Here is a 144,179-nt window from a genome sequence, read left to right as displayed (position 1 = left end):
TGGAATGTTGGGTTGGTTTCCATTTTTGTGTTTTTTCTCTTTTTTACTTCTGCCTGTGCTGTCTGATCTCCATAAATGGAGACCGATGAGCAGCATTTAAATAAATTCCAGAACTCCTGACTCTCTTGAAATGTAATATTTTCCATGTTACATAACTGTTTGGTTTGATTTAGCTCAAAAGTCTTGAAAAGCAAATAACTGAGCACAAAGTTCTCTGATTTCTCCTCCCGAATTTCATACATAAAGGCTGAAGGAGGAAATGTTTGGATATCCAGTATAAAATTAAAGTTTCTTTTCCGTGACTGTAGCCAGTAAGATCTTGTGATCAACATATTAGTGATACCAGGAACGATGTGTGACACCACACACAGTATTAGGGTGGAAGATAGTGGGTGGAAGACAGTTATGTTATCTGTTATTTACATCTATATTAGTAGATGTGAAAACTGAGATTTGTGCCAACTTGCATGTGAAGAGAGGAGGGGCATGGCAGAAAGACTAGAAGTGGTCTTTTAAGTTGGTGTCCAGAATGTAAGAAAATTTTTTCTTGAGTATCTCAAAGGTTGGTGTCAGAGTCTGAGTGACTGTGATGCAGAGTCAGTGATGAAAACTTCTTGGTGCTATCGCAGAAAGGTGAGTGCTTCTGTCCCAAAAACAGAGGCAGGAGTGGGGGTCACTCGTGTTCAAGGACAGGAATGATGGGTGACAGAGGTATCATCGGGAAGGGAGGAGGGTGGGGAGCTGCTGGATACACCTTTCACTGCTGCAGGAAAAGGGAGACGGATGGGCAACTCCTTTCAGACAGTCCCAGTGGAGAGCCTCTGGCCTGCTGCTTGGCATCACCAGCATTAGCCAACTCTAACCTGGCTTTCCTGAACTCTGCTACAGGCAAACTATGATCCACATGTTTGGGCTTCCTCAGTTCTCCTTCCCAAAACAAATGTAGTATACCTTTTGTTCTTATGCCGAGTGCCAGCTCTGCAGTGTAACATCTGGTGGAAACTGAGATAAAACTCAGTGTAAACGGGGGCTAAGAATGTAAGTCTGGGTAAACATGGCTCTCAGTAGGGAAATTATATGAAAATAAACTCAGGATTAGTTGAGTTTTGGAATTTCATAGATCAGGTAAGAAATTTTCTTAGAGATCTGCCATTACAAAATCTATCCAATTGTTTTGTTTTGCCCTTTCTACATGGTCTTTTGCAATACTAAATATCAGGCGTGTTTGGAATCACTATCTAAAATGAAATCACCTAAATAACAAGGAAAATTTGCAGTCCAACTTAGGACAGGCCAATACAAACGATGTCATCATCAAAGTTTGAAAACTGCAGCCATAGGAACATCCATTATTTCATACATAAATAAGTTCAGAGGGAAGGGGCCCTGCAGTGGAGGAAGCATGCAAGCAATTATTTCTGGAACACGCTAATTACAAAAAGTGTTTCTGCTTTACTGAAGTCCACCCCTCACAGCAACCTTCTGGACAAACTGTCAACATCTGAGTTGAACAGGTTCATGCTATGCTGAGTGATGAACTGTCTGAATAGTAGAACTCACAGAGTTGACAGGGCTACATCTGACTGGCAGGTGGTCACTAAAGGTGTTCCTCAGGGCTCAGTTCTGGTGTCAGTCCTGTGTAGCATTTTTATCTACTATTTGGAATACATCCTTAGCAGGTTTATTGACGACACTAAAATGAGAAGTATAGCTGACTCTTTGGAGGGACAAGAGGCCTTGTGGAGGCACCTAGGTACGTTGGAGCACTGGAGAATCAACAACAGCAATGGTAAATGCCAGATTATACACCTGTAATGTAATATCAAAGCACAGGTACAGACTGGGAGTTCAGTGGCTGGAAAGCAGTAGCCTTACAGAAAGAGATCTTAAAGATGCCACTGATAGCAGGCTCAACGTGAGCCAGCAGCTTGCCATGGCAGCCAAGAGGGTGAACAACACTTTGGGGTGTATTAAACACAGCACAACCAGCTGGTCAACTGAGGTGATTCTGTATTTCCTGCTGATATGGCTTCCTTTGCTACACAATACAAAGAGGACATTAAGGTCCTTGAAAGTACCCAGAAGGCAACAAAGCTGACAAACAGGCTGGAAGGTGTGTCCTGTGAGGATAAGCTGAAGACACTTACATTATCTAGTTTGGAGGAAAGAAGGCTAAGAGACAACCTCATTGCTCTCTATAACATCCTGAGGAAGGAAAATGGAGAGACATGTCTGTGTCTCTTTTCCTTGGTAAGCAATGACAGGATGCAGAGGAATAGCGCAAAGCTGCAGTAAAGGAGGTTCAAGCTGGACATGAGGAAAAAATTATTCCTTGTGAAGGTGGTCAAACAGGGGAACAGGCTTCCTAATAATGTGACTGGTGCTCCATGCTTGCAGATGTTCAAAAGGCATTTGGATAATGGACTTAATAATATGCTTTAACTTTTGGTTAGTCCTGAGATGGCCAAGCAGTTGGATGCGATGATTGTTGTAGGTCCCTTCCAACTGAACTTCCAAATTCATCCTTGCAGTCCAATTTTTCATTAATCATCCTACAATGAAATGAAAATCCTGAATACAAGCAGTGTTTTGTATCAACGTCCAGTCGAAGACATGTTAAATTTAAGAGAGGGAAATATAATTCTTTAGCATGATGAGATCAAATAGGAGAAGTAAATGAACAGTGAGCTAGTAACTATTATCTAAACTCAAATTTCTAACTTAATTAGGGAAAACAACATCTATCTTTGGAGCTCATAAAGCTGGATGAGCTTGATTCTGAGCAAGCAAAGATTAGAACTACTGAATGAACCCATGATGTTCTCCTCTCTTCCATAGTAGGTAACATCTCCCAAACCTGGGCAAATTCTCAGGTACAACTGTGGAGTGGAGATGCATGTGGAATGGAGATCCATGCACTGCAAAGGGGGTGCACAGAGGGACTTAAGAGTTTAGTTGCCTTGTACCATGAACCAGAACTATAGAAGCAGACACAGTACAGTTGGTTTTTAAAGGATGTAGACACTTCAGATCCAGTTGGGCTTTGACCCCTCTAATTTTCTCCCTGCAGAGCCTCACAGCCTCTTCATATCCCCCTTGAATGGCCCGTCCCTTCTTGCAAAGATCGTGAACACTTTTTCTTCCTGAGCTCTAGCCGAAGCTCTCAGATCAGGCTGATCTTCCCTTTCACCACGTGAGGGCAGCTTGCTCCTGAGCTTTTAAGCTTTCCTTCTAGAGCAACATCCAGCCTTCCTGAAACCCTGTGCCTCTCAGGACTGACTCCTAAGGAACTTTGGCAACCAGTCTCCTAAACAGTCTGCCCTCTGGAATTCCAAAGTGGCAATTCTGCTAACCTCCTTTCTTACTTTTCCAAAGATCAAAACCCATAAATTCATGACTGCTATGTCTAGGACAGCTTCCAGCCACCTTGTCTGTGACCATTCCTTCTTTGTTTGTGAACAGCAGATCCATCAGGGAGCTTCCCCTGGTAGGCTCACATACCAGCTGTCTTGGAAAGTTATCTTCCACACTCTAGGAACTTCCTAGGCTGCTTCCTCTCAGCTGTATCAGTATTTCCAGCAGACACCAGGTATGTTGAAGTCCCCCACCAGGGGACTTCACCAGGGTCCCCCACCAGGGGACCATCAGTAACCAGGGCTACTGATCTCGTGACTTCCAGCAGATGCCTATAGAATGCTTCTCCCATCTCTTCATCCTGATTGGGTGGTTTAAAATTGATTCCCAACAGGATATTATCCTCTTTGATCTTCCCCTGATCCTCAGCTAAAACGACTCAACATCATCATTCCTGGTACTGAGCTCTACAGAGTTGAAACACCTCGTAACATAGAGAGCCACCCCACCACCTCTCCTCCCTTGCCTTCACCTCCTGAAGTCTTATAACCCTCCATTGCAGCACTCTAGCCATAAGAATGATCCCACCATGTTTCAGTGATGGCAACTAACTCATAGTTCTCCTGTTGCACCATGGCTTCAAGATCCTGTTCATTGCCCATGCCACATGCATTAGTGCACTTCAGCTAGGCTACTGGTCTCACCTATGACCCTGAATTGCTGCTCGTAAGTTCATCTCTAGCAAGCCTGGTTTTATCCTCTTTTATGTTCAAACTTAGTTTGAAGCCCTTTCTTTGAGCTCTGACAACTCCTAGGCCAGAATTCTTTCCCCCCATTGACCAAGGTGGACCCCATCTGTTGCATGCAGGCTGGTGCCAGATAAACCACCCCAATAAAAAATAAAATAAATTTTTCCTGTGGCAGCAGCCTCTTAGCCACGTGTTGATCAGATGGGTCTTTCTTCTCCTCTCAGTATCTTTCCCTGCTACTGAAGAGATCAAGGAAAACACTATCTGAGTGCTTTCCACAAACTCACCACCCCAATGCCCTGAAGTCCTTCTTGAAAGCCATCATGCTTCTCCCCACAACCTCATCACTGCCTACCTGAACTACCAGAAAGGGGTAATAATTAGAGGATCTTACCAGAACATATGAACACAAGGTAGAGGAAATTGCAGAATTAGTGAGCAAATTAGTGAATTGCAAAATTAGTAAGTTGAAAAAGACCTCTAAGATCATCCTGTCCAATTGTCCACCTACCACCAATATTGCTCTCCCTCCTTAAACACCTCCAGGGACTGTGACTCCACCACCTCCCTGGGCAACCTGTTCCAATGCATAATCACTCATTCTGAAAACAAATTCTTCCTGATACCCAATATGAATATCCCTGGGAGCAGCTTGAGGTCATTCCCTCTAGTCCTATCACCAGTTACATGGGAGAAGAGGCCAACCCCCACCTTGCCACAACCTCCTTTCAGGTACTTGCAGAGAGCAGTAAGGTCTCCCCTGAACCTCCTTTTCTCCAATCTAAGTGATCCCAGCTCCCTCAGTTGTTCCTCCTAAGACCTGCCCTGCAGACCCTCTTCACTGGCTTTTTTGCCCTTCTCTGGACATGCTCCAGGGTCTCAGTGTCTTCCTTGTAGCAAGGGCCCCAAAACTAAGACTATAGAACATAGTACTAAAGGTGTGTCCTCATTACAGCTGAGTAAAGGGAAACAACCACCACCTTGGTCCAGCTGGCTGTACTATTTCTGATACAAGCCAGGATGCCATTGGCCTTCCTGGTCACCTGGGCACACTGCTGGCTCACGTTCAGCAAAGCATTAACCAACACTCCCGGGTCTATTTTCTCCATGCAGCTTTCTAGACACTGCCCCAAGCTTGTAGCATCTCATGTGGTTGCTGAGACCAAAGGACCTGACGCTTGGTCTTGTTGAACTTATCCCATTGGCATCAGCCAATTGATCCAACCTGTCCAAGTCCCTCTGTAGGGCCTTCCTCCCAGGCAGATCAACGCTTCTCCCCCAGCTTGGTGTCATCTGCAAATTTACTGAGAGTGCTGTCAATCCCCTCATCCAAGTCATCAATAAAGATACTAAACAGGATGAGTCCCAGTATCAACCCCTGAGGAGCACCACTTGTGACTGGTTGCCAGCTGGATTTAATTCCATTCACCACCACTCTCTGGGCCTCATCTGTCATGTGTCTCTTCATCCTGGTTCGGTGGTCTATTACAGACTCCCACCGGGATCTCTGCCTTGTTGGCCTTTCCCCTGATCGTTACCCAAAGGGATTCGATCTTGTCATTCCCAGCACTGAGCTCTACAACGTCAATGCTCTCTCTGACACAGAGAACCACGCCACCACCCCTCCTTCCTTGCCTGTCCCTTCTGAAGAGTTTACAGCCATCCATTGCAGCACTCCAGCTGTGGGAGCGATCCCACCATGTTTCAGTAATGGCAACTAAATCACAGTCTGCCTGCTGCGCAATGGCTTCCAGCTTCTCCTGCTTGTTGCCATGTTGCACATAATTGTGTAGGTGCATGTCAGCTGAGCCATTGCCCTTAACCACAACCCTGGCTTTTTTATCCCAGGCTCATCTCTCTCTTCTCCTTTGATATCTAGTTACAAGCTCTCTCCGTGAGCTCTGACAGCTCCTGAGCTAGTATCCGTGTCCCCCTTGAAACACAAGAGATGTGTGTGCATCCATCTCTGGATGACAGTGAGGTGCTCCTTAAACCACCCCGTGGTAAAAAAAAAAAAAAAAAAAAAAAAAAAATTCCCGCACTGGCACCAGCCTATCAGCCATGTATTTATCAGATGTATTTTCCTGATCTGCTCAGTATCCTTCCCTGCCACTGAAGGATAGACAAAAGCACAACCCGTACTTCTGCTCTGTCCATCAGCACGCTGCAGTCCCTTTTGATAGCCCTAAAGCAGGCTTGTCCACCTCGCAGCCTGCAGGTCACACGCAGCCCAGCATGGCTTGCAATGCAGCCTGCCCCCTGCCCAGGCTGTAAAGGTGGAAGCTCTTCACCAAGTTCAGGCATGCAGGCATCACTTAGCAACAACCAACCATCGGTGTGCTCTTAACACAGTGCCAGCTGAAACGAGGGCACCAGGAGGGCGGTGCTGCGCAGTGCCGACTCAAGTGGTGGCAAATAATTGTTTGCATTTTGATACATTGGCTAAACACAGTGCTTTGAACAGCAAAGAACACGCAGCCACCCCCGCCATTTTGATAAAGGTGTTTGAGAACAGGTTTCAAGATTTTTAAAAAACCAATTTATGGTTCTGACGTAATTTTCAGTTGATGTAAATACATTAGCTTCAAATTTTCAAATGGCATAGAATGCACGGAGTTGCAGTCACATGTTCAACTAAAAATCTGATCATATCTCTTAACCAGAATTTCATGAGACTTCTCTCACAAGAGAAAAATGCATTTTGCTTCACAGCCATGCCTTACTCATTTAATTGCTGCTTGGCAGTACGTGCATTTGTGAACAGGTACAGGAAGAATAAAATTTTGTCAAAAATCTCAGGTGGACACCTTGAGACTCTAAGACTTGCAACCACTGCCACTGAACAAAACGATTGCATCAGTTTCACAAAAACAAGGTCAAATATCCCACTAGTTTCATGCTTTTATTCCTTTCTTCTTTAATATTTTAAGAAAAATATTAAAAAAATACAATGTTTTGTTACAATATTAATGATAGTGTGTATTTCATGAGGGCTGCTCCAGAAGTAATGCCTCCTATTTTATTATGTTGGCCCACAACACAAAAGGTGTATGTTGGTGTTGTGGCAGAAGAGGTTGAACCTTCCCACCAGTATTCCACTATGTTCTATTGCTGTGTGACAGATGGCAGAAGCAGGGTATTCTGACAAAATGGTGCTTCAGCAAAAGTATGTCACAGAATTCCTCAATGAGGAAAAAATGAAACCCACTGACATTCATTTATGCTTGTTTGCTGAATGTCTATGGAGACCAAACAGTAAACGTCAACACAGTGATGTGGTGAGTGGTGCATTTCAGATTTTTATAAGCACAGCATGCAGCCTCTTGTTCCATCACTACTGAAAATGATGGTGGCTATGTTGAAAAATAGTGTTTTGTAGCTAAGAATTTCCTCTATCAAATAATATTACTGTGCTCTTTGTACTGACTGTGTTTTTCATGGAAATACATAGGAGGCATTGCTTTCAGAGCAATTTATCTGTGTGTAGCCCAAGAATTCCTCTTTAATGTGGCCCAGTCAAGACAAAAGGTTGGGCACTGAGGACTCTGGGCTTCTCTCAGTGGCTTTATTGCCAACCTGAATTACCAGTGAAGGATAATAATCAGAGGAGTGAACCAGGCCAGGAAGCTTTCCAGTAATACTCCTGATCTGGGCACCAGGGAGGCACCAGACTCCCCATGGGTAGGCTCAGGCTGATACATACAGCCCTGCATTCTCCTCAGAAAGGAGTCGCCTACAATGATTACGCTTCTTTCCTTCTTGGTAGAGGCAATCTTGAGGTGTGGAGTTGACTGCCTTTCCCTAGACAACCTCCTCTTTGCACCCTCCCTCACTTCCTCACTTATGCATTCCTCAAGATCCAAATCATCAAATCTATCACACAGGGGCACCGGGGAAGGTGAAGTAAATAGGGAAGGGACTTGCCTGTGATACTGAGCAGGGTCCTGGTTCCATTCCTCTCCATCTCTCAGGTCCCCTCCCTAAGAGGGCTGCTGCTCCACCTCTCTATCTCCTGCCCACATTCCCTGATAGTCCTTAATCTTTCCACACCATCCTCGAGCCCTGCCACCATGCTGATCGTCCCACTGCTCACACTTCCGCCACCCTCCAATGTCAGCAAGAGGCTCAGGTACTCCCTGCAGCCGGAGATCTGAATGTCTACATTTTCAGCCTAGATTGCAGCAATATTTTGGCAAGAGCTTTCTGCGTAGCTGAGACCATGGCCAGATTTGTAGTGTGGGAAGTAGCCGATAAGTGAGACCATCTCCTAAAGTGGGGAGCAATATTCTGTCCTCTCTCCTTGCCCTGCCTGCACAAACAGCTGCACAAACTGCCACACCATGCCCTTCTGACACAGCACACCCTGTTTGCCCTGCTCTCTGGTAACGCTCTTTGTATGCATGGGGCTCTGGCCATCATCCCTCCCAGCTCCATCCACAGTGTCAGAACTGCCTCCCTGAAGAAGAGATGGCTCGTGCTTGAGGGGGGCCTGGGGCTCCCTCTCACTCCTTGTGCTTCTGGTCAGGGCTTGTGCTGCTCTACTGCCTCTCCTGTTGCAAGCCTCTGCTGCGAGGCTGATCCCACAAGGCCTTCCTATAGAAAAATCTTGTAGAAAAGGGGGCCCAGTTCATTCAGCCTGAATACCAGCTTCTGAGTAGCAAATGCTCAGCAGACTACTCAAAGCAAGTGAGGAGAAATCCATGAAATATAGCCCTGCTTCATCTGTGACCAGTAGATGTTTGAGATGAACCCCGCTCCTACAAAGAGAAAGTGCTTGCAGCTGCATGTTCTCAAGGCCATAAGAGTCTGGAATGTGCTCCCTTGGTTCAAAATGGACTGAGTTTTATGTACTTCCAGGCATGTAAAATCTTTGATGAGATGGAGTGGGAGCAGTGGACATTTGGAGAAAATAAGCTTTTCTGGGATGTTTTTCTTATGCCAGCTGCTCTGAGGGAAGCTCTTACATGTATGTAGTTGCTGAAGGCTTCTGACTGGCAAATTACTTTGCCTATAGGATAATTCAGAACAAATGTCAAGGCACAAAGAGGCTTGGTACAGATCTTTTTTCAGTGTCAAGATGAAGAAATGAATCCACTTCGGAACATAAGAAAAAGAAAGAAAGGGGAAGGAAGGGGGAGGGAAGGAGGTGGAGAGATGCACACCAAAGAGAGAAATGATTACACATTTAAAGACATAGGACATACATATTAATAACATGCCAAGAAAACAGGCCGAAATTTTGAGAAATAATTAATAATTGTTGTCCCACCCTCCTGAAAATATGTGGTGGGGATCTCTGGTTGTCGTGGGATGAAGGCTAGCAATCACTCTCACAGTGAATCTCCACCTCATAAGGGGGGCTGCCCTAACCAGTTCCCACTGTTACGTTGAGCTGAGACATCTGTTTTGCCATCTTACCTTCAATAACTGGATATTTATTCCACTTTATCTTCATTTGACAACAAATTTCTTGTCCTCCACATTTCATTCTTGAGCTTACATTTATGCAGGCCTTCTGTTCTTCAGCTCAAGCTATGCGAAAGGCTGCTCTCTCAACATAGAAAATCTGTTCTCATGATTCAGGTTATGGCTTTATTCTGTTGGGGTGCACGTCAGGTGGAAGGATCCCTTGTGCATCCAATAAAGAATGCCTGCTTCTTAATATCACACTGGTGTTAAGAGTTTTGTTTGGGCTGAAGTTCATTTGGCAGCGGTTTTGGCAATACATATGGAGCACTGCTTCTGAACCTCAGTGGATTCTGGGATTGCAGGACTTGTAGCCGGCACCAAAGGGAGAACTTCCAGTCCTCAGACCAAAGTGCCTGAGGTAAGGCCCCTGGGAATGTAAAGGCATTCTTCATCATTACATAGCTTGGGTTGTGGGTTTAAGTCCCGTGGAACTGTCTGCTTGTAAAACACAGGCAAAAGCCATGCAGGGTTGGTCCATAAATGTACCTTAGGGGTTCAAGTCCCCACTGGAAAAGTTATTTCAGGCAAAAGCCTGGATAGCACCAAGGTTTGGTATATAGGTTCAAGTCCCTCAACGACTTGATAAAAGGGTTCAACTTAAATAAGGCTTTGCGTCCCACCAAAGACTGTGGCTTTAAGTCCCACCACGGCGGCCATTTGGTGCTAAGGTTGTAGGAATATTGCAATATGAGCAGAGGACAGACCTCTGCAGACAGTGAAGGTGGCACAGAGGTTTGAGTCCCCCACATCTTATTCTGGTGTTGTCAGTATTCTTATTGCTGTTTTCTGTTATGGTTTGGAGTGGGTTAAAGTCCCATGGCTTGGAATGTTCAAAGACTTGCCCTTGGGACTCCTGGACCCTGGAGGGAAGAAAGAGTCTGGGAAATGGAGAGGTTCCCCCTATTTGAGGAGGGCTGGTCCAGGAGCACCTGGAGCACTGTGTCCAGTTCTGGGCTCCCCGGTACAAAAAAAGGCAGGGATCTCCTGGAAAGAGTCCAGTGGAGGGCCACAAAGGGCTTGGAGCACCTCTCTTATGAGGGAAGGTTGAGTAACCTGAGTCTGTTCAGCCTTGAGAAAAGAAGACTCAGGGATCTGGTGTCTTAATACCTAAGGTGCGGGAGGCAAAGGGACGAGGCCAAACTCCTTTCAGCAGTGTGTGTTGATGGGACAAGGGGAAAGGGCCAAAGACTGAAGCAGAGGAAGTTCTGCACAAACGTGCATGAGAATTTCTACACAGTAATGGTGACAGAGCCCTGGAACAGGCTGCCCGAGGGGTGGTGGATTCTCCTCTGGAGATGTTCAAGACACACCTGGATGCCTACCTTGCAACTTGGCCTAGGGAGCCTGTTTTGGCAGATGATCTCTAGAGGTCGCTTCCCGCCCCTGCAATTCTATGTTATACAAAGCCCTGAAGGGAGGATGTAAAGAAGACAGACCCAGGCTCTTTTCAGTGGTGCCCAGAGATGAGACAAGAGGCAATGGGCACAGAACTGAAACACGAGAGATTCCCTATGACCACTGGAAAGCACTTCTTCATTGCGTGGATGATGGAGCACTTTAAGAAGTTGCCCAGAGAGGTGATGGAGCCTCCCTCTTAGGCTATCTTCAAAAGCTGCATGTACATGGCCCTGCGTAACCTGTTCTAGGCAACCCTGCTCAAGCAACAGGGTTGGACAAGGTGACCTCCAGAGGTCCCTTCCAAAACCTTAACCATTCTGTGATTCCATGACTGTGAAAATAGATGACTTTCTAATTCTCTAATATTTTATAAACACTGTCATCTGAAGGATGTCCTGAAATTTAAACAGAACAACAAAACTCAGAACCATATCCTTAGGAAGAACTAAAACATACAAGGGCAATATGCGTTAGCATAAAAAGTGAAAACAACAAGTCAGCTGCAGAACTCTTGTAATACATCAGAATTAAGGGACAAGCTTCCAGGAAGCACACTTGGCCTTATAAGCAAAAAGAGGCATAGAAGTGGCTTTGATAAAAATCTTTCAGTACGGAGAAGGGCTTTTCTCACTAAAAAGAATGAAAAAAAAAATAAAATCAATCTCAGCAAAAAGGAAAACATCAGCAAAAAGAATACATGCATCTACAAGAAGAGGGGAATCTCTGGAAAAGTTTCTGACAGGGAATCTAAGAAGCTTGTGATGCAGCTTTCCACAGTAACAGAGCACAGAAGGATAGCAGCTTTGTTCCTATCCCTCAATGCCTATATCACCAGGGCATAAACTAAGAATAGATGGTCTTTTTGCAGATCATAAAACAATATATGGGAAACCTATTGTGTCTCTTCTTCAGATACTCAGAGTATGCAACAACACAGTATTTTAGAACTATCAATAACTTCTCTTGGCAAGACTGCTCTTAGATTTCTTTTCATAGCTGCATGACATGAGAATTGTGTTTCTGCAGTAGAAACTTCCAATACCAAGGTACAGACCCTTACCAAACTTACACCTTTCTTACAAAATAGCTATGTAGGTTAAAATGCCTGCCTTGGTTGTTTTTCACAAGAAGAATGCTGAGCAGCAGAACAGAATGGAGGCTAGGATGCCCCAAACAGGGTAGTAAATCCAAAGGGTTTGAGCAACACCCACAGTGATCAAACACGAACAATACCAACTTTCACAAAAGAATGTTTAAGTTCATTGAAAAGGAAAAGGCTGCTAAATAAATGTAAATAAATAATCTGTGCTTCCTAGAACACCATAAAAGGTATCATAAATCAGGAATTGGGGCTAGTTAACCTTTAGATACTACCTGATATGGGTTTCTTCTTTCTTAAACGTGGCTTTTGTAAGTAGCGAAGGATAAGGCAAAAAATAGAGCAGAGTAAGGAAAGCCTGGCATGCAATGAAACAGGCATGACAGCTTCAAGAAACATCACCCTCCTGCACCCATAGAAAAGTACAAAGTGATCTTAAAAACAATAGCTTGGTGATAGACCTTACATGGAAAAATTGATAAGAAACACTTTGCATATATTGTGAGCCTGGAGTACCGAGCCAACAGGAGAACAGGAGAGTCGTAATGCGACGCAAGAAAAGGCTGCACGATGGCGTTCCACTCATTCAGTGCGTTTTCACCGCTGCCACATGGGGGCGCGCAGCCGCTACTGTAATACAGAATGATAAAATCCTGCTTCACTGATATCTTTGCCTGATGGAAAATTATGGATTCCAAGCATTTCCAACAATGCCAAATTGGAATTATTTACCCACTCAAGAACAACAATTCTATAATTGCTCCAGAAAGCTTCAGTTCTGGATTACTTATCTGTCCACTTCCTACTGGCCTTGCACTTTAACCGAAACACAGCGTGAACAACAGAAGCGTAACTCAGCAGTTCATCTCAAATACAGACATCAGGATAACCAGGAGGTGCAACTTGTCTTGAAAGTTTTCTGCTTTCAGGATCTCCTGCCATTAGAGTCAGAAACTTAATCAAAGTGCTTCTCAGCTATTTAATTAAAAAAACAACAAACATGCTTAACAGCTGCCTGTGCTCAGTGAACACGTGCAGTGAACACCGTAACACCCAGAACTGTCTTCTTTTCTGAAAGAGTAAAAACGTTCAATTTGAATATCCACAGGCTGAATGTCCCACATATTCCAAAAAAATATTCCTAACAAAGAAACAACCACCCTACCTTGTCCTTTCTGGAAGCAGACAAGCAGCACCATTAAGAAGAATGAGATTTCTACAGATCCAGTGACTCAACAAGCACAGGTGTCAACTGCTTCAAAAGAACAGCATAAAGCATTTGTTTGTCTCAATTGCTGGATTACATCTTACATTTTATTAAAAGAAGACTAGCGACCCCTTTCCTCCCACCCACCCTTATCTCACAGAAAATCACAAATGTATTTATAAACCAGGCAACACCAAGGTAAGTTGCTACCCCACTTTGTGGGAAAGGCCTCAGTTGGAAAATGGCTACGATTCCAAAACGTTCAGACAAGCGCTGGAATAAAATACTGAAGTGAAACATCTTCATGGAGCAAGATAAAGTGGACAATTCTTTTACTCACGATATCTGTTAAAGAGAAAAAAACACAAATCCAGTTGGAAGCATGGCAAATACTTTTGAGAATGCCACCATAAGAATACAACATCACTTCTGATACAGGATGTCATTTTAAAGCATACTTTGAAGTAAAGAGAATGATCAGACATACAACCCTGAAATATTAAAGTACTTGAGGGCCTATTAAGGATTACTGAAGCCTATGAATGCTGATACCAAAATGAAAATACGTAAAGCACAAGCATATAATGCTACACCCATAACTTCATCTATAAGAGCATCTATGCACTTATATCTTACAAAGTCAGAAGTCCAGGAGGAAAGCACGCAGAGTAATCAAAATGTCATATAAACCCCTGTACAACTTCTGTTTCAGGGGAACACACCTTCTCAATGTTTAGAAACACCTGCTGTGTAAAAAGCATTTCGGTATCAGAATCAATTTGGTTCTGGACGTAAAAAAGCACAGGAGAGGAAACAGTCAGTAAATCTATTTCTCTAGCATAAACCACAGCTTTCCAGAAACAATTCGGCTCTGAAATAAATCAGTTTAACTTCAAAACAAAGGCAATTCAAAAAAACAATACCAATTATGTTTAGTCAGTCTGGTATTAACCTGCAATGCCTATGACAAAAAAAGTTAATTATTTTTGAGGGGAAAAATGACAAACTTTTCCACTCATCTAGGTTTAAAAGCATTTGTAAGTAAAGATGTTAGGGCAACAGAGATGGTGAAGGATCTAGATAGCAAGACACATGAGGAACAGCTGAGGGTACTTGCTTTGTTCAAGAGGTAGTGAGAGGAGGCCTCATGGCAACCTACAGCTCCCTCATGATCCCTTTGTTGTCAGCAATAGGACCCAGGGGAACAGCATGGAGCAGCATCATAGGAGGGTCAGGTTGGGTCAGGAAAAGGTTCTTTGCAGGTGGTCGAGCACAAGTAATGGCTCCTCAGGGTAGTGGTCATGGCACCAAGCCTGCTGTAATTCAAGAAGTGTTCCGACAACACTCTCAGACGTAGAGTTTAATTTTTTAAGTAGTTTTATGTGGAGCCAGGTGTAGATTATTCTAGTGGGTTCCTTTCAACTCTGGATACCCCATGTTTCTATTATTCAGTCTGAGTACTGATACTTTTAAAAGGTCCTGGCTAAGTGCTTTTAGCATTATTTCTTTCTTCCCCAGAAACATTAAAAGTTCTCAGGTGCAGTAAAAACAGCGAAGTTTCAAGGTGACAAAGCAGAAGATTCATTATTCACCTAAGACTACAAGCACAGCAAACATCCCTTCCTTAAACAGAGCTTGTAAACAGGGCAGTTCAACTTACTGCACAAGGCTTTTGTGGGATTGACCTGCTGTCCTACAAGCAGCTGCTGCAACTTCTTGATGTCTATGCGTGCTTCAGCCATGCTCTGCAGATCTCTGCCTTGAGCAGAGCTTTGACATCCATCCTCTGATACTGAAAGAACACAACACTCATTAAAAAAGCCAGAAGAGATTTCAAAACTTAGAAAGACGCGCCTGATAATTACAGAGCAGTTGATATTCAAAGGGGCTGCTTATCAGCAACAGCACTGCAAGAAAGTGGAAGCCCACTATTCCAGCAAGTTGTCAAAATTACTGGAAGAGATTTGCCCTGCAAATATGAGAACTGGACTCTTTCTTTTTAAGGTTTCATTTGAAGACTTGAAAGGATTTGATGGTATTTTCTAAGTACTAACAGAAGGCGGGTACTATTGACAGTACTTCAGTAATGAGATCAGACACAAGAGGGAAGAAACAGGAAAACTTACCCCAGGGAGGATTTCCCAAATCTTTAAAATGCGTTGTTACAGATACTACATCAGTTTCTATTTTTAAGTTCATTTCTCCACTCAAATTTGCTTCAATCACCTGCAATACAATCAATTTTAAGCAAGTCACTTTTGCACTGCAGAACTACGTGATGTTCTATTCAAGCTTCCAGAAGTGCTTCAGTGCCCTCACAGCTCAATTGTACATTTTCAATTTGGTTCAGACATTTGAATGCTACAGAATACATTTCTTATCATTGCTACGTGAACAATCCTAGACCAACTTCCCTCAAACTATGAAGAGAATCATTTAATTACTCGCCATTACTTGTAGAGTAAGTATTGGCTTTGGAAAGTCCACATGCTAAGATAAAGTCCTTTGAAACAACAGACTGAAGTTGGAGAAGTGCAACACTTGCTGCATTATCTTCTAGCTTTTCAACAAACAGAAAGACACATACACACTTGATGCAACACATACAGAAAATTGGATGCACTAGGAGCTAATCTGCAATTGCTTTCCAAGTCTTAAAAACAAGCATTAGTTGAACCAGAGCAGTAACTCCAAGCAGGACTTGGGAAAGCGAGGAACCCTGGAAACATGCTGAAAGTCTTCAAATTCCATCCTGAAAATGGTATCTTACCAAAAGAAGGCCATATATTATCCTACACAAATCAAAGGACTACTAATGCACATCCACACACATGATTTCTGTGACCAGAAGAATTCTCAGTACTTCTACAGAGGCTCACCGACAACCAAAAATTCCTACAGAATGGGAGCTGCACACAGAATGACCAACCACTGTTTGAAAGACCTTCTGAAAGCAGTTTTTGCAGCGCTCATCTTGACCAAATTTACTACCAAGGCGCATCTCACATAAATAATTGTGACACTTCATATTTTTATTTGTTAATGACAGAAAAGCATGTACAAGGTGAGAGTACTCTGCCTCTTCCCTTACAGCTATCAAAAGCATTTCCCAAAGTTTTACTTAGTTTTGACTATAAATGTACTTTGGAGAAGGAGGTTAGGAACTCAGGAAGGAAGTTATGAGCTGTGTTGATATACTACCTCTTCTGAGTGTTGCTGCACACCAAAGATCAGTCCCATCATACAGCTATCCTGTGTGATAAGAGATTATCAACTCTGGAAACAAAGCAGTTACACAATGTGCTTTTGTAGCATGTAAGCACTTTCATAGAGGACACTGGGAAAGAAAGTTATATAGAGAGGAAAAATAAAATTCCAGAAGGCTTACTACAAAGGAGAAGATTTTGAAGTATGTCATACAAATAGATGAGTGACAACTGCCATTCTCAAAATTGACAGAAAGCCAGCATTTACCTCTCAACCCTTTCAACTCCTGTAAGACAGAACTACCCAATTTCAGGACTCCACATTTACAAAAAAAAAAAATCCCATTTATCAAAATTGTCATGTACAGTTCCAAAACCTTTTCCAAAGATCTGTAGCTGCTTACTCACTTCAATGCTAGTAAATTTTAGTGATTTACAGTTTTGGAGAAACTAAATAAACAAACAAAAAATAAATCAATCAATTTTTAGACCTCCTGCACAAAGCTTCCTCCAATGAAAGGCTTACCAGCCCCCAGAAACTCACCATGTCAGAGTCTAAAGCACGGGCTGACATCCATGAGCCATTAAAAAGATTTCCTCCAAATCATACCTCAAGTTCACCAAAAGGTCATTTATAAGAAAAAAAAGACTCACTTAATAGGGCATTCTTTTTAATGTAATCACTATAAAGTGTCCAGCACACTTCATGAAAGACTGCAATTTCTTTCTATCTGTAAAGAGTGACTTGTATGCATTATGCAGCAACATAATATCATGTTCTTTCTGGAACTCACTGCAAAAAAGAGGATGTTCTATGAGGTCCTGGACAAGTTTTAAGACTGCCAGTCCTAAAACAAATTCCATCATTCCCTTCATCACTTCTCTTCAGCCCCTACACAATCTTCAGGTACCTTTAATTCAAAATCCATCCCATACAAAAGACAAAATATAACAGAGGCATCAGATCAGGCAACAGGGAAAACAACAAGTGTTACAACCAAGAGGTCTGTAGGACACAGACTTAAGTGCCTTAACTTACAATACAATTGCTGATATTCTTCATTCTCTCCACAATATTCTTCATTGTTTTCAGTGCTGGTAGGTAAATACTGACCTAGAAAGACAAAAAAGAAAAAAAAAAAAAGACCACCATAGTCATGACAGTATTTCATCTGTAATGTTCAAGTTTCCCCTTCAAGTACATCCTTATTTTGGACACCTCAGCTACACAATGAGTGGAAGGAACACAATACTTAACTAAATTCAGCAAACAATCCAAGAACAAAAGAACTCTTTCCCATTCCAGTAACAGGCCATCCCTCTAGCAATTGCTTCAGACACACTATCCCAAAGCCATGTTGAAAATAGAGGGCAAATAAGATTCTCATGTGAACCTACACCTGTGTAACTGAATAGTCAAAGTTACTACAGCTGATCACCTTTGAAACCACATCAGTGTAAATCTGAAATAACAGAATGCATCAAGTTTCTACTGTGTCTTACATCTTCTGATTTGAAATAATCTTAGCTATGGAGGTAACAGAGTATCCTCAAGCAGGAACACAATTTGCACAAGGACCTTTTGTTGCAGTTCTGCTGAAAGTTAAAAAGGATATTTAAAAAAGAAACAGGAGGAAAAATATACAAGTAACTCAGCCAGGTAGGCTAAAAATTCCAGACAGCAGGTTATTGGGGCTACTTGGTACCTAAGCAGTTAAATCATATGAAGCAATCACAAACCTTAGTGTTTTGGAGACACTCCTGTACAAAGCTATGCAAGTCCTTTGCTTCTCCACTGTCCCATCCCAAATAATGCAGCAGCAAATTGCAACTATCTGCTCCATTTTTACTTATTTGGGGCTCTTGTCAAGATGCAACATCCCCAAACCTCCAGCTTTCCCTTTTCTGCCCCTTCTCTCCAAAACCCACTGCCAGCATACCCCATAGCAGTATAAACCTTCTCACTCCATAGGAAATACAAAACAGAGGCTTACATCAAAGTCTGGCACACTGGGCTCTCTGAAGTCATTCCATAGTCTTCTGGGAATAACCTTCACAGGAATGTCATGTGTCACAATCCTACTGCTGCTTGATAAGGACGGCTTGAGAGAGACAGAGCATATCTTTTAAGTAAGAAACAGGTTCAATTCTGAATCCAAATTTTTCACACCCAGTCGGGGAAAAACTAGATCCAACTACCCCAGACATCCAGTTCCATTTCTCTATTTTTCCACAGGTTCTCTATTAAGCTGATTGTGAGTTCAGAAGAGTTTAAGAGTCATTAGTACCTATGAGCTAACCTTAAACTGCCTTCAATAAGGAGGCAACAGACCACAGAAAATGTAGAGAATGAAGAAATGGAGAAAGGTAGCAGGTGGCAAAGATATTGGACGGAGATGTTTCAGCCACATGGCTTTCATTCCTCCCCTACTCCCTTCTTATCTTTTGGAAAATATAATTCTGGGATTATCTGTTACCAACCTTGATGGTGGGAAAGGCCAGTAAGGGCAAAAATGCCAAGATTTTTCTTTATTTCATTTTCTAGAATTACACCAAAGACTACCAGAGCTACAATTCAACCTACAGAAAAACACTTAATTTTGAACAATTTTAACATAATAAAAGCATTATGGCACTTACTAGCTCCACAGCAACTCTGAGACAGGGAGAATGTTTGTTAGTCAACTTGATCTTCACCGCCTTTGCACTCTGGGCAGTTTTTAATGCTCTTGACAGGTTCTCAGGCATGAGCTCTAAATATATTTCATTGTGATCTACAGCTACTCCCTCCATCTGATATTCATCAAAGAAATTCCCCTGCAAGGTTTGAAATTTGAGAAAACAAAGCAAATTAAAAAAAAAAAGGAGGGTGAAGTTGGACTCCACAGCCCTTAGTCGGTTACAGCAGGTATCCTGCGCCCAACACCACCTGCAGGAACCAATGCACGAAGACGGAGACGCACTGCTTCAGAGGTGAAGCTATTAGCTTCAGATCGTCCCCCAGCACCTCAAAATACACGGCAGAAGGGCGAGTTACGCTTTACTGCTTCCAGCTCTGGGCAGGCCAGCACACATGGAATCCTTAATTAGAACGGACGACCGAGGAAAAGCGGCGTTAGCCACAAACCCCAGCCCTGCACTGCGAGAAGGCATCGGTGCAAAACAGGCTGCCTTGAGCGGCACGAGAGCTCCGAGACACCTCTGGAAAGGGCCGTATTTATAAGGAACGCCTCGTGAAAGACACCTGGCCGCGGGCACTACTTATCACTGCCTGAGCACCGAACCTCCCCGGCTCACCTGGCACAGCTCGCCCCACATGCTGACTCCTCCATTAGCAACTCTGTCGGACAGGATGAAGTACAGCTTGCTCTCCGTCAGACGCAGGGTGCAGCTCTTGGCTAATTTCGCGATCGTGTTAATTACACCTGGCGGGGCGGAGGGAAGAGCAGAGCCGCTCCGTGCTGTGCACCGCGGCGGCAGGGCAGAACCTCTGCAGCCCAAACCGCCACAGAAACGCCGCGCCCCCGCACGGCAAAGCGCGCAGCTTCACGCCGCCCCGCCCGCGGCACGGCGACCGGACACCGCCGGCAAGCGCAGCCCTTCCTCTTCTGCGCCCTCGGGAAAGGCAGCCCGAGCCGCTCAGCCGCGGCGCGGCCACCCCGTGCCCTCGGCACGGCAATACTCACGGCTGAAGTGGTTGAGACAGGCGAGATCCACGATCTTAGCCCTAAAGCGCATAGCGACCAACGGCAACCGCGGCAACGCCGCGCCGCTCCAACTGCGCGGCTGCGGGCGGGGACTGGGCCTTGCGCCGGCGGGAAGCGAGGATCGGACGGAAAGCCCGGAGCGGAGCGGGCGGGACCGGAGCAGAGCGTTCCGGCACGGCACAGCCTGGGAAAGAGCGGCTTCTGGCCCGAGCCCTACGCGAGAAGCAACGATTTCAGCCACAGTGCGCAGTGCAGAAGCGACACCTGGCAACCGATTGATATCTTCGGCATATAATTGATGCAGCAAACCGACCTTCTATGCGGGGAGGGCTGTTTTCCTAGATAAGCAGGACATGTCAGTTCTGAAAGCAGAGTTCCACAAGCCGTGAGGAGGTGTGATAATACAGGCACCGCAGCAAGGCCGATGTGACCACTAGAAGCTTGGCCAGAAGCCGATTTTTTAATAAATAATTTATTGATCAAATATGGGATCTGACCTACTTAGCACATTTGGCTAGACAGCAACTCCCAGTGGAACTCCATGACCACCTAAGATCCCCTGCAAGAACCATGTATTACCATAGTGCAGGTAATATTAGATTTTATTAGATACAGTGCGCCATATTAGATTTTAATATGCATAGCAATTCTAGGCACTTCATGGAAATTGCATGAATATTCACAAGTTGAGTGTATACAATCTGCCATCCCCCACGCACCCAGTGCTGCAATGCAGTACTGTCAGCATTAGGGTTAGTGAGTTTAATTGCCAGATTTCTGTGACAGAAACCATTGCAAATTCTGCCTGTGTAGAATCACACGGAAGTGGAGCCTTCTCAGTTGCTATTCTGAACAGTGACATTAACCCAAAGTGAAAGTCAAAGAGCTTGCCTCAGAGCAGAATTTCCTCTCCTGCACTAAAGACTCCGCATCTGGATGCAGTGCTCCAGGGGAGGCCTCACCAGGGCAGAGTAGAGGGACACACAAGTAGAGGCACACTTCCAAGTAAGTATGGCCAAAGATCAAGCCCAGAGTGGAGCATGGGGAAGGGCAGGAGTTCATTGCAATGTTAAGACTTACGGCCTGGCACAAAACGATGAAGGGTGCAGATTGTAATTGTTAAGCTTTTGCATTTCTGTAACCCATTATTTAAGTTGCCTGTTACAGAAACATTATAACTGGAACTCCTTGTTGCTAGCCAGGCCAGAGACAAGGTGAGGAGTTCATTACAATGTTAATTACTGTAGACTAGTCCAAAGCCAACAGGGAAGAGATTATGATGCTGATACCTATAAACTGTTGTAACCTGTGACCTGAGTCACACGATATAGAAAGTCCTATAGCAGGTACCATGCAAACCAGCAGAAAAATAAATGCCATTAGAAGCAGTGCAAATACAGATGTGCCCTGACCTAGTCATAGCTTCCATGGAAATAAGTAAGAAGCATTACTTTTGGAGCAACCTTTGTGTATGCAGCCCCAGGCAAGCCCCAAGTTCAGACGCTCATGATGGTATAGAAACATTCAACTTTGTTTTTACTCCTGCTGCCAATGCTGCCACCATCATCACCCTCAGTGAAAGCTGGAGTTGATAAGTGCTGTGATTTTTACAGCTCTTTGGAGCCTGACTTCACCAATGCAGTCTTCCAAATCATTTGAAAGATTCTTTACTCTGAAGTGAAACTATGCAGAAATACACTTTTTTTTCCCCTCTTTTTTGCTAAGACCACAGCATTGTTTTGAGGGGAATGTGCCTCTTATTGTGCTGTTGAATTCCTATTGGAAAACCTCCAACGTCTGCTCTTTCTTTTTTTCTCCCATATTAAAGAATGTATATTACACGTCAGTCATCCCAAATAGAGATTATTTTGGCAAACACACACTATTATATTAAAGTGTAGTCAGACTAAGAACTTGCTTCTACAGATAGATAAGCAAGAATGTAGAGCAATCTCTTTAGAAACAAAGTACTCATACATTTTGTATAAAATGTATATTGACACAAACTATACAACTTAGTATTTGTATTTTACAAAACACAATTTTTGAGCTATTAATACCAGCTATTCCAATCCATGATTTTACATTTCCAATGAATATTCACACACATTAGTGAATTGGTGTTACTTCTTTAGTCTTTATCAAGAAGTCTAGCATAAGAAGCATAACATTCAAGGGAGGTTCTTATTAAATTGCATTCATCCCAGAAACAGTAGGTTTAGACAATCTGAAGTAGATGCAAACACAAACTGGAAAGGCAGAATAAGCTACAGCTGGTGTCTAACCTTAATGTATGATGCATCAGCCATTGGTACTACAGGCAATACCAAAAACAGCGTGCATACTCTGTTGAAGACAGCAGCATCTAAGTGAAGCAGAACATCAAGAAGGTGGGAATTCCTCTTTCTTTAAAGAGCTGTCTGCTAAGGCAGAACATGCAGGAAAAAGGATGGGACCGTGTTGGCTCATGAAGCGACTGGGAAACCGTTTATAGGACCAGTAAACAGAACCTGATCCTCAGGTGCCAGAAAGACTTAAGAGATCCAGAAGAAATTGAAATGCTGCAACTGAAGGATACTGAACTGACTGCAGACAATCCCAGTGAAAACTCTTCCCCTCAAATCAGTACTTACTTAAACTAGAAACAACAGTTCATTCCCAGTGTGTTATTTGAAAAGACCAACAAGAACATAACAGTGTTTGCTTCTTTTATTATGGAAGATATAAAAATGCAGAGTGTAGTGAAGCTATCATTAGAAGTTTAAACTTCTTCTGAACCAACTTTCTATTTACATTCACAAAATTCCCCAAGTGGAACAATATCAAATGTAAAAAACACATTATCGGGATATACCATATATACAAGTTCAGAGATTTCATACCTCTGTTACTCTATAAGTGACTGTAACACAAGTTCTACCTCCTTTACACAAGTATTTAATATTAAGTTGATGAAATTACTCAAGGAACACAAAGCAGAATCTGGGCAAAATTCTGCTATCTGAACAGCTACTTTACAAATATAATACAAAAGAATAGAGCCAAGTTTCAGCCAAGCTCAGTCTTCTGCTGTAGCGAAATGCCCATGCTCCAAATTGAACTACTGATTATTATTGACATTAAGCCAGAAATGTCTTGGAAATCAAAACCATACTGGTTTTCAAGATCACTGATGAGTTACTTGGAAATGCAAGCCTTTTTACTTCTTTTAAAACTCCGCCCTCAAGCAGAAAAGCCAAATAAAACAGTTAAGCTTGCTTTGTATGATCAGACATTCTTTTAAGAAGAAGACACCACTCTGTATTGCTCTTATCTGGAACCAATTTCTGCTTAGTAAAGTAAGGCACTTCTTCAGACAGGACCATTTAACTATGCTTTAGGGTAGGTCCATTTACACAAAGAACTGACTTCAGCTAGGCCTCTTGTGACCGCGAAAGGGATGCTGTTAAGAACTGTAGCTCTCCAAGCATGGATGGCCCCAACAATACCAGATGGATTGCTTGAACCCAAGTCGCACAGTGAATATATGGCCGCCAGCTGCACACCCCATGGAACATCTGCAAAAAGTTAACACAAATTAGCTCCTATCAACTTGAATATGCAGCAATTCTGGGGGAAACTGTTTGTTCAAAAACAGGAATAAAAACATCAACAGGTGAGATATCTACAGCCTGAAAGTAGCAAGAAGACAATCTGCACAAAAATTCCTTAACATCTCATTTTATACTTGCACTTCCCAGTTCTCGAATTCAGCAGGGTTTTAGTATTCAATGGACACAAAGGATTTGAGCATCCAGTAATTGTACTCTACTGCAGGGTGATTAAACTATGAAAACAAATAGATTTACACAGAGACAGAAAAATACGATTACAGATGTGTCCATCCACTTACTTGGAAAAGCCTGAGACTCAAGAGAGAGAAGCTGTAGGTCAAATAATTCTCTCACAGCAGTGAACGTGCCACTGCAAAGTAAACTTAGTATCCAGAATAAGTACTGCGTATCTCTGCTGCTCTTCCTGTCTTGCTTTGTCTCAGTCAAGAATTTAGAACAGTATGAGCTGCTCAGGTACCAAACTAACAATTCTTGCTTGCGTCAAAATGTACTGAGGCAGCTGGTACATTAGGTGAAACAGAATAATTTCAAGTTGTCTGAGAATACCTCCAAGAAGCTCCCTGACTGAGAAAAATATTAATAGCCAGGCTTCATTATCTTTGGAAGAGCCAGGGACTCAAACTGAAACCTGTCTGTTCTGTTCCTTACTAACATAAAATTGCACAAGCAGGCTGTTCTGGCACAAATGTCCTAATTTGTACTCATTCTGTTTATTGCAGATTTTATATTAAAGTTCTTCTGAACAGACATTACCTTCCTCTTTTGCATGCTGTACAAACAGTCCAATTACAGAACTAATATTCTTCACAGCAGAAAGATATCCTTCCTTCAAACCTATTTGTCCCAATCGACCTGAAAAAACAAAAGAAACCCCAACAAAATAAAAACCCGAAATCCTCCCTCTTGTTACTGCATCTGTCTTGGGAACAACAGCAGTCCTATTCCTCTTCTGACCACAGATCCCAAGGTATTGTTCACACAGTTTGAAAGAATAAACTCTTGAAGAATGCAACTTCTGTTAAACATTACGTAACTAAAAACATCTAGTGGAATCCAGAGTTCATCGATTTATGCTGAATGCCACCTAGAGAGCAAATTAAGGATTTCAACTTCACAAGTGGCAAAGCCTTATTTTATATACTTTGGTATAAAAACAAGCAGCTACCAAGGATATGTCTTCATTTCAAATACATAAAATATATTGATATTTACTATCATTAAATCATAGTAACATCTCTCAGAATCTAAGTACATGCTTTTCACAGGATGGCAAACAGAAAATACTCGCACGAGATTGTAACAGTTTGTCTTTCAAGGTGAAAAATCTTTTGAGGAAATAAAAAAAAAAAAAAGAAAGAAGCAAAAATACTTCAAATTACTTTCCACACTGGACTGACCTTTTTCAAGGACATCCATTAAGCAGAAGTTCAGAGAAAAATTTAGATTACTTACCAATTAGCCTGAGTGTCAATGCTATAATACCGTCAGGAACAGACTGTGCAGTTTCACGGTCTTTTCTCTTCTTTATCCATTTATCCATAGAAGGCCAAAGCACTTTGCTGTGAAAGATGAATTAATTTGAAAATTTGATACTGCATGAGGGGGTGGTGTTTATAGAATAACAAATGTTTCTTTTGCTTATCATGGATTTCCCCAGTTCCATTTATATCTTTAATTCATAGAATCCCTCCAAGCACTGGAAGGCCACCATGAGGTCTCCCACAGCCTTCTCTTCTCCAAGCTCAACAGGCCCAGTTCCCTCAGCCTTTCCTCACACAGAGCTGCTCCAGCCCTCTGCTCATCTCAGTGCCTCCTCTGGCCCCGCTCCCAGAGCTCCACGTCCTTCCTGTGCTGGGGCCCCAGGCCTGGACGCAGCGCTGCAGATGGGGCCTCACAAGAGCCGAGCAGAGGGGGACCATTTCTTTGCAACATTCTGCATCTCTACATGAAGTCTTGAGGGTACTCCACTGACTTTTTACATCTGTATTTGGATATGACTTGCACACCTTTGAAATGTCAAGATATTATACAAGTTTCTTCTATCACTGAAAATTAAAAGTTTTTATGTTACAAATAGGATCCGATGCTTTTTTTAGAAAAAAGAAAAAAAAAAGATTAACAACACAACCAACAAACAAAAACAAAAAATCATCAACCAAACAGCAACAAAAAAGCAGGTAAAATGTCTGAACAAACTGCTTGCCACAATACCTTATAACATTGTCATGTGTCCAATCCCATTTAAGGTGAGAGCAAAGTAGATCAATAGCAAATATGTACTGCCAAGCATCGTCACTCAGATCTTCTCCATACTGCTCATTCAGCTGAAATTCTACCTTTGGACATGACTGCATTTCTAAAAGCAGGTTTGAGACCATAATACCAGCATCTGAAGATGAACCCTGGAAATGCAGAAGTTGATGACCTTAATGAATGAAAAGTTACAACCTAGAAACATACTCTTTACAAATAATAGATTCTGACTATGTACAGCAACCATTGGAGATCATCTTACACCACAAATTCAACTTTTGAGCTTGACTTAACACAAACAAAACACAGTGAACCAATACCTTCTAGTTCTCAATATTCTTCTTGATGGTTTAAATAAGAGTAGTTTGAGTAAACAAACATGACCACAAACCATACTCTTCCTTTTGCTTCCACAATTTGGAGATTTTTATTTCTCTTGGCAACACTTTAAGGTTAGAAGAGGCCTTATCCAATGTAAGATTACACCAGTAATACTCGCTTTGAGATATTTATTTTTTTTTAATTTTATGATGCTAAAATTTGTTATTGATTATCACTCATTAGGGTTTAATTTCAAAGCAAGTACTTTCAATATCTGAAGTAATAATGACTGAAAAAATGTCACATAACATTGTTCTGCTAATTAAAAAGCTAGAGTAAGCAAGGAAATTTAAAGACAAACATCCTTTGAAAACCTTACAAAATAAGACAAAACATTTAGGCACATAACACAAACATAGTGGCTGCTTAATTTCTTGGTACTTAAGACCATACAAATAGGATATTCTGCAATTTCACTAAAATTGGTATTCTTCAGCTGAGAACAAAATCTCCATGCTACACAAGCTTTTCTGTCACACGTAGGGTCATCTTAATACTGAGATCATAGAATTACAGAATATTAATGTGGAAAAGACCTCTAAAATCATCAGGTCCAATCATCAAACCAACACCACCATGCCCATTACACCATATCTTTAAGTGCCATATCTACATTTTCCTTGAACACTTCCAGGGACAGTGACTCCAGCACTTCCATGGGCAGCCTCTTCCAATGCTTGACCACTATTTCAGAGAAATTTGAATTAATTTCCAACTTGAATCTCACCAGCACAACTTGATGCCATTACCTCTCACCCTCATTTCACTACAGCTTCCCTTCAGGTACCAACTGAAGGTACTTCAAGCCCAAAGCTAAACACAGTACTCAAGGTGAAGCCTCACCAGTACTGAGTATAGGGGGACTATCACTTCCCTAGTCTCGCTATTTCTGATACTAGCCAGAATGCCACTGGTCTTCTTGGACATCTGGGCACACTGCTGGCTCATGTTAAGATGGCTGTCAGCCAACACCCTCAGATCCTCCTCCACTGTACAGCTTTCCAACCACTTTCACCCAAGCCTGTAGAAACTGCACAGGATTGTTATGAGCAAAGTGCAGGACCTAGCACTTGGCCTTGTGGAATCTCATAAAATTAGCCTCAGCCCATTGATTCAGCCCACCCAGATTTCTTTGTAGAGGCTTCCTACCCTCAAGCAGACAAACACCTCCACTCAACCTGGTGTCATCTGCAAACTTATTGAGGACGCACTGAATCCCCCTGTCCAGATCATCAATAGAGATATGAAAAAGAACTGGCCTCAGTACTGATCGTTGAGGAATACCAATTGTGGCTGTTTGCCAGATGGATTTCACTCCATTTGCCACCACTTTCTGGGCCCAGCCATTCAGTCAGTTTTTAACCCTATGAAGCATACATTCATCTAAGTCAAGGGCTATCAGCTTTTCCAGGAAAATCACACACAGAATCACACAGAATCGTAGGGGTTGGAAGGGACCTCCAGAGATCATTGAGTCCAACCCCCAAACCTAACCCTAACCCTAACCCTAACCCTAACCCTAAATGCTGTAGAAGATACAGCATCAAAGGCTTTACTAAAGTCTATGCAGACTACATCCACAAGAAGGTCATCCAGTCCTAGGAGAAAATCAGATTGGTCAAGCAGGACCTGTCTTTCATGAACGTGTGCCTGGTTAGGCCTGATCCCCTGGTTGTCTTGTACATGCCACGTGATGCCATGTGATGATTTGCTCCATAACCTTCCTCAATATCAAGGTCAGGCTGATTGGCCTGTAGTTCCCTAGACTATCCCTCCAACCCTTCTTGGAGGTGAGTGTCACATTGGGAATCTCCAGTCATCTGGGACTGGTTCACCAGTCTTTTAGCAAGCACTCAAACTTGTTACACAAACTTTTTATCCAGAAGCAAAGTATCTCCAGCTTCTCATCTGCATTATGTAAATTTGCTCTTACAGATGTCAAGGATGATCCAGTTTTCCCACTTTGCAACATTCCTTTTAGGATAGCAATATGTGCCTGCTTAAAACTGACAGAAATTAAATGACTTGTCCAGGATCACACATGAAGTCCCGGGCTCATACTTGAACTTGATTGTAACTACTTGTGAAATCAGACTTGTCAACATTTTTGAGGGCAATAAGTGGTTACTTACAGTGTACCTCACAGAAAGATCGCATGTAAGATGAGACATGCTTATCCTGAAAATAAGTGTGATAAATAACTTCCCATTACAATTAAAGACAGACAAGCTCAATAAAACTGAAAACAAAACAATACCCCACAAAATAAACCAAACAAGAAATGACCTAAAGGAACATGAAAAAAAAAAAAAAGAAAAAAGAAAATCACAGTTCCACAGAGGCATATAATTCCCTGGTTCAAGAATGCTTAAATAGAGAAAGTTAAAATATAAAATCGATGTTTACCTTAAACGTTTAATAGAGGGATTAGTAATAATATGGAAAAGAACCAAAACAATGTTGTGTTTTGATAGGACTTAGATAACCACAGAAAGAAAGACTTAAGTAGCATTAGTTGTGCAACTTTACAAACTCCATAAGACATTCACTGAGCATCTTTACATCCTTCACCAGAAGCTTCTTGGTTTTATACAGCCTGCAAGGGGAACAAAGCAGATGAAAGCTGACACTGTTAGTGAAAGGAGAAGTTACCTGCTCCCAGCTGAGACAGGCATTCAAACAAGCCAGGACACTGTCATTTGCATTCTGCCTGATAATTAATTGCATAGCTTTGTTGATTGCACCTTGGAAGAAAAATATGTCAGGCCATATATTTGTGATGAATATAATCAATTTCACTGAGTCTGGAAAGTCTAAGAAGAAAAAAAAAGAGAACGTAAGTTTTCAACATTTATTAAAAGCAAGTTAAAAGTATACTCAGACATTAAAAGCTAGTACATTCCACAACAAGACAACAAGGAGAAAAGGCAGAAATCACTTAACAACTGCAGACCAGTGAAAGGGAGTCATACTGTCACACCTCAGTCCTTTCCTTAAATTGATGTGAAAGGGGAGGAATCAAACAAAAAAGCCACCTCTCCCACTGTAATAGACTTTTTTTATTTTTTCTTTCCAAAAAGAGAGTGTTTTAGTCAGTAGGCCAGTTATGGCATCGCCAGACTTGGCTGAATAACAATAGTGACCACAGTTCTTTTGTCTTTTGTCTCCTTTTATTCTTCTTACTGCTATTTAGTTTACTGAGTGGTCTTGGAGCACAGAAACTGGATTCTTTTATGATGACATTAAATTGGAACATGCACTCCAGAATCCTACCTAGTGCACTCCAGTCACAAATGGATACTCAGATCACTGCATCAAGCCAAAGGTAGTCATGAAGGAAAAAAAAAAAAAAAAAAGAAGAAAAAAAAAGGAAGAAAATGACAAGAACAGCAGAGGTGAGTCTTTAATGCAGAATACCTGAAAGGAGAATGTAACAAAAATAGACGGACAGGAAGTCAAGAGAACAAATGATGCAAGTCTAAAGAGGCAGTACGGACTACTTACAGACAATCTAGCAGATGTGTAGAAGAAACATAGTTCACTCTTATTGCCAAGTTTTTGACAAGAATTAATATGTGAAACTATATTGATGATAAAATCTCAAAATAAATGCATTGGTAATCAAATAAAAATAAATTCTGGATGCCATCTACAGCATGGAAGAAAAGATTATCAGGAGTAGTCAACATGGGTTCACCAAGGCGAAATCACGATCATGATAGCCTTTCATGATCCGCTGGGCAGATGAGTGCAGAGAAGCACGTGTTGTCCACCTTGACTTCAGTAAGACTTTTGACACTGTCTCCTCTAACATCCTCATAGGTAAGTGCAGGAACCGTGAGGACAGATGACTGGACACTGAAGTAGACTGAGAGCTGGCTGACTGGCATAGTTCAAAAGGTTGTGATCAGCAGCACAGTCTGGTTGGAACCAGGTAGCTACTGGTGTTCCTCAAGCAGTCAGTATTGGTCCAGTCTTGTCTAACACCATCATCAGTGGCCTGGCTGAAGGGACAGTTTATCCCCAGAAAGTCTGCTAATGATACAAAGTTGGGAGGAGCAGCTGACATGAGAATGCTATGCTGGCATTCAGTGAGACCTGGACAGGCTGGAGACCTGGGTGGAAAGGAACCTGATGAGGTTCAAAAAACAAAATCCTGCACCTGGTGAGGAATAACTGTAAGCATCAGTATAGTTCAGAGATTGATCTGCTGGAAAGGAGTTCTGCAGGATCAGGTGTTCTGGTGGGTAACAGCTTGACCAAAACCCAGCAGTGCACTCTTGTAACCAAGAAGGACAATGATGTCCTGGGATGCCTTAAAAAGAGCTTGGCCAGCAAGTCAAGGGAGGTTCTCCTCCCCCTCTACTCTGCCCTGGTGAGACCACACGTGGAGTATACAGTTCAGGGCTCCCCAGAATTCTCCCATGAGCTTCTGGAACAGGAGAAAAGGGAAGGGGAGACAAGAGAGTGTCCAGTAGAGGGCTGAGAAGATGACTAGGGGCCTGGAGCATCTGCCTCATGAGGAAAAGCTGAGAGACCTGTGACCGTTTAGCCTGAAGAAGACTGAGAGGGGATCTTTATGAATGCTTATAAATGTCCAATGGATGAGCAAGGCCAGGCTGTTTTCAGTAGTTCCTTGTGATAGGACAAGAGGCAATGGGCACAAACTGGAAAACATGAAGTTCTGTTCAAACATGAGGACTAAACTTCAAACTTTAGTCTGAAGGTGAACAGCAGAAAGCTGCCCAGAGAAGTTGTGGAGTCTCCTTCTCTGGACATCGTCAAAACCCACCTGGACATTTTCATGTGCAACCTACTCTAAGGAGCCTGTTTTAGCAGGAGGGTTGATGATCTCAGGAGGTCCTTTCCAATCCCTATGATTATGTGAAATGAATGAAAAAACTCCTCAAGATATGTTTATAACTTTTCACATTCAAAATTAATAATAAAAACACAGAACATACACAACAGGAATTCATGTAATTCTAAGTAAGAACAGAAAATCATTCAACATAGTTTGCACTTAGCTACTGGTGTTTAGATCTTACTTCCTCCCCCTGAAAAAAAGTGAACTTTTAGAAATTTGTAAGGGCCTACAAAAAGGTAAAGTACCAAGATACTGCAAAATAAAAGGCTTAATTGCTAGACTAAGAAAAAGTAGACACAGTAGAGTAATAAGATTAATAAGATGAAAAAATAGAATGATGATGATTGACATTGATAGAAAGAAAGGCAGGTAAGAAAACAAGAGTTACAAAAAAGAAAAAGAGAGGAAAAATACTTAAGAACAGAATAAAATCATAATCTTTATTTTAAAACAAAAGAAATACCTTAAGCTTCAATAGTTGTGCAATTTAGCCCTGCAGTGCACCCCAGCTGCTATTTTTTTAATCTGAATTTGGCATGCAGATACCAGTATACTGCTTTTGATCTCCAGATGGTCACAGATTTTGAAGTTAAGTGAAGCCCTTCCAGAACTACTACAGAGTTCTCAGCTACTAGTCATACCATTTATGTTTAATTACCTTTGTTACTTTATCACTCAAGATAAAGGAAACAAATGGAGGAAAACAAAAAACACCAATCAAAACCTCTCAACCAAGCAAGGCTTTGGACAATAGACGATGGCAAAACATTAAGGAGGACATGTTACATAAATGCACTGGTTTTGATCCTGGTGTTGTTGTCCAACTCCTGACATTGTTTTAAGCCAAAAACTAAAAAAAAAGTTTCAGATATCAGTCTTTATTTGGTAAAAACAATAACAAGCAAAAAGTACAAAATTCCCTGGCGTCATAGTATCATTTTGGAGATGACAGGGCAAAAATAAAAGCACAGAGTATTTATTTGAAAAACGAGTTGACCAGTAAGAGCACCAAGCTGAGATACAGAGATACAGAGGTAGAGGAACCAAACAAATTTCTTCTAGAATGGTCTGTATCTCTGTACTGCAGATGAAAGGTCTAAGGAAAGCGTCCCTTTCACAGAAGGATTTTTTTTTTAGCATTTGCTTTCAGAGGCAATCATTCTGTAACACTATAGCACAGACACATCACATTGTTAAAAGCACAAGGCCACCAAGACACACTGTACCTTCTTTCAGCAAGCTATAGCAGAAGAGGCGGGCTCTTTCCAAATCTCCCAGCTGTCGACAAACTCCTGCATAAACTCGACAAAGAGCCTGATTGAAACTGTAAGTCGAGGCCATTTTCTGAGCCTTGAGTTTATTGAGAATAACATGCAGCAATGACTCCGCTAAATGCTATAAGGCATAAAAAATAGTTATTAGACTGTACTATATTTGAGAACATTTAATAGCATTGTAACAGTATGACAAGAGAACTACCTGTAAGAGCATAGATTGCAGGTATATATACAAAAGAATGCACATAATTAAATCAGAGGAACCAGCAAAAGAAAGAAGAAAAGTGAGTAGAAACTTCTCTGAACACACATGCCTTTAAAGAGAGACAGAACAGGACTACTCTTCTTTAGAAATGAATTGTGTAGTTACATGACTAAAACCTATCTACCATAAACAAAAAGTGAGACAGCAATAAAGGACCCCAATAACTTAATGAGTGCAAATGGAGCATCTTAACTTGGCTGCTCCCAGAGCTGTCACAGGAAGACAAGCAGCCCATTGTCCAGGTGCAAGTTTTACCAGATTATTCAACAGCAGAGGTTCTCCACAGATCATCTGATGTTCCCTTGAGAAGGTAAGGAGGGGGGTCTAACTGTCTACAGGGATATGAAATACAAAATGAGCAGGATAGAAGAAAATTTGGATTGCGCAAGACTTACTAAAAGATGTTTAGAGGGCTGAAAGCATGAAACAATTGAGAAGCTTAGGAGCGAGTGCTCTGGAGGGGCCTTGAGTTTAGGCTGGTAACCTGCAGACATCAAAAGCCTGAATGGTGACTTCTGGAGAAACCAAAAGTCCAAGTATGTGTCACCCTGAGGGTTCTGGTAATGTCAAAAGTCTGTTCTAGCTATTGCAGCAATATGCATTTGTTTGTGCCATTCTGTAAGTCAACATGCACAAGACCATGCGTTTAAGGATGCCTGAGACAAGAGGGGAGAAATATGAGCCACCTACCGGACAGACTAAATGTCTACTAGGAGTAAATACTCAACATCGCTACTTGCTGGACCTGGAAGGAATGTTGTCACAGTCTTCCTTCTTTAAAGTTAGCAAATACAGCAATTCCTAACAAAGATGACCCAAGAACTCTGTATACACCTTCTGAGGATAACTGAGAGATCAGTATTCTGATCTAATTTCATTTTATGAACTGGAACAAGGCAAAATGCTGTCACAAATCAACTGTTTAATTGCCCTGCTGCAGACTATAAACCATCTACGAGAATGACATCAAATAAAGTGAATTTTTTCAACTCTGAAACCAAGTAAGTTCTGAGACACCAAATAATGAAAAATTTTTCCAATAAAATTAACTTGAGCAACTTGGTACAGAATTAAGATAAACACAGAATAAAAGCCTAAACCACTATCATATATAGCACTGTTTATCTTGTTTCATTGAAGGAAAAAAAAAGCTAAAAACAATAATCAAGCCTCACCTTTAAAGGAAGGAAACTTCTCTTACATTACCCACTACAAATAATGCAGTATAAATAAAATACTGCTTTTCTTATGTGTGCATAAAGCATCTACACATAGTTTTAAATCTTGGACACCACTGAACAGTAACTTCTGTTTGTTGATTCACAGAACAACTTGGGCTGGAAGGGACCTCAAAAATACTTATTTCTAACCCCCCTGCTCAAGGCAGGGCTGCAAAGTACTAGGATCAAACACTACAACAGCTGCCTACAAGCCCATCTAGACTGGCTCTGAAAACCCCAGGGAGGGAGCATCCCTGCTCTCTGGGCAACCTGTCCCATCACCTTACCACACTCTCAATTAAAAACTTACAAAAGTTCACACGTATGATTATCTTTCAACACTACACTGTCACTACAGATTGCCTGAACAATTGAGAATTCAACTACTACATGCTCACTACTTCATTTGCACAGGAGACACTATTAAAATACAAAACTCAAAATGATGCTACTTACCCTGTTTTTTATACCAAATTCATTGACAACTTCTTTCTCTTCATCTCTCATTATTGGAATCTTTGAGATATTGCCCAAATGACTTTGAATTACTGGTAACAAGTCAAAGCAGGATTCAGCAATTTTCTTCAATGCCAAATCAACTTTCTGGCAGTCAGGATCAACGATTTGCTTTACTGGGAAAGATGTTTCTAAACTGGAACCGTGTGCTGAATCACTGATTTCACAGCTCTTGTCATCGGAATTCTCCTCTATTTCAGAGTCCATATTTTGATCGTTTCCGATAACAGCAGTACCAGTGGGCTCCAGCTTTGGTGGTTCACTGTCTAACCTCAGCCTCTTTGCACTTCTAGGCATAGGTACTGGCAATAACGTCCTTTTTTCAAGACGACTCGATGAGCTTGAAATCAATTGCTGATTTTTCACATTTGTGCCCTGATCTTTGCTACCGTCAGACTTCAAATTGCTCCCAGTTTTAACAAAAGCAGTTGATGTAGATGCTATTGTTTTGAAACTGCCTATTTGAGCCACAGGTCCAGGGGAACTCTGGCTATCTGAAAGAGCACACAGGTTAAGCTGAATATTGCCCTTTAGAATGTTTAATGTCCTTGCCCTTGCAGATAGCTCTGGATACATAGTGTCCAATATTTTCACAGAGTTCTCCTGAGGAGCACCAGCAGCAGCACCATCCGTTGCGCACAGAGGAAGTCTTCCTGGGACAGGAAGCGCGTGCTTTGGAATAGAAGTACAAAATTGCAAAGGTGAGGAGAGAATCCTTTTACCTACTGCCATTTCTGAAGGTGATGGAGAGGAAAACAGAAGGGCAGATTTGACTGTTGGAGTATCTGTCAGGGGAGACATCAGAGGAGGAACAGGGGATTCATGTAGAGGCGATATCAGTTCATCAAGAGGGGAGAGCAAAGAGGATCGATCAGCAGAAGACATCACTGGGCCCATAGAACACGTAGTGGCTCTTGGAGGAGTAGCGATCAAAGGCAGCAGCAGGGGCGGCAGAGGAGGGCCCATCTCTTGCCTGATTTTGTTTATAGTCTCAGATAAACTTTTTGATGGCATAGAAGTGTCAGCATTTGCAAGAACTGGCTCAGTTACTTTAACTTCAAGAGCATTTGTTTTGCTTTTACCTTGAAACAGTTTTTTTGATAGCCTGCCATGCACTACTTGGACAGCTGCCTTGGTTGAAACACTCAAGACTTCTGACTGTTCTTGCCCTTTGCACTTCAATGTATTAGTCTTTTTAAGAGCAACATCCACACAAGACTCTGACTCCAGCATACATGAGTCCTCAAATGCCGCCTTTCGTGTCTTAGGAGCCTGATTAACCATTTGAGAATTACAGTCTACGTCAGATAGGGCTGGATTTGCAAAATACTTAACAATGAAGTTTTTTCTTCCATTATCCAGAAAGCCTTTCCACGTTGTACCACTAAAACAACAAGAAGGCTGTAACCCATCTAACATTAAATTAGCATTATGTTCTCCTGAGTTGCAAGCAGAGCAATTCTGATTATATTCTTCAAAAATTGAAATGTCCATATCAACACTGTGTGGTAATTTTTGTTGCACATTTGACTCAAACTTCTCAGAATAATTTTCTTCTATGACATTGCCAAGTGCTAACATTTTTGTATTTAATTTACTGTGTTTTACAGCTATTTTGTAAGCTTCTGAGAATGTGGTTAACATCTGGCATAGTGGTAATCTATTTTTTGAAGCACTCAGCATCACAGGGCTTCCTTTGGATGTCCCAGTTTCTAACAGATCTTCCTTACTGTCATTCATCCATCCAGTTGTGCTATTATCTATCCTGAATTCACTAGCACCATCAGTATTTTCAGAGGCTAATAATGTACATCTTCTTTTCAAAGTAGAATAGTCTTTAGGATAATCCTCCTCAACCTCACCTGACTTCTCACTTGCCGCATTTGGAGAAGAGCCTATTTCACAATGTATATCCATATCCATTCCTGCATCTGGTTTTAGATGACTACCTGTCGCTGTATTTCCTGATCGCGTTGTTGAATGAAGTTCACACAGTTGGTCACCAGCATCAACAATTGCACCAGTTTCCAGAGCATCCACTACAATTCTTGTTGATGCTCTCAGTTCCTTTCTGAGCTTGGCAACACATTCAGAACATTTCACACATTGGACTTTTTGTAGAGGACAGTCCTTCTCCTTAGATTCATTATTCTGCTCTGCAACATCAAAGGCATTTTCAGACCTTTCAACGCTATTTTCCTCAGGTGCCTCAAGCCTATTCAACCCTTTGCTTTCCTCCCCAGCTGTTATTGAACAAGTTCTAGAAGAATCTGTTCTAGTTTCCCAAGTAGAAGTCTTGCATTCTGATTCTTGACAAATAATGTTTTGTAAAGTTAAAGTACTCTTTTTATGAGAGTCTGCATGCAGGATTTGTAATGCAACAGATGTCTCGGGTACTTTATCTATTGGCAACTCCTTCTCACCTGGAACTCCCCCTTCATTTTTGTGTACGTACTTCTCAGAGCAGGGGTCCAGTTCTTTGCACATGTTATCTTTTTCAGTAGACATGACCTCAGCACCTTTCTTAAAGCCTTCTAAAGAACAATTAAATGCACTACTCACAATGCAATTTTTGTCTCCTTTTTTTTTCCATGTAGGGGAAAAATCAGAATTTTTTGTGAAATCAGTTTCAACAACTCTCACAACTTTCTGAAGACTGAAATTTAGACCACCAGGCACTGTAGATTCCAAACCATTTCTCACTTGAATAGGGGAACCTGTTTCTTTAGAATTCATACAGTCTGTCTTCAAGTCCATTTGAGAACACAGAGCAAAGCCACTATTAAAATCCATTTCTGAAGAAGGCTCTTGTATGATCTCTGAAACATTATTTTTTTTCACAACATTCTTTTCCTCCTTAAATAAACTGGGACAGGCTTCAATCAATTCCTTGCTTTGCTTGTGTAATTCTGCTTTTGTTTCATCACATTTAGCATCTGTAGTCATCAAGAACTGATTCTGAGGTTCTGCAAATTGTGTTTGAGAAGTAAGATTACTTTCTACTAAGACAGATTGGATGGTATCCACTTTTTCTAACAGTTTACTACTATCCCCTATAAAATCTTCTTGATTAACTTTGAATTCAGACTCTTGAGATTCAATCACTCCAAAGTTCTGAGTTTTGGGCAACTCACATTCTGTGGTACTACACAGATTTTCAGGTTGATTTATTTCACCATTTCTTTCTGTAGAATCCAGCACAAATGATTCGCACTTAGCTACGCTGCTTTCTGCATCAGTAACGCATGCCATCTTTGGCACTGCAGGTATACTTTCCAAATCTGACTTCTCTTGGAAAAAATGACTGAAACTTTCTTCCTGATGATTTTTACCTTCCAAACCTTCCCTTTCCTTTTCATACAGTAATTTTCCATTTTCTGCACTAGGGAGTAGCTCTGATGATTCAGCTATTTCAAGGACACTTTCTTTGTTCAATTTCACAGTTTGTTCAACAGATTTGGGTCTGATTATATTTTTATCTTGAATTTTGAACTGTCCATCATCTTCTGGAAAGGCCAATGAAGCACTTTCCATCACACATGCTTTTTTGTCTGTATCATCCATATACAGTGAATGTTCAACTCCTTCAACAGCAGACACAGGTGAGTAACACTGAGAGACCTCAGGTGTCTCCAGCTCACATTTTCTGACTATTTCACACTTTAGTGTATGTTTGCATTGTTTCTCCAGTATCTTTTCACTGTCATGTCTTATTTCAGAGCACTGAGAGTGAACAGTAGATTCAGTGCATACATCAGTCTCCATAACTATTCCCTCACCATCATGCTGTATTATTAGGTCTTCAGGACACTTGGCTTCACAGGAAGATTTAGAGCTACTGAAATTGTACAATACATTTTCAAAGAGCTCTCTCCCATTGTTAGGCTCTGCACAGAGCCCCTGCGTCTGTATTGTAGCTGTTGCTTCCTCCCCACTTACCACTTGTTTGATATTTTCCTCAACATTAATTACTGTATTGGTCATCTTTATTGCATCCTTGCATTCATTTTCAACCACTTCACTCTCTATCAACATACCAGATTTCTCCACAGAATCTTTTCTTTGAAGTACAACATGGTATTGTTCAGGAGGCAAATTAGTAACATTTTGGGGAATGGTTACTGCCTTGGGAATTTCTCTTTCATGCTCCGCTTTCATTAACTCTCCATACTTTTCATGTGCACTGTTGCAACCACCAGCTCTGACTAAGATTGCATTCTCCTCTGCTTGCTCAACCTCACCACTTCTTTCTATTTGATTCTGAAGGTTGAAACTGTGTAGCACAGAATGAATTGAAGAGGCCTTTTCTTCCTCGTGCATCTCCTTGATATCTCCTTTCTGTTCTTCTTCGGCTTCCAATTCACATGCTGTTGCTTCCATTAGATCTCTCTTCACAGCTTCCATATTCTCAGAATTCTCCAAACAATCTCTATTAGATTCTATATTTGTAACTGAAGTAGCAACTTCACATTGCTTTGTATTTCTCTCCTCTTTGATCAACGTCGCAGGGCTGATATGAACAATCTTTTCTGTTCTACTCAAGTTATATGAAATTTCTGTATCAACACTATGCTCACGTGGTTTGTTCCATCTGTTACATTCCTCATTCTGTTTGAATACATTACAACAATTTTGAGACTGAACTTGGTCTTCTTGTAAGATACACTCCTCTGCAGAAGCAATGCAATCCATTTCTTCATCGCTAGAACCTGTGAGCTCTCCGAACAATGTATCCTTTAATGAAAAATACAAAATTAGTTTTCATTTTTAAGAGCTCTATTTTTCTAAGCAAATACACCAACGGCCCTAGCAAGCAGTGGTTTTGAGAGATTGGGCTGACCAGCAGAATTACGTCTTTCTACATCATTACTCTTCACAGTTAACAGAAAGCATCTTCGTGAAAACTTGTACTTCTTTGCTTACCTAATTCTATCCTAAGATTACTGAAAAATAACATTTGAGTAAGACATGGCCAACTTCACTTAAATATACTTCAGAAAATTGCCTTTTGCAGCCTTCCACAAGCAGTATGCTAGAATGAAAAAAATATATTTACAAATCTAAACACTCAGACATCTTTTTAGCGTATGAGTAAACAACCCCAAAAGCCCAAGAATACCAATTTGTTATTTCTGTTGTAATTATACGATCAAGTCAACGCCGAGTTGTCAGACATACCCTCAAACTTACCTGTGTAGCTACTGGTGACAGCCGTACTGGAGAAAGTAGAGCAGGGAGAGGCCTGACCCAGTTCAATATATCCATCACATTTCCACCTTGGCCCTTTTGCTCCTGATCAGATAAGGCTGAACTACTGTGCGTTCCATCTCTCTGCACTATCACATCTCTAGTTTTATCCTCACAATCTTGCAGATAATTAATAGTCCTGTTCTCAAGACAGTCACTTCCAAGAGGCTCAGTATCCACTTGTTGCAGAGCTGTTACAGAATTTTGCTTTCCAGCACTTTCTATTGAAGAATGCCAAGGCAGTGTTTTACCACCATGCTTCCCGTTCTTTTGGTGGGTCTGTACAGTTTCTAAGAGACAAAAACATTGTTAAGAAATTATGACTTTTTTCCTCCCCATTTTTCTTTATACAGTTCATACAATAAGACTGAATTATCATCTTTTCAAGTGATATTCCCACAGACGATAAAAATAAATACTTAACATGACTTCCAGAAATATTTTCCATGTGCTGTTGTTCTCACGTTTCCAGGAGATCACATCTTATTGTTCACAAATGGCCTTTTCTCATGAATAGGCTATATGGATGTATAAAAAAGTCCCATTCAAACAAATACTTTCTGACTTCGATGATTAAGACTATTTTGTCCAGGTTTTCCTACCAGAAATGGCTATACCTGGGTTGCACTGAAGGGCCATACAGTCCAGCAATTTACTTCATTTTTAGCCTTATAACTGATGTTCCAGAAAAGCAAGATAAGCACGCAGTAACAATTCCCATTCAAGCACTAACTTTCTGCTTAAAGCAATTTCTACCTTTGAGCCAGAAGCTGCACTTCCATGTTTAAAGAATAATGTGTAAGTCAACTATATACTGCTACAAACAGAGTTCTTTCCATACATCTAGCTTTATGATGTAATATGCATGTTTTAAAGCATTCATTCTTTAAATTTCAGTCTTCAGTCCACTTGTATAAGATTCTGTCTATAACGGTGTGACTTAGTTTAAGCTGAACCCTTAAAGAAAACCTTCCTAGAAGTGAGGTGGTTAGTTTTGTTTTGTTTTTGTTTGTGTTTTAAATATACCTATGCAAAAAGGAGTTTGTAACACCAAAAAAGACACTGAGAGAGTAAGAACTCTTCCAAGATTAAAGACAATTACACCAGTTTATAAAGTTATTCTAGCAGCAAGAATGCATAAATGCTCTCTGTGGTTCCCTTGATTATGTTTTTGTTTTGTTCCTTTTCAAACCACATGCGTTATTATTACAAAGTAACCCATTTTTTACGTATGCAGATAAAAGATATTGCCCTAGGAAAGCCTAAACAATAATGACAAAGAACTCAAATATTAATTATAATTGCACTAAATAGTTTTAACAATGGAAAGATGGCCTGGCTTTATCCGATTTAAATTCTATGATTCCACAAAGAGAAACACTGATCTCCAATAAAACCATAAGAACCAACAATCTCAAAAACCCAGTGCTCCCCATGAAACCAGAACCTAATCTGTGGTATTTTCCACATTTAGCCCAGTTGGCTGTCCAAATCAAAATTTGCAATGACTTTCAAATATCCTAATCACACGTGTACTTGATCAAGCAGTCTCAAAGTAAAGTATTTACGTCCATCCAAAAACAGTTACACAAATAGTACCCAATCTGATGATGTTCCAGTATGGTTAAAATCAACACACTTGCATATTAATATATTCACATTTACTAGAACCTACCTTTTGTAACAGACAGCCTTCTTTTCCCAGGCCATGCCTTGTCCTGAGCAGAAACTGAATAAAAAAGTACAAATATGTGTTTTTTTAATGAAAAAAAAGAGACAGCTTCAAGAGAATTTCAAGACTTCATATGTCATCTCACCCAAGATGGGATCATTTTCCTGCTTCTCTCCTTTCTCTTTTGCACTGTCAATGCACATCCAGAGTTCTTCCAACAAGAATTTTATTTTTTCTGTTAAAGGAAATATTTTTGTGAAGTAATGAAAATTAGCTTGGAGAACCAAGAACTTGTTTCTCTGTTCTTACACAAAACAGACATACCTAGAACAACATATACAAAAAGATTAAGAAAAATGAGCACTTTACCTTAAAGAAAGAGAAAACTGAATTAAAAATTAAATGATGAGATTGGATACTAAGTTAGTTCAATCCAAGAGGCAACAAAAACCTACCAATACCCATTAGCATTAACAATGTCTTTTTCACAATAGTTTAATTTTGCCAACAAATTTCATATACAAGTATTGCAAAGCAGGAAATAGAAAATAGAATTTCTTCTTTTGCCTGAAAATTGCCTTCAAAATATTCTAGACAGTAAAAAAAAAAATTAAAAAAATCAAAGCTAGGATTTTTAGAAGTGAAAAAAATATAGCAGCTTCAAGTTAAGCCTCTTCTCAGTTCTTTAGAGGAAGTTTTCAATGCGTTAGCTTCATTTTGAAGTTATGATTGGATAATTTGTAGGAAATATTTTAGATTATTAGGAAAAAAAACCACAAAACATGAAATACATCAGTTGGATACGACAACTGTTTGTTGTGGATTTCTGCTTTAATTAAGCAGAAAGCCTCACATGGTTACAGACCGCACTCCTATCTTGTCTCTTTTGCTATGCATACTTCCTTCACAATCCGTTTGATTTTCAAAAATAACAGAAGTGTTTCTATTTTTCTTATTGCTTGCTTTGTTTCATAATTGCAAATCAATCTGCCACACTCTGCAAGAGTAGAGGTAGTCATTTTAACAAATATCTTCCTTATTGCAAAACTGAAGACAGTTGTCATCTATTACATTATTCCCACATCAATATAACATATTTCTATCAGTCAACAACATCTGCTCTTAGAATAATTCTGTTGCTCTCTTGCCAATGTGCCATCTCAAGCTCTCCAAATGCTCTCACAAAAAAAAAAAAAAGAAAAGTAAATTCAGGAAGGAAAATAATCAAATGCCTGTAAGACATAATATTCATAATGGTTTGGTCTGCACAGAGAAAGATCTTGAAAAAAATCTTACCTTTATCTATATCTGCTGCAAGAACTTCATTTGTACTCTGGGTCTCTGCATGTTTAACTGCTGAAAAGCAGGGAAAAAAGGAAGCGTTCAAATGAAACATTACCACACAAATCTGAAGGTCACAAAAGCTGAGTACATACCCTTCCTGCACTTCTCTTTAGGTACACCATCAAGTTTTCCCTGTAAAAATTAAATATTAATTATTCATGCAATACACTGTCTGCAGAGAATCCGCTCTAAATTAGACTGAAATCTAAATCTACACTTCAAACATCATACTTCAGTTTGAAAATTTACAATCTCTTAAAACTGCTATGTTTCTCCACTGACTATCCCCAAATGTCATTACACTATTTCAATACCTGTATTACAAATACTTTCCTTATTTTTTTTCCCAGAAAACTCAGCCTAGTTTACCAAACAGGAAAGTTTTACCTGTGCCTTCTTTAACTCTTTCTCAAGTTTTTTCTTCTCAATTTTCAGTTGTTTGAAGTCTTGTGTATGTTTTGTGGCAGCCTCTTCAAAAAACAAAATCAAAATTCAAGTTAGAAATAAAAAGAGAAGAGGTAACTAATTTAATTTATACAAGTTAGCAATTTGCAAATCACATTATGAGAAAAAGTAGATAGTGTAGATCTACTACTAGTAGTAGAAATAAAAATCTACCCAAGTTATATTTTAGCACATTAATACTTCAAATTTAATGTACTGTTCATGCACGTGAGTATGCTTTGTCTGCACATCTAATATTGAAGGGAAAAAAAATAAGAATGAGGTGCAGTGCCCTTTGTGTGCTTCATTCTGTAATTTAGAACTGAGGTTCTAGCTTAAGGGTAAAAACACTATAGCCAACTGCATTAGAAAAATGTAGATAAGCGTTACCACAGACAGCGCAGATAGATGTAGATAAGAATGCTGTAACTCTCAGAGTCCAGCATAAACCTTGAGAGAATGCAGAAGAGAAGAAATAAACAGTTGCATGGCAGGTAAATGGGGACTGAATTTGAGGTTCCTGGGGAAATGCACAAGGAAGAGAAATGCTTGAAAGCTTGGTGAAATACCAGCTTAATGATTTATATACAGAGAGCAGAGACAGATGGAACTTGTCTTCTGATCAGATGAGGTCACAGAACACAGCAGATCAAAAGCAAGCACACTGAAAGGCAGCTCAGATGGCAGTCCAACAAAAGTGATAAGAAGGAAAGAAAGAAAACTGGATTGACAAAAGATACCAACCTAAAGGATGGAGAGTGGGACATGTAACAAATACAAAAAGAACAAATCAAACTGGAAAAAATACAAACTTCCTCACAGTATTTTGTTCTAGCTCAGCCAGAATTTGTGTTTGGGGTTGAAGGATTTAAAAAACATCCTGCCATTCTAGAAGAACTCTAAAACATTAATCAAAATGAACATAATGTAACTATATTTTACATCAGGATTTGGAGGGTTTCTAAAATTAAGATACAAGTCATTCAGTTTGTAGTGGCTAGCTAACAAAACTTAATGTTTTAACATATATGGAAATTCAAACTGTACCCATGTATGCCACACAGGAAAATGTTTGCCCTGCAAACTGACAGTTCATCAATGCTTTAAGCATATCCACTCTCCACTAGCAAAAAGAATAATGAAGGGAGAATATGGGGAAGGGAAAGACTGCCATGAGGTAAGTGCTTTTAAAAAAATACAACAAAAAGCATCAATCAAATTGCCAGAACATTTTAAATTAAAAAAAAAGTGCCAGGGCCACTATACATTGAAATGTGAATATAAACATGACTAGATGAATCCTGTCAACATTACTGGCGTGCTGGAGCACAAGCCCTGTCATCTCCAGGAACTTCAAGGAACTTGACTTAGTTAGCTTGACTAGAAAAAGTTCTGAAGGGAGTTAAGAGCAGCTTTTCTATACCTACACCATATCAAGACAATGGAACCAGTCTGTTAAGTGGAAGGAAATAAGAGGTTCTAACTGAATACAAGAAAAAGATTCTTAATGACAAGAGTGGTCAGGTAGTGGATCAGATTGCCTGGACAGGCTGGTCAGCCTCTATTCTTCACGGTTTTCAAGTTCCCTTATAACTTAGTTTAGGTCATGAGCCTACAATAACCTACTGAAAACGTTCTGCAGAATGGCAGATGTGATTCAGAGGCTGAGCATCACACTCGCCTTGCTCTCTGGGACTTCAGAATGACAGAGTTTTTCTTTAACTTTTCCAATTACCTCTCTGGGTACCAAAAGAATTAAAAGATGGAAGAGGACAACAGCACTGGTAACACAGTGTAAACAGTTACCTTCAAGTTTTTTCACTTTTGCTTCCAGTTTCTTTCTCCTGTTAAAAAGAAAGCATTAATATATAATTTCTGTATACAATTACATTGCGTGAAAAATTACCAGAAAATAAATCCAGGCATTTCAGAGAAATGACTTCACAGACTTCAGGCCTGTGTCCCTGAATTTGAAAGCTTAAATCAGTGACATGCTGCTGACATTCCCAGATCGACAGATTTATCTGTTACAGCAACAGTTTACTTAAGAGAGCCAGTCCATTAATCTATGCATATAAATACACATTCAGCTAAAGCTTTCAGCAAAAAAAAAGCATTCTAAGAAAACTGGTTTCTGTTTTCTGCACTTCTGTGCACACAGTGCTGTATGGGGTCTTGGCTGTTAAGGTTTTGGAAGCAAGGTGGGGAAGCCTCCTTGAGAAAAGAGTAGTTCTAACCAGCTCCAAAACAGATCCATCACAGACCAGAGGTGAGTTTATCAGTGACACTGATATCATCTCTATTGTAACACACTTAAAAAAAGAATAAATCAATAAATAAATAGAAGTTCTCTTCAGTGCATCCCAGGAGTCTTCTGGATTGCTTACAGCCGACTGTGTTGCTTTCCCAGCTAACATCTAGATGGTTGAAGTTGAAATGCCCCATCAGGATGAGAACCTGCAAATGCAATGCAGCTGAAACAAGAAGTCCTAGTCAACAGACTCTCCTTCATCAGGCAGCCTGTAGAAGACTCTGCCTACCAGCCATCTTCTGTTGATCCATTCCTTAATTTTCACCCACAAGCTCCTAACTTCTCTGTTGCTGTTGCTCAGAAGCAAGACTTTGCAATCCATCCGTTTCTTAATATAGGGAGCAACACTGCCCCTCCTGCCCTGCTATCTCATCTAAAAAGCTTGTAGTCCTCAACTGCAGTGTTTCACTTCTGCCATTTATCCCACTATGTTTCCATTATAGCATTAAGATCATAATTTTGTAACTGCACCATGATACCCAACTCCTCCAACTTGTCTCCCAGTCTGCATGCACTGCTGTAAGGGCATTTCAGCTGGGCTATCAGCTGCAAGACTTTCTCAGAGTAGCCTTCCCACATTTCACTTGGAACAATTCTGAGAATTTTCCCTGCTGCTTCCTAGAGTGATAGTGTCCCCTGGCTCTTCTCTGTCACTCAAAAAATACAAACCCTTCCCTTCATAATTTAGTTCAAAGCTCTGCTAATAAGTCCAACCAGCTTGCTGCCCAGAATACTCTCACCACACCTGGTCACTTGCATTTCATCTGACATAAACAGACTGGTCTCTCAAAGGTGCATTCAGCGTCACAGAACCCAAAACTCTGAGCATGACACCATCCATGCAGACAATCATTCACCCAATCCATCTGTCTCCGTCCTGGGTCCCACTCTCCAATTTGGAGGAGACAGAACACTACCTGCGCTCCCAATCCCTTTAATATCTCTTCAAAATTTATTTTGTGTTCTCCTTGTTCCCCTTGGTGAAATCCATGGTGACTAATCCCAATGATTTTCTCATCCTTCACATGCCTGGAAATGATTTCCAGGAGTAGTAGGTTCACTATCTTTCTAGCAATTGATGTGAGAAGCCTGTATTTCCCTGGGTCCTCCTTCTTGCCCTTCCTGAAGATAGGAGTGACAAACAGGGGACAGGACATAAAAGTGTATTTATGCCAGCATATTAATGACTTTTCTCCTGAGGCATTGCAGCAGTGGTGTTGCTACTCCCTGCTGCTTGGATAGGAGGCTACACATTCCTTCCATCTTACAGGACAAAGAACTTATACGCAAAAGAAGAGCAGTCTGGCAGAAGTGAAAACAGCAAGTGACCACATTGTCAGTCTGCTACGGCACACTGTTGTGCTTGTGATTATCCATGTGTTTTTCAAGGCACACAAAGGTACAAGGGTATTTCATAGGAGAAAAACTGCCAGTCCCTTAATTACCTCTATGGATATTCACTGGAACTCTTTCCAGCATGCTCATGTCTGTATTGTACTGGGGAGCACAGAACAAACTGCTCCAAGTATGGCCTGCTTCAGTAGTGCTATAAAATAAGCATAAAAAATAAAGAAAAAGGAAAAAAAAGTAAGGAGGGAGAATGTCTTCCCTAAATTTTTTATTAACACCAGTTTACAAAAAAGGGAATAGCCAGTAAAGTCCCACTGGTATGTGTGCTGTATATATCAGAAATAAAAGCTGGCAAGAAAAAAAAAGCAAAACAGTTTTTTATAATTAGACAACAAGCATTAGTGTTGATAAATGCAAAGTGATGCACATGGAAGAAAATTACAATAACAAACTCACAACATCTAGCTGTACACAAGGTGATTCCTTTTTGAGATCATCAGAAGCTTTCCACACAACACTGACAAATCACTGTTCCCAGCCACAACTGATTTAATGCTAGGAGCATAAGAGTTAAAAAGCAAAAGACAAATTCTTCACAAAGATGATAAACGCAAAAGCTTTAGCTGAGGAAGCCTCTGAGTGACTGGTCACTTTAAGAACAAATGATGGGAATTACCAAGGCAGTGTTTCACAGTGTCGTGCACTACGTGAGCAAAAGCGGCTTCTCTGTTTTCTGGGGCCATATCCTTTTTGTTCATTTCCAACCATGACAGTCAGGTCAGCATCTGCTCAATTGCTTTCTTAAAAGTCAACATTACAATAACTGTTTATAAAAGCAAATTACACTGATAATATCATTTATGCATTGGGCCCAGATACTCATCAACACAAGGAAACTGGAAGGCAACGAGAAAAACAAAACAAAACAAGAAGAACCACTTAAAGCAGAGAAATTAGACTTTCTTCTCCAACTTCACCTTGCTCTTAAAATCCTTCACTAACAACCACCAGAAGCCACTTCAAAACAGAATACTAAGTAATCTAACACTACTTTTTAGAGAGTTTGCTACACAGTTTAAGACAACTCTCCCATTGACTCCCTGTTCTATGAAACCACAAGCTAACTACATGTCAGCAAAATGAAAAGCGTAAGTAGGTAAGGTACAAGATCAAGTTCTGGAAGAATGAGCAGAAAAGAAAAAAGGTGGAAAAAAAAAAAAGCAGAAATATCACTCACACAGCATCACTTCTGACTATTTCTTCTTTAAGTCTAACACATTCCAGTTGGCTCTCCTGATAAATCTTGAGAGAACTCTGTGGGAAAAAAAAAACATAATTAAAACATGTCCTTCCTGGGTGTGGGGAGGGTGGGGATGTGAGGAAAAAAGTAAAAACATTTTAGCTATTCTAGTGAGAACTGTTGCATAGACAAAAAAGTACATTCAATAAGAAGCACATTGAAAGGTCTCTCTTGCACTTAAAAAGCAAAAGTTATAACAAAAAAGAATCTATCTTCTGAGCATACATTTCCAAGGTCTGAAAATCTGAATAGGAACTCAAAGCTGCAGTTGAGAGCAAAGCTAATATACAGCATGCATACAACCTGGCACGCACTCAGGAAAAGCAATCAGGATATCAGTTACAGAGCACAGGCACTTGAGCACAGGGAACGAGTCAGAGGAGATGCAGATACGTGTGTGCCCACAGGGTACGATGTCTTTAGCATCACTGAGATGTAGTGAAATGACTCTTACAACAGGAAAGTAGGAATAGATAGGTATAAACTCTTTAGGAAAGACAGGCAGGGGAGAAGAGGAGAGGGTGATGTCCTCTACATCAGTGACCACCTGGAGTCCATGCAGCTCCACCCAGGGATGTATGAGGAGCTGACAGAGAGCTTATAGGTTCCGGTTAAAGGGGAGGCAGGGGAAGGAGACATCATAGTGGGGGTCTGCTACAGAGTGCCTGATCAGGAAGACCAAGTGGATAAAGGCCTCTATAAACAGATAAGAGAGCTTCACATTCACAAAACATGGTCCTCAGAGGGAACTTCAACCACCCTGATGTCTGTTGGAGGAATAACATAACAGGGCATCAGAAATCATAGAGGTTCCTGGAATGCATCAGTGGTAACTTCCTCTTCCTAGTGGTACAGGAATCCACAAGAAAAGGTGCTATGCTGGACCTCATCTTCACCAACAAGGAGAGGCTGGTGAGTAACGCAAAGCACAAGGGCAGGCACCACAACCTGATGGAGTTCAAAATTCTTAGGGTGTCAAAGAAGATGTACAGCAACCTTACTACTCTGGACTTCAGGAAAACAGACTTTGAACTCTTGAGGGAACTGCATGACAGGGTGACATGGGAGAAAGCCCTGGAAGGAAGAGGGGCCCAAGAAAGTCGGTCAGTATTTAAGGACCATGTCCTTCAAGCCCAGAAGAAGTACATCCTGAGAAAAAAGGAAGGCAGGAAAAAATACCAGGAAGCCTCTGTGGATCAACAAGGAACTTCTGGACTTTATTAAGCTCAAAAAGAAAGTCCACGGGGAGTGGAAGCAGGAACGGATTAAATGGGAGGATTACAAAGAAGTTGTCCTAGCAGTCAGGATCAGGTTAGGAAAGCTAAAATCCAGACAGAATTAGACCAAGCCAAGGAAATAAAGGAGAACAAGAAGAAATTCTACAGGTATATCAGTGGTAAAAAGAAGGTCAGAAAGGTTGTGGACCCTCTCTGGAAGGGAACTGGAGACCTGGTCATGAGGTATATAGAGAAAGCTGAGGTGCTCAGTAACTTCTTTGCTTCAGTCTTCACTGGCAAGGGCTTTATCCACACAGTCCAAGTTGCAGAAAACAAAGGTAAGAACTTGAAGAAGGAAGACCTGTCTGCTCTACCATTCTATGATTCTATTAAGGCTTGTTGAGAGAAGACAAATCAAAGATTAAATGCAGATCTAACACGGAAGAAAAACTATATACAGTGACACAAAAAATGTTACTTCCCTACCTTATACAGGCAAAACAAACAAACAAGCCCCAGAGCTCTGAGGTGGGTTGTTTTTTTTTTTGGCAGAAGTAATAGTTAATAGATTGAGGTGCTGGAGCAGGTCCAAAGAAGGGAAACAAGGCTTGTGAAGGGCTTGGAGAATATGCTCTATGAGGAGAGACTGAAGGAACTGTTTAGTCTGGGGAAGAGGAGGCTGAGGTGAGACCTTATTGCTGAAAGGTGACGGCAGCGAGAGCAGGGTTGGGCTCTTCACTGATGACGGGTGACAGGATGAGGGGAAATGGCTTTTAGCTGTGCCAGGGTAAGTTTAGGTTGGATATCAGGAAACAGTTATTTACAGAAAGGGTTGTTAAGCACTGCAATAGGCTCCCCAGGGAGGTGGTTGAGTCACCATCCCTGGATGTGTTTAAAAACCATTTGGATGTGGTGCTCAGAGACATGATTTAGTGGTGGGTTGATGGAGTTAGGGTGGTATGGTTAGGTTGTGCTTGGACTCGGTGATCTTTAAGGTCTCCTCCAACCTGAGCGATTCTATGATTCTTTAGTAAATAAGTGTACTTTGAGGATTTGAACAGTCAACTTTTCTTCTGCAGAAGAATTAGGTAAGAGGCAGGAGAGAAATTAGGAATAAACCCTAATAGCTAATAATGTAGAAGCATACATTCAAAACTGCAAAAGAAACAAAATACTAGTTAGTTCAGACAGACTCTCTTTGCACCTTTTTAATAGTACAGGTTATGAAGAATTCAGTAATCTGGTTAGATTAGTAATCTAGAACAGAAAAGCAAAGGAATTAGAATATAACTCCTCCTTTCCTAAATAATAATAACCAAATAATATGATAAAAAAACAATCATAGAGCAAAAGTTCAGGTAGTTCCTATCTGAAACTTGCTGTCATTTATTTGATTTCACGTAGAACCAGTGCTGCTTGTCCCAACAATCTGGCAATAATTGGGCTCCTTGTAACTCAAGTCACTAAGATAAGTATTAAATGTTTGCTTCTTTCAACAGACTAAGTGCAAGTTATTTAAACCTAAAAGCACACCTTTTTCTCTTCCAACTCTGCTTTTAAGGAACCCAACTCTTTCTGATCCTTTTCCAAAGGCAGGATTTTCTGTAGCATCTGTTCCACTTGACAACGTAGAGCAGAGATCTCCCTGCAACAGGAAATGTAATTTAAATTATAAAAGATTTCAAAAACACACAGGTACTTTTAAAACTAGTCGATCAGATCAAGCTTACCTTTCAGCAAATTGAAGCTGTAATCTCTCGTTAAGGTAGACATTTAAGATAACTTATTCTACTTCCTGAAGTATATTTCAGTCCAATCACCACTTGCAGAAAAAATCTAATGACTTCCAACCAACAAGCAAACACTTCATTTTGCAAGTTTAACTGAGACATTTCAATGTGTTTGAAGTGAATAAGCAGAGCTTTTCTTTGACAAAAAAATTCTCAGCAATGCAGATTTGAAGTAGTTCCTGTTAAAGTGTATATTAGACACACAGATGTTTAGTTTTGAAGCCCTGTTTATTTTTAAGTCCAACCAGTCTGTTCTTTACTACAGAACGGCACGCTCCCTTAACTTAAGCCTTAAATAAAAAGCCTCAGGCCCTCATGAGGAATGCTGATGTACCACTTCTGTGAGAGCACTAATAGAAACACAAAGGATATCAGTGCATTTCTGTTGATACTCCGTCAGCAAACGGCTGCAAGAGAAAGATAAAAATATTACTCACAAAAGCCAATTACACTACTCATTTTCTAAACAGATTTTAACCAATACATCCTAAGATGCTTTTCCTTTTGCTTTACAGGTAAATGCAGAAAATAGGTGATTAGTTCCCATTTTCTGATAGAAGTCAATACTTCTCTTTTGTTTCATTAAGCCATTCAAATCTCAAACCAGACTTCCACAGAATGAAAAGAAAATACAACTAAACTAATAGCTACAGGAACTTACTTATAACTATTTGCTGCTTTTGTAAAAAAATAGAAAACATAGCATTTGGGTAAGCAGTATGTGTGTATCTATGAGTTTATTGCAAAGTTAAGCCCTAGTTTCCAAACTTAATATCTTCCAAGGAAAGAAAACACAAATGGAAGAAAAATAGTCCAAACGACTCTATGGCCTTAATCTTTATATTATTATCCTAGAAACCTTAAGCATGTAAAGGCTCCTCTGACCAGTGAGCCAAGGGACGGCATCAACAAGAGCTATTTCCTCCTTTCTTCAAATTTAAGTCTTATGAATGGAGAGAAGAAAGGGCAAAAGTGAGAAGTTCAGTGGTAGATACTCCAAAAAGGCCTCCATTACTTTCTCCTGCAGCAGGTAAAGACTCGTCAAGTCAGACAAAAAATAAAGGGCTGAATTGCAAGTAGATAGAGCAGAGGTAATTCACAGAGGAAATGAGTGCACAGGTCAGAGGAAGGAGGACACAAAGTCTGGACATAGGAAAAGTGCTCTATGGAAGCACAGAGAGTAAAGGACTTTAGTAGAAGAGGGTCTCAAAGTAAAGCAGCAGGGCTCTCCTAAATTCTTCTGGAAACTAGATTAGCTAAAGGCTTATTGACACGTATCTGGAGGACAGTACATAAGAAACAAACCACTGTAATTAGGAGATGTAGCAAGTGTATCTGGCCATGGTATGGAGCATCACAAAACATACCACAATACTTTCTTTCATAGAATTTTATGCAGATGGTTGTTGAAAAGTGGTAGAAACGGCCCCAAAAGAGAAAGCAAACTATAAGAAGCATTTTGGAATGTTAGTGCCTAACCATTTTACAGCATCACAGCATATTCTGGTATTTAACTCCAGCAGCATTTCACATCTTAATGCTGGGATGAAGTTTTCCAGGAAAGGTTTTAATACATCTGTGCTCAGCTTTCTGTTCAAACACACGGTTAGCAATCTATAAAAAGAAGTAAATCAGTAAATCTCTTCAAAGAGCTGCTTCTGCTAGCTACCTATTCAGAATAATAAAACTACACAAAACATCCCTGTTTTTATTTTCACACAAAGACATTTTAAGTTACAATGAAGCCTTTAAATCTAGATTTAAGATTTGTCACTGAAGAAGTTTCTTCTACTTTGAGAGTTTACTTTTGTGCATTAAATGAACATCTACATCCCACAGCTCATATCCAGTCTATTAATTAGTTAAGAATAGCAAATATACACAGAATGCACACTCGTGCAATTGTACTTACTCGCCATGAATCATTTTTTGCTTCAGTGCAACTAACGCAGCTACATATTCATTTATATTCTGTAAGGAAGAGTATCAAGGTGGTCAACATGTTTCACCCAAAATGGTACCAAGCACTGTAAATGGCTCCTAATCTGACTAGGAATGTTTTACATTGTAAAATAATCTGCCTTTTTAAATTCTATCTTATAAAACAGCCTGTTTATTTACTGAATAAATATTTGTGTTAAGGTATGCATACAAATATGTGTTAAGAACACAGATTCCACAGGACAACGTGTACGCTCAGGAGACGAAAAAAGTTCTCTCAGCTTTGGCAGTACAGGAGAATACGTACAAAATTCATCATAATTGCTCTCTCAAAATCAAATTAGACTTAGGAAAGATGTTTTGAATAAACACTGCCCAGCTCTTTTCAGGCTACAGGTAGCCCATGTATATATAATTCACGTATGTTCTGGGCGCTCCTGATGATCTTTCCCACTCTACCAGCTCTCGTTTAGAGGGCAAACAAAGCTTGTTCCAAGCGTTATACCGCGTAACGTTCTCGCAAAGGCAAGCACCTTTCTTCCACTGCATCGAAGCAACCTCAAAGGGATACTACAAACTCATCGGTCTCTAGCCAAACCGCGGTTTCATTGCACCGACGGGAGACACTTTTCTACCAAACGCCGCATTTCGCGCACATAAGGCTCGGCTCTGCTGCTACCCGCCCAGACCCCGCACGCCACATTCACCGCCCGAGCTCAGGTCGCACCGGGAGGAGGGACGCGGAACCCAGCCTTCCTCACCCCACAACGGCCCGGCCCGCTCAAACCGCTCAAAAACCCCGCCCGGGCACTCCGGCACGACGCGGCCACCGCTACCTGCTGGAGAACGGCGCAGTTCTTGCAGGGCACGGCGGCAGCGGTCCCCGCGGGCGGCGGCTGCGTCTCCCCAGGCATCATAGTCCCCGCCGCGCCCCGCGCACGCCTCCTGCGCGCAGCTCCGCCGGCGACGCGGGCACGGCGTCACACAGCGCGCCGCCGGCACAGACAGGACCCGAGCGTGGCTGCGCCGCTGCCTGACTGCTGGCGGCGGAAAGACCCAGCGCGCCGTGCTGCGAACGGGGCGCGCGGCTCGGCGCCGACTGAGGAACGGTGCTGTTTTGCTTTGTCGATACGCCCGTTCCTGCGCGGCGCCGCCGCCGTTCGGGCGCGAGTGCAGGCGCCGCTGTGGGGAGGCTGTTTGGGCTCGAAGGAGGAGCTGAATGGCTGGGGGTGTCGTGCGTTGTAGGCTTGCGTGGAAGCTGCGCCCCGCTTACGGACCCCGGTGTAGTGGGAAAGTGGAAAGAATGATTCAAACGCTTAAAACGCTGCTGAGCAAAATATATGTAATATATGTCTATGCACTGGACTCGGGCTTTTCCTTTTGTCTTGTTGAGATCTGGAGTCTAGCCTCGAGGCGGGCAGCACGTCAGTCCATATGAATTGATGTACAGGCAGCCACATCAGACTACTGGATCACCAGTGTTGGAAATATCCAATAATTTATCAGGACGGTATCTCTGATAAAGCAGATTTTATTCACAATTGCAATGTTGGGCCTCCTGCAAGCAGGAGAGCACACAGAAAACAGCGTTCCATCTTTTATGCCCTATTGCTTAATGCTTATCTCTTTCTCCTCTGGTTCCTTGTTGGCTGAGTACTTCAGGATCACAATCTTCCTGACGCTCAAGTAAACATACAGATGCTGGATAAACATAAATTGTTGCTAGCTAAGCATATATGGCTAATTAGTTAAGTTCTCACATCTGCTCATTCAACACTTGGTCGTTGTTTCTGGACATCTGCTTGTCTTGCATAGAGAAGGAGGACAGGGGGAGTATCTTGATGCCTGCCTGTTGCATCCCAGCCTACCCACAGAGCAAGGCAAGCCTCGTGTAGAGGCCCTGGCTTCTTTGATGTTTGTTAAGTCTTTTTTTCTGTTGCTGAGGGTCTCTTATCCAAACAGAACAGCCCTACAGTATGCTTTCTAGTCCATAATACTATACGTATACTATTTGGAACATGTAAAAGATATTGCAGTTTTGCAAGCAAGAATAATCACACAATTCAGCAACTATATAGAGAAGAGAGAGAGAGAGAGAAAAAATAGGTTTCACCACAACTTGGATCCAGCGTTGTCTTGAATTGAGGAGCTTTACTGGGTGGCGGATCATGAAATGTAAATGTGTGCTCACTTGTATATAGTTCAGTTTGACCAGGAACATCCTTGGGATGGAAACTCCCTTGTGTGTGTGCAGTTAGCTGATTCCAGAAGATTCAGTGATCCCTCCTCAGTGAGCTGCTCAAACCAATAGCTTTCAACCAGTAGAATTACTCAAACTGATGTTTTTACTCAGCTGATGTTTTTAGTCATAAGAGGAAACAGATGCTGTCCATGACAGAAAGTAGATGCTGTCAGCAAGAGGAAGCAGAGAAAAGCTGGTTGCTGCTCTGCGTCTGCAGGTCTCCATCCATCCTTATCCTGACTCTCCTTTTTCAGACCTTTCTGCTCATGTTGTTTGAATCAGCACAGGCCAAGTTCCTCATTAGTCTCAGACACCACCTTCTGGTTCAAACAACAAATAGCAGACATAAGGGTCTAAAGTTCATCTTCAAGAGTAGTGATATGTACATAACAGAAGAAATAAAGATAGAAGAGACAGAAGAAAGAAGCAAAGTGATCATATATCTAAAAATAGTTATGCTAATCATCAAAAATACAAATCCAATTTACAAGGTTAGTCCATTTTGTGCCAGCCGTTTTCCATACCTGATAAGTCCCAAGGACTGTAAAAAGGTGGTAAACCAGCATCTAGGTTAGAGTCCCTTGAACCAGTCTTTTGGTTAGAGTGACTGGGACAGTTCAGAAGTCTGACAATTTTTTTCATCTTAGCACGAGCTTCTTCTACGGAGGTGGTGGCATTATGAACAGTAATACAACATTACTCCTGGGTTAAGTTTAACACACTGCATACTCATTTTCCATTCTGCACCTGTGTCCAGCATTACTCCATTCCAGATGCAGCACACAGCACTCTCCTTCTTCTTCTGAAAAAGTTCTTCTTCTGAAGAACTTTTCTGTGTGTCCATGCTTAGATCTTCCTAGTCCAGGTATTAGATGGACCAACCCATGGTGCAGCCTTGCTCGACCTGGTGCTCGCTAATGCAGAGGAGAGCATTAGGGATGTTAAGACTGGAGGCAGCCTGGGCTGTAGTGACCATGCCTTGGTGGAGTTTGTGATCTTGAAGAACTCTGGCAAAAAGCGGAGTTAGGACCCTGTGCATCAGGAAAGCAAACTTTTGGCTTCTCAAGGAATTGCTGGATGGGATCACCTGGGAAACTGGCATTAAGGACACAGGTACAGAGCTGACAGCTCTTTAAGGACACCCTTCTGAGAGCGCAACAGCTCTCTATCCCCCAGCAGAAGAAGTCGAGCAGGGGAGGCAGCGATCAGCATGGCTGTGCAAGGATCTGCAGCTTAAACTGAGGGAAAAGAGGGAAATGTACAGGAAATGGAAGCAGGGTTGTGTATCCTGGGAGGAATACAGGACTGCTGTCCGCAGGATCAGGAAAGCCAAAGCACAGATGGAGCTGAACTTGGGAAGGGATGTGAAAGATAACAAGAAAGGGGTTCTACAGGTACATAGGCACGAAGAGACTGGCCAAGAGGAGTGTTCCCCTCTCATAAAAGGTAATGGAGAGCTGGCTTCCTCAGAACAGAAAAGGCTGAGGTACTCAATGAGTGCTTTGCCTCAGTCTTCACGGGTGGTCAGGCTTCCTGAGTCTGCCAGGACCTGAACCTCTAGGTGAGGGTGCAGGGAGCAGATTCCATCGCACTGTAACAGTGGAACATGTCTGAAACCTCCTCACACAATTGAATGTATTTAAGCCCATGGGGCCAGATGATATCCATTCTAGGGTTCTGAGAGAGATGGCTGATGTGATTGCTGAGCCACTCTCCATCATATTTGAAAAATTGTATCTGTCAGGTGACTGGAAAATAGGAAATATTACTCCCATTTTTAAGAAAGGGAGAAAGGAAGACCTGGGGAACGACAGGCCAGTGAGCCTCACCTCTGTATCTGGGAAGATCTTGGAGCAGATCCTCCTAGAAGCTACATTAAGGCACATACAAAACAAGGAGGTGGTCTGAGACAGCCAGCATCACTTCACCAGGGGCAGATCTTGCCTGACCAATCTGGTGGCCTTCTGTGATGGAGTGATGGCATCGGTGGACAAGGGAAGGGTGATGGATGTATCTTCCTGGACTTCTGCAAAGCCTTTGACATGATCCCACCACATCCATATCTCTTGACTGGAGAGGTGTGGATTGAAGGATGGACAGTTGGATGGATTAGGAACTGGCTGGCTGGATGCAGCCAAAGGGCTGTGATCAATGGTTCTGTGTCAGGGTGGAGGCCGGTCACCAGCGGTGTCCCTCTGGGGTCGGTCTTGGGACCGGTGCTCTTCAACATCTTCATCAGTGACAGACGATGGCATCGAGTGCAGCCTCAGCAAGTCTGCAGATGGCACCAAGCTGAGCGGTGCAGTCGATGCATTGGAGGGAAGGGAAGCATCCAGAGGGACCTGGGCAGGATGGAGAAGTGGGCCCACGAAATCCTAATGAGGTTCAACAGGGCCAAGTGCAAGGTGCTGCACTTGTGCTGGGGCAACCCCAGGTATTGAGGGCAGATCTCCTTGAGAGCAGCCCTGCGCAGAAGGACTTGGGGTCCTGGTGGGCGAGAAGCTGGCCATGAGGCAGCAGTGTGCGCCTGCAGCCCGGAAGGCCAGCTGTGCTCTGGGCTGCATGAAAAAGGGGCGGCCAGCAGGGAGAGGGAGGTGATCGTCCCCCTCTGCTCGGCTCTTGTGAGGCCCCATCTGCAGCGCTGCGTCCAGGCCTGGGGCCCCAGCACAGGAAGGACGTGGAGCTCTGGGAGCGGGGCCAGAGAAGGCACTGAGATGAGCAGAGGGCTGGAGCAGCTCTGTGTGAGGAAAGGCTGAGGGAACTGGGGAACGGCTGTTTGTGAGGGTGGACAGTGATAGGACAAGGGGAATGGTTTTAAACTGAGACAGGGGAGGTTTAGGTTGGATATTAGGAGGAAGTTTTTCCCCCAGAGGTGGTGAGGCACTGGCACAGGTTGCCCAAGGAGGCTGTGGATGCCCCATCCCTGCAGGCATTCAAGACCAGGCTGGATGTGGCTCTGGGCAGCCTGGGCTGCTGGCTGGCGACCTGCACACAGCAGGGGTTGCAACTGCGTAAGCATGGAGCTCCTTTGCAACCCAGGCCGTTCTATGATTCTATGATCTTCCGAAGATGAATAGTGATTCTATTATTAATATCATGTGATATTAGCATACTAATGTAACACTCCACCAGTATACTTCCATTCAGTTTCTTATTTGTTTGAATCACCAAGGCCCTCATATTTGTTCAGACCAAGTGCAGTACAAACTTGACATTTTACTTTATCCAGTCCTGCCTAGACAACTATACTGCAAACAATCCTTTATTTGACATCAACTGTCAGAAGATGATAGGCTCAGTCCTTAGTTTTTTTCCTCCCTTTGTGCTGCTCTACAAGTTACAGGTCTCTGTTACATCCTCACTTACATACACTTTCTTTTTCAGAAGACTTGTTTATGTAAGTCATTTGCTGTACAGAAGCCATTGCATTCTTTTAATTCTCTTTTTCTTGCCCTTCCTTGAATATTTCTCCATTTTTCTTTTGAGATGTGGGGTGAAACCGCGTTTGTGCACTATTTATCAATTTATAGACTGTCTTGATGTTTTCTCTGTTTCATCTTTTGCTCCTTTCTTACAAGTGCTTTCTTTCATACTACAGAGATGATATTTTTTCACAGAGAAAGAAGATATATTTCACAAAGAAGATATTTGCATGCAACTATCTGTAATAACTGTTGCAGTAACTGAGGGCTGTTCTATTTTAAATGTGAAGCTAGGACTGTTTCTTCCCATGTGCACTCCTTTACATTTAGCTTTCCTGGATTCTATCTTCCATTTTTTGCCCAAGACTTTTCTGATTGTAGTTCTCCTCAGCCTGCCTACACCTCTCTAAAAAGCATCATACAACGAACATACTTTGACACTGCTTCCAGATCCTTGATAAATGTGTTGCACAATTAGGTTCCAGAATTATCCATATGAGTCTTTACTCTTGAATCCCTTTTATCATGAAAATGGACTATGGACTCCTACTTTCTTATTTCCTGCCTTTTAACCAGTTATTTACCTCTGCAGTTACTTGTTCCCTGGCAGTGTAATTTTTAAGAGCTTTTAATTAATGACCTTTTGAAATACCTTCTGAAAATCCATGTTCAATTTTCTCTCTCTTGGCTACGAACTTATTGACTCCTACGAATTTCAGTAGAATTGTAAGGCAATTCTTCCTTTAAGAAAAGCCATTTTGACTCATCCCCATTATGCATATGCTTGCTAATTCTAATCTATCATACAGTTTTTGTTAAATTCCCTGCCATAGACATCGGACCTGTAGTTTTCCAGATTTTCTTATGGCATCCGTTTAAAAAATTGACATTACAGTTAGCACATCCATTCTCCTGCTACCAAAGCAGTTTTCTAGTAATTGCTGTACATGAAAGTTTGTAGTTTGGCCCGGAATCATTTTAGAATTTTTCAGTGTACAAAATCTGGTCCCTATTACTTGCTACTATTCATTTTGCTTATATGTTCAGTAACCTCTCTTACTGACCCTTCCAAGGCAGAACCCCTGGTGAGTCTCACCATAAATAAGGGTCTGTCTTTGGAATTTCATCTAGGCTCTGCTGTAGTGAAAACAGATGTAAGTAATTCCTTTAGATTTCACATTACTTTTCTCAGTATGCTCCTTTAAATTTCTTTCAATTTTCCTGGTGGTACAGACTATCTGGTAAGCTTCCAGAGCCTTAAGTGTTCTAAAAGGGATTTATTATTTGACTGCAGGCCTTATGCAATTGTTCCTCAAACCCTTGTGGCCTGTCTCATGGCGTGGTTTACATTTCATCTGTCAGAAGTTAGGATTCTATTTTCAATTTTAGACCCAAATTTATCTTTTGGAGGAACGCTTCTGAAAAGAAGTCCCTAGCAACAGTCTCCCTTGTCTCTGCTGCTTAACCACCGCAGGTTCCTTTTCCCCTGATAAACATTTGCTCACTCTCCAAAATGGTATCCTTATAGTCTCCCTGTAGACCTCAAACACAGTTACTTTAGCTGCCCCTCTATTTTTAAGCAATTTCTTCATTTTTAGGTTGTTTTTTTGTTATTGTTGTTTTTTTATTTTTAATGAACACACGTATTGGTGGACTTTTTTTGGCTGTCTGTAAGGGTCTTATGTAATGAATGAAAAGTCAATAGAAACAGAACATCTCTGTGCTGCAGCTGACTGTGTGCACAGCACCTTAGAACTCTTCATTTGCCTTCTGGAAGGATACATGTTACTGAATCATACTATTGCTTCTTGCCCATGGAGATTATAACCTCAAAAGCATTTGGAAACACCTGAGAAGAGCTTCTTTAAAGTGTAGGGACTCCAGTAAATCCTTTGCACAAGAGGATATTGGATTTATGCAGGAGACTCATACTGCAGCTGAGTGGCTAGACCCTATTTCATCTTCCTCACCAAAATCTCTGCTTCTTGGTAATCTTGTTCTAATCATGTCAAGGGATTCCCTTCCTTCTTCTTCCTCATCTCTACATCATTTCCCCCTCACCCCCTGATGGAAATGATATTCACCAGCACCCCTGAAGCATATAGATCTGTGGCTGTTGGGGTCTCTAGGGCATCTTGTATTCCCTTACCATCCTGGAGGTTTGTCTTTATGGGTTCAACACTAACTTATATATCAACTGTTAGACTCCTCAAAGGGTGACTTTCCCTCCTCTCCTGAGCTGCTTTAAAATTCATGCTCTCCCCTTTTGTATTTGTGGGTTACCTACGTTACAGGTATGCTTGTGCCTAAATTGTCTGATCTTCACCATCTGGCTTGATTTCTGGTTTGAGCTGCCCTCTTGCTACAGGTTTGCTGGAAATATGGATTGTTGCCTGAACTATAATTGAATATGAGCTGTTATTGAAATTATTCTGCTCTTCTTGCTTCTGTATTGTGGAATTTGCTGACTTCTCAGCTCTCAGCTCCACAATCACAGAATGGGTTGGAAGGAACCTTAAAGATCATCTAGTCCAACCCCACTGCCATGAGCAGGATTGGCACCCACCAGGTCCAAATGCCTGTATGTTACATATGGAGCAATGTGTCCCTGCTGCTTCCTGACAGTCGTACAGGTCAGATGGCCAAAAGCAGCTGCTGGGAGAAGATACGAGTAATAAATGGCACAGGGAAGGAGAGAGAAATATTAAAGGAGGATGAAGTAGAAGAACACATATATATGTTTCAACCAATCAAGTAAGTTTTGATGGGAAGATCCTTGCTCCTATCCTTGCGTCAAAAGTGAGAAAAGATTAGGAAAAGATAAAAAGACGATTGTGGCCAAGAACGAAAAGAATTAAATCTCATGCCTGTACAGAAATGCTGGACAATTATGTCAGGCTTTCATGAGTGAATGGAATTTGCCCAGTGCAAAATTAAGGAAAACAATAACACAGAACTCTTTAGACAAAAAGGTGTAACCAAGGAAAATATGTGTTGACCTAGAAACTGACATTTTTGCAGCAGCACACATAGATGCAAATTATTATAGTGCTATCCATACCCCAACTGTGCTTTTTGATGGTAGCAAAGAGTGTGAATAGTGAAGTGGTAGTGCTGTAGTACGCATGTAAAGTGGTATTAAAAAAAAAAAATAGTAGTTCTGTGAATGTTATGGGCATGTCTCTATAGCAGTGAGAGAGAAGAACATGAGTCAGAGGTCTACCTCAAGTTTCTAGTCAGCAGTAGGAAAACCATGTATCACCTCTGAAAGGATGCATTAACTCTGCTGCTGCCACATGCTCTTCTTTGCCAGCTTAGATGAGAAAAATACTTACATAAAGCAAAACACTTCATATTGTATTCATAACCCAAGCATCTTCATAAGGCTGTTGCTGTAGTGGCTTGTGTGCTTCCTTTGTAGCAGTGGCAGGAATCTGGGCTGCATACCAGTGACTAGAATTTCTGCAAAACAAGCCTACACTTTCTTTAAGAGCTTTGGAGCCATGAACTTTGATGACTAGGATGGGGAGAACTATTCTGCAAATGGAACTTTGATCAGAGAATTTCGTGATAAGGGTGCAGAGAATGGAATGCAGACTGTGCCAGTAGTGTTCCTCAGAAGCGCCATTTTTCTGAGCTGCAGTTGCTATGGTACTCTGAAGTTACTCGCTATCTGGAAAGATCGGCAGCTCTGTAAGGACTCTGTAGCTAGCTCCATTGCAGTGGGAGAAGTATAGAACTGCTCTGCAGACATACTGTAACCATGACACTGTAAACCTCTGCAGGGAGGTGTGAATCACACTACGGTTCTGTTCACATTGAACGCTGCAGTATGACAAAGCATGTAGTTCTACGGAGCAATTGTAGCTGGAGCATCACCAGGTTTGTCTGCAGCACAGACTGTATTATGGAAATCCACGTGTGGGCTTTCCAACAGAAGCTGAAGTTCCAGTACTCATTCAGGACCAGAAGCACACGTCACTACCACCTCCCTGCAGTAGTCAGGCAGGATGCAATAGACAGCCAGCAGCTACATTCCTGCTTTACACTCTCCAGAAAAAAACACCTCTTTTGCGCACCGAGCCTAAAGCACAGGACCATTCTGTTCTTTCCCTTCTGCTTGACCAATAGGCTCTGAAATGCGGCCGGTACAGAGAGGAGACACAGCTGTGAAGCACATTGCTGAGCAAGCAGCAGACTAACTGCTAGCGCTAGCATTGCTTTGTCGCTGTTACGGTTTCTTTCTTGCTCCCTGTCAGTCTCAAAACTCCCGACTTTCCGTTCATCACGGTGCCGGCAGACACGGCCCACTTCGCCCTGCGGACTCCGGCGAGCGGCCGGCCCCGCCCTCGAACTCTCTCCCCGGCCCGCCCTTACCCCTCGCACCGCCCCTCGTGCCCGCCTGTTCAGTGCGGCTGCGCGCTCAGCTCCGCTCAGCCGAGGGGGAGTTGGCGGTGCCGGGGCGCGTGCGCGGCCGCCAGGAAGCTGGACCTTGGGGGGGGGGGCGGGAGCGGGAGGAAAGCGTTGGCATGGCGGAGGCGCGGCCCAATACAGGTGAGTGTGATTATTGCGTTCGGGAGGGGGGGGTCGGGGAACGGGCCGGCGGGCCGAGCGGGGCGCGGGGAGGAGGAGCACGCGTCGCTCCGCGGCAGCGTTGGCGGGCGGAGGGCAGAGCTGCGGGCTTGGCAGCCGAACGCCGGCTGTCGGGTTGTCCGGGCGGAGCAGCACCTGTTGTTACGCGCCGCCCGCACCGCACCGCACCGCAGCCTTGCGCAGCCTGCCGTACTGAAGGTGGCTGCGCTGTGCGTGTTCCGCAGGATGCTCTGGGAAAACTTTGGCCGGGAGCAACCGTGCGAGTTTCAAGTATGTGACGAGTAAGCAGGACGCCAAAAAAGAAAAGAAAAAAGCCGTTTGATTTCTGGAAAACTTACTGCTTCTCAGGCCGCCATTATCCCCCCGTTGCTCCCCGTGCTTGCCGTGCTCTGCAGAGGGCGGTGCTACTGACCTGCTCCTGTTGCACGGCCATTCGTAGCACTGTGGTGTGCAGGGTGCTTCCGTGTGTAGTCTTGCACGGAATTCAAGAGATGTCTGAGGTGCTACTGGTGAGTATTCCTGTCCCCTCCAGCGCCCTGCGGGTGACAAAGCAGAGCGAGTGCCACGTGAAGAGGGGTTAAGGAACCCAACCTGGGATGGAATTGAATGCCACAAGAAGAAGAAATTGTTTTTTCATTTGTTTGTGTCCAGTGCCGGTTTTTAAGGTGCAGGATTAGATTAACTTTTTGTTTTTACTGGACGTGGTTGCTGTGGAGGAGGAGCCACCTTCAAGATGCCTATTCCAGCCTAGCATTTAATGACCTGTGGTGTCTTATGGGCGCTTAGTAGAAGAATTCTTATGAAATTGTGTCTTGGGTATGTAAATAGAAATAATGCATGCATGGAGACGTTCATGCTACTTACTGCTTTCATCACATCTTCTGTTTCTCTTGTGATTTGGATAGACTTTTTGGTTAATCAGCATCGCTTTGGGCTCACCCGATGAGCTGCCTACCTCCTCTCAGCGTTAATGAGGTTGTTAAGTTTCTGTCAGGTGCTGAGTGCTGGACTCGAATGGCTGGGGATGAAGAAGAAAATACAAGTCTCTGCTTTTGCAGCACTCTGAAGTTAATTCAGATTAAGCATATCATTAGTTTATATTTCAGATACTATCTTCAGTCTTTTCTGTTCTTAGCACCCGGGCTGTGAAGAGGGAAAGGTAATCTGTGTTCATTTTTGATGTTTTGAAGATGGGCCTTCATGAGGGAAGTGGGATAGTCCATGATTTGGAGTGTAGAGCCGATAGATTCAGGAAAGGGAAGGTAGTGCAGGCAGCTGTTTGCTTGGCTGTTCATCTTCCATGCTACCAGACTGACGCAGCTCTCACTGTCAAATCCTTTATGCAGTGCTGCTTATGCATTTGGAATAAAGAGCCCTTAATAGGTGCATGAAGCTAAATAGCATTGCTTTTTAAAAAAGTTAAATTAATTTGGGCAATACAGTGTTTATGCTTTAAAATATGTAAGCTGACACGGGTATTGTCAGATGGCATTAAGTTCTGGAGTTTTTTCCATTTTAGAGTAATACCGTGTTATCAAGCCCGACTCTTTAGGTATTTTTGGTTGTGCTTATGTGGATTAGCATGCAAACTAGCTTTTGCCCTGGATTGAGTGTATGATTTTAAGACCTGAAATGTGAAAAATATTTTCAGTTACAAATTATATCACGGAAGCAGTTGAGGTCAAAGAACAACTGTTTGGGGCCTGCTTAGATGTGTAACCTGTATAAGACATTTTGCTAATAGTAAATGGTTATTGAGACCCAGAGGATAAGAAGAGTGTAAGAAGCAAAGCAGTTGTGTGGTGATTATTTACATTTATACACCTTTCCTTTGGGGGGTTGGACTCGACAATCTCTGGAGGTCCCTTCCAGCCCCTACAATTCTGTGATTCTGATTCTAGTTTCAAGCCTTATGCACCTAGAAGGCATATTCCAAATGAGAGGTTATATTATTTAATAGTCATTACAGATTTCTTCTCCATGAGTAGTTGTAGTTGCTTTTGGTTGTAGCTTAGTGCTTTTGCTTTCACAATGACAGCTAGTTTTGTTTTCTCATACAGCATGGTATTAAAATGAAGGTATCAGGAGGTGCTATAAAGTGCTGAGCAAACAGTAGTGGTGAACAGGAAGTGAAAGCTCATCACGCATTTCATCCTTAGGAAAAATTTATTCTGTAGTAGATACTCTTAGACTTGTGAGGTTTCATTTCTTATCCCAACTTAATATTTCTCCCATGTAGTCTTCAAATGGACTGGCCAAAACTTCACGTTTCATTTAAAATGTGGATGCACTGAATTTGGACAAATACATAAAATGACAAAAACACAGCAACATGCACAAATACACTTTGGGTACCAACTGGCTGTCAGGCAGCTCGACAGAGAGGAATCTTGGGGTCCTTGGTAGACAATAAGCTGAATATGAGCCAGAAATGAAAACGTGCTGCAAAGATGACCAACAGTAACCTAAACTGCCTTAGAAAGAATGTTGCCAGCAGGTCAGGGGAGATGATCCTTTCTCTACTCAGTGCTGATGAGGCAGTGTCTGGAATGCTGTATCCAGCTGTGGGCTCCCAGTACAAGGAAGATGGGGCTTACTGGAGACTCACATCCAGCACAGGGGCCATGGAGCTGAAGGCATACGAACACTTTCATAAGAAGACGGTCTGACAGAGCTGGGACTGTTCAGTCTGGAGGAGAGAAGGCTTGCACAGAGGGAGGAAAGAATAGGGATTCAAATTCTTCTGAGTGTTACTGAGTGAAACGGTAAGAAGTAAGAGGTACAAATTGGCATGAAATTTTGTCTGAACACAAGAACACTTTTCACTGTGTAGGTTGTCAAACCTTAGAAGAGGTTGTAGAGAGGCTGCGAAATATTTATCCTTGGAGATACTTGAATCATGATTGAACAGTTTGAAAGGAGTGTTTGGGTTGTCGATGGTCTGGAGAATTCCTTTCCAACCTCAACCATTCAGTAATTCTGTGATAATGATATTTTGTATGTTATTCTTTTTTAAATTTCTGGTAAGAATTGTGGGAAGGGAGCATATCTCTTTATTAAGTCATAGAACGGCCTGGGTTGCAAAGGAGCTCCATGCTCATCCAGTTCCAACCCCCTGCTGTGTGCAGGTCACCAGCCAGCAGCCCAGGCTGCCCAGAGCCACATCCAGCCTGGCCTTGAATGCCTGCAGGGATGGGGCATCCACAGCCTCCTTGGGCAACCTGTGCCAGTGCCTCACCACCTCTGGGGGAAAAATTTCCTCCTCATATCCAACCTAAACCTCCCCTGTCTCAGTTTAAACCATTCCCCTTGTCCTATCACCATCCACCCTCACAAACAGCCATTCCCCCTCCTGTTTCTACGCTCCCTCCAAGCACTGGAAGGCCACCATGAGGTCTCCCACAGCCTTCTCTTCTCCAAGCTAAACAAGCCCAGTTCCCTCAGCCTTTCCTCACACAGAGCTGCTCCAGCCCTCTGCTCATCTCAGTGGCCCTCCCATGGACGTTCCAAGAGCTCTGCATCTTTCTTGTGCTGGGGCCCCAGGCCTGGACGCAGCGCTGCAGATGGGGCCTCACAAGAGCCGAGCAGAGGGGGACGATCACCTCCCTGTCCCTGCTGGCCACCTATCACGATTGGAATGAACAGTGAGTTTTGGACAGGCAGATCATTTTGCATGAAAATAGATTGCACTTCTTGATTCTTCAAGCCTGAAACAATCTGAGTGCTATTAAAGAAGAAATCCAACCTTCTGTCAATTTGCACATTCTCTGTAATTATAGCATGCAGTAGGTGAATAGTGTTACATAAAACGTCCAGAGAAGACAGAAAATATTAAGGTGGTTGTTCTGGGGGCGTTAAACCTCTTCCTCACAAATTGGGAAGCCTCAGAATTTCTATAATGTGCTATTCGTGGTGGCTTTCTTTTTTGTTGTTTCTTTTCCTGCTACAGTGTAATACAGGTGCTATAAAATCTGCATGGAGTGTTTTCTTTATAGAGTGTGCATTGAATTCAGCTGATCAGACCATTTTGTATCTGGATACGTGGAGATCTGATATGAGTAAATTAATGAATGCACACTCTGTACTGTCACTGTCTCCAGAAATAATTATTCTTTCAGAATTCTAATTGTTTTGATTTCTGGACAGGTACATTCGGTTTACTGGGACTTGTGGAAGTGAGAATATAAGCAGAATTTGAGATGATTAGTGATTGCTCAGTTGTCTGCTAAATTATCTTCAAGGCTGTTTGTTTCCACTTGTAGATAGTTCTGGTACATTTGACTGCAGTTGAGGAAGATGGAGTTCAACCAATACAATAATAAGTGATTATGGAAGAAATATGTTTTGCCCGAAACCTATCCATGTGAGCTCAAAGTTAGTAAGCAGAGTGTTCTAGTTATGTGCTAACATATCTAAGTGTTGGATGGATCTTTGAGAATTTCTACTTCTATCATATTCTGTGTCTTTAGATTTAATTTGGTATTCAGTAACTACATACCAGTCAGCCTCACCTCCATCCCTAGAAAGGTGATGGAACAACTTATCCTTGGCACTGTCTCTAGGTATATCAAGGATAAGAGGGTTCCTAGGGACAGTCGGCATGGCTTCACCAAGGGGAAATCATGCTTAACTGATCTGATAACCTTTTATGAAGAAATAACCAGGTGGATAGATGGCGGTAAAGCAGTGGGTGTGGTCTATCTTGACTTTAGTAAAGCATTTGATATTGTCTCCCACAGCGCTCTCACAACTAAATTGAGGCAATGCGGTCTGGATGATTGGGTAGTGAGGTGGATTGTGAACTGGCTGAGGAAAGAAGCCAGAGAGCTGTGGTCAATGGGACGGAGTCTAGTTGGAGGCCTGTGTCGAGTGTAGTCATCCAAGGGTTGGTAGAGGGACTGGTGCAGTGCAATGTATTCATCAGCATATATTCATTGGCTGAAGGAATAGAGTGCACAGTCAGCAAGTTTGCTGGTGACACCGAACTGGGAGGAGTTGCTGACATGCCAGAAGGCTGTGCTGCCATCCAGCAAGACCTAGACAGGCTGGTGAGCTGGGCAGGGAGAAACGTTATGTTTCATTACAAGGGCAAGTGTAGAGTTTTGCATCTGGGCAAGAACAAGTCCAGGTACCAGTACAGGTTGGGGACTGACCTGCTGGATGCAGCACAGGGGAAAGGGACCTGGGGGTCCTGTGGACAGCAGGATGACCACGAGCCAGCACTGTGCCCTTGTGGCCAAGAAGGCCAACGGCACCGGGGTGTATTAGAAGGGGTGTGGTTAGTAGGTCCAGAGAGGTCCTCCTCCCCTCTCCTGTGCCCTGGTGAGAACGCATCTGGAGTATCGTGTCAGTTCAAGGACAGGGAACTGCTGGAGAGAGCCCAGCACAGAGCCACAAAGACGATTAAGGGCGTGGAGCAGCTCCCTTACGAGAGGCTGAGGGAGCTGGGTCTCTAGTTTGGAGGAGAAAGAGGGGTGTCCTCGTTAATGTTTGTAAGTATGTAAAGGTGAGTGTCAGGAGGATGGAGCCAGGCTCTGCTCAGTGACATCCAGTGATGGGACAAGGGGCAGTGGGTGCAAGCTGGGACACAGTAGGTTCCACCAAAATATGGGAAAACCTTCATGGTGAGGATAACAGAACACTGGACCAGGCTGCCCAGAGAGCTTGTGGGGTCTCCTTCTCTGGAGACATTCAAAACCTGCCTCAAGTTCTTGTGTGACCTAACCTAGGTGTTCCTGCTCTGGCAGGGATTGGACTAGATGATCTTTTGAGGTACCTTCCAATCCCTGACGTTCTGTGATTCTATGATGTTTCCTTTGCTCAGCTCAAAACTTTCAGGATCTTAATGGATGACAGTACAAACAGATGAATAGCTTCCTACTGCTAGTAATACAGCTTTACCCCAGACCCTGACGTCCTTTTTTATTTTACCTCTGACGTGTCCTTTGAGGAGCCTCTATAAGCCAAATCCACAGAGCAGTGACCTGATGGCACAGGAAGAGTCTTAAGCTCACATAGCTTATAAATTACGAGTGCTTGTTTAGTCAGAAGTCAGAAAGACTGGTACTAATCAGGGTAGTATGTTTAGTATCGATTTTGTGATTATCTGAAACTTCAGAAGGAAAATCTAGTTTTGTTGTGTTTTTTTTGTTGTTGTTTTGTTTCCTCATCCAGGAGGTACAACTGAATTCAGGAAGAGAAGTACCACCTCTGACACCTAGAAGTCTACATGGTGGACTCTTTTAGCCAGTAGATTATTTTTTTTTTGGACAGGATTTCTTTATAATTCATTCATAATCATCTACTTGATACAGCATCTGCAGGATGCATTTAAAGCACTTTGTGTAATGTTTCTTCAGTTTACTTCAGCTTGCTGAAAGTATGGAACTTTGATTATTTTGTGGAAATATAGGCTGGAATTTAGCTCTGAGTATTTCTTTTTTTTCATGGGACTTTTGTGTACGTACATATAGGTATACCAGAGGATATCTGAGTCATTGTTAGTTATTGATTATTGTACATGTGTATGTAGTCTGCTGTTTCTGGTCATGGCAGAGAGAGATCAGTTGTATTTGATTTTTATTTGAATTTACCACTTGTATGCAATTTTTTAAACAATGTAAAAGCTGGCAGTAAGAATAAGATTTCTATTCATGGGTAACATAAAATATCTTAATGAATTATTCATATTTTTGGAGGTGCGTTTAAATATCTGGTTCCTGGCTTCCCATCTGTTTCTTCAAACTTATATATTATTTGGGAGGTGCTTTTAAAAGCCCCCACACTGTAAAGGAATGTTTGCTAATGTTCAGACATAATGTCCTGTGTCTGTGCTCATTGCCTCTTGTTCTCTCTCTGAACACCGCTTAATAGACCTTATCTCTGTCCTTGTTACACCCTTGCTTCAGAGCGACACCGATGAGATCTAACCTCAGCTAAAGTGTCCCAGCTCTCTCAGCCTTGATTCAAAGGGGGGGATATTCCAGACATCAATCATCTTCATGGTCTTTGGTTAGACTCTCTGATATGATATGTCCACATCCCTTTTCTGCTAGGGAGCCCAGAACTGAAAGCAGTATTCTAGGTGTGGCCTAATCAGAGCAAAGTAAAAGGTAAGAATCACTGCTGTCCACCTGCTGGTAGAATTTACCTGCTACAGCCCAGAATACTCTTAGATTTCATAGGGGCAGATGCACATTGCTGACTCATGCCCAACTTGGCATCCATCAGGATCCCCAAGTCTCTTTCTGCAAAGCTGCTTTCCTGCTGGGTGGCACTTTGTATGACTTTGTGCCTGGGGTTGTTCCCTTCAGAGGTGCAAAATTTTTTGCTTCCCCTTGTGAAATTACATGAAGTTTCTGTTAGCCATTTCTTCAGCCTGTCGAGGTCCCTCTGGCTAACAGCATGACCCTGTGGCATATCAGCCGTTGTTCCCAGTTCTGTGTCACCTGCTCCACCATCTAGGATCTGGACTGGACCCAATCCTGACCCCTGGGGTACATTCCTAGTTAGTGGCTTCCGCTTAGACTCTGTGCCACTGACCACCACTCTGCTATTGGTGTGCTTTCCATTGCATTATAGCGTTATGACCTGTAGTTTTTTGTCCCTCTTCTTGAGGATGATAGTGATGTTTGCTTTCCCTGTAGTCTTCAGGCACTTCTCCAAATCACCACGATCAATCAAGAATTATTGAGAGTGGCTTCACAGTGACATCAGGCAGCTCATTCAGCACTTGTGTGCATTCAATCAGGGCCCATGGAAGTATATATTTTGCTTACTTAAGTATTCCCTGCCGTATTTTGCTTCCCTTGAGCATGGGTTCCTTGCTGCAGTTTTTCCTTCTTGTCTCGAGGAGCAGGGATTCCAGAAGGCAAGTCTTTGTAGTAAAGACTAGGCAAAGGCTTTCAGTACCTCAGCCTTTTTTTTGTGCTGTGTAATAGGTCTTCATCTTCCCCTGTTGGTCAGAGGTAGGTACGCATTTTCCCTAGCCTTCCTTTTATCACCTGTAGTAGTTATGGAAGCCCTTGTTGTTGTCTTCGACATTTCTGATAGGTTTGTTTGCACTTTGAGCTTTAGGTTTCCTAACTTCAACCCTGGATGTTTGGACAGTTTCTCTGTGCTCCTCCCAAGGTTTCCTGTCCTCACTTCCATCCTCCTTATATTTGAGAATCATCCATCATATTTGAGAAGTCGTGGCTGTCAGGTGAGGTCCCGGATGACTGGAGGAAGGGTCACGTCACTCCCATATACAAGAAGGGGAGCAGGGAGGACCCGGGGAACTACAGGCCGGTGAGTCTCACCTCCGTGCCTGGGAAGATCATGGAACAGATCCTCCTGGACAACATCTTGATCACATAAAGAAGGAGCATGTGATCCGAGACAGCCAGCACGGCTTCACCAAGGGAAGGTCATGCCTAACTAATCTTGTGGCTTTCTATGATGGAGTGACGGCATTGGTGGATGAAGGGAAGGCGACCGATGTCATTTACCTGGACCTGAGCAAGGCCTTTGACATGGTCCCCCACCACATCCTCATCTCCAAATTGGAGGGAAGTGGATTTGATGGGTGGACGACCCGATGGATAAGCAATTGGTTGAAAGGCCGCAGACAGAGGGTGGTGGTCAATGGCTCTGTGTCCAGGTGGAGGCCGGTAACAAGTGGTGTCCCCCAAGGGTCTGTCTTGGGACCGGTGCTCTTTAACATCTTTATTAATGACATCGATGAGGGAATTGAGTGCACCCTCAGCAAGTTTGCTGACGACACCAAGCTGAGTGGTGCGGTTGATACGGTGGAAGGAAGGGATGCCATTCAGAGGGACCTCGACAGGCTGGAAAGCTGGGCTCGGGTGAACCTAATGAGGTTCAACACGGCAAAGTGCAAGGTTTTGCATTTGGGCCGGAAGAACCCCAGGCACCCGTACAGGCTGGGAGGAGTGGGCCTTGAGAGCAGCTCGGCAGAGAAGGACCTGGGGGTCCTGATGGACGAGAGACTGAACATGAGGCAGCAGTGCGCTCTGGCAGCTCGAAAGGCAAATGGGATCCTGGGCTCCATCAGGAGAGGGGTGGTCAGCAGGGACAGGGAGGTGATTGTCCCTCTCTACTCGGCTCTTGTGAGGCCCCATCTGGAGTCCTGTGTCCAGGTGTGGAGCCCTCAGTACAAGAAAGACATTGAGATCTTGGAAAGGGTCCAGAGGAGGGCGACTGAGATGATCAGGGGGCTGGAGCACCTCCCCTATGAGGACAGGCTGAGGGAGTTGGGCTTGTTCAGCCTGGAGAAGAGAAGGCTGCGGGGTGACCTCATTACAGCCTATCAATACCTGAAGGGAACCTACAGCCAGGAGGGGAGTAAACTCTTCAGAAGGGCTGACAACAGCAGGACTAGGGGAAATGGATCCAAGTTGAAGGAGGGAAGATTTAGGTTGGATGTTAGGGGGAAGTTCTTTACAAGGAGAGTAGTTAGGCCCTGGAACGGGCTGCCCAGGGAGGTTGTGGATGCCCCGTCCTTGGACTTGTTCAAGGCCAGGTTGGACGTGGTCCTGGGCAACCTGATCTGAATGTGTACATTTGGTGGCCCTGCTAGGCAGGGGGGTTGGAACTACATGATCCTTGAGGTCCCTTCCAACCCAGGTGATTCTGTGATTCTGTGTGATTCCATCCTCCTTATGCTTCCTTTCTGTGGGCTCCTTGTACATCTATGCAATCCGCCTGACATTTCTGCCGAACATACTGCTCATTAGGATGGACCAATCCTGAACTTAGAGGACGTGATTCCTGAATGGTTTCTGAGCTTTCTTGGGCTCCTCTTCTTTTCAGGGCATTATTCCATAGGATTCTTCCAAGCAGATCCTTGAAGAAGTTGAAGTCTGCCCTCCTGAAATCCAGAGACACGGTTTTGCTTTTCACCCTCCTTCCTATCTTCACGTTCTCTGCAGTCAAAACTGCCTTTGGCCTTCCCATCGCTAAGAAGATCCTTTGAGTTGAGGATGTGGCTCACAATTGATCCTGACTAGATTTCTAAAATAGGTCTCATTGCTTGGAGCATAAAAAATGACAAAAGAAGACCTCTCTATTAGAAGAATGGTTCATTTTTTTGTGTCAGTACGTGGCTATACAATTTTTTGCTTGCCTGGGCTGCACTGAGTGTGCAGGAATTGTCTTAGCTGCATATAAAGTATGTAATATAGTTAATGTATGTGTGTCAGGGACCTAAAGGTTCCTTACTGAAGAATGATCCTGAGATGGAACTAAGTATTCTGACAGTTTTAAGGGAAGTGATATTTTCAGCTCCAGCCATTTATCTTGTTTTGTGGGGAGCTGACCTTGCTAGTTTATCCTGCTTTGCAAGAACTTGTTTGCAAGCAGGTGTTCCACTTGCGCTCTGTATCATGTGTTGGCCATGTGGGTGCAGTGTGCAAGTTGGGGAAAAAACAGACAAACAAAAAAAAACCAAAACAAAATTCTGCAGACCCTGGAGAGGATAAACCAGGAGGGGAGCTGTGGTGATCGAGTGAGGAAAAGTACGCTTTGAAGCAGGGATGCCCTGCTGAGGCTACATATTGAATCCACTGCTGACATGTTCCTTCTCCTACCTTGTGTTTTGTCTCTCTCAAGGTAAGTAATAGTGTGCTTGCTTAGGGAGCTTCTGTTTTAGCTTACTAGGGTTCATACTGCACTTGCTTAGGAGTTTCTGCTTGCCACTTCCTGGGATTATCTAAAGTGAATGCCTGTGTGTGTGTGACAAGTAAAACTTGTAACCCTCTGTGCTGCCTTGTGTGTGTGCTTGCTTGCCTCCACTCCTGAGACATCCAAGCATACCCTGGAATACATATCTAAGTATCAATTTTTTTAAATGTATTTTTATGTAAACATTACAGAATTGCAGAATCTCCAAGGTTGGAAAAGACCTAGAAGATCACCCAGTCCAACCATCCACTCATCACCAAGAGGTCTCACTAAACCATGTCCCTCAACACAACGTCCAAACGTTCCTTGAATACCTCCAGGGTCAGTGACTCCACAGCTCCCTGGGCAGCCCATTCCAGTGCCTGACCACTCTTTCAGAGAAGTAGTATTTCCTAACATCCAGCCTGAATCTCCCCTGGTGCAGCTTGAAGCCATTCCCTCCAGTCCTATCACCAGTTACACGAGAGAAGAGGCCGACCCCCAGCTCACTACAGCCTCCCTTCAGGAAGTTATAGAGAGCAATGAGGTCTCCACTGAGCCTCCTCTTCTCCAGGCTGAACATTCCCAGCTCCTTCAGCCTCTCCTCATAAGGCCTGTGCTCCAGACCCCTCACCAGCTTTGTTGCCCTCCTTTGAACACGTTCCAGGGCCTCGATGTCTTTCTTGCAGTGAGGGGCCCAAAACTGGACACAGTACTCAAGGTACTCACCAAAGCAGTGAAAACATAAAACAAGTGGAGGTTTTGACCTGTTTCTGTGAAAACAGTGCATCAGTCTGGTTCAGTGGAAGTGGCTGCAGTTCTTTAGTGAATTCTCAAACATGTTCATTATGGATTTTTGGTGACATTTTACTTGTCCTGTGCTTCATCCTTAAGAACAAATATTTTTAATACCAAAAAAGAGATGGCATGAATAAGGCACGATTGTTAAGTGAGAGCCTTTCAGTATCTAAAGGGGAGCTACAGGAAAGGAGGAGGCAGGCTCTTTAGTAAGGTCTGTAGTGATAGAACAAGGAGAGCTGGCTTCAAGCTCAGGGAGGGTAGATTTAGATTAGATACAAGCAAGAAATCTTTTACAGTGAGAGTGGTGAGGCATTGAAACAGGTGCCCCATCTCTGTAGACTTTCAAGTTGAGGCTGGATAAGGCCCTGGGCAACCTGTTCATTACAGGGGAGTTGGACTAGATATGGCCTTCACAGCTCCCTTCCAACTCTAAGGATTCTGTGATGTTTTTCTCTGTTAAGATAGGTCTTACAAAATGACCGGGTATTTCTTTCAGTTGTATGTCTGACTGGAATTCTATACATTCCATGTGAAAATTCATGGATAATGTATTTATATAATGTGAAAATACATGTAAATATATGAAGTAATGATGAAAAATATGTGAAGAAATTGATGATTTTTTTTATGGTCTTGAAACCTATTCTCAAATTCCTGTATCAAAATAAAAAGCCTAGCTGCATGTTTTTTACTGTTTGCAGGATTGTGTTTAGCCAGCACATCAAAATGCATGAAGTTATTTGTCTTAACTTTAGCCTGCCATAGTTTAAGTTTTAATTCAAATGTAGTTACGATTTGAAATGTAGCACAGGTGATTTTTACCTTGAAACACTTATTGAATAAGTAAGTGGTCAAATCTACCAAAAATGAAGAATGACTCACAGATTTAGTGTCTTTAAGTTCTGGCACAAATTTTCCATTTGATTCCGTAAGTGACTTGATTTCATTTCACAAATCACAAAATCATTTTAGCCTTTTACTTTACCTTAACTACCTTCTTTCAGAAAAGTAAATGATGTTCCCGTAATCAGCATCCATACTTCTTTAGAACTGCTGGAATTGATAATGATTTAATCCTTTGCACTTGATGAAATTCACGGATTTAATGATCATTTGTTTGACATTATCCATTTTTAAAGCATTCACGCATAAGTTTTCATGTTGTGTGACACAGTTTTATTTCATCAAATGTTAGTGACTGGTGGCAATTGCATTGTCTTCTAACTTTATAATTTCCTCCTTTTTTATCAGCCATCACAAGGGCACTGTGAGTAGCGCTTCCAGATATTTTGTGAAGGGTTAAAGAAAATTGCTCTAATGCACTTTTTTACTGCTTCGTACAGATCACCAGGTTTATTTGTGTCTTTTAATGGTACCAAAGGAACTATTTCTTAGGTGAAATATATTAATCAATAATAACTAAAAAAAAAAATGGCCGGGTGAACCGTATCCGTAGCATCAGTACTTTCATCTAGCACCAAGGCATAACATTTGAAATTAGGCAGCTTTACCCTCCAAATTTCTTTTGATAGGCTCTTCTATTTCTTCAGGCTACATGTCTGCTGAGACATGATCTTAGAAAAATCCATTGCCTTTATCAGGACGCACATATACCATACTTTCCATACATTGTTTAATAAGCTCACCATCAGTAAATAGTTTTGATTTTTCTTTTTCAGTCTGATTTACTACCCTGTAACTAACTTTGATATCAGAGTTCTTTAGAGTTCTAACTTTTTAAAGACGGTTTTGTTGAGATGACAGACTTTTTTTCAGTTCCACTATTTTGTCTTCATGAAGCATTCCTTGATATTATTGCATTTGACAGCATGTTTCTGTATGTATCTTTTAAAATAGTGATCTTTGAAAACTGACACTGTTTCCTTAGACATTAAGCACAGTGCCATATTACTTGTCTTGACAAAAGTATTCATCTGTCCATATTTTGTTGAATACTCTTCCTTCATCTTCCTTCTGCTTTTGAGATACCATTAGGCAGGTTGAAATACTAGTATTGGCCATCAGCTTTTTACTCATCAAGCAGCACAAGCACATGCCTCATTGAATGCATATGGGTTTCAGTGCAGCAGAACAAGAGAGAAGGCGCAAGAAGTGTCAGTGCTGCAGCGCACCTTCCCTGTGTTCTTGTTTCAGCCCAGAGAGTGCCAGTCACACGTTGGTGTTTGACTGTTGGTGGGTGCATGGGCAGGGCTGGGCAGGCCCACTCCTTGTGGAAGACAGACAGCCTGGATTGCACTGGGCAGGCTGCGTGCTGAGCTGTGCTACACTGTGTGCAGCCTGCGGGTTGGACATGCTTGTCATAATAGAAAAACAGAATGTCTTCTGTAATCATTGTACTGTGTAGTATGTTTGTTTACAGATGAGTATAATCGGGGTTCGTGCAAATCTATTGTTACTCTTGAGATGATGGGTTTTTATTTATATTTCAAATTCTTTGTAATATTAAAATTTGAAATTGTATGCAAAAGACTTTTTTTTCTTATGGTGTGTGCACATATGTAATCATGATAGCGGTGACTTATGCCCATGTTAAACTGACTGGGACTGTACTATATGCTTACATACTGTGCTGCTTCAGTTGTTTTTTCTATTATTTCTTTTTGTTCTTTCCTGTAAAATCATAGGATCACCAAGGTTGGAAAAGATCTCTGTGTCATCTAATCCAATCCACCACATTTCACTAATATTTCCCCACCAAACCACGTCCCTTAGCACAAAATCTATATGTTTCTAGAACTCCTCCAGGGATGGTGACTCAACTCCCTGGGCAGTCCATTCCTGACCCTGAACACTTTTGGAGAAGAAATTTTTCTTGACGCCCAACCTCAGTCTCTTCTAGCACAACTTGAGGCCATTCCCTTTAGCCCTATCCCTGGTTGCACAGGAGAAGTGACTGACCTCTACCTTGCCACAACCTCCTTTCAGGTAGTTGTAGAGAGGTATGAGTCCAGATCCCTCGGTAGGGCCTTCCTATCACTAGGCAGATCAATGCCTCCTCCCAGCATGTGTCATCTGCACGCTTACTGAGGGTGCACTGAATGCTCTCATTCAGGTCATTAATAAAGATATTGAACAGGACCAATCTGTGAAGAGCCCCACTTGTGACCAGTCACCAGCTGAATTTAACTCCGTCCACCACCATTCTCTGGTCCTGGCCATGCAGCCAGTTCTTTACACAGCAAAGAGTGTACCCGTCCAAGCCATGGGCTTCCAGCTTTGCTAGGCTTGTCTTAATTCAGATGGGGACAGCCTGCTTCTGTGTCCTTAAGACTTCCTTCTTGAGGGGTTTCCAGTCTTCCTGGATCCCTTCACCCATCAGGACTGAATCCTGTGGTTCAATATCTGCCTTCAGGAGGTCCAAGGTAGCAATTATACTGATCTCCTTCCTAACTTTACCATTAGTCAAGAACTCCACCATTTTGTAGGTCATCGCCACCTTTGTTTAAAAAAGGCAAGAGAATCTGTGTATCTCAGCTCTAGTTTCTAAAATTGATTTGTAATTTTTCTGTCTAGTATGAAATTGTTCAGTCCTTTGCCTGTATGGTAATCTTATTTTTAAAGGATGTTTATTTTTTAAATATTTTGTCTTTATTATTTGTACTTTTTAGGTGCGTTGAATCTGAATCCTGATGCTGATGATTCCATTTCAGGAGAAAGACTATCTACAGATATAAATTGGATGAAGAAAGATAGGAAAGAATGTAGTAGGAATCAAAATAGAAGAAGTTTATTATGTCCTACTCTGCCTGAAAAAGTTACAGATTATGGAAGCTCTTCCACAAAGCATTATGACGTTTATAATCCAGAAAGTCGGTATGGGAATTCTGAAGATTTTCACCAATATTTTGGTACCAGAAGTTCAAAGAATCGTAGTTTTCAAAATCAGAGGTGGCACAGATCAAGGAACGATACCGCATGTACTAAAAGTAAGGTAAGACAAAGTACTGCAGAGGCTGCTGCTTGTCCTGGAATTTCAGATGCTGCAAAGCTACCTGGAAGAAGAGCACATATTAAAGGATACAATGAATTTATCTCCTCAGAGAGTGACAGGGAAGTAGCTAATGCAGATAGCCGAGGAGCAAAGCCAAAGAAGTCACACCTGGTACATGCTCCTGGAAGAGGTTTCAGGGAGAAGGGAAAGCAAGTGCATGAGCGAGAGAAGAGAATGAGCTCTAAACAGAAAGTAGAGCTTTTTGAAAATACTCCATCTTTGGATTTGACTCAGTCGGACTCTTCAGAATCTTCTGCTGGGAAGGCATTCAGTGAGGCACCAATTGGTAGTGGGGATGAGCAGAAAGGCTACAATTATGTAAACAAAAGATATACCCGGAAGCCTATGTGGAATAAACCCCCGATGGAGAAAGACTATCAGAAGAGACATGATTCTCACCATAGCAAAAATACAAAAGCGAGTAAGAAGTCTTCTCTTGCATGTACTGCAAAAGATAAAAATGAGAGGAAGAAAGAATTCTCTGACCACAAAAATGATGAAAACGTCACCAGTGAGATCAGAAATGAATTGCTTGAGTCTACCAGATGTAGTGGAAGAAAGTTCTTGCTGAAGGGGGATCAAGCACCTTCCCTTAATTTCAGCTGGACCCAGTACTGGAAAAAACAAAGTGATATACCAAAAAACAAAGAAACTCATACAGGTAACCTTTATAAATTATCTTGTACTCAGGTATTAAAGATTCAATCTTAAGTAATTTATTCTGCCTTCAAATTTGACTAGTTGATGTTGCTTGTTATTTCATGTGAGTGTAGTATCAATTTCTTGGGGTAAAGGTGGGGCTTCTGTGTAGGCAGGTGGTTTGTAAATTTTGTAGAAAAGAAGATGTATGTTTTTAAATATTTTTCTTTTACCAGTATGCAAGTGATGCCTATCAGGTGTCATGTTTAAAAAAAAAGAAAAGTACAAGAAAGGATTCTGAACATTTTGAGTCTTGAGAGGAGCAGTCCTGAAATTCATTTTTTGCATAATAATTTGTCTTATGTTTTATGTAAGAGCAGGAGCATCTGAGGACGACTGCATTCTGTTCATAACTTCTTTTCTTGCTGTATTTATTTGGAATGGTAGTATGAAAAGCTAATTAGAAATAGAGAATGTGTCTGACTATTTTCTTGTTGTTTGAGAGCAGAATCATGTGCAGTTGATAGTGGGAAGTGCACTCTTACATTTTTGCTCCCTAATTGAATTTTGTGCCATCTCGAACGGTTAGGAACTTAAAAGATGAAGTGTAAGGTAACTCCAGTAAGAGGCTCTCATCCTTTGAGAGATGCTCAAAAATCAGAAGCTTCCTTAATCCTTTGTAACTCTGCAGGAGCCTGATGATCTACTTGAATCATAAAATTGAAGATGTCTCAGTCTTTCTCCTGGCCTTATTCTTAAATGAAAAACATGCTATGTAATAACCAGAAAAAGGCAGTGGTCTTCTACTGGAATTTTAAGGATCTTTCCACAATTGCAGCATTTCTTTGCTTGCCTGAACTGGGAGCTGTTTTGGAAAACACTATATACTGCCACTGTTTTTAGGGACAGTCTTTCTAGCTGTTTAAAGGACAGCCATCCTGTCTGTGGACAATATAGTTCTGCTCTCACAGAGGTAAGTAAGGAAGTAGGTTTTGGTAAGGATGTTTTCTTTACAGCAGCTAAAATTCATAGGGTACTGAATGTGGAAATGTCTGTTAATTCTAAATCTTGTGGTGCTTGATACAGGATGGCTAGAAGAGATGCTTGAAAGAATATATCCTATTAAGGATGGCAAACACTCCTAGTGATTGCAGGTTTCCAGAAATCCGTAGCTGTGCTATCAGTTGTGCGGTACAAAACACTTCTGAATTTCTAGTCATTTTTCTTATGTCAGTTTCATTTTTCTTCTTTGTTGTGGGTTCTAACTTCCCTCGTATTGGTACTATGTAAATAATACGTAATTGAAATTCTGCGAACATAGATTAAGCCACATTTTTCATAAGTATGTGGTAGCCTCATCTTGATAGGAGTGTTAATCTGGCAGAATTGAGTTAAGCAAATACAATAAAGTTACAACTCATCTAAGTTTCAGGCTTTCATCTTTCATTTAGAAATCTTGCTTTATTTTTAAAATGCTTTTTCATGTTCTTTCGTTTGGCTCTAAGAGCCTTATATTTTGGCCATTGTCTCCCAGCAGTTCCACCCCTAAAGTGATTTATGAAGGTTTCTGTAATGTTACTTCCAGTGTTAGTTGTGTAGTCTTCCAGAGAGGATGATAATTTAATTTTGAGACTTCTGTAGTTCATAAGCTTCAAGATTTTTGTTGTAAACTTTATATGAAATTAGACTTTCTATAGAAAGTGAGTAAAATACTTCTTGCAAGTTTAAGACTATTTTTTTTTTTTTTTTTTTGGTAAGATCACAACACAATTGTTGTGATTCATTTCATCAGCAAGAATTACTGTTACCAGTGCTGTGGGAGTCTTGTACTACCTTTCCCTGCTCTAAGCTAGAGAAATCAAGTGTATTCCAGAAGTAAGCTATTACCTTACTTATAGCCACAAAGCAAAAAGAAGTTATGTTAATATTTACATAAAGTCTTGGAATTTTATTTCTCAGATAACTGAAGGTTTGTATGCAAGTAACATATTTTATTTGCAGGGTCTTTGATTGAGCAGCTGACAACAGAGAAGTATGAATGTATGGTATGTTGTGAGGTCGTCCGAATAGTAGCACCTGTGTGGAGCTGCCAGAATTGCTACCATGTATTTCACCTGAATTGTATTAAGAAATGGGCAAGATCACCAGCTTCTCAAGCTGAAGGTAGGTGTTCTCTGTGCATGTTTTCTCTCAAATATGTATAATAGTAAAATTTGTTTTCTATATGTAAAACTGGTTCGAAATGTTTCTTGATCAAGGTTACTAGTAAGCAGAAAACAAAGCAAGTTTTAAATTAAAAATGTTTTTCAGGGTTCTTTGGATGCTTCGTATAATCCTCTTGGCGATTTTCTTTCTAGTACTCTGACTAAAACTTATTTCTAGGTTTGGATACATGAATGAATGGTACTCAATGAAATCAGTGCATCTAGATGCAAAACTGGCTGCTTTCCTACACGCAAAGAAATCCCTTTCTCTTATCCTTTCTCTTATCAGCTTATTGCTTGATCAGTGCACTGACTGTGCAAAGGAGGTTTTCCTTGTTTCTCAAGATAGTGACTTTGGGTGCTTTGAATACTGTCAGCTTTCAGTTGATCCTATTGTTTAGCCATTTGCTTTTCTTTTAAGAATTTGTGAAGTATGTATGTCACTGGATCTTGTGTGTGAGAGAACTAGAGGTAATCACAAACAGATATGGTTAAAGATATGGTGTCAGTAGAACAGATTCTATAGCTGCAGTAAGGATTGATGCTGTACTCTCAGGATTAAGAATTTTTACTTGTGTTCATGATGAAGAATTTTGCTTCAGAGTATAGTTTCTTTATAGTAGGCTACTTCAGTATAGATTCTACTTTTCAAGCTTTGTATGATGTTGATGAATTCAACAGAATTCCAGCAATAATTATTCTGTATCATAAGAAAAATAGGACAGTCATCTACCTACCTCAACAGTATGATGTTTTTTTAGAAGAAGGAAACTGGTGTTTTTGTGGTGGTGATTTATTTTAAATGTGCAGAACTAAGTAGAAATTCTAGGATGGGTCATCTAATATCAGCACCTGAACTTTGGAGCTGCTCCACTGCATGTCTGGTTTAGTGAGAATCTTTATTTCATGAAGATCAATATTGAGTGTTCTTTCCTCAGTGTTTTTGAAGCAACCAAATGTTTCAGTGAAAGTGTCCCTCCGTTTGGGGTTTTACAGCATCTGTCATTCTTGTAAAGCATAATGGGAGATTGAAAGTGCCAAGTATGTGTGCATAATTTCTCAGTTCTTTTTTTTTTTGGTGGTCATGGCATTGTAGAATATCTGAGAGAAATTCAGAGTGCTTGGACAACCATATTTGCTGGGATATCTTCTCACTTAATTCAGTCTTCCCAATCAAGAGTAATGGGTATTTCTATCTTTAAAGACTTTCTCAGATATGTTTTATTGAGGATGTCTTCCTTCAGAGACTGATTTTCTTTGCCTTTTTATGCTGTCAGGATCGCCTGAAAAATAAAACACAGTATTGCAAAGCCATGTCTGAATGTGACATCTGAATGTGTACATACAGTACATTACTGTAGACTTGGTCTATTTTCGTTAGACTTGTTGACATCCAGTGTTCAATATTATTACAGTCAGCAGTGCTCAGACCTAGGTAATAGATGTCCTTTATTTAGAGACATCCTGGTCGATAGGAGGAAAAGGAGCTTTGCTATGCAGCAGTTTGTCAATACGTGGAAAAAAAAATTCTTATAAGGAGGAGCCTAACGTTCTCCTCAGCAAGTTTTACTCCATGTTTTGAATTACCTTTAGTGGAATGTGACCCTTAGGTACTTCTCAGCTTAAGTCAGTCTGAATAGAAATATCTGTATTGCACCCTAGATGTTTTACAGCAATTTTTTCTTCATAAACATACTTAATGTTGCCCTCTTCTGCTTCTTTTGCAAACTGATTCTTTGAAGGTATATGATGTGCATCCTCATAGTGACAGAACGAGTTCAATCCACGTGCTCCCTTTGCAGATCAGATATTTACTTCTCTTGATATTTTCGATTTGTCTGGAAAGATGGGAGAGATTTGAGTTGCTAGAACTGTGTCTTTCTATTCTGCTCCCTCTGCTGCCTTCTGCTTCCAGATGAGGTTGTGGTCTGTACCAAACCAAAGATAGCTCCTAAGGTAGCTTCTGAGTTTCAGTGGATCTACTTGCCTTTTTTTTCTCGTTTTGTAAGCAGTGCTGTTCGTGAGCCAAAGCTAATCTGTGTGCATTAGGTATTACACATTTTGTTACTTTCTGCTTTTGCAACTAGGATGAAAACTTTTGATGATATCTAGCTGAGAAGTTAAGGTGAGTGTTTTCTGATACAGATTACTGTGTAATATTGACCTTTCAGAAATGGTAAAATGAAACTACCTATCTTGACTCTAGTATGTTCTACAGTTCAAGAGACTGAAATGTTCTTTTTGATGTCTCTCGACATATGTAACATTGTGTGCACATTAAAATTTCCTGCTCTATTGCTGCCTTGGGAAATACTTTTTTTTAGCATTCATTCTTTATTCCAGAAGATATTTTTTGTTCATTGCTTATGTAATCCCCTATGACTCATCTAGATAAGCATGTAAGAAAGAAAGAGTTGCATGTTTGAAACTGCACTTAAAGATCCCTGCTTTCAATACATGTATTCCTAGCTCTTCCTACTCGGGATTCTTTTGAGCCTCTTTCATCCTTTAGGATTCTGGAAAATGAGGAGGAACTTCACTGTGCTTTTACAACAACAGCCATGCAGTGGAAGTGGGCAGGATCTGGGCATACCACCACAAACAAAAATTTTGTCTGAAAATGCTATGAATAGGGCTGCTGATAATATTTACTGACATTTTTCCGTATTTTCATATTGACAAATAGAGATTTTTTTCTTATCTCAGGATGAAGGAGAGGATGACAAATAATAAAATACTTGTCTATTAAAAGGCAAAGATCTGTGTGTATTTCATGTAGACCGTTGCTTTCTTTTGCCTCCTCCTACTTTTCTTTCTTGTTTGTGAGAATGGAGCATTAGTTCTGTATGATCATCTTCATTCTTCATTTCTTTAGGAAGCAGGATTTATGAAGAGGGGTAACAGGAAAGTGGATGCTAGGAGTCATTATTCTATCCTAGTATAATTACACTGGAATCCAGTGAGAAAACCTTAACAATCTTGAGTTTTTGGAAGAAGCAACCATGTATGTTCCTTGAGGCATCTTAGAAGACTGTTTTCTTTGTTAAGGGACCTGATTTACAAGGTCGACAAATATGCTGTTAGAGAAGCAGTTACTTGTACAGCTTGCTCGTCCCCCATCCAGGAGAGATTGCTGAGAGAGGCTTTCTGTCAGCCTCCTGGAGCTTTCATAGGCTTGCCTTCACAGCTTTTGAAAGAAATAACATGAAATAACAATGAAAAATGGAAATTGTTAATGTAATAGTGTGCAGTACAAAGTAATAGTATATGGAGTCCCTTAGGGTTTAGTATGTTAGCTTATGTGGGAGCAGCCAGATAAAGTGCTCACATCTTTTAATCCACTGCTCCCAGTTTTTACCAGCAGCTTTTAACATCTCTCTGAGATGTTTCAATTTATTGTTAAATAAAAAAATCTTCATCAGGAAACAGAAGTTTGTCTACAACATGAACGTGAAAGTATGCTCATACATCATCTGAACATATTGGTGAAGAGAGACAGCGAGGTCTGATCAGCTTATATATTGAGGTACATACATAGAATCTTTGTTCAAAAGTTCTTTCGTACAAGATCACCCACAGGACATGGTTTAGTGATGGTAATGCATCAGGTTCATATCTGGGCTGGATGATCTTGGAGGTCTTTTCTAACCTAAGTGATTCTAGGAGGTCTGCTTTGAAATCAGTGCTTCCTATTTTATTATGTTGGCCTATAATATCAGAAGTGGGTGTTGGTAGGATGGCAGTAGGGTTAACCTTTGCATTTTGTTGCCATGCAGCAGATGGCAGTGAGGGGCAGTCTGACATAGAGGTGTATATGAAGCAAAGACAGGGAACTGAATTCCACCATTTAGAAAAATTACACCCTCTGACATTCGTCAATGCTTGCTGAATGAATATGGAGACTAAAGAGTGGATGTAAGCACAGTAAGGCAGTGGGTAGTGTGTTTCAGCAGTAGTGACAGTAGGTCATCTCCACTGCTGCAGCTTTATAAGTATAGCATACAGGCTCTTGTTTATCTTGTTAATCCTGGCAAAAACACATAGCTAGTGATAGTGACAGTGTTAAAAAGGTATTTTGTAGCTGATAATTCACTCTATCAAACAATGTTAGTGTGTTCTTTGTGGTAGTTTTCATGGAAATGAACAAGAGTGTAAGGATAAGTGATAGTAGTCATGGCTGTTTTAAACCAGTTTCAGATCACCCAAGAAAGTCAGAGGTCCCAGTCTGATAATAAAGAAGGAATCAGTTTCCCCTTTCTGAGGATCAGGGCTTGCTGAACACTGTAGAGGAGGTTGATCTCCAAGTAGAGCTGCTTCCCTTGGAGCTGCCAGCTCTTAAATGAGGTGAGGGAGGAGTGGAGCCAGGGTCCACCCCTTCCAGTAGCACGGATGAATTGTTTCCACCTGTGCTCCCAAGGCTGGCTGTGCCTGTCACCAGCTGCTCAGTCACAGGTTCAGGCTGCACCTAGCAGTTCCCCATATAAGAGGCATTACTTTCACAGTGACCTGCATATCTTCCTATCCAGACATTGGTACACATCTTTATGAATGTATCTTTCCTCACACTGCAGTTCATATTTTCATCAATGTTTCTTTCCTTCCGTCACCATCCTTCATTACTGCCAAAAAACAAGCTTCTGAAACACACAAGTGTGTTTAATTAAATCTAAAGAAGTATATACTATAATATACCAACTTTAAAAGTAGTGTCCTTGTTAATAGCTAGGCTTAGTGACTACTTAAATAAAGCAGATTATTGTGATTTATATCACTCTAATTTTTTCATGTGGTGAAGCAGTACTAAACTGGTCTTCTGTAAGGCATGTAAAGTCCTAATAGGAGGTGACTGTCAATATTCTGTAAAGTAGGTTTTTCTTCTTATAACAGTATATATTGATAGAAAAAATAGAATTTAAAAAATTTGTTCTTGCTTCTTTGTGAAGCAGGAATCCTTTCAGCTCAAATGAAGTACTATTGCTGTGTTTAACTTGATATCATAGATATTTTTATTAATCTGTTTTCTCAGCTCTTACTCTCAAAACCAGGTTTTTTTACCTGTTTTCTAGCTCTTATAGATTCACAAGTTAGGTCTCTTAATTACTTCATATGTTGTTTTTTTTTATCTACAGATAGTAACAGTGGTTGGAGATGTCCAGCTTGTCAGAATGCTTCTACACAAGTTCCTAAAACTTACACTTGTTTCTGTGGTGAGTTTCTTGATTGCTTTTGCAAAGAACAAGTTGTGTCCTTTTGATTCTTTGTTTTTATTTGTTATTTAAATTCTGATACTGTTGCATCTTTGCCTACATCCTTGAAATTTAACTTTGCTTTTTGCATTGCTATTGATACGGGAAGGCTGCTGCACAAAGAATCATGTCTGTATCTGTTGCTTAAAACATCCAAACTAAAGAAGGAGAGAATCATGTTTCCATATAGTTATATAAAAATGCCTGCTAGAATTGGGCTTTCAACCTGAAAGCTTTCTTTCTGTAGGTTTGAAATAACTTGTGTCTCATTTCTGTGGCACAACACACCAGAATAATACACTGTTCAAACTGATGTTACTGTAAGAATACAAATTGGCTATGTGAACATGTAATAATTACTTAGCAAGTTTGTCATTTGTGTTGATCAAAGACATGTACAGATTTAATAGAAAAGAGTACTGGGACTGTTCAGTTTTATGTAGATGCGTATTTAATTTTTTCAGTTAACGTGTCACTGATAATTTTCAACCTACTTCCTACCAAGTAGTCCTCTTTGAGGTAAGCCAGTAACTGGGAGTTAATGAACTTGCCCTTAAGAAACTAAGCCTATGCTGTGATAGGTAACAGTTTTATCTACTGTTCTCCTTATCTGAACACTTCAGTGTGCCAAATAAGAGCAGTGTAACTACAGGTAAATACTTCGAGTTATTGTATGACAGTTGTTTGAAATGTGTGAAACCTTACAAGTGTAGGTGGAATGCAAGTTTTTGGGTTTTTTTCCAAATGAAAATTATAATGTAGGCCATCCATCTGTGAAGTAAAAAGGAGATTCTACTTAAACTGTTGAATAGTTTTGGGACATCTGCAGGAGGAACCTCACATTGTCTGCATTGTCAGCATTAGCGGAACACTGTTGGAAAACAAATCTTTAATCTATGTGTAATTATATATTAAGTGGCATTTGGTTTAAGCAGTTGCTTATATAAAGTTATCTTGTATTTGTTGCAGAATGCTGCATTCATCAAAATGTCGACGTGTGGTCCTTAAGTTTGTGTAGAGTCAGATTCTCTTTAGAGAAGTGACTCGTAATTTGCATTGTCATTTCATGCTTTCCCCATTTCCTTAGTAGCTAGATCTTTCTTATTGACAGTGGTATCTTTATTTTTCTGTGCTGAGACAGCAAGGCAATTACATTCTTAAGTTCTCCTGTGTACTAACAGACTTATGAACTAAAGGAAGATTTTCATTTCTTTGCGTTTTATTTTATTAGTCTAATTTAAAGTAAAATATCTGCTAATTAAGGGTCTGCCAAGAGCATAGAAGAAAAGAAAATAATCTGAAGCTTGTTAATCCAGTGGAATTTACTTTAAATGATGTTAAGTACTCATCAGCAACAAAAGATGGAAAAAGAAAAAAAGCATAACATCTCATGTTTTTTTTTCCTCCCCGCCCCCCCCAAAAAAGCCTTTTTTTTAATCAGTATTGACAATGAAACTACTTGTTTCTGGTCTGATATTTCTCCCAGGTTCAGTGTTGCACTCAAGTCAGTGAACATGTTTTTGGCTTTGACCTTTTCTTTAGGTAAGGTACACAATCCAGAATGGAATAGAAATGAAATTCCACATAGCTGTGGGGAACTCTGTGGAAAGAAGAGGCAGTGTTTGGATTGTCCACATCTATGTAATATGTAAGTAATTGTAATGTGAACGTATTGAGAATTTATTTTGCAGAAAGTGAAGGTAAGAACTTGGAGAAGAAAGATATGCCTGCTGTGAGTGAAGGTCAGGTTTGAGACCATGTAAGGAACCTGAAGGTGCACCAATCTGTGGGACCCAAAGAGATGCATCCAAGGGTTCTAAGGGAACTGGCAGGTGAAGTTGCCAAGCCACACTACCTGTCATGTTTGAAAGGTTGTGGCAGTCTGATGAAGTTTTCTGATTGAAAAAGAGGAAAGAAGCAAAGGTTATTTGTATGCGTAAAGTGAGTTCACAGCAGAGGAGGGGCAGGAGGTCAGCTCCAATAGTTGTAACAGCATTTCCATATTACAGGAACTGAACCTACAGCTTAACTTGTTTCAAGAGCTATTGTTCTAGTCAAGAAAATAGTGAAATAAAGTAAATTAAATGTGTATCCAGTAGTCAACAGAAATTTTAGATGCTTTGTTTTCTGTGGAAACAATTGTGTATCTCGATCTGCCGGCAGTGGTTCTTGGTTTGACTGAAGGTCCATTTAATTCTGTTGTTTTTCTTTTCTTTACCTTGCAAATTATTGAGGTTAAGAAGGCATTTCATGTATTCAACTATTTGTTCAGACCGCCAGACTTCTGAAACATAATCCTTGTGGAGATCTTAATCATTATCTATATCTTGAATTAGTTTGTTTTGACACAATTCACAGAATCACCAAGGTTGAAAAAGACCTTCAAGATCATCCAGTCCAACCATCCATTTATCACCAACAATACTCACTAAACCATGTCCCTCAACACAAAATCCAAACGTGACAGTTGATATGCCATATTTCAGTGAAGAGAGGCAAGAAGAGGAGTTTGATTTTCAGTTTTGGCTGTGTTACTTGGATCTTTTTCAGTAGTACAGAGATAATATTATATCTGTAAAGTTAACTGAGTTAGGCCAGTTTTTTTTGTATGAAAGTGAATGATACATTCTGCTTTTTTGTATTCTATTTTGAGAAATTTTTAATGGTCAGAAGCAATTTTTTTCTACTTCTGGTATATAATCAAAAGCTTTTCAGTCTTTTTAACATTGAGGTCTTACAGTTTCTCCAAAGTTTTCTAAAAATCAGAACTTTAATAGAACTTTTTATTTCACATGCACTGTTATGAATAGCCATTTCAATCTTGAATGATTCAATCAATTGAATGATTGAATCATTCTATCTTGAATGAAATAATGTTTCTTTATTGTTTAATGCTTCTTTCCCCTATGGAGAATATTATAGTAGGACTCTTTTCAGACTGTTATTTCAGTGATAGTGCTGCTTTTGTAGTTCAGGATCATACTAGATGTTCTTCACTGTGGTTTGCAGGGTAGGGTTTGAAGTGCTGGTGATTGAAACACAGCTCAGTTTTCAGACTAGGCTTGATCTAGCTAATACTCTGATTCTGTGAAATACTGATTCTCTTGCAGAATCCTGATCTATCTCAGGAGAGGTGTGAGTCTGTGGAGGACCTTTATTACTGGTCTGCAAGAAGTAGATGCCTTAAGTCCTTTGAGAACATCCAGACTGCAGTTGCTGATTTTCGAACTTTCTACGGTGCTTAGAAGAAACAGATGTTGTTTTTCTCTTCTTTCCTGTTGCAGTCTGCATTAGTTGTTCAGTTTCTTATCTGGGAAGTTTTGATCAATGGCAGTAGTTTTGTGTCTCTGCAAGCTGTGTATTTGTACTCCCTGGCATTCTGATCTGTGTCAAGAGCTGTGAAGGTACCTTTTAAAGTCCTGATTTGCTCCCAGTTTCAAATGTTATCGTTCAGCTTGTTCCACATGAGTAAAGCCATGCTGAGATTATCCAGTCCCTGGAGGTATGGAAATGACCAAAGGTGCAAAGAATGTGCTTTGTTCTTTATCTCTTGCTGCAGATGTTATGTGGAATGGATGCTTTTTGTCTTTTGGGCAGCTATCTGGCTTGTGATTATAGTCTGTAGAGGAATGCACTTTTAGCTACAGTGCAATGTGTGGAACTAAACTTTACAACTCATATAAGGTTATAAAGCAGGTATGTTAATTACAGTGCTGAGAAGCACTGGGGATGTTTCTATTATCAGCACTTCAAATATTACATGATTCAGAGTCCATTATATTTCCAAAGATAGTACATATTCATCAATTACGCATGAGACAATTAACATGTACAGGCCTATGTCAGGTTGTGATTTATGAGGGCTCCTAGTCTTCTGTTCTGTGGTCTCCTCCACCATCTAGTGTCCTTTCAGCATTATGACAGTCCAACCACCAGTCTTTTACTTCATCCAAGGATCTTCCTCACTTGTACTCTAGATGAACTTTCTTCATCGACACATGCTCTGTAGGAGAATGCCTATTGTAAGTAACTTATGGGTACTGAAATCATAACAGTTGTTCACTTGGCACTTGCTCATTACTTCTGGACATCTGCTTGTCCTTGGATAGAGATAAGATTGGCAGCCTGTCTTTTGATTATGTACACTGAAGTGTAGAAGATCAGGAGGAAAGCAGAGAGTATCTTGACGTAATCCTAGAGAGAGACAATTTGGCCTTGTGTGGAGGCCCTGGCTTTCATTATTGTGTTTCAGCATCTAAAAACTCTTTCTATGAGGGTCTCTTACCAAAACAAAGTAGCCTTCCAACATATTATCTAGTCTATAATACTACATCTGTACTATTCACAACATCTAACAACAGTTTTGCAAGCAAGAATTAATCACATAGTACGACAATTTATTTCTTCTAATACTACAAAGTATTTCTAAAATAGGCTACTAAAGTGTATGGTATTTCTATGTTTTTTCAAGTCAGCTACTTCTAAAAACAAGTTACAAAATATATTGTGCTCTACTTCTTCAAATTAAGTATTTGAAACTATCATAGACTCACAGAATGGTCTGGGTTGAAAAGGACCTCAATGATCATCTAGTATCAACCCCCTGCTGTGTGCAGATCACCAACCAGCAGCCGAGGCTGCCCAGAGCCACATCCAGCCTGGCCTTGAATGCCTTCAGGGATGGGGCATCCACAGCCTGCTTGGGCAACCTGTGCCAGTGCCTCACCACCCTCTGGGGGAAAAACTTCCTCCTAATATCCAACCTAAACCACCATGAGGTCTCCCACAGCCTTTTCTTCTCCAAGCTAAACAAGCCCAGTTCCCTCAACCTTTCTTCATAGGAGAGCTGCTCCAGCCCTCAGTATATGTTGGACACTTCTTTTCATGTGGGAATTGTAGTGTGAATGAGGATGCACTCTACCACCATCTGCTTTATGAAAACACGAAGAGAAACCTGGTTCCCTCTCACTGTTTCAGAGTGATTGAGTTAGAGGTGTGAAACTTTTATCATCTAAATGGATCGTTAGTACTTCATCCGCTTGAAGACTTCAGCGGATGTAGAGGTCTAGATCATGATCTATGTCCAGACGAGTTTTTCTCAAGAGGGTTCTCAAAGGTATACTTGTCATTAGGGCCAGGAGGCAGTGTTATTGTGCTTGCATGAGTTTAGGTGCGCTCAGAAAACCGTCTAGTATTTGTTTAGATTGTGGGTTTGTTCCCACAGACTTCTGCAGGAAGTCAAGGTTTATGATGTTAGGTTTTTGGACCTTTGTACCACAAATGCCTTTCTGTTCTGAGACCTTAAATGCTTTTTTTTTTTAAAAAAAAAAAACCTGTTTTCATCTTACTGTCAAGACTTTCACCTTATATTCTAAAGTGAGGATCAGTTTGCGGGAGTAAACTATGCATGCTCTTCTCAAATTAAAAAGTGGTTGACTAACATAAACGATCTGTCCACCGTGAGTCTTTGATGTTCACAATATTGCCCCTTTTTTCCAGCATTTAATCCCATCTATTCTTTGAGTTTTTTTACAGTTAAGTGCATGGTGCTACCATTTTAAGTGTATTGCCTTCCAGTTGATCAGACCTGGGTTTTCAAAAACCGCAGGTAGTCTATCAACACTACAGTTAATTGATGAGACAATACCAGGATTTCCAGTGCAAACATCGTTCCCTTTTCTCCTCATATGTGACATCAGAGGAACATTATTGTCATAGCTTTGTAGTAGGATGCTTGTATTTCCTCCATCTGGCATATAGATGAGAGGTGCAGAGCACAGGAGGTGTTATAGTCTAGCCTTTGTAATGGTGATTTAAACTTAAGCCTCTTTGCAGCTACAGGAGGCTTTTGCAAATGCAGGCTCTCCTACTGGGGGCTTCAACCATCCTGACACCTGCTGGAAAAATAGCTGTGTGCTGCAGTCAATCCAGAAGGCTCCTGGAATGCACTGAGCTTAACTTTTTAAGTAATAGATAGCCCTGCGAGGAATCCCCTCTTGCATCCCCCTCTGCAGTACTGGACCTGTTGCTCACCAATGCAAGTAAACTGATTCGTGATGTCAGGATTGGAGGCTGCCTGGGCTGTAGTGGCCATGTGGGGATGGAGTTCACCCTCTTGATGGATAACAGACAAAATCAGAATGTTAAGTTTCAGGAAAGCCGCGTTCCAGCTCTTCAGGGACTTAGTCAACAAAACTCCCTGGAAACTATCCTCAAAGACAGGGAAGCAGAGCAGAGCTAGCAGATCTTTTTTAAGGAAGCTTTCCTTAGGGAGCAAGATGTCTCCTTCCCCAGGCGTAGGAAGTCAGGAAGGCAAGAGACTGGCATGGCTGAACCAGGACCTGCTGGTCAAACTATAGAGCAAGAAGGAAGTGCATAGGCAGTGAAAACCAGGTGCACTGGTAAGAGTATAGGGATGCTACTTAGCTGTGCAGGAATGGGTCAGGAAGGCTGGACTTGGCAAGGAGTGCAAAGAGGAAGAAAGGCTTTTACAAGTATGTAAACCAGAAAAGGAATGTTCAGGAGGGTGTAGCTCCCTAGTGAGCAGTACAGGCAAACTGATGACAACGGACAAGGAGAAGACTGAGGTACTCAGCAACTTTTTTGTCTCAATCTTCACTGGCAGTTGTTCTCCATAAACACTTCGAGTGAACAGGATGGAAGATAGCAACTGGTGGAACAAAATCAGGTTCATGATCCCTTGAAGAAACTGAACATCCATAAGTACATGGACAAGATGCATCCCAGAGTCCTGAGGAAGTTGACTGATGAAGTCACTAAGCCACTCTTGATGATATTTGAATGGTCATGGCAGTGGGGTGAAGCCCCTGGTGACTGGAAAAAAGGCAGTGTAGCAGACATTTTTAAGAATGGTAGAAAGGGCAACCCAGTTGAGACAAGAAGTGAGGTAAGTCTGATGGGCTCATCAGGGAAGATCATGGAGTGCATCCTTCTAGAAACTGTGCTAAGGCACATGGAAGGTAGGGAGGTGATAAGAGACAACCAATATGGCTTCACCAAGGGCAAGTCCTTCCTGACCAAGCTGGTGGCCTTCTATGATGGCATAATTGTGTTGATGGACAAAGAGCCACTGATGGCACCTGTCTGGACTTCAGTAAGGCTTTTGAAATAGTCTGTCACAACATCCTTCTTTCTAAATTGCGAAGATTTGGATTTGATGGATGGACATTTCAGTGGATGAGGAACTGATAGTGAGATCTAACCCAGTAAGTGATGGTGAATGTCCAGATGGTCAGTGTCCAGATTTACGTGGCTTAATGTCCAGATGGAGAACAGTAACAAGTAGAGTCCGTCAAAGGTCGATACTGGGAATGATGCTCTTTAATATCTTCATCAGTGGGATTGATTTTGCAGATGACACCAACCTGTCTGGTGAGCTTGAATGACCTAGGCAGTTGCAAGCAGTGGACCCAGGAGAACCTCACAGGTTTCAATAAATCCAAGGGCCTTGCACCTGGGTTGTGGCAGCCCCTCCACTATCAATACAAGGTGTGAAAGAATAGAACACAGCCCTGCTGAAAAGGACTTTTGAATACAGGTGAATGGCAAGCTGGACATGATAAGTTGATAGCAAGTTATTTTATGTCTTTAATATAAATGCATAAGTCTGTGTAGGACTGCCCTGTGTTCTTCCCGAATCTTGTCAAGGATAATTTTAGTTCCCAGGCTGGCAGTTTTTCCCATTAGAACCTGTACACATCTTTCATGTTTTCTTTCAGCTAGAATCGGAAGTGTTTCCTTAGCTTTTGTGACCCTGGTGGTTTTGGATTTCAAGATTTGCCATCTCTTTTATTATTGTAAGGGATGTCTGAAATTTGTGCTCTTCTTTCAAAAGTTAGGTTATAGAGAGCATTTCTTCAGTCTACTTTTGTCTACAGCCAGTTTATTCTAGTCTGTTGATCCATTTGATAATTGCTTTGTATTGAAGTGCTATTTTGAATACTAATTCATATTATGGATTTTTTTTTGGCTGCACATATGTTTGTTTGTTTTAATGGTTTACTGATTCCCAACCATGTATTTTCAATGCATGTTTGTTTTTTTTTTTTTTTTTTAAAGTGCAGTGGTGTAGGTGACATTGTTTATGTTAATCTACTTTCCATAGTGTCCTGGGCTTTTTATTTTCCTGTGCTATCACATTTGTTGAGCTTTAACTTTTGCCATGCTGTTAGCATTTCAGTATGCTACTGACAAAATTTAGTTGGATTGTTGCATAAATGTGGAGTTAAATAATCCATTTTGGTGAAAATGAGCGAGGCTAACTTACTGTGTTTTAATAATGAATCTGTGAGTAATATTTGCTTAGGTTATTGAAATAATTAGTATAAACAGCTCAGTGGGCAGGCAAGCAGCTCCTCAAAATGAGAGTAATTTGCTTGTGTCAGCTGTGGCATGCTTTAGAAAATTAGTTCTCTTCACATTTAAATATGCTGAAAACTATTTTAGATTTTTAGTTTCTTCATCAGTCTAGCATCTAGCTTAAAATGAAATAAAATGTTCCAAATAATAAACGTAATGACAAACCTCAGCTTTTTTTTAAGAGTTAATCATCTGTGTAGACTTTGAAGTTTCCCTGCCAACTGGCATTGTGCTGTGCCTTTTGAGGACACTTGAAAAAGTTCTTATAAAGGCAGTAACTGAAACTTCGTGCTCTGTTAGTTTAAACCTTACTGTCTGGTCTTTCCTGATAGGTCTTTGGTGCTGTAATCTTCACAACAGTTATGGAAAGTCCTTTGGGACTGTATTATCAAATAAAACACTTCTAAGCAGATAGATACAGGTTATTTTTTCTTACGTCTAGCTGTACCTTTACTCCCAACCCTTCTAGTAGGTTAGTTCTCTGGAGCAGCACCAGCAATCATTTGTGAAAAAATCATCCATGCTAGTGACAAATAATGAAGTTTCAATAAAAGTAAGACTCTGAATTCACTGAACAGAACATAATACTGAGGTCTCAGCATCTGTCTTTGCATTCACTTTGTAATGCTGTAACGGAAATGTTGTCATAGCCTGAAGCAGAGATTGAGCACCTGATGGGAAGGCAGGGCCAACCCAGGAGAGCTCAGATGCATGCAGTGCGCTGAGTGACCTGAAGGAGTGGAGCCAGGATCCACTCCTTCCCAGACCTCATTCAGGGGTTGGCAGTGGAGACAAGGGTATCTCTCTGGAGATGTCTGTGTGTCCGGGGAACCTTGTACAGGCTTTCTGAAGGTAAGCAGCTGCTTTCTCTCTGGACTTACTGCTGTCACGTCTGAGCGGATCTTCACTTAGCTGCAGCCTGGGATCTTGCTGCTCTGCTGTCTTATTGCATTTTCTATTGTGTTTCAAACACATTAAGTGTATTTTTTGTCTCTCTTTTAAAAACACCAAAATGTGGAGGCACTGTCTGTCTTTACTATAGCTTCTGCATAAACCAAGTCATACTGTAGTTGCTTGCTAAATAAGAAGTGTGTGAGTGCATGCATCTTCAATCCATCATTCCATGAAGAATTTTTATTTTTTAAGTTAGAAGAAACCGTAGCAGGGAAAATTTGGTGAGGGAACTTTTGCTGAGGGAAGTGAATGTGTTAATGATTTGTGTGTGTAATATTTGAGTGTTACCCCAATGGGCACAGTTGAGCTGATGCAGGCCATCTGCTGAAATGCAGGATGTGAAATACATAACAGCAACGTTATTGACTTCACAGCAACAGCAGTATGGAATATTTTGTTCAGCCTCACTGTCTGAAAACTTTTGAGACTGACGCATCTATAACCATTTCTAATATTTTTATATGATTTAAAATGATTTCTTATTCTGCAGGAGTAAACTATATACATCCAGAGTTTTGAGAATGTACTGGTTCCTAAAACTTTTCTGTATTTTTGGGGTAACTGTATTTTATTTCCCCAGGAGTGTAATAAATTTAGAGATTACTTTAAAATTTCATTTGCTTTTTTGTTTCATTTTTAAGCCTGTGTCATCCAGGACCTTGTCCTTCATGCCCAGCCTTTGTGACAAAAACATGTGAATGTGGACAAACAAGGTGAGAATATTTCTATTATGGAAACAAAAGTTTATGTAATAGTAGTGTTTCTTTTCTGAGCTATAATTAATGTTTATATAATTTTTGTTTATTCCAGTCTTGAAGGCTGTCTTTTTCTTGCGTGTCTGATGCATGTGTTGTCATTTTCAGCAGCGTGACTGTACTGCCCATACTTTGTGATCTTTCATGCTCGGTTGCTCTGAGAGGAAGTTATGACTGATTCTATGTAATAAAATATTTGCCCATGTTTCAAAAAAAAACACATATTCAGTGTTAGCATTCCTATTCCTGTATCCTATTTGCAGGTGGAGGCACTTAATCTTCAGGGGAAAATAGATAAATTGTAGATAACTGTATTTTATTTTACGTAAGATTGATTCATTGAATTGTAAGGAATAGTTAGTAAAAGAAGAGGCAATTCTAACTGTTTTTCCCAAATGCATGCAAATTGCTGTTTGCTTTTTTTTTTTTATAGTGCTGCATTTAACATTTAAAACATCATTCTAAGTAGCATTTTGTCATACGTGCTGTAATAGCATCCAAGATGCACCTCAAACTTCAAGTTATTTTCAAATTGCTATTTTGCACATCTCATAGTGGGTAAAGTCAGTTGTTGCAACTGTATAAAGACCAGGAAATTTTTGAGTTTTAGAGTCAGAATATTTTATAATAAAATGCAGTTTATGTTGGTTGTATTCACATGCATCCTAGGTAAAAGCAAACAAAAAAGCTTAAACTTGAATTCTTCTGCCTTTCCTTGATTAAGCAGCTACAATCTCTGGGAGATTTAAATTCAAGCTACACTGATGTGGGCGGGGGTGGGGGGGGAGTATTCTTAGTTGTGAAAAATGTAGGCTGCATCACTATTAATACTCATATTACTGTCTTCATTGTACCCAGTGGACTTCAGATCATTTAAAGCTGTAGGAAAGATTTGTGTAATGGTGTAATGGAAATATCTGCTCTTGGCCCAATGCGTAGCCATACTTCAAGTTTCAAAATATGTCTTTTTTCCCCCATTTTGTTGACAGAAGTCTGTTATGCTTTTAAGTAAGTTCTCTGTGGATTTAAGGTAGCTGACAGAGTGTGGTGTCATTCTTCTGCAGTCATTCAGTTCGCTGTGGCCAGTCAACAAAAATTCATTGTTCCAATGTATGTGGAAGTACTTTAAACTGTGGCAAGCACAGATGTACTCAGGTGTGCCATGCAGGAGAATGTTTACCTTGCCAGCTAAAAGTACAGCAAGGTAAGTATCAGAATGCCTTACACTTTTCCTCCATGATATATGTATACTAGGAAAACAAGAGGTGGGGAGGAAGAGGACTTTGCCATGAGGCAGGGCTTTACTTTGAGGTAAGATCTGTTGCTAGAATATTTAAAGACTGGAAAATTAGAATTGCTATATATTAAAATAGGAATATGAACATGGCTAGAAGAATTCTGCTGTGAGGTTTAGGATGCTGGAACACACATTCCGTGAAGATGGGTAGAACTAGTTACTTTAGGTTGAGAAGGCTTAGGAAGGACTGAGTCTTTCAGTAGCTTAACAGGAGATTATCAAGAAGATGGAGCCAGCCTGTGTATGTATGTTAACAGGACAAGACAACAGGCTAAACTGAACTGGTTGTAAGGAAAAACTTTTTTTGTGTACGTGGGAACTTGGAGTTTTTTAGACCCAGCTGAGTAAAACAGTGAGTAATGTGATCTGATCTCATTGCTGGCTCAGCTTTGAGGGTTTGGATTAGCTGACTGTTTCAACCTGAATTGACCTGTGATCCTACTTAAGATTACATCATTCCAAGACTTTAAACACTATGGAAAAAGAATGGAGACTGACAAATCACCTTTCAACGAAGTACTCATGAGTGCTGCTTAAAATTTTCTAAACTCAGTTGTGGAAAGGAAACTATATCATACTTGTTCCAGTATACTAAAGCAAATACAGTTTTCTAAATAAATAATTCAAAAAATATTTTCATTTTCTTGACATTTTTAGGTAGTACTTAACTCGTAACGTATACTACTTTAATATGAAAACTTTTTGTGAAGCTATAGATTCCCCTTTGGTTTTTGTCTCATCAAAACAAAAGTGGTATTTCAGAATCCATAGGATTGAGAAATCTCTGAATTAAATCTCATGTACTTAGGAAAAAAAAAAAAGGACTATTTTTTGCATCTCACAATTTTGCATTTGCTTTGTTGCTGTGTTTTGTCACTGATACTTTTATTGTTTTCTGTGTAACGTTGCTTTCTTTTAGTGTGTTACTGTGGGAAAAACTTCAAAGAAGTGTTGTGTGGGACAAAGGAAGAATTTTATGATGGATTTGGGAGTTTCTCGTGTCAGAATACGTGTGGCAAGTAAGTTCACTGTAATTTAGGTTTCTGAAAAATTAGAGGTCATTTTGTTCATACTTAGTGGTCATATCATTGTAATTCCCCTTTTTTTATTATTTTTTTCACAGAACATTAAACTGTGGGAGGCACAACTGCACACAAGTATGCCATCCTCAACCTTGCCAACTCTGTCCACGACTTCCACAAGTAGTTTATCGCTGTCCCTGTGGTCAGACTCCTCTTAGCAAGTTACTGGAACTAGGATGTATTGAACGTAAAATATGCACTGATCCTATCCCATCATGTGGAAAAACGTGTGGCAAACCTCTTTCTTGTGGTAGCTATGGTAATGAGAACTTTCTGTATCAGAGTATCAAAAAAACATCTCACGTTATTTTAAAAAAAAAACAACTTTCATGTCAAAGATATTTTTGAGGATTTGAGTATGAGTGCTACTGCAGAGCCTGTGAGATAGGCTGTATTTGTTCAAAGGAATCATCTACAATAGCTAGTTCTAAAATTTTGTTTCCATAGACTTTCATGCTGGTGGAACTGTAGGAATTTCTTGCTGTTTGTGTCTCTTAAAAGCCCGCCTAGATCTTCATTGTTGATTTGAAGACTGGTAGAGATAAATGATTTCGCTTACAACCTTTAGATGCTGTTATTAAGCACTCATTCACTGTGGCCACAAAGAGAAGTGTGGCATTAGGCCATGAAGTGAAATGTGATGTTGGGCAGTAGAAAGGAAGAAGTTATTTACAGAACTAAATAGTCTGTTCAGTGATTGCATTAATTAAATAAAACTATATTTAACTGAGACTGTATGACACTTCAATTTTATAAAACTACATAATTAATCATAATTTCTTGTACTTGAAATTCCACTGAAGTGTAATTTACTGCAGTTAACTCAGGGAGTGAAAGATGAAGGTATGCATAAGCCTTTTTCATTTAGGATGAAAAAGAAGAAAGAATTATGTACTTAAAATTTGTGAAAATTTAAAAATATATATATATAAGGTATTTGTGCATTATCAGTGTTAATTGTAGACTTAACTGTTTAGTCTACATGTTCAGGATCATAAAGTTCCAAATAATAGAAAAAAAAGCAACTGTGAAATCCTTGAACTCTTGTCTGTTTGAGCCCATATGTCAGAATGGAAACCCAGCTGCCAGTAGGCTTGGTATCTGCAAACTGTGGTGCTCCAGATAAATACCTTGTTACTGATCATGCATTTTATTTACTTTAATCTTTTTACTTTAATTTTGATAGAGTTGCTTCATACATGTGAAAGCCTGTGCCATGAAGGAGACTGTAAACCATGTTCTCAAACATCAAATATTTATTGTAGGTGTGGCTTCAAAAAAAAGGTGAGTGCTTAGAGCTTGACCAGGAAAACAGCAGGTAGTTGGTGGGTTTTGGTTTTGTTTTCTTTAAGCTGTGGAGAAAAGGAAGGTAAGAAGGTGTTGTTGCCTCTGTAGTTACAGGGGTGTCTGCTATGTTAGAACTGATAGACATCAGCTAGATATGCTGTGAAGGGCCAGTGTGGGCTAATTACCATGAATACAATTTCTGAAGGATTACTGCAGTACTTACAGAATTTTCGTTGTTTAAGCTGGCTGCAAAGCCTGTATTGTCCTGCAGTAATGATGTGGTGCAGAGAATGATAGTTTTACCAAGAGTAATGTAAACAAGAGAAAGGTAGAGGAAAAGCTAAATAATGTATAGTGATAGCCTACAGATTTGTAGTAAATTTTGGAGATGATATTGGTTTTTAGTCTTTCTTTGTACTTTCATGTAATGAAACAGCAGAACCTCACCAGTTGTCATACAGTAATTGGTGGCCTAGTTTAAAAGTATACTGTGCATAACCATAGCTTTGAAATCTTTGGTTACTATCTCAGAAACTTTTTATTTTCATGTTGAAGTGTTTTAATGTTTTATCTGAGTAAAAATTTTCAGTCATGAGATTTGACTTTTTGTTGAAAAAATGTCAGTCTTCCTTTTTTTTTTTTTTTAAAAAAAAAAAAACAAAAACAAATGTTCAAAGCACAAATTTAAACTTTATTAGTACTCTTGAGGAGGGCATAGTTTTTCTCAATGCAAGTTTCTTGTTTCCTAGGACAAATGTGTTACTTCACATTGTTATCCACTGAGTTAAGTGAGGAATCTTAAACTACAAACTCTTGCTGCTGAATTTCTAGGGAAAAAAGTCAAGTGTTAAAATGTCAAGATTAAAAAAATGTAGATTAAAACATGAACTAATGCATAAATTTGATGAGGATTTTTCCAGCTTTTTCCTTTCTTGTGTCCTAGAGTGTTATGCACCTGAAAACTTCTTGTCATATGTGACTAGGTACTTTCTAGATGAATAAGTTGCAGTTGTTGCAATATAATTGCTCCCTGTTTGTTTCCTAGGAAGTCCCGTGTGCTCTACTCAGGAATAAAGGTAGTACTGTTTTATAATTTGTTCAGTATATAATATGAAATAGTTTTGAAGTCTTAATGAGACAGCTCATTAGATTTGGTTTTGACTCAAGAAGTTGCCAAATATGCGATTCAATAGTCATCTTCAATTTCTGATGCTCATTTTGTATCTCTACTGTATGTTTCTGTCTTGGGTGGGTCTTTTTTTTTCTACTACAAAATTTCAGAGGGTGGCAGAACTTCTGAGCTCACTTAAGTTTTTCCTCATATTCTTTTGAGTTCTGGTTGTTCAGGATTTTCCTTGGCAATTTCTTCTTTATCGTAATATGTCTTTTGTTGTTTTTTGTTTTCAGTTTTTAGAGAGACTTAATGTATTTTATGTTAAATAAAGCAGATGATCTTTTTCAAGACTTAGAAGTCCTGAAAGCTGTTCCAAAAACTCTGTTCTGAAAGGCCTTCAATCAAAGCAGCAGTGAATCTTTGGATTTTGTCTGCATATCAAATTAAAGGATTTGATTATAAGATTATTTTGTCAGCATCACTTGACTAGAATTCTTCCTCAGGAGTTGTCTTGTAAGCTGGATTATGGCAACATTTCATGGAGCTGCTAAATGTAAATACATAAGGATGTCACAGTTCTACTCTATGTGGGACTGTAGTGCTGTCACCCTGTAAACACAACAATAGTCATAGAGCACCCTCTGGTATCTGCTGATGTTGTGGATGAACAAGAGAGATCACTTTAGGGAAGGGAAATGAACGAATGAATGGATGTTTCTGGCCATTCCCACCACTCCATTTATGTAAGAAAGATAGGAGACCTGAAACAGCAGTGAACTGCACCATAGTAGTAATCCACTGTAACTGGCTAAACTCCTGTTGGAGGAGCTCTCTAAGTGTAGTCTTTGCTGCCTTTGCCTGTATTTTGTGCTGGTTGTTTACCCTCTAGAAAGGTGTGGATACTTGCTTGGAGAGTTCAGATATTTACCACGTACACAAAGAATTGCTCATCCTGCTTTTTAGTGATTGATACTGGGAGCAGTTCATATGCTATTTAATTGTTAAAACTGAAGAATCTCAATCTAGAGACGTTTTAGTTGATGGATCCATGTCATACTGAGGTACTCAGTACGAGGTCAGTAATGTAGTAATCTGCATATTTCCTAAGTTGAACTTCTAGCTATGAGGATGTAAAAACATTTAAGAACTCAGAAATAGTTGTTCACATTGCTTGAGGATAGTAGTAAGTTTATTTGTGGTCTAATCAGTGTATCAGGAAGTCCTATTTTGTCTGTTCTGTTTGCAGAGTGTATGGTACAAAGAATAATGTGAAATAAACTGCTCTCCAAAAATCTTTTTGAACAAGGGCTTGTTTAAAGCAAGGCAAGTGTTTACCTGGGGAATTAATGTGGAAGTGCAACTAATTTATGTTTTTGTGCACTAACTTCCCACACTGCTCTTCTCTAGACCAGACCTTAGAACGTCCTTAGCCTAATATTGTGGCTTAAGCTTTTATTCTCAGTGTGAGCAAATAGCAAATCATGACTTATGTCACAATTATTTTTTTTAATAGCTGCTATTACCTTTATGTGCGACAAGCGATGCAACAAGAAGAGGTCGTGTGGACGACACAAGTGTAATGAAGTTTGCTGTGTGGTAAGCCCAGTGTGGTTTTATAGAAACTGCTTGTAATGAAGCATTTGTGTTTTGTTGTGAAGTTAAGACTTTTTGTTTTTATGCCCTTGCATTTTTGTGTATTTTGAATCTCTGTTTCCAATACAAGTCATGCTCCAAAAGTTTGTGTGTGCATTTATTCTGCAAAATTCATTTTATGGGCATTGTAAAAACATGCTTTAGCTTAAATACAGTTAAAGGTGATAGATAAAGGCCTCAAGTTGTGTGAGAGGAGGTTCTTGTTCAATGTTAGGAACCTTTTTTTTTCCTCTGGAAGAATGATCAAGTGATGCAACAGGCTGCCCGGGGAAGTAGTGGAGTCACCATCCCTGTAGATGTTCAAGAAACACGTAGATGTGGCAATTGAGAACATGGGCATAGTGGTGATAGATTGATGGTTGGTCTTTTCAAGCTTAATAATTCTATAATTTTTAAAATCGAAGTAAAGATACTTTTTGTTAGTTTACTGATTCCAAGGAAAAGGACAGAGGGTGTGATATTACTTAGCTCCATCATAGATTTTAGTTTTAAGTCCGCAATTGGAATCTTAACAGGATAAACTTTAAAAGTGGTGTATACCTGCTGTGATGAAAAGTTGTATGTGTCAGGCCTGAGCTGTTTTTTTCAGAATATAGTTCTGACAGTACAGAATCACAGAATGGTTGAGTTTGGAAGGGACCTCTGGAGTCTTCTGGCCTCTTCTCAGGCCGTGCCACGCAGAGCCACTTGCCCAAGATCATGTCCAGACAGCAGCTGAAAAGTTGCAGGAATGAAGACGCCAGAGCAACTGTTGGTGACTTGAGCCAGTGGTCAGTCACCTGCAGTCAATGAATATTTAGTAATGTTCATGGGGAATGTCCCATGTCTCAGTTTGTGCCCATTGCCTCTCGCCTTGGCACAGGGCACTACTAACAGCATAGCTCCATCTTTTAGGGACCTGCATAAATTGATAAGGTCCCTCCCAAGCATCCTCTTCTCTAGTCTAAGGAGTCCCAGCTTTCTTCTCCTTTATTCACAGGAGAGAGATTCTAGTTTGTTCATAATCTTCTCAATCCTTTGCTGGAATCCCTTGTGTATGCCAATGTAACTCTTAATACAGAGCCCAGAACTGGAAACAGTATTGCAGGTGCAGCCTAAACAATACTGAATAGAATGAAAAATAAACAGATTTAGCATCTTCAAGTTCCAGCACAAATTTTCCTTCTGATTCCCTAAATGTGTTCTGTATGGCAAAAGAAGGTGATGACAGTGCCTTCAAATCACATACAGGTGATAAAGAAAGAAACAGGCTTACCCCTTCCAGCGACCAGTGTTGGCTGAAGAGGAGTGTTATCTTTACCCAAAGATAGCCATTCACTCAGCTGCTAACCTTTAAATGAGAGTGAGGAGGAGTGGATCCAGGCTCCCCCCCTTCTGGTCACTCAGGTGTGTTGCTTTTACCTGAGTTCCCTGGGTAGCCACCTGGTGCTTAACCATTGGTTCAGGCTGTGACCTGGCAATTTCACTGCATTCCACCCTTTCACAGTACGAACCAATGATTGATTGATTGGCTGGGGGTAAGCTACTGCTGTTTTGGTGACCCAAAGTGCAATGCTCATTCAGTCCCTGTCATTGTATAGGATGTTAAGGCACTGCAGGCGATTGCTGACAGTCTTTTTGTTGTTCTGTTGGGCCAGTACTTGATTTCTTTGAAAAAGATACACCTCTAGAAAAACTGGTAGCCACTCAGACTTGCACTTGCTGGTTTAGGTAAATGTTGGGGAAGTTTTTTGCTTAGAGGCTGTTGAGATGCTGGAACAAGTTGCCCAGAGAGGTTGTGGATGCCCTGTCCTCAGAGGTGATCGAGGACTGGCTGGACGGGGCCATGGGACCTATTCTGGTGCTTGATCTAGCAGTTAGCAGCCCTGCCCATGGCAAGGGGTTAGGGCTAGATGATCTTTGAGGTCCCTTCCAACCTGAGCCATTCTATGACACCAGATTCAGGACCCTTGTAGGCAGGAATCCACTGTAATTAATGGGTCCTCCTTGACAGATCCTTGTCTTTGTCACCTGGAGGAGAGAGTTGACCTTTAAAATATCTTCTTATTTCTTCCTAGTGGTTTTGCAATTGCCGGGTTATGACTTCACAGAAGAAAGAAGCCTATTGATTTTATGGTTTAATTTTGCTTTTCTTTTGTGCCTTCCCGCAGGACACAGAACATAAATGTTCTTTGGTTTGTGGTCGCAAACTCAACTGTGGACTTCATAGATGTGAAGAGCCTTGTCACCGGGGCAGTTGTCAAACCTGCTGGCAAACAAGTGTGTACAATGCTTTTTTTCTTACATGTTATAGAAATGTATTCACTTTAATTGATCAGAGTTGGACATGGAATTTGATCAGAGCCTGAAGATCTGTAGTTTGCTCTCATTGTTTTGTTTTGTTTTTTTATAGTGGAAAAGAAAGTTATTCTATTTTAGATGAGTTAGTAACTTTATTAAATTTTACTTGAATTAAAGTGAAATATGTTCAGTTACATTGATCAGCAATCGCTTAAACTTTGAGGACAATCATGCAAAAGTAAAAATTTTAAAAAAAGTTTAGAATGTCAAAGTTGATGGAACTCTTCTGTTGACAAGTTAGTAAATTTTATAGATACTGGAATATATAGCAGAATCTGTTTAGGTGTTTAAAAATTAGACTTTCCCATGTTGGTGTGCGAGTGATTTTTCTCTAGACGGACTGTCTGTGGAAGTAGATGCCAGTTGTGTGTCATAGGCTTTTTGGTCATGCCCTAGATGATGGATGTACTAAAAAAATTGCTTCAAATAGATTGATAACCATGAGGTACTATTTTGTTATGAACTACTAAGCTACAGATTTGAGCTGATGCAGCAGCTTTATCTGAGTGTGTACTCTGTTAAAATCTGTGTCAGATTAAGATACTAGTTTTCCACAACTGCTTCTCTCCACTTGATGTAGGAAACCATATGACCTTTATAATAGTGAATACTAAGCTTTCTGATCTTGGCCTGAAATGGAAAGAAGAATGCTTTTGTATTTCAGAGTGCATGCTGGTAGGACCTTTCTTTAGAAAACAAATCTTACCGTGTCCAAACATTCTCTTTTAAAAAATCAACATAGTAACCTGAAAATAGGCCAGGTCGTTTCAGTAACTTCAGTCTAGCGAAGGCAGAACAAAGTTAGTCAAAAGAGACTTGGTGACCCTTGGAAAGATGTTGAATGGATCAGAAGCGCAGGTAATGTTCTCCTTTCTCCTCCCAGTTCAAGGTGGGAATTCAGGAAAGGGAAGAAAAGATAACGTGAGATCCAGTGTGTTGACATTGTGTGACATGAGAGACCAGGTGCGGCAAGAGTGTTCTGGGCAGCAGGCTGGCTGGACTTATTAGCAAGCTTTGAACTAGATTCAGGGAGGGAAGGGGATGTATTTCTGAATGATGAAGAGCCAGGGGACACTGTCACTCTAGGAAGCAGCAGGGAAAAGACCTCAGAATTATTCCAAAAGAACAACCACGTGCATCAGTACAGGTTAGGGGATGACCTGCTGGAGAGGAGTTCTGCGGAGATAGACTGGGGACCTGGTGGACAGCAGATTGGCCGTGAGCCAGCGGTGTGCCCTTGTAGCAAAGAAGGCCAGTGGTATCCTAGGGCCCATTAAAAAAAAGCGTGTGGGCAGCAGGTTGAGGGAGGTTCTCTACTTCGTCATGGTGAAGCCACATTTACACTACTGTGTCCATATCTGGGCTCCCCAGTTCAAAAAAAGACAGGGATCTCCTAGAAGGAGTCTAGTGGAGGACCACAAAGATGATTAAAGGCCTGGAGCATCTCCTGTGAGGAAAGGCTGAGTAACCTGAGTATGTTCAGCCAGAGAAAAAGAGTACTGAGAGGGGATCTGATAAATGTTTGTAAATGTCTAAAGGAAGGTGGGAGGCAAATGGATGAGGCCAGACTCTTCATGTTGTGTAGTGATGAGACATGGAATAATGACCTAGAACTTGATCATAGGAAGTTTTGTACTATCATGCAGAAGAACTCCTTTATGGTGAGGGTAACAGAGCACTGAAACAAGTTGCCCAGAGAGGTTGTGGAGTCTCCTTCTGTGAAGATAGAATTGCTTAGTTTGGAAAAGAGCTTCAAGATCATCAAGTCCAACCACAGCCTAACCATACTACCCTATCAACCCTCTCCTAAATCATGTCCCTGAGCACCACATCCGAATGGTTTTTAAACACATCCAGGGATGGTGACTCAACCACCTCCCTTGGGAGCCTATTCCAGTGCTTAACAACACTTTAGCCTAAACTAATCCTGCTGCAACTTAAAGCTGTTTCTCCTCATCCTGTTACATGTCACCAGTGAGAAGAGACCAGCCCCACTCTCGCTGTAAGCACCTTTCAGATATTGGAAGAGAGCAATTAGGTCTCCTCTCAGCCTCCTCTTCCCCAGACTGAACAGCCCCACTTCCTTCAGTCTCTCCTCACAGGCCATATTCTCCAAGCCCTTCACAGCCTTGTTGCCCTCCTTTGGACCTGCTCCAGCACCTCAGTGTCCTTCTGTACTGAGCTGCCCCAAACTGAACACAGCACTGGAGGTGAGGCCTCACCAGTGCCGAGTCCAGGGGCAGGATGACTTCCCTGGTGCTGCTCACCACAGCATTCCTGATCCAAGCCAGGATGCCATTGGCCTTCTTGGCCACCTGGGCACACTGCTGGCTCATGTTCAGCCCACTGTCCATCAGCACACCAAGGTCCCTTTGGTGTCAAGCAGCTTTCCAGCCACTCCTCCCCAGGCCTGTAGGGTTGCCTGGGGTTGTTGTGACCAAAATGCAGGACCTGACACTTGGCCCTTTTGACACTCATCCAGTTTGCCTTGGCCCATTGATCCAGTCTATCCAGGTCCCTCTGTAATGCCTCAGGCAGACCAACACTCCCTCCCAACTTGGTGTCGTCTGCAAACTTACTGAGGGTGCACTCAATCCCCTCATCAAGATCATTAATGAAGATGTTAAATAGAAGCAGCCCCATACCGAGCTCTGGGTGCATCAGTTCATAAACTGATTAAGAGGATCCATATAGCACTAAATGGCGTGACGTATACAGAAGAGATTCTACGTCAAATTCTACAGAGTGATGCTCTTTTGATAATTTGGTCTGAAATCTTCCCAGCACCATGTGCTGGTCTGGGCAAAAGGATGAAATCTGTTCATACACAAGAGAATGATAAAACAATGAAAATTCAAAATTAGAAGGAGCTGGAAAGAAATGCGGGCTAGGTTCTTCCAATTCAGGATAGAGTCAGATATGTAAAGAAGGAAAACAAGCTGTAGAAAGGATTTTGAATGAGTGAGAGGCAAAATTTGGATGCTGTGCTTTTGGAAAGGGAATTCAAGATATCTCCCTGTTTTTGAGTCAATGATAGGACAAGAACAGCTTTCTACTTCACAAGAGCATTACTTCTGCTACAGTTTAAGATGTTGTCAAAGAACCACTCTAAAAGCAAACATAGCTGTTATGAAATGGCTGTAGTCCATTTCATATCTTGTGGGAAGCACAGGAGGTGGTGATTTCACTATTGTGGTTCTTAGTATAAAAAATAAAAAAAAAGATGCCAGAATATAACATTTGCATTTTCTTTTAAAATTTCTCTTAGGGAAGTACAGATACAGAGTTACATCTCTTGTGACTTGCTTTTTCAGGTTTTGATGAGTTGACTTGTTACTGTGGGGAATCAGTGATTTACCCCCCTGTTCCTTGTGGCACTCAGCCACCAGAGTGCAAAAAAACATGCACCAGGCCACATGACTGTGATCATCCAGGTAAGTCAAGCTATTCATTTAAAAAAAAAAAAAATCAAAACATAGTACATACATGGGTCTGTTTGAAAAAAAAAAAATTTACGCTTTTGTTAGCTATTTTTGCAGTGGCTTAATATTTTCAAAAGCTTATACTTCAAAACTAACTAAAAATTTGCCATGAGTAACTGTAGTGGTACTTTTAACTTGTAAAACAACACATTATTCTTTCTGATCCAGATAGCAACATTCAGGCATCATTAATAGTCACAACACGTTAAACCATGAGTGTCCAACTTTTTGGTTTGCCTGGGCTGTGCTGAGGAATTGTCTTGTGCTGCATATCCATGAGTTTCTCCAAAAGTGGTGCCTCTTATTTATTTCCATGGAAACTACAGCTGATACAAAGAAAACAGTCACACTGTTTTCCAGCACAGTCACTGCCATTAGCTGTGTGTTTTTTACCAGCGATGAACAAGAGCCTGCACACAAGCTCATAAAAATCAGAGCGCTGGTAGCTTGGTTGTTGAGCAATGAGTTGTGCCTAGAGCCACCCGTGGTGAAGAGCTCCCACCTCTATAGCAGGCAGTGGGCTGCATGCAGCCTGCAGGCCATGTGTTGGTCATGCTTGCATTAGATGTTTCATTTAATTAGAGAGAACATGCTCTATTGAAAGAGTAGAATAATCTAGTGAACAGTAGTGAATAGTTGGTTTCTGAGTTCCTTGAAATTGCACTGAGTGAAAGCCTGTGCTGTAACAGGTTGGACAGATACGCTTTGTTATATTCTGTCTAATAGTGTAATCCTGCTCAGAAGTTACAAATGTTTTCTATTCTGTTTAGTTTTGAAAATGCAGAAGACTGTTCACCTAAAAATCTGCCATTGTAATTTTTAAAGACTATTTTAAAGAACAAATGATCCCTGCATGAAGCATCTTTCCTCCCATTAATTGTGTACTAATGACCAACTCATATGTAATAATCCATAGTGTCTCTTTTAAGGCGTTTGGCTGAAGTATGGTAATAAAACTGTTTTTTAATCTATGGCTGCAGTGTACCATTCATGTCATAGTGAGGAGAAGTGTCCACCCTGTACCTATCTCACTCAGAAATGGTGTATGGGCAAACATGAAGTAAGTCTTAGTGTTTCTGTATTCTTAATAATGTGTCGCTTGAAAATTGTTCTTGATGTTCTGGATGTACTTTTATGTTTATGTAACTTAAGGGATAACCAGGTGATGTTTCAGCTTCTAAGACTGTTGAGTTGTATTTTCACGGCTTCTTTGGAATGGAATATATTATTGGAGTTGGTATTTAATACGATTAAATAGGAAAAGTCTTATCTTTTATGCCATGTGTATTCATACTAACTGATGTTAATGGACTGTGACATAAAGAACGCTGTCTTTGTCCAAAGTACTTCAGTATTACATTTCTTGTGTGGATAATTGCCAAAGAAAGGTGTTAATAACAGAAGTGCTTTGAGATTGGCTGTTATAATTACTGATTTTCTTTTGTGTTGTCTTTCTCCCCTCTTTCAGCTGCGAAGCAATATTCCCTGTCACCTCACTGACATTTCCTGCGGACTTCGCTGCAATCAAATGTTAAAATGTGGAATGCACAAATGTAAAAGAATCTGTCATAAAGGGGAATGTCTTATAGATGAAGAATGTAAACAGCCATGTATTATTCCAAGACTGTATTGTAATCATCCCTGTATGGCTCCGTGTCATCCTTCTTCGCCCTGCCCAACAACATCCTGCTGTGCAAAGGTTAGATGCTCAGTGAAAATTAACTGCAAATTCACTGACAAGTAGTATGATTACCTACCAGCCAAAAACATTACTGACAAAAAGTTACTGTTTTTTAATACCAGAAATGTCATGCTATCTTGTAACTTAAAATATCAAGTAATGTCATAGAGCTTGTTTCTTTTACTTTTTAGAATTATTTATCATTAAAGTACAGATCACCTCTCTCACTTCCCTCCCTGAACAAAAAAAAAAAAGGAAAAAAAAAGTTTAAACCAGCTGCTGTCTTTGTGTAATGCACCAGGTTGAACTTCAGTGTGAATGTGGAAGAAGAAAGGAGAGTATGATTTGCTCAGAAGCATCCAATACATATCAGAGGTTTGTACTATGATAATTATTTTACTTCTTTTACTAGATGTTTGCAGTTTGATTGGATTTCAGTATTGGCAATATATTCCATTCATGAAGTTTTTCACACTCAACACCTACAGATTCTTTTTCTCTGTTCCTCTGAGCCTCCATATCAGCTATGCTGTTCTGTGACACATTTCTCTTTTTGCTGTCAGTCTGTAACTGTCTTGGCATGTCACAGCTTGGATTTTCCATCTATGGAATTCTAATTCAGACATCTGAACGTAGGTGACGGTATCTAACAGTCCACATGTGAGTTGATGTCAAAATTCCCATTGATGTCTGATGGAACCTGGTCAGTGCAGATGATGGAATTTAAAGAGTGATAAAGCTGAAATAGGCAGCTAAATTTAGGTAGTTGAATAACTTTTTAGATTTCATGGTCAGTAATGAGAGCTTTGGTTCTTAATGTCTAAATCTTGATTTTCAATATGCAAGCTGGGTCCTACCTAACTTTTTTTTTTTTTTTTTTTTTTTTTCCCAATAAATTGGTCTCTAAATCCTATTTCTAAACTACACTTATGTCAGAGGGCAAAGAAGGGACAAGGAAAACAAGAATCAAGTCAAACTTTGAAAGTTACGGAATAGAAATAGCAAAATAGAGACAATAAAAACTCATTTTTACTCTTTGATTGAGAAGGAATAGAAAAAATAATTTGGAGGATTGAAGTGCAACAAAAACTGTGCTCTACATACCAGTATATAGGAGAGAGTAGATGTAGATGCTTCTTGTCTTTCAAAGAAAGCTTCCTAATGATTTTTTCAGCTCTGTTATTTGAGGAACTATCCCAGCTGAGGATGCATTGCTTTTCTTACTGATCAATGCCCAGAATTAAATTCTTCAGAAGGTGGCTTAGCATCTACCTAACAGGTTCCTTAGTACTGTGAAAATGCATTAATCAGAAGCATTAAGAACCAATAGTAAGTAGACTTAAAGGAATTTTGTGCTTTTTTTTTTGTTTTCCACTACTAATATAAGCCAAAAGATTGGCTCAACATTGAATTATCATTTAGAATTGGCATGGGCTTGTCACTGATGATAAGCTGGATGGTAACTGCATTGCAAGTTTGTGTCTTTGAAGCCTGTTATATTTCCACTATTTCTGAGGCTCAGGCACTCCAAAAACACTCGTGTAGGGAAGATGGTACATGTGAAGTCAGTGAGAGTGTGTGTATAAGCCAAGCCAATGGAAGGAAACAAAGCATTCGGTTTAAAGCGTTTGTATCTCTTGGTTCACACATGTTCAATTGACTGACATTACCAACAAAATAACCGTGTGATGTTAGCAAACACAGTGTTTAATGCTTGCTCATTTTGTGTCTCTAACTGTTCAGATCGCCAAAACATTAAAAAACTCCAGTTTTATAGGAGTTAGGTTTGCATTTTTCCACCATCCTCAGTTTTGAGACTAAACAGAAAACCAAACTGCTCCCGTGGTACTGCTGTGGAGAGTTCACCAAGCTAATGGAGCGTCCAGGTTTCTCAAAAATGTTACTGAGAGTGATTTACCAAGTTCAAAGCTATTTAATATCACACAAAGGGTGCCCAAGGGAACGGGAAAGGGGCTCTGGAGCTCTATCTGTATATATGATATAGATGTTGTCCTGTCATCTGATGGCCTGTTTCTCTGTCACAGCCTGATAAATTTGAAGCTGGTAGTGTATCTCAATGCTGCTTTTTTTTAGTGTAATATGATTATCCTTCTTGATGTGTGAACAGTTGTTTTCTGAATGTCATGTGAAGTTTGGAGACGAACGTATCCTTTTATTTGAGAATTATCAGGAAAGACAGTTCAGAGACCAGAATTTTAGATGTGGGATTTTGAGACATATGGGATATTTCACTTTAAAATGTGCTGTGTATTTTATTTGTAGAAATTTTAGCTAGAAAATGAGACTAGAAAAGCTTGCTATTAATGGGAATGATGAAGAAGTTTTATGAAGAAAATTTAAAGTTTCATTAGGCATTTCATTATTTCCTTTTGGCTTGTATCACCCATATTTTCTAGGTAAACTTCAAAGTAATTATAAATCTACAGGTTTTAGTTGCATACAGATAAAGAAGAATCACAGGAAAGTTAAAAAGTATTGTTAAACCAATATGTTCAGGTGCAGTTTTAGTATTAAGTAAGAAGGAGTATTCACATTGTCTAGCTTAGACTTAGAATTGTTGTTCTGAATAATTTCATAAAGAAGCAAGGTTGTTATTTGCATGAGAGAGAGGTACCTCTTAATCTATATAAGTGGATAAACCAGGCGATTTAGAACTAGATCTCGGTTCTGTAATCTTACAAGGAAGCATGCTTGCTTTTCTTCTATCGGGATATCTAAGTGTGGAGCTTTATATACTATTTCCAAGATCTAATGAAATACTGTTCTTTTGCAGAATAGCTGCTATATCTATAGCCACTAAGTTAACGGATCTGCAGCTTGGAGATTCAGTGGAAATCAGTAGACTTATTACAAAAAAGGAAATGAAGCAGGCCAGGTAAGGACAGGCATGTAGAAATATGAAATCCTTGTGAGTATATGAAGAATAAGTGACTTGGAAAATGCATAGTATTATCAGTAGAATTCTGGTTAAAAGACTTTTAATAACCTAGTTCTACTTTAATACTGCTATTAGAATGTTTTACTATTTTTATATCTTTTTTTTTTTTCTTTTTTTTTTTAGAATGAGCTCTGTATCATTCCTTAGCTTCTTGTTATAATTACATACTGAACATCGTATTAGTTTCAGAGTTTCTCTCAGCAGATTCAGAATCACAGAATGATTGAGGTTGGAAGGGACTTTTGAAAGTCAGCTAGTCGCAACTCCTTGCTCTAGAGTCTAGAGCCAGAGCACTAGGGACAGACACTGCTCAGCTGCTCTGGACAACCTGTGCCAGTGCTCAGTCACCTGCACCTATACCATTGTCTCCTGCCTTGGCTCTGGACACTACTGAAAAGAGCCTGGGTCTGTTCTCTTTGTACCATCCCTTGAGGGATGTAGATAAATTGTGAAGGTCTTTGTCAAGCTTCTTCTCTAGTTTGAACAGTCCCAGTTCTCTCAGCCGTTCTTATTACAGGACAAGTACTGCAGTCCATTCAGTCAGCCCTTTGTTGGACTCCCTTTGGTATGCTGAAATATCTGTAGTACAGAGGAACCCAAAACTGGATGCAGTACTCCAGGATTAGCCTCACAAGTGCTGAGTTAAGGGAGGGATGACATCCATTGATGTGTTGGCGATATTTTGTTTAATGCAGCTCAGAATACCATAAGCTTTTCTTGTTGCAAAGGCACATTACTAACTTCAACTTTTGTCCGTGAGGCCCACAAATTCTTTGGAGTTCATCTGAATTTCCTCAGATTGCTGTTAGCATTCCTTTCTGGATTACTAAAAGGACTTATTTTATTTTTAGTGAATCTAATTGTTGTTTTCTTAATTCAGGTTGCAATGCGATGAGGAATGTTTAGCTCTTCAGAGGAACAGGTGGGCAACAACTTTACTTGCCTTTTTCCAAAAAACTCCAGATCTCATAAGTCAATGCAATGTGGAAAATAATTATTTTCTGTATGACCTACAGAACTGATAAATGTGGGGGTGATTATTGTGTTACAGAATCATGGAATCATCAAGGTTGAAAAAGACCTCCAAGATCATCTAGTCCAACTGTCTGCTTATCACTAATACGGTGCATTAAACAGTGTTCCTAAGTACTACATCTACCCTTTCCTTAAACATCTCCAGGGACAGTTACAGAACCACCTCCCTGGGAAACCTGTTCCAATGCCTGGCCATTCTTTTAGAGAAGACTTTTTTCCTAATGTCCAACCTGAACCTCCCCTGGAGGTTCTTCCCTTCAGGTAAAGTTGTAGAGAGGAATAAGGTCTTCCCTGAGCCTCCTCTTTTCCAGACTAAATAATCCCAGTTCCCTCAGCTGTTCCTCGTAAGGCCTGTGCTCCAGACCCCTCACCAGCTTCACCTGCCCTCCTCTGGATTCATTCCAGGGCTTTGATATCTTTCTTTTAGCGAGGGGCCCAAAACTGAGCACAGTATTTAGTGCTCAAGGTGTGGCTTCACCAGATGTGAATTGGAGGGGACAATCACCTCCATGCTCCTGCTGGCTATGCTGTTTCTGATACAAGCCAGGATGTCATTATTCATCTTGGCCACCTGAGCTCACTGCTGGCTCGTGTCAACCAACACCCCGAGGTCTGTTTCTTTCACACAGACTTCCAGCCACTCTGCTTTAAGCATGTAATGTTGTGTGGGGTTGTTGTGGCCAAAGTACAGGACTTCATCCCATTGGCCATTCAATAATGTCCATCCAGTGCCTACCTACTACCCACAGGCAGATCAACACTTCCTTCCAACTTGGTGTAATCTGCAAACTAACTGAGGGTGCACTCAATGCCCTCATCCAGGTCATCAGTGAAGATACTAAATAAGACAGGTCTTACCGCTGACACTGGGGAGCACCACGTGTGATCAGTTGCCAGTTGGATTTTACGACACTCACCACCAATAGGGATCTGTATTGAGCTGAGATTTAGTAGTACGGTATATTGAAGAGTCCTAAGTATTAGTATCAAATGTATAAAATCTGATCTTTTACATGTTGTTTATTCGCATTGGTAACTCAGCTGTTCAGTGAAAAAATGCTCCAGGTTGATTTTTTGTTGTTGTTTATGTGTGGTATTTTTGCTTTTTTTCTCTCCTACTGTTGAATTTAGGCGCCTTGCCGATGCTCTTGAAATAGATGATAATTCTGACCCTTTTAACACTCGTTCTTCTGGACCAAAGTACAGTGATCTTTTAAAAGAAGATGCCAGGTATGTATTTTAATGATGATGGATGTTGTAAATAAACAGTTTAGAGAGCAAGATGGAAAATCGATCATGATTCTATTCTCTTTCAGAAACCGAGATACAGATTTTCACTTTTTTACTACATTAAATCTCTTGCACATATTTCCCACATGTATGCTCTTTCTTTTTCTTTTGAGTACAATCGAATCTCACCTAGCCTTCATCTTGCTGCATTAAACTAACATCTCCTAATGGATTCGTTATTCTTGGCCTTTCAGAGTCTTTGCTAGCATCAGAGCCTGCCAGCGTTTCTTGTTAACTCCATGCTTCTTCCCACCCTTCAGTGTGAGTTCATGTTTTTCTGTAGCTTGCAGTACAGAATGTACTTCCTTGCATATTGACCTGGCACTTCCCTTTACTTATTAAGTTAAAACAGTTTTATGATGCTTGCTGCCAAATTTGGATAGACAAAACTGTGCAGAATTGAGAAGAGACTTTTTATTTTTTCATCACGGCTTCATCTCATGACATAAAAGGAAAGCTTGAAACTCTAAAGGAAATCTTGCTTTGTCAGCCTTAGTGGCAGAGGTGTGAACAGTCTGAAATTAGATTAGTCTGAAATTGATTACAATCCGCCTGCCAGAGCAGGAACACCTAGGTTAGGTCACACAAGAACTTGAGGCAGGTTTTGAATGTCTCCAGAGAAGAAGACCCCACAAGCTCTCTGGGCAGCCTGGTCCAGTGTTCTGTTATCCTCACCATGAAGGTTTTCCCATATTTTGGTGGAACCTGCTGTGTCCCAGCTTGCACCCACTGCCCCTTGTCCCGTCATTGGATGTCACTGAGCAGAGCCTGGCTCCATCCTCCTGACACTCACCTTTACATACTTACAGACATTAACGAGGACACCCCTCTTTCTCCTCCAAACTAGAGACCCAGCTCCCTCAGCCTCTCGTAAGGGAGCTGCTCCACGCCCTTAATCGTCTTTGTGGCTCTGTGCTGGGCTCTCTCCAGCAGTTCCCTGTCCTTGAACTGACACGATACTCCAGATGCGTTCTCACCAGGGCACAGGAGAGGGGAGGAGGACCTCTCTGGACCTACTAACCACACCCCTTCTAATACACCCCGGTGCCGTTGGCCTTCTTGGCCACAAGGGCACAGTGCTGGCTCGTGGTCATCCTGCTGTCCACAGGACCCCCAGGTCCCTTTCCCCTGTGCTGCATCCAGCAGGTCAGTCCCCAACCTGTACTGGTACCTGGACTTGTTCTTGCCCAGATGCAAAACTCTACACTTGCCCTTGTAATGAAACATAACGTTTCTCCCTGCCCAGCTCACCAGCCTGTCTAGGTCTTGCTGGATGGCAGCACAGTCTTCTGGCATGTCGTTCTTCCTGGTTTTGTGTCATCAGCAAATGACAGTAAGTAACAAGCCAAAAAGGTGGTGAGGTCCAGCTTCTGCTTTTTAGGGAAGTAGTAGAACTATGGGTTTTAGGTGATGGCCATTAAATTAGTTTCTGTATAGCTCATCTTACCAACTCATTTAAACTGCAGAGAATTAACATTCTCAGTCAGCTGGTAAAATCTGCTTTTTTCCCCTGACTACTTCAGTCTTGACTGTCTTGGAATTTCTTTTTGAAAGAGTGCTCACTTGGTTTAATATTGCTGATCACTTTCAGTTAATAGCTCTTTTACAGGTGCTTTTTTTTCTCTCTTTTTTTTTTTTTCTTTTTAAAGACATTTCGGGTGCTTGTAGACCATCTCATTGGACTGCTGTTTCCATTTTCTTTTTTTCTGTGGACATTTCATCTTAAAATTTGAATGTTCATGGCTGTCATTTAATTCATTTACTTTCTGACTCTGGATTTAAGTATGTTCCAAATAGATCTTTTTTTAGCTACTGATTTTTGTGTTAGCATTTCTTCCAAAATCTCGTGCTGCATCTGCTGACTTTGTTTCATAGATAGGTGTCTGGAGTGACCTTTATTTCTAACTCTGAGGGTTAAATCCGACAGTCTGTTTTTTGGAATTCTCTGAGTCGTATAAGACTTCTCTCAACTGAAGATTCAGGATTTCTGATAACTCCATTCAATGTGGTACTCATTTGATGAATGGGGACCTGTTATAAAACTTGGAAAGTTTTCCAATGATAGTCTGAGTCCATTTTAGCATCTGAGTCCATTGATTTAGTGATTTTGATAGACAAGCGACTCAATGTTGTCATTTTGCATATTTGCTTGAGACCACTTGATCATATGAAGTGGATCATGCCTTCACTTCAGCATCTAGCTTTGTAGGGCATTGAAATTCAGACGTAATTCATGAAATAATGTTGTCTTGCTCTGAAGTGGTGCCTTTGAAGAAGTAACTTTATTTACTGCTAACCTTGAGTTGGAAATCTTCATGTACCCTTTTTCTATGTGAAGATAATGTGCTAACAAATGTTAACCTTACTTTTGAAGTTAATTTACCTGCTCATTTGAAAAGAGAGTGTAAAGCTCACTCTGACAGATTCAATCTACTGTGATTAATTAGGGCAAACTAATTACAAAAATCCTTAAGATGTCATATCAAGAATGTTTGGTTTCCTTGCAGTTAGTCTTATTCTTCTATTGTTTTCGTTAATTCACCAGCCAGTGCACTTTTTTTCTATCTTGGAAAAGAATTTGACTCTTTAAAACCAGTACTTATTTTTATGTCTAATCATGTAATACCCATGGATTGCATTAATGACAAGTGGTTGAAAAACCACTGAAATGGCAGATTTAAAACCTTCATTTTACTGATCTGAAAATTTAGAGTTGTATTGTCAGACAGTTGTGCTGTATTGTAGAATTTTATGCTGTCTTCCAAGGCTTGGAAGGAAAATAATTCAAGATTTTCATAATAGTGCTGACGTTTTTAAAATGCCAATTGAGTTGTGTATAAACTGAAATGCAGTCTAAACTCTTGTATTTGCCTCAGTTAATTGAGATCTTTAACTTTGTTGTTGGTAAAAATAATGTTAAAAAAAATAAAGTCTTTGTACATTCAGTTGCCTCATTTACCTAGTATGTTGTTCTTGCAGGAAAGATTTAAAATTTGTCAGCGATGTTGAGAAGGAGATGAGAATGCTCGTGGAAGCTGTGAATAAGGTCAGTATTTGGGTGTTCGTTGAGTTATTAAAAGGAGCAGTTTTGTCCAGTTTGGGAGGAATCTGGATAATGTTAGTAGTAAGAATTAACACTATTTTTTGACTCTATTAGAATGCATATTTTTTGGTATAAGCAGAAAAAAGTTAGGATGCACAGTATTGGGATCACTTCTGTCACAGCAAAGGGGTAGTTTGTTTTTTGTTTTGTTTTTTGTTTAAATTAAAGTTCAAACAGTTCCAGACTTCAGCGCATCGGTCCTAAAGGAGAGAGTCCAGTGTGTGGAGTCTTGTAAAGATTACTAGGGGTCTGGAACATCTCTTAGGAGGAAAGGCTTGGGAGGAAAGGCTTAGGAGGAGAGACTTGGGAGTTCTTAGCCTTGAGAAAACAGGGTGGGGGATCCAGTCAACACTTAGAAATATCTAAAGGACTGATGTCCAGTAGATGGGTATTCAAAACTTGCCTTTCTTTGTAGCCTGCTCTAGGCTTTTGCAGGGGGGTTGGACTCAATAATCTCCAGGGGTCAGAGATTCAGATTTTGAGAATGAAAGCCCTAGGTTCTTCTGATCCCTGTTGCAGAAGTTGCTTGTAAATCTATGGATGCTTTCCAGCATTTGATGTATGTGGTAGTCCTCCTCTTTCTAGAAGGAAACTTGGGTTCAGCCACAGTTATCTGGCAGACTCCAGCATACCTAGAGAGGTCTATAGTACAGGCAAAATCATAGGCTTTTAGTAAAAGCAGAATTCTGCCTTCAGGCCTCCATGAACAAAGCAGCCAGAAACAGTGGTCTGCAGAACTGGAACATCAGTTCTTTAACTCCCACTGCTTTACATGCTGTTATGATGTGGAATACCAACAACAAAAATAAAAAAAACCGTGACAATAAATGACTGTTAAGATTCTGCAAAGCAGATTGAGTGTCTAATGAAAGTGTCTAATGCAGAAGAGAATGAAAAGTGTAAAACAAATCAGTCATGACAATACTTTCCCTATCTGACCTAAAGGATCCTAGAATCATTAAGGTTCAAAAAGATCTCTGAGGCCATTTAGTCCAACTGTCCCCCTACCACTAATATCGTGCACTGAACAGTGTTCCTAAGTACCACATCTGCCCTTTCCTTAAACACCTCCAGGGACAATGGCTCAACCACCTCTCTGGGCACCCTGTTCCAGTGCCTGATCACTCTTTCAGAGAAGACATTTTTCCTAATATCCAGCCTGAACCTCCCCTGGTGCAACGTGAGGTCCCTCTAGTCCTATTGCACGTTACATGGGAGAAGAGGCTGACCTCCACCTCACCACAGCCTCCCTTCAGGTAGTTGTGGAGAATAAGTTTTCAGCTGAGCCTCCTCCAGACTAAACAATCCCTCAGCTACTCCTTGTGCTCCAGACCCCTCATCTGTTTTAATGCCCTTCTCTGGACACGCTCCAGGGCTTTGCTGTGTCTTTCTTGTAGTGAGGAGCCCAAAGCTGAGCACAGTACTCAGTGCTCAAGGTGTGGCCTCACCAGATGTGAATGGGGGGGACAATCACCTCCGTGGTCCTGCTAGCCATGCTGTTTCTGATACAAGCCAGGATGTCATTAGTTGCCTTGGCCACCTGGGCACACTGCTGGCTCATGTTTAGCTGAGTGTCAGCCAACACCCCAAAATCCTTTTCCTCTGTGCAGCTTTTCAGTCGCTGCTCCAAGCTGCTTCCCCCCAGCTTGGTGTCATCTGCAGATTAGCTGAGGGTGCCCTCAGTCCCCTCATCCAGGTCATCAGTGAAGATACCAAACAACATGGGCCCAGTAATGACTCCCTGGGGAGCACTTTTCATGACCGGTTGCCAGCTGGATTTAACTCCATTCAACTTCACTGCTCTCCTGGCCCAGGCAGCCAGTTCTTAACCCAGCAAAGAATATACCTGTTCAAACCATGGGCTGCCAGCTTCTCCAGGAGAATACTGCACGAGATGGCATCAAAGGCTTTGTTTAAGGTATGCTATGACAGCAGCCTTTCCCTCCTCTGTTAGGTGGGTTACCTGGTCATAGAAGGAGATCTGGCTGGTCAAGCAGGACCTGCCTTGCATGAACCCATGCTGGCTAGGCCTGATTGCCTTACAGATGCCATGTGATCACAGGGTGACCTGTTCTATAACCTTCCCTGCCATTGAGGTCAGGCTGAAAGGCCTGTAATTCTCTGGATTCTCCTTACAACCCTTCTTATAGATGGGGATTACATTAGCAGGTCTCCCGTCATCTGGAACTTTTCTGTTGTCCAGGACCAATGAGAGATGGTGGAAAGTTGCTTGACCATCGCCTCTGCCAGCTGCCTCAACACCTCTGGGTAGATCCCATCTGGCCTCGTGGACTTGTGACAGTCCAGGTGGAGCAGCAGGTCTCCTGACTGTTCCCACTCGAATCATGAGGTTTATTCTGCTCCCCACCCCAGACTTCCTGGTCAGGAGGCTGTGTACCCCAAGGATAACTGATCTGACTCTTAAGGACAGATGTAAGGAAGGCATTGAGAACCTCAACCTTTTCCTTATCCTCAGTGGTCCTTTTCCCCATCATGTCCAGTAAACGGTACTTCTTCATTCTCCTCTTACTGTTAATACTTATTTGTGAAGACGTTTTTTGTTATCTGTTACTGCAGTAGCCTGGTTGAGCTCATATTAGGCTTTAGCCTTGCTGATTTTCTCCCTTCATATACTGGGAACTTCCTTGTACTCTCCCCAGGTTGCCTGTCCTTTCTTCCCCAGGAGGTAAACTCTTTTTTTCTTTTTTTTTCCTGGAGTCTCAGTGAAAGTTCCCTGTTCAGCCATACTGGTCTTTCAGGCTCATCTTACAGTACATTGGGACAGCCTGCTCCTGTACCTTCAAGGTCCAAGGGACCTTCCCTACCAATGTCCTGAGCAGATCCAGGTCTGCTCCCTTGAAGTCCAGCATAGCAGTTTTGCTGAGCCCTGTTCTGACTCCACCAAGGATTGAAAACTCTTACTGCTCTGCCCAAGACAGCTCCCACGTGTAAAAGGCAAACTGCTCACTGTAAGTTTCTGTCGTGATCAAGATGAACAGCTTAGGGTCACATGGCAGAGTTCTGCACAGCCCTGCACTTCACACTGTTGCTATTTTGCGAGGTAAAAATAATCCCCAAGAGACAAATCATGTTTCAAAGGTTTCTTTTCTGAACAACAAAGATGACTGACAGAATTCTTAAGCTTTGGAGTCTATATCATACACATGCAGGCTAAATATTCTTCTCTCGTGAAGTCTTTAGAAGGCAAATCAAAGAGTTACCTGAGGAGTTCCATCAGAATATTTAATGCTGTATGAGGGCTGCTCCGAAAGTAATGCCTCCTATTTTATTTTTTTTTAATGTTGGAAGATGCAGTGCAGTTCCAGCTCAAGTTATGGCAAATAATTTTATGCACTTTGATACACTGGATAAATACAGTCGTATGAATAGAGAAAAATATGCAGCTGTGTTTTCTATTCTGATAAAGGAATTTGAGAACAGGTTTCAAGATTGCCATGGCTTTTTTTTTTTGTATATATGCAGCTCTGTTTTTGATCAACATAATACACTACCTGCATATTTTCAAATGGAGTTTATATGGTTACAATCATGTATTCAACTTAAAACTTTGGCCATACCTCTTTACTTTTATAAGATCTATCTTAACAGAGGAAAACGTTCCTCGCTTTGCAATCACACCTTATTCGCATTATCACTTTTTGACTTTTTTGTACTATACGTTTGTGAACAGCTATTTTCAAGAATGAACTACAGGAAGAGTAAAATTTCATCTAAAATCTCTGGCAATCACTTTGATAACTCATTAAAATTGCAACCACTTCCATCAAACCAGTGATTGATGTATTAGGTACACAAGGTCAGATATGCCACTAGTTTTGTGTTTTTGTTGCTTTTTTGTTTTCATAAAAAATATTGAAGGTTAAAGTAAGCTTTGTTACTTATGTACATTGAACATATTATGCATTTTATGAAGGCTTCTCCAGAAGTAATGCCTTCCACTTTACTATGTTGGCCCATGGCATCAGAGGCAGATGTTGGTGGAACAGCAATAGAGGTTGAACCTTCCTGCCAATATTCCCTCACATTTTATTGCCATGCAGTAGATGACAGCAAGGGGGCAGTCTGACTGACATGGAAGTGTATATGGAGCAAGGGGATGAAACTGAATTCGTCTGTGCAAAAAAAATTGCACCCACTGACAGTCATCAACACTTGCTGAACATGTATGGAGACCAAACAGTGCATATGAGCACATGACTTGGTAGTGGTGTGTCTCAGCAGTGGTAACAGTGACAGTGGGTTATCTCCCCTGGTACAGATATTTATGAGCGTACCATGCAAGCTCTAGTTTGTCACTGGCAAAAATGCATAGCTGATGGTGATGACTGTGTTGAGCAGTAGTGTTTTGTAGCTGAGAATTTACTCTATCAAATAGTGTTATTGTGCCCTTTGTATCTTTAGTAGTTTCCATGGAAATAGGAGGCATTACTTTCGGAGTGACTGTGGCCAAGACAATTCCTGTCCACTCAATGCATTCCAGGCAAGCCAAAAGGTTAGACACCCATGTCCTAAATCCTTTCTGGTTGAAGATGTGACTTACATTCTTTATTTCTAGATGTAGAGCTTACTCTGTTGTATTAAAAGTGTTTTGCATGTTAGCCTATCAAATGTTCAGGTAGCTCTGCCTATATCAGTGTTATGTCCTGTACACATTACTGTTACATATATTTGCACACTTCTACTTTGATTTATTTATGTTTTTGCATTGTTCTTTGGATACAACTTCAGCTTAACTGGATAAATGATCAATGAAAAGGATTTCCATTCTTTTTCTTATTTACTGAATGGTCACTCTACACATTAATACCTTTAAACTCATCTGTCATTTTATGACTTCACTTGCCTCGTGAACATCTGTTCCCTTAGATTCACCTGTATGCACTAATCTAGTACAGCAGAGTTGTCACTGTTGATGTATATAAGCAGACAAACCAGAAAGTATTCATATCATCCAGCTCTGTCTGCATATAAGAAGAAATTCTGATGTTATTTTTCTTGAATCCAGAATTATTACGACTTTTCTAAAGGCAGTCATAAATAGGTGCAGAATTGTAGAGCTCACTTCATGTAAACATTTGTCTAGAACCTGTAAGTGTTGTAGTTGCTAGTAGTTTAATATTGTTTATTGATAAGTAAAGATTCTATCCTGATTGCATATAATTACTCTTAAAAGTAATAAACGTGGAAAAGAGTGACTGCAATCTCAGGTCTGTTTGCTATTCATAATTTACAGTTTGAGAGGAGGCAGATATTTCTGTGTGTTGATTTCTGCAGTTTAAATAATTTTGAGGAGCATTTATTCTTTTGCTTAATGTAACTAGTTGAAGTTTAAAATAATAGTTTCCTGGACTATCAGAAAATAAAGAGTACACAGTGCTGCATCAAAGTTACTTCTGGCAATACCAAATCAGACTTGAACTAACATTTCTGTATGGTTTAAGATTGATCAAAATTGTCCTTTTATTAGATTCTGAAGTGAGCTTTTCTGCATCATGGTGATTTAGAAAAGACTTCTCATGTCATCTGTAACGTGGCTACTTTTTGATGCAACTCTGAGTAACTCTCATTCTGCAATCTGTAACACGTATTAATCAAATGTTTCTATTTGAACATCTAGTATAGGTTGTCAGAACCTATGAATCATTCAGGTCAGAAGGGATCTAAAGAAGTCATCTAGTGCAAACTTCTTTGTAGCAGGAACCAACAATAAAGTCAGACCAGGTTGTTCAAATTGTGAAAAGCTTTCTTAAATTGGCTGCTCCAAGGACCTTCTACTTCATGTGCCTAAAATGCTTTGTGCAGATGACCAGTCTGTAGTTCTTGTTGTCATTCTTGTTCTTCCTGAGCATGGGCACAACAGTCATTTTTTTTCCAGTCGTTAGGTTCATTCCCCAGACTCCACAACCTTTTGAAGATGATTCTGGTCTCTTAGTGTCATTAAATGCCCTGCATCCAGTCCCGTAAGCTTGTACATGTTCAGAATTCTCTAGCAATCCCTGACTCAAACTTTGTTTGAAACTGGTAGTTTATCTTCCCCTTAAATCCTGTCTGTAGGGCTAAAATCCTGTGATACCTTTAGGTGACAAATTAGGCAAAGGCTGAAACAGGGTGTTTTGAGTCATTGAGACAGACTGAAGTATTGAGTGTCTTATATGATGTTACTAAATCACACCACCCATTAGAAGGGAGGCACAATTTTTTTTTTGTTTTCTTCTTTTTACGTAGCAGCCAATGTCAGATCAAGCATCAGTCTCGGGTAACTGAAATTAAAACTACTTTAATGATACAGTCTGTAATGATCAAGTCTGTAATGATAGACTTTATGACGTGACAGATTTTGCAGATGAACAGCTGCTTTGGTACAGGGAAGTGATAACTAAATCTGATGCCTTTATAGCAATCTACAGTATCTGCGTTGTAAGAAAGCAGTCTGAAATAGGAGAATTCAGAAAAAAATGTCCTGCTTCTTTGGGGTGTAAGGAGAGAGGCTGTATTCAGAATTTGTACATACTTACATGTGTTAATGCTTTGAGGTGAGAACTAAATTGTCATTTTTAGATGAGTTTTTATCAATACTGATTTACTAGCATTTTGTTGTAGTACTTTTTGTCACAATGGCAAAATTTACGAGGTAGAAGCAACCTTTCTCATTTCATTGTTTCCTCCTCACACCCTGCCTTTCGTTGCTAAAGGGGAACCTTATCATGTTTATTTTTTCTTTTGACTTCAGGGCAAGTACACAAAGAAGAGTCATTGTTACCCACCAATGAACAGAGATCACCGCAGAATCATCCACGAATTAGCTCAGGTTTATGGCATTGAAAGTGTGAGCTATGACAACGAGCCAAAGCGTAATGTTGTTATCACTGCAGTCAAGTATGTAATTAATTCTGTTTTCTAGAAGCTGTGTATGATTTATCATTTAATTGGATGATTTTATTTGCAGTGCAATTTGCAACACGCAGTAGTTTCTGTTAAAAATTTTAAGTGCAGTTTTCAATTGATAGTTTGATAGACTTCTATTTCTCATCATCGAGTACATCTTCTGGAAAACCCAGTTTAAAAATAAGAAAGCAAGGAAAACAACATTTTTGAAAGCTTGTCTCAGCACTAACTTACTTTCTTTTTGTCATGAGCTAAATTTGAGAGAAGTGTCAAAGATAGTAAATGTGATAAATTTTTATGGAGATTAAGGGCTGGATAGAGAATTCACTTCCAAATTTGCACCTTCTTTGCAGAAGCTTGCTATTGGAACTTATTTGCTCCATCTGAATCTGCCACAGGAATTCCTATCCTCTCTCAAGACAAAAGACAAAAAGGGAGATGGAGTTACTGCAAGAGATTTCTAAGCAAAACTGGAGATACTTGGAGAGGGCCTGTAAAAGGAAGTTCATAGTAGAAGAAGTGAAGCAAGATTATTGTATTGGAGAAAGCATGACTTTCTTGATTCTGTTTATCACTGAGTGGTTTATTTAGTTTAACATATCAGTTTTTAGTTTAGAACTGTCAAACTGTGGTTCTTTAACAACCAGTTTAACTAGTTTCTAACTATAGATATTGACTATAGTTAATAATAAAAATAATAATATTTTTTTACCTTTCCTGCTATGAGAGTGCCATTATTTGCTTCTGAGGCTGTTGCTGGTTTGGTAGCGTAGCTAGAATCTTGAGTACTTGTGATGGAGTTGGGACATTTCTGTAAGATTTCCCTCCGTGAACCCACGTTTCTGCTAACGGAGGTTGATAAGATGAATCACTTTTGAAAAAGCTTACTTAAGAAGAAGGAAAGAGGCTGGGGGATGATGAGAAATTAATGCAGAAATGGATGAAGTGCTAGAGAAAGGAATGGGATAGATGACGATGCTTTAAAAGCAAAGGTGTCATGTGCTGCAAATTTAGCATGGGAAGACTTCTGTGGTGCTAGGAGAAGCTGCACACTTGGTCCTTCCCTTGTGTTATTAGAGAAGAGCATGCAGTGCATGCAGTTATCAGTAAGGTGTCTGAAATCATAGCCCAAGTACAGAGTGCATCCTCTCTCTTTCTTCTCTTGCCAGGAAAGATAACAGGTACAAATAAAATTACCAGGAAGAAGGTTCATACAATATATAACAACTGTGGATTGGGTTTCCCAGAAAGTCAGTGGCTTACTATATATGAAAGTAAACAACCTTAGAGTGCATATATGTTAATTGAAAATATCATTATTAATCCTCTATTTTATTTGTGTGTATGCTAGTGGTTTCAAATGCAATGGTATTTTTGAGAATGGAAGTATGGGAAGGCTAACGTTACATTAAATGATAAAGTCATAAGTAGGCATTCAAACAAATGTTTCTTCCCAGTGGGAAAGAGGAGGCTGAGGGAAAGCCTTATTGCTCTCGTCAGATTCCTGAAAGGTGATTGCAACAAGAGTGAGGCTGGTCTCTTCTCACTGCTGACAGGACGAGGGGAAATGGCCTCAAGTTGCCCCTGGGGGAGGTTTAGGTTGGATATCAGGGCAAACTTCTGTACAGAAGGGGTTGTTAAGCACTGCAATAGGCGCCCCAGGGCGGTGGCTGAGTCACCATCCCTGGATGTGTTCAAAAACCGTTTATGTGGTGCTCAGGGGCGTAAATTAGTGGAGGGTTGTCAGAGTGAGGGTAGGATGGTCAGGTTGTGGTTGGACTTGATGATCTTGAAGGTCTTTTCCAACCTGAGCTATTCTGTGATTCTATGATTTTGATTAAGTTATGAATGTAATGTAAATAGTTTGAATAGAATGTAATGTAAATAGACAAGAAGTAGCATTTATTCACCTATTCTGAAATGGAGAGGCCAAGCTAACTCTACATATAAAAGGTAATTAGCAGATAGTATTGAGAAGAGATTCTACATCACAGAAGGCAGTCAAACATTCCTTAGAGGAGGAGGCATTCATATAGAAACAGGACAGCATTGTAGTTTAGTGTACCATGGCTGCTAAATAGTTTGGTCTTAAAATGCCAGTAGTGTGGGTTAGGAGGAAGCTGCAGAAAGGGTAAAAAACTGACCTAGACAAGGTTTAAAAATTTCAGTTTATTCAGTTTACTTTCCCCCCCAATGATGAATAAGAGTCTGTGAATGGGAACCATGCTGGTAGTAGAAGGTTTGTGAGTCTTGCAGTTAAAAAAGGGTGGCCCTTGCATTGCAGAATGCTCTTGGGTGTATGGTTTAATTTTTAGGTGGTACTGTGTGGAGCCAGGAGTTAGACTCAGTGATCCTTCTGGGTCCTTTCCAAATGAGAATATTTTGTGATTCTATGAAAATTAAATATTTTTATAGATTAAATGCAGATATAAACACTGACATCAAAACCACTACTTTTAAATATAACTTTTTTCCCTAATTTCTTAATGCATGTAACTTCCTACTTAACAAAGTAACCTTTTCAATTGTTTCTCTAGAGGGAAATCCATTTGTCCAAGCAATACCTTAACTTCTGTGCTGGATAAAGAAATGAAGAGCAGGCCTCCACCTCCTATTCCTCATTACAAACAAACAGATAAGTAAGAAATTTATTTCAAAAATTCTGTGCTCAGTTGTTTGAAAGGGTGTTGACTTCAACTTTATAATCCCCAGGTCTTCGTTTTTCCCAAGCCATGTGCTACTTTGGAGCTTTCAGCCTGCACTAATATTCTTTCTATAAGAAGTGAACATGAAGTGTTAACAAAATGTAGAGTTGACCATGTGACATAAAAGCAGTAATAAAACAAATGTTGTGGATCTAATCTTTATATAAATACTAGGCAGTTAAGAAGGTATGGATGTTTCAGAGGCTATGTATTTGAACAGTGAGTATGTGTATTTTTCCTCTAGTGGATATAGTAGTCCCACAGCTGGCTAAATGGGAACTGTGTTTTTCTTAGATACTGAAAACTACTTAAGATGGAGTATATAGGGCTTCTTGGTGAATAGTCTAATAGAACAGTCTTTACTTTGTATGACCTGCCAGCTTCAGGCACCTGTAGGCATCTCATAGTTAGGAAAATTTTCAGTAGGTGGCTTATTTGTACTTATTTGTTCTTAAGGGCTCTTCCCCAAGTTATTTCCACAATAGCACTTGAATCCTTGTCCTCTGAAAAACTATTTGGAGAAAGGGACAAGTTAATTCTGCACTAACTATTGCAGTAGCTATTAAGTAGCATCTTAAATTGATGCTGCTGAAATACATAGTAGACTGTTTTGAGAAAGACGTAAATTGCTTTAGAATTCAGCATCAGAGCAAGCCACATGTCTGAAAAAAACTGTTTCACTGTGTAACTTAATATGAATTTTCTACAGTTTGTTACCTTTTATTTCCACTTAATTCTGCAGGATTTCTGTCTTCAGTGACCTTAGTCAAAGTGAATTATGTAACAGAATTGCAAAGGACTTTCACCATTTATTTTAAATAGAAATAAAACTTCTTTAGAATTATGTAACAAAATCTGCTGTAGGACTTCGTACTGTCTTAGGGCAAAAGTCTTCACAACGTTTAGATTTTGTGTTACCATATTGTGGTTTAACACTGACAGCAGCTAAGCATCATCATCCTGCTCTCTCACTCCCCCTCCTCAGAAGGATGGGAGGAGAAAATATGATGGGGAAAAAAAGCTTGTGGACTGAGATAAGGACATGGAGATCACTCACCGATTACAATGGCATGCAAAATATGTCAGGGTAGGTTAACTTGTCTGTTGATAACAGACTGGAGCAGTGGAAGTTAAAGGAAACTAAAACCATCTTCTTCCTTCTATCCACTTTCTTCTACCTCCTCCCTCTTGGCATGAGGAAATGGCTTGTGGTCAGTTGTGTAATCAATGAATATATGGACATTATAATTTAGAAATGTACAAGAAAGTTAGGCTGAACAGGTAATCACACCAAAGAGCAATGGATGGAAAGCCTACCCTTGTCCTGGGCTCGCTGAGAAGACTCCAAGAGGAGCGATCTCCAGAAATCCTTCCCCATTAGTAGTCAGCACTTCAGTGGGATCTAGGAGAGGTGAAGGCAGGCTCCAGCCCTTCCAACAGAATTTAATTTAGAACTGCCATCTACCAATGCAGTGTGCAAGTGCACCCTGAGACATTATGAGAATTTGTGATTTCAGTTTACTTCTGTCTCGTTTCTCGTGCACAGTGAGTAATATCTGCTATTCTTATAACTTCAGGAATAGTGGAAGCAGCGGTTTGTCCAAACCACTAAAAGAAGAGCCAGTAATTGACTACTTTGATGTCCAGGACTGAAGTCACTGATGTAGAATCACGGCACAGAAGCTCACAGGTGAAGATACTAAATTACTGCAGAAGGTGCTTTTGGTTACTTGTCAAATGAGTGCTTGTCCAACATATCCATGGTTTAACATCTGAGGCTGGATTGCAATACTTTACCTAAGTGCATTGTACCTAACAGTTGTACCATTTTTTATTTTTTTTTGAAAGCTGGGTTGTCTGCACTTTTTTTTTAATCTAATATGCTTTCAGAATGATGGGAATTTTCATCAATGCCTTGAAAGTGAAAGAAAATTATCAAACAGATTATTTTGGGTAATAGGAATAATAATTCTTACAGATTTATTTTGATGTATCTCATGCAGTTTAAAATGAACCAGGAATAATCTGTTAAAAACATTAATGGGAATATTCTAAAAGCATTTTCTGATGTTATTAATTCACTTCCATGTTACTGTGGTGAATCTGGGGATTTGAGTTACTCTTCTGTGTGCAAGGAAATATGAAACTTAGTCACTAACTATGAATATACACTCTAGATGTCACAAGAGCACAGACTTCTTTTGGTATCTGAAGAAAAAGGATTTGAGGAAGGTGGAAAATTAAGGTTTATTCTGTTGTATCTCAAATTTGACATTAAAAAAATAGACAAGAAAATTACTGATGCTGTTATTTGAGACACCAAACGAGATAATATTTAATATTATTATTTTAGTGTTCTATTTGGTTCATGTTTTATTTAGATAAGTTAGTTTGGTGGACTTGGGTTTTTTTTTTTTTGCATGGTTTTGTTCATTATTTGTAATATTCTTCTGTACTGTGAGAGCTCAAGGGAATATGTGAAGTTTGAGCTAAGTGTGTTTAGAGTCAGAGCAATGTTTGTAAAATTTCTAAGAACATTTGTCTTAGCTCTTTGCCAGTGGGAGATATTTCTTGCTTGGAAATGCCGTGAACAAAATGCCATGAGTGTCTGGTGTAAGAAGCAATTTCACAGAGGGTGGATTTGTTCCAGATTATGAGGTGGGGTGGATGAGAAAACTGTAAGTCTGATCAGAAGTGGCACAGCTCTAACTTTTGCTGCCAAGACAATGCAAGGCAGCAACCCGTGCTTAGATTCACGGAGTCAGTCATGAAACTGCGAACCTTAAGTGTGAAGAATTCTGTGGCTACGTTTCATTCTCAGTGATATGAGATTGTGAAATATGAAACAGCAGCAAATTCACCTCATCTGCCTCCAAAACCTTTTCAGAATTAAAATGCATGTTACTGCAAATTTTTGTGCTTATTATTTTGCATAAGACGACTTAAATGTTTCTAAATGCCTCAAATGCATATGCTTCTGTTATGAGAACAGTTACCAGAAAGATTCTCAGTTCTTGAGCTTTTAATTTGCATGTAGTGGTTTAAATCTATTTTCACATTTTTTGTATTACATTTAGTGAACAGAAATGAAAGATAAATTGGCAAAGTCAATAGTGCCCTTATTTTTTTAAGCAAATTAGTGTTTGATCCTACAAAGTGTAGCACTTTGCTATATTCAGTGAAAGAGGTAAGTTGCTTGGCATCTTTTCAGTAATTTATTTCTTCAAATCCCATCATTATGAGGAGTGTATCTGTTCCCAGTACTTGCAGTGCCTGCTCACCGTGGCTAGACAAAGGGTAATTTTGGTCTAGAAATTCAGAGCTATGTTAGTATTTCCAAGCTAGTAACTGCCAACGGGGGGAATGTACGTAGTTACACTGCAGAGGTTTGTTCTGGACAGGAGCTGTCACATGTCTGGTAAGCTGAAGGTGTATGACATCCCTCCAATGTAGTTGGCATACCGTAGGCATGAAGAAAGCATCATCAAAAACAAAACCACACCTAATTGATTTGGTTGATATTAAACAGCATAAGGCTGAAGCGTGTTAACTTTTCACCCACACTGAAGTGAATGCAGCTGATGCTTCTCGTCTGTACTTCTGATTTGAAATACAAAACTTAAAAGGCTTCCATAACATTATACTCCCTTTTTTTAAAATCAAATTACATCTGGCATAAAAATATGAACTTGGTGAGATGCACTTCAGCAGTCAAGTATTCTGCTACTGTTCTTACTAAAGCCCAGGTATCTTTAGCTTCTCAAAGTAGTCTTCTTGAAACTAGTAACTACACTGAATCTGCTCATACTGAGAAGTCATACTCATCACTACACATCTAACTGCATGAATATCAAAAATTTTATGTAGATATGTATATTAAGCATCTTAAATCATGGCTGTTGGAGCTTATCTGTAGTTATGCATCAAGTCACACGTGGAAAAACATTTGGTTTGCAATGCGTTTCAATAACTTGGTTGAAACATGATACTACATATCTACCATACATCTAGGGAGATGATACCAAAAGGAATAAGTGTGGATGTCTTTCTTCCTAGAATACAGTAACATGGCCTTAAAAAGGAGCTCAGCAATGTATAACAGAGGTGTTTGCTCTGTTCTCATGTGCTTTGGCTGCAGTGTCTGTGACTTTCACATGGAATAGTACTAAAGCCAGTAGTTTTGAACTTCTTACTGCACGCGTGCCTCATGGAAATAATTTTCAATTAGCTATTTTGTAACTCCTTCAGCAGACCTTTACACCTTTATCTGACAGAAAAGTGATGGATAACAGCAATCTTTGCATCAGTGAAGTCAGTAGCAAAATCTTTACTGATGTCACTGTAACCAAGACTTGAGCTTGAATATACTAACCATTTTCCACAGCCCGCAGAGTGATGTTGTTTCTTGTAAACTTACTTGGTGCAGGTGTTCTGCAGTAAGCATCCTTCGAAATAACTTGTGCTGTAAGTTAGAATTCATGCAACTTCATGAAGCGCTTTGAAAATTGTGTATAAAACAGATATTTTTGCATTTTGGCTGTGATATTACCTATATTGTTTAATGTGTTTAAAGTGCTCTGAGTATTAACTGCTTGGGTTTAACCTAAAATTGTGTAGGATGCTTAAGTGGACCTCAGTACCACGGTTTCTGTGGCACTTCTGTACAATATCTGCCACCTAATGAAATAAGCAAAATAAGAAAAGTGTTTTAGAACAATTATAAGTTATTTGTTGAAAGATTCTTATTTGACTTGGTTGGGTTTTTGTTTATTTTTTGAAGTTATTGGTGTCAAATGACCTTCTTTATAAAGCTGAAATAAAAGTAAATTGAAAGTTCTGTGCTTTAAATTGTTTGCAATCTCTGTTTTGGTATTTCAGAGTTGTCAGAGTCCCTTCAGGACTTTAATGGGACAGATTAACAAAAGTCTGTCTGACAGAGTCTCCTCAGGACTTTCAGTGGGCAGTTTCACAAACGTTCAAAAAGAACAGATTTATGTAAGGGGTAGACATAACACATTGGGTATTGCAGCTGATAAATGCACTAGCTGCCAGTAGTGTGAATATATGATCATAATGCTAGCAAAACGCATGATATCTCAGGTAGTCTTCTCCAAGAGGTGAGATGTAATGCTTAGAAAGAAAGTGTCCCTGTCCTGGTGGAAGAAGAGGAACACAGCTTCCCCTCTCTTAGCTCTTTTCTCTCCTTCAGTTTCTTCTTTCTCTTCCTCTTCACTGTGCAACCCATGACATACTTCCCCTTATATCCTAAACCTTCTTTGTTTCCCATATTGGGTGATGTTTAACATGATGTGGCAGAGAGTTGAGCACTACAGCATATCTATTTAGCATGTTCTTCTAAGAGGTCATTGTCATACAAGCGGGATGTTAACTTTAATATTAATTTCATGGCTAATGAAGCAAAGTCTCATTCCAGGCACTGTGGCCTTCAAGATTCTGCTCTGGAGCAGTTTTTCTGCTCATTCCCACAGCCATCAGCCAAAACAGGATTGTTCTGCTGCCACAAGACTCCTCCACCTGCTGCTTTTTATGCCAGTCTCAAGGACTTCCATCACCAAGTTGTACGCGAAGATAAGCAGGCATCAGCATTTTTAATACTCTGTGTGAAAATCCCAAACCTGCTGCTGCTTGCCCTAGTGAGATAAAGGAGGAGCAACAGATGTCTCCTGCATGGATATCTGCTTTGCTTGCCCTCATATCCTTTTGTGAAATTGTGTTCAGGAACTGCCACCTAATAAATGATTCAGCTTCTAAAGTCCAGTCTTTTGATGTATCCACCTTTTATTCTCTGGAAGTATAGAAAATTTGTTCTAATTCATGAGCTGGAGGGCTTCTTTTATGAGAAGCTGTAATAAACAAAACTAATAACCATTGTAAGAAAAAATGTGTATTAGTCTGACATTTTCCTGTAGGAGATGAGAACAAAAGAATTGTCTCTGTTTAAAAATCACACTTAACATAAGTTTACGTGTTTTACTAGGGAGCATTTTTGAAGAAATCTAAGTTGTGGTGGCAAATAAAAGTCTGTGGTGAAAACTAGTGTTTGAATGTAATGGATAGTTCCCTGTCAAACAACGTAGTAAGGATTGTGCTTTCCATTCAAGGCACTTAAAGGTCTTCTTGTCTTTAACAAGCAATTCAGGGAGTCTCAGACTTTACTGCTTACCTGGTAAGTTAGGTACCTCCTCACAGATATTAATAAATGCTATTTCAGGAAGTGTAAATTAAAGTCTTAGCTCCGAAACTCCTGGGTAAGTACTGATTTAGGCTGGTGCTTAAATTCAGTATTTTTGTGTCAAATAAATAGATACCAAATAAGTTTCTAATTAAGTCTGTGTGATTGCTTAGGAGGGATTATTCAACAACTTCAGTCAAAAGTTTATGCAATTCTAATAATTTTCTATTGAAGTAGGCAATAATTAAGCAAGTATTAGATTGACAACATTGAAATCTCATTGAAGTAGATTATTAATTGTTATTTCTGATAACTTTATTGAAGGCATGCTACATCTTACCTGCTGACATCTAGATCTTAAGAATGATGACTGATGGCTGAAACAATGATTTCATTGTAATTATTATCTTGTAGCTCTCCCTTTTTTTTCCAGTTCTGACTAAGAGGAATTATTCTAGTTTTTATCATAAACGTAGTTAAAGCCTGGGAATGAACACAAAATTATGCAAGTTGCCTAGAAGTCAATGTAGTATAAAAAGAACTGGAGGCAAAGGAAGTTGTGCCAGGTGGTTAGCAAGTTGAACTTAAGCTAGCAGTGCACCCTTGTGGCAAAGGCAGATAACATCCTGCTGTTGTAGGATGCACTTAGCCAGAGCCTAAGTGATTGCTCTCTTTTATTCAGCACTTGTGATCTTTCTGGTGTTGGGTATAGATAGCTGTGGGTTTCCCAGTGCTGTAGAGACCTGGTCAAACTGAGTCACCAGGTGGTCAGGAGATTGATCACATGACGTTCGTGGAGAGCTGATGGCACTGGGTTTGTTCAGCCTCAGGAGACTCGGGAGATCTTACTGTGACCACCAGTGCCTGAGCAGAGGGGAGTGAGAAGATAAAGCAAGACTCCACTGTAGAAGAATGGAAGGAAATGGGCACAAGCTGAAACACAAGAAATAACCGCAAAGTCTTTTTTACCATGAAGATGGTAAAACACAGAGTTAGCCCAGAAATGTTCTAGTCCGTCAAGGTCCTGAGCAATCCGTTATAAGAGGACATTCTTTTAGCAGGTAAGCGGACCAGATCAACTCTTGAGATCCCTTCTAACCACCTGAGTCAGAAAACTTTGGATGGTACATTCAGGATGTCCCTGGTTTTTAGGTACTCACAAGCACTTCAAAGAAGTCATCTGTGACTTCAAGAATATTCCTTGTTCACAGGCCTAGTTCCTAGGATAGCAGTTCTTAAGCTGGAAGGCATTACATCACCTAAATGGTGGGCTTACAAATATAGTGGCCTTGCAAGCATCAAATAAGAGTAATGAAGACACAGAATGTGTTTGCAATTCAGTGGTTTAGAAAGGAAGAGAATAACAGCATCTTGATTTGGTCCAGCAACTAGAACAAGGTCAGACACCATCTGGCTATTTGGCCATCAGCCATCTGGATAGATTACAGTCAACAATAAAAACAAAAAAAAAGATGGACAGAAATACAGTTTTTCAGTTATAACCAAGAATACTTTTGGTGAAGTTGGCATGATCCGATAAATTGGAAAGGTTTTTAGGGCTGTGGGAAAGTTAAATAGCAAAAATGTCCTAAGGCTGACCTGACAGATTACACGTGTCATTATATTACATATGGTTTGTTTTTAACTTTTGGAGCAATTGGATGATCCAGAAACAGATAGGAATAGAGAATAGGCTAGCAGAAAGAAGATGGAGGTCACCCAGATGTGGGCACTGAGCTCTTCTGGTTGCAGTCTATTGTGCGCACCACCTCTACTCTTGTTTTTGATCAAAACCCAACTGACCCTGTGAGGAAGGGAAATATAAGGATAAATTCCAGAGGATAAGCTGTGTCCAGTGGTCGAATGACACTGAGAAATGGCAGATACTTAGCCTAGCTGGAAGGCTAGTGGTGGAATCTGTGTGCTTCAGGAATACCAACAGAAGGGTGTAGAGGTAACTGAACTCGGGAGAGTCTATGTGACGGACACAGATGCAACTCTTCTCCCTTGCTTCCCTGTCCCCACTCAGATTAAGGTTTCAGATATTCCTTCTGCTTTCTCAGGTTTCCTATTCTCACAGCCCATAAGTCACTCATTCTGCCCATTCAAGCCAGAGATATTGTATCATTCCTCCCAGTCTTATTCTGTGCAGTCTTTTCCATAAGAAGCTTACTCCACCTATGTTGCTTTTTTGTCCTGTCCAATTGTGAGGGTAGGTCTGGCTCACAAAGACTGTGTTTAAAGGATAGATCTGTAGCAGTCTGAGTAATTTCTGGCGCCTTTCTCTGAGATTACTTGCCTCTGCTTTCCTGATTTTGAGAGGATAAACAGCTTTGTCCCAACTTTAAAATCCCTTGTTCTAACAGGAATTATAGTGAGACATATGGGCCACATGTCTGGGAGTGTATATATAAATATACAATTAAATATAAATATACGATTAAATATAAATATACAAATACACTACATCTATAAACACAGGAAATAAATCCTAACATATTTAAGGCCTTAGTATCAAAAGATGTATTTTTAGAGAAAACAGAATTTCTAGAATGGGAGTGACACTTAAGACATTTGTACTTTCCAGCTAAGGATCTTTTGTGTAGCAGTGATGAGCTGAAAGAATGAAAAGTGTTCTTTCAGAGAACAGTCTACATCTCTACAGAACCTTAAGACTTTACAGTTCTAAGTACATCACCTGTACATCACCTTTAATCTGCAGTGCCAGTTGGAAGGAATGTGGCTTCTTCCCACTGCACTCTTATCTAAAGGCATAACATACTAAAAGAAAGAATATTTTGCAAGTTTGGCACAACCTGTGTGGATGCTGTCCTACTCAGTTGCCATCACAGACTGCATCTACCCCAGAACATCATAGTTTCTTCTTATGGTCAGTAATTGCTGCAGACTTACAAGAACAGGAAAAGCAGGACTGGAGATGGCTGTAATGATTTTTAAATTCATTGAGTTTAAGCTTACAGGGAAAATTATGGAATTTTGACCAGGCTGATGTACTTACGATACCTTTAATTTCCCCCAGGACTAAGCTGATAGATAAACTTACCTGGTTTTCTACTATGTTAATTACTGTAATTGTACTACTATGTTAATTACTGTTAAAACTGTACAAACAGTTTGCCTGTGCTCCCCGGGCCAGACACACCTGTTCACCAGGTGCTCAGCCACCAGCTCATACCGTGATCTGACGGCTCCCCTACACTCCACCCCTTCGCAGCACAAACAGCAATTGGGCTCATTTGGAGATAAGCCCATACACCTCAATTACAATATAAACAATTCCTGTATGTAATACACATAGGTCTGTAAATCAGTTCGCTTGTGTGCACAGGCTTCATAGTTGTTGCAGGATCACACACAAGGCTCAGAGTTGTTACAGGATTTATTCACTAGATGTTTCCCATTTTTTTTCCTCAAGAAATTCCACCACCAGGTGCCACTGCAGTGCAGAACGCTATGACGACTCTGCAGTGGCACCGCAGCATATCAGAGGTCACTGATACGCTCCTGCTGATGGTTTTGTGGGCCACAGATCTTGGGAGTAAAACAAATGTTTAACCAGTACAAATTGGGAAGTCCACCCTCCAAAGGTAAAAACACAAGCGGTAGTACTGCCCTAGGTCAATATTTCTGCCTGAACAGGGCATGCCCAGGCCCTTCGAACCACTCCCTTTGACCTGCTGTTGAGAGTTGGATGACTATCAGGCACCAGAGAGGGAGTTTGGACCTGCCAAAGCAGTACAATCACTGTTTCTCCTGTGGGGTCCATGTGCCAAATACTTGTGGAGGTACTGACCCCCCCTCCTTTCTAGTCACCTCCCTCACAATGCAAGTAGGCTGTTCCTCTTTGATCCTACTGCACCTCCCACGGCCACTTAACCTTGCAGTTCCCAGGCTCAAGGTGAGGAGTAGAGTATTATTCAGCAAACCAACTTGGGGTTTCAAGCATACATTGTTTCCCTTAATTTAGATCCTGGGTGGGAAGGCCCAAGTTGTTTATAATACATGCAGGGCACTGGGTCAGCCGTCTCTGGCTCTTGCATTTAAATCTCTCAGCATCTCATGCAGTGATTTGGTCCACCCTGCAGGGACTGGGGGTTAATCTTCAGAGCAGCTGTTAGAATGCCATTATGCCACTCCACCAGGCCCTGCTCCTGTCAGATTATGGGGCAGATGGTACCACCATTTGGTGACTTTCCTCAGCCCACTTCTGTACTGCTACACCCACAGAACGTGTTCTTTGGCGTAATGCTATAATGCGATGGAAAGTACTGCGATAGTAGCACTGTGGCAAAGTCTTCAGCTACAGCAAATGAGAAAAAGCCCAAACGCAGCAGCCTCAGATGCAGAAGGAAATGAAGGCTTCGGGTAGGCGGGGATATCCAGCAAGAGATGCCCTCACCTCCACTGCCAACTCTTAATTGAGGTCTGGGAAGGGGTGGATCCTGGCTCCACCCCTTCCAATCACTCAGTTGGCCCTGCCTTCCCACAAGGTGTTCAATCACTGCCTCGGGCCATGACTTTGCATTTCTGCTACACTCCACCCCTTCATGGCATGAACCAATGATTGAAGGTAAGCCCTTTCCATTACACCATGATCCAGTACACCATGACACTTTGTCACAATTGTTGTGGTGTAGATTGATGAAATATAAGACGATTGATGATTGGTTCTTGATTGAGATTCATTTGTGGGTCAGCGTTCAATGGTTCTCCTGAAGGCACGTAGTTCTCAGACCAGGGAAGGCTTGGCTCACTCCATCAGTCCCATTCAGTCCACCACCAGGTGTCACACTGATCTTACAGTGAACTGGAGCATCTTCATGTCACCTTGCTCTTCCTGGTGATCCTGTGGACTCAAAGAGACTCACAGAGAGTAACTTAGATGTTTCAGAGATACCAGAAGGGGTAGGTCTGCCTTCCACAGCACAATACAGGCTGTGTTCCTGTCCTGGGTCAACTTCAGCTTGCCCTGGGGCATGTCCTGGCCATCTGTACCATACCCTTTGGCCTGATATAGAGCTGCATGACTATATTGGGTACCAGAAGGGGAAGGTATCATGATTTGCCACAGGGACATAAGACATAATTAAGGTCCCTTTAACAATGAAAACCAGAGCATTGCCCACAATGTCTGCAGGCTGTATACCTATTACTGGGGAGGATTACTGGGGGGGATTACCGATCCCCCAACTTCCAGTAATCTTCCCCAAAGTGCAAGTAGGCCACACCATTGAGGTGCTACTTGCACCTTCCAAAGCCATTCTATTCAATGTGTACCTGGTTCTAGGTTCTGGGAGAAAGGAGCAGAAGATTATTTTCATTGTCAGTTTGGGATCTTACCTAATTACTGGTGCCTGTAATTGGGATCATAAACAAGGAGGCCCACATTGTCTGTAGCATCTTCAGGGCACTGGGTCTGCCATCTCTAGGCCTTTCATTCAGGTCTGAGAGTCTGCCTTCATGGCAGCCTTAGGAATATCATTACAACATTATAACATTCAGTAATCCCTCCAGATTATATGGCAGGTGGAATCACTGCTCAATATTGTGTTGTGCCTGTGGCCCTGTGTAGTACCACTGTGCCAGTAAAATGAGTCCCTTGGTCGCTCTCAATGACTTGAGGTGTCCCATAGGCAGCCGTCAGCTTGATGAGTGCCTTGATGGTATATGCCTGATTCAGTCTCAGCACTGGATGGGTGAGCAGTAGCCCACTTGCAGTGTCGATGCAGATCAGGGCATATCTCACCCAATCAGACCGAGGGAGGGGCCCAATGTAATTGACCTGCTATCGCTGGAGAAGATTGTGTTCTCTAGCAAGGTGGGCTGTTGTTTCAGGCAAAGGTCTGTCTCATCTTGGAGCAAGCATTGCAGACTCAGTATACCTGGACAATATCAGATAGTTGTATGGGCAGCCTCCATGCAGCTGCCCACATTGTCTTTTGTTTAGCATGCTGCAACATCTGATGTAACCAGTGGGTGATGTTCTCAGATGGTGAGTCCTCAGTCCATCAAACTTGGATGAATGTGTTGGATTCATCGTTTCCCAGTGAATGTAGGGGTTGGTGGCCAGTCGCATGTTTAACCACATTCTGTCCATCCAACCACATATCTCTGCCCCAGATTGGTCAGGCATGAATAGTCCAGTTCTAGGAGGCCCACTGTGCAATCCAAAGAGTGAACCCCAGGTACACAACCCAACCATCTGTGCAGATGTTCAGGATACCATTGCCAGGTTCCTTGATGGTTCCATCCACACGGCTCACAGTTCTGCCCATTGCCACTCTGACCATCCCTTTCTTCAAACAAGGCTGTATCAGTGCAGATATGGTATGCCATTGCTCCTTGGGTTACCTCTGCTGGACCCATCCATATACCACACATCTTCAGGAATGGGATATTTTCCTTTCTGAACCAGACTCTTCTCTGGTGGAACAGCCATTGTCTCTTCTGGTGCATTGCTGTGATAAGCCACTAGGCCCAGGATCTTCTGGAACTCTTTCAGTGGTGATGAAGGCAGAGTACTCCTCTAGCTGAGATAGGTGACCCACTGTGCCACTATCCGTGTTTGGGCCACTCCTGTCTTAGGAAGGTGGGTCAGATCTTTCATCTACCCATGAATTGGTAAACTGACTTCAGATGTTTTGGTTATTGGCTCTACTGCCTTACTGCCTCTGTGCTACAGCACAGAGTAGGCAGCCAATAACTTCTCAGTGAATGTAGGGGTTGGTTTTTCAACCATACCGTACCTCTATTCTGTTCCATGCCAAACCTGCAACCAGAACCCAACTGGGGTTCAAATGAGATTTTGGCACTGCCATAGGCCCCAGCCAAAGCCATCCTGAGTTACATGGACATCTAGTTTGGCTGGAAGAGCAGGATCAAATATACCCTGTGCCTGGTCCTGTTTAGCAGCTAATTTTGCTTGCTGGAATGCCTCTCTTTCCATTCTCCCCCTGTCCCATCTTTGGCCTTTCTTTGTGAGTTGATACAAAGGCCTCAGCAGCTGTGCTAAGTGAGGTATAAAAGAACACCAGTACCACAACATACCCAGAAGTTCTTGCAGCTGCCTTGGCACAATAGGGACTGGAAACATCTGAACCTTGTCTATCGCTGCACTGGGCAGTATTTTGGTCTTTCCTGACCCAGGAATTTCACCGACAAACCTGGTCCTCACACTTCTTGTGGTTTTATAGCCCACCCTTTCTCTTGTAAGTGAGCAGTTAACGAGTCTACTGTCTTCTAATGCGGGTCAGTTGTCAACATGGGATCATCAGTATAGTGGTATGTTTTAACCTATCAGGATTTTCCCATTCTTCTAGGTCGTGTGCCACTAAGTTATGACAATAGGTTGATGAATGCACATAGCCATAGGGTAGGACCTGAAAGGTCCACTGCCTGCCTCCCCACATAAATGCAAACTGGTCTTCATTCTTCACGAATGGGAATACTGAGTCTAGGACACAGTGGTTGGTTTCTATCTCCCTACTCAATGTGTCCATCAGGGAGGCAACATCAGGTATGGCTGCATGAATGGGCAGCCTGACCTTATTTAACTCTCTGTAGATCCATTGCCTTTCTATGTGCTGACTTCTGTACTGTCCATATGGGGGAATTATATGGTCTATGTGCAAATCCTATGATCCCTGCTTTTTCTAGCTTCTGCACCATTCCAGAGCTTTCCTCTTGCCCCCTGGAGTCTATACTGTTTAGTATTAGCAATCCTGCATGGATTGGGCAAGCAAATAGCTCGTGTTTCACATGGCCTCTTAATATCACCTGCACCACCCATATACTAATATATCTCTCTCTCAGTCTGATCTCTCCCACAGTTATCTGGAGAGTAACACCCCATAGTATGTCTATGCCCAGGATATACTCTGAGACTGGAGCAACAGATAACTTACACCCCAGGGGTGGGAGATGCCCAAGCCCCAGCCTCAACCATGTCTGGATTACAGGGATGGTCTGTCCACCAAACTCAGTCATCACCCTATTTCCCTGGAATTTGGTTGGATCGCCGTAAAAATTGACATTTCTGCTCCCGTACCAACTGCCATAACTCGCTGTATATTCTTTCAGGACCAAAAAATAGTCAGTTCAACAAAAGGCCCCTGGCAGGACCAAAGGCCCTAAGTGCAGGGGAGCTGGCATCCTGCGTCATGCAAATAACTGAGCAATTGCCAGTTCTTTTTCCTCAGGTGGCTCAGGCATAATGACCCTGGTCACTTGAGGAGGCTTTTTCCATTTATTGGTAAGTACGAAATCTTTCAGGTTCTATGTTCTTATTGGTACTTGTTCAATAATCCTCACCCCTGCTTTTTTAGGGATTTTTTTGAAACTTCTGCTTGTCCTCCAACTGCCTCAATAGCTAAAGGAGGACATGATTGGGCTGGCAACCAATTTTAGCAAATTGAACCCCAGACTGGATTAAGCCATTGAACATTTGCTTTCTGGACTCCCAGTTGAGGAGTCTGTAGAGCGGGTCTCCTAGTTTTAGTTATGGGGAAGATCTTGGCCCCTTCCAGTGTTCAGATATTGTGTCTGTGTCAAAGGTGCTCTGTCTCCCCCAGCTCAGCCACCAATTGGGCTGCATGCTGGATGATGGCCTCTAAGGACACCAGTGTGCTATACTGGTGAGGAGGGACTTGTTATAGTATGAGATCTCTCATCACTGCTGAGAATTTGACAAGGTCAGGACTCTTGAATGCATCATCGTAAGTTACCTCACTCATTCTCAGTTCTCTAATGTAATTCTGAAGTTCTTCCATTGAGGTCCTTAGACCAGTATTTATCAAAACATTACTTTCGTTCAGCCATGTGATTCCATATGCAGCCATTATCCACCAAATTAGAGAATGGTTTTGCCATTGCATACCACAGCCACATATAGTCTTTGTCTGAGATGTGTGGTAGCAGTTTGGAAA

At 41.0% G+C, this 144,179-nt stretch overlaps 3 protein-coding genes across 10 annotated transcripts; 1 reads left to right on the top strand and 2 right to left on the bottom strand.

Annotated features, from left to right (window-relative positions):
• Positions 1 to 6,986: 6,986 nt before the first annotated feature.
• Positions 6,987 to 20,305, bottom strand: HUS1 (HUS1 checkpoint clamp component). 5 transcript variants are annotated; one of them, XR_008209985.1, is made up of 9 exons: positions 20,169 to 20,305; positions 19,780 to 19,907; positions 19,123 to 19,299; positions 18,477 to 18,584; positions 17,522 to 17,596; positions 15,403 to 15,502; positions 14,937 to 15,068; positions 11,423 to 13,621; positions 6,987 to 10,890 (listed from the first exon to the last, which is right to left on the bottom strand). XR_008209985.1 is itself a non-coding variant. In XM_052697705.1 (8 exons), the coding sequence occupies exons 1-8, from the start codon at positions 20,218 to 20,220 to the stop codon at positions 13,539 to 13,541; spliced, it is 855 nt and encodes a 284-aa protein (XP_052553665.1). In that variant the 5' UTR covers positions 20,221 to 20,305; the 3' UTR covers positions 6,987 to 13,538. The 5 variants fall into 5 exon arrangements, 1 of the variants encoding a protein (XP_052553665.1); XR_008209986.1 differs by having other exon boundaries at positions 6,987 to 13,084; positions 13,176 to 13,621; XR_008209987.1 differs by having other exon boundaries at positions 6,987 to 13,140; positions 13,235 to 13,621.
• A 2,575-nt stretch (positions 20,306 to 22,880) lies between these two features.
• Positions 22,881 to 54,172, bottom strand: ICE1 (interactor of little elongation complex ELL subunit 1). Of its 3 annotated transcripts, none has more exons than XM_052697643.1 (20): positions 54,035 to 54,172; positions 53,170 to 53,228; positions 51,630 to 51,664; positions 51,198 to 51,216; positions 51,001 to 51,112; positions 48,188 to 48,264; positions 45,096 to 45,133; positions 43,233 to 43,315; positions 42,938 to 42,977; positions 42,798 to 42,857; positions 41,647 to 41,736; positions 41,505 to 41,558; positions 39,773 to 40,119; positions 34,523 to 39,316; positions 32,531 to 32,699; positions 29,090 to 29,250; positions 26,015 to 26,205; positions 25,256 to 25,362; positions 24,557 to 24,655; positions 22,881 to 23,746 (listed from the first exon to the last, which is right to left on the bottom strand). In XM_052697643.1, exons 1-20 carry the CDS (start codon positions 54,113 to 54,115, stop codon positions 23,559 to 23,561), a joined length of 6,804 nt encoding a protein of 2,267 aa, XP_052553603.1. In that variant the 5' UTR covers positions 54,116 to 54,172; the 3' UTR covers positions 22,881 to 23,558. The 3 variants fall into 3 exon arrangements, with proteins under 3 accessions (XP_052553603.1, XP_052553604.1, XP_052553605.1); XM_052697644.1 differs by having other exon boundaries at positions 42,798 to 42,854; XM_052697645.1 differs by lacking the exons at positions 22,881 to 23,746; positions 24,557 to 24,655; positions 25,256 to 25,362; ... (1 more) ...; positions 29,090 to 29,250; positions 32,531 to 32,699 and adding an exon at positions 32,730 to 33,178.
• Positions 54,173 to 63,284: 9,112 nt separating this feature from the next.
• NFX1 (nuclear transcription factor, X-box binding 1) lies at positions 63,285 to 133,889 on the top strand. 2 transcript variants are annotated; one of them, XM_052697658.1, is made up of 24 exons: positions 63,285 to 63,416; positions 78,548 to 79,591; positions 81,571 to 81,732; positions 86,903 to 86,980; positions 88,562 to 88,667; positions 96,994 to 97,065; positions 98,172 to 98,311; positions 99,324 to 99,423; positions 99,528 to 99,745; positions 100,673 to 100,770; positions 101,819 to 101,849; positions 103,401 to 103,483; positions 105,691 to 105,799; positions 109,195 to 109,314; positions 110,343 to 110,422; positions 110,831 to 111,061; positions 111,345 to 111,418; positions 113,838 to 113,939; positions 114,883 to 114,924; positions 116,169 to 116,267; positions 119,307 to 119,373; positions 126,182 to 126,327; positions 128,874 to 128,975; positions 130,619 to 133,889. In XM_052697658.1, the coding sequence occupies exons 1-24, from the start codon at positions 63,392 to 63,394 to the stop codon at positions 130,692 to 130,694; spliced, it is 3,405 nt and encodes a 1,134-aa protein (XP_052553618.1). In that variant the 5' UTR covers positions 63,285 to 63,391; the 3' UTR covers positions 130,695 to 133,889. The 2 variants fall into 2 exon arrangements, with proteins under 2 accessions (XP_052553618.1, XP_052553619.1); XM_052697659.1 differs by lacking the exon at positions 63,285 to 63,416 and adding an exon at positions 63,941 to 63,964.
• The last annotated feature ends 10,290 nt before the right edge of the window (positions 133,890 to 144,179 follow it).

Source organism: Tympanuchus pallidicinctus, unplaced genomic scaffold, assembly GCF_026119805.1.
Source record: "Tympanuchus pallidicinctus isolate F22 unplaced genomic scaffold, pur_lepc_1.0 scaffold31, whole genome shotgun sequence".
NCBI lineage: Eukaryota > Metazoa > Chordata > Aves > Galliformes > Phasianidae > Tympanuchus > Tympanuchus pallidicinctus.
The sequence above is the reverse complement of the archived record's forward strand: the minus strand, read 5'-3'. Positions and strand labels throughout refer to the sequence as shown.

Excerpts from the sequence above, each read along its gene's own strand:
- HUS1 (XM_052697705.1), bottom strand. The coding sequence starts at position 20,220 with ATGCGCTTTAGGGCTAAGATCGTGGATCTCGCCTGTCTCAACCACTTC. Across the intron at positions 17,597-18,476 it reads CCAGTGTGCCAGACTTTGAT|GTCAGTATTTACCTACCAGC; the intron begins GTAAGCCTCTGT and ends TTGTCTTTCTAG. Across the intron at positions 13,622-14,936 it reads TCCCACAAAAGCCTTGTGCA|ATATCGTGAGTAAAAGAATT; the intron begins GTAAGTTGAACT and ends TCTCTTTAACAG.
- ICE1 (XM_052697643.1), bottom strand. The coding sequence starts at position 54,115 with ATGATGCCTGGGGAGACGCAGCCGCCGCCCGCGGGGACCGCTGCCGCC. Across the intron at positions 43,316-45,095 it reads AAAAGTGAAAAAACTTGAAG|AGGCTGCCACAAAACATACA; the intron begins GTAACTGTTTAC and ends TGTTTTTTGAAG. Across the intron at positions 39,317-39,772 it reads TGTCACCAGTAGCTACACAG|GATACATTGTTCGGAGAGCT; the intron begins GTAAGTTTGAGG and ends TTTTCATTAAAG.
- NFX1 (XM_052697658.1), top strand. The coding sequence starts at position 63,392 with ATGGCGGAGGCGCGGCCCAATACAG. Across the intron at positions 86,981-88,561 it reads AACTTACACTTGTTTCTGTG|GTAAGGTACACAATCCAGAA; the intron begins GTGAGTTTCTTG and ends CCTTTTCTTTAG. Across the intron at positions 99,746-100,672 it reads TCTTTCTTGTGGTAGCTATG|AGTTGCTTCATACATGTGAA; the intron begins GTAATGAGAACT and ends TAATTTTGATAG.